This window comes from Martes martes (assembly GCF_963455335.1).
Source record: "Martes martes genome assembly, chromosome: 8".
NCBI lineage: Eukaryota > Metazoa > Chordata > Mammalia > Carnivora > Mustelidae > Martes > Martes martes.
In genome coordinates, this window is record NC_137895.1 from 88,240,658 (window position 1) to 88,363,653 (window position 122,996).

Here is a 122,996-nt window from a genome sequence, read left to right on the forward strand (position 1 = left end):
AAAGATTTTATTATTTGAGGGGTGCCTGGGTGGCTCAGTCGCTAAGCATCTGCCTTCAGCTGGGGTCATGGTCCTGGGGTCCTGGGATCTAGTCCCACACCAGGCTCCCCGTTCTGCGGGAGGCCTGCTTTTCCCTTTCCCACTTCCCCTGCTTGTGTTCTCTCTCTCACCATGTCTCTCTCTGTCAAATAAAAAAAATCTTAAAAAAAAAAAGGATTTTATTTATTTGAGAGAAAGACAGCACATGAACGGGGTGGGGGGTGAGAGGCCAAGAGGAAGAGGAAGAAGTCGCCTCCCCACGGAGGAGGGGACCCTGATTCTGGGGTTGGATCCCAGAATCCTGGGATCATAACCTCAGCCGGAGGCGGCCGCTAAATCAACTGAGCCACCCAGGAGCCCCAGAATCTACCTTTTTAAACAAAGTAGCCAAGGGTTTGGATAGAGACTATCTGACATTATATTTTGGCAAACTTTGATCTAGGGAGAGATGCTATTGTAATGTAATTTGTAATGTAATGTTTTATATACAGGTATACGAGAGGATAATGCCATTTGAGCTATCATAGAAGTTAGACTTAGTAGTTAGTTTTCAGGAGCTAAAAAGGAACAATACAAAACATTTAAAAATACATATGTAATTTTTTTTATTAAATTCATTTTTATGAATGGTTGTATCAGGCCTGCTTTATTCAAAAATCTATTGGAAGGCTTTTTGTGGGACTGCTCTGGGCTGGAATCTGGCACTATAACTTATTAGCTTTGTGACTTTGGGCCAGTTATTTACCAGCCTAAATTTTTATAAAATACATAACTTCTCTGGTACCAGTATTTTCTTTATGAGCATGACACAAGGAACGCAGAATGCTTAACTGACCTACGCACCTAACACAGTAGGCATTCCACGATCACTTACTTTCTTCAGGGCCTATGCAAAGCAGCAGAGGCCTGTTTTAGGGGGATCCAGACTTTAAAACATAACATGTCACGAAGTGCTGAATTGTAAATAACTTAGTGAGAACACGTAAAATAGAAGGGGCTACAGAGAATGACCTCCGTGTCATTGACAAGTCACCCAGGCTGCTTCCACCAAAAACAGGAAAAAGGAGAGGTGGAATGGGAGGCCAGCAATTCGAGTGCCTGGGGGAAAATGTCCTTTAACTTTGTAGTTACAAAAGCAGGAACTCCTTATCTCGCCATCCTGCTCTTATGCTTAGACGGTCTGTACAATGAAGGGGAGAAACAGGAAGTGGCTTATAGGACACTGACGCTGGGAGGCTCTTCAATGTATTTGAGCCTCAAAGACCAGCCCTTGAAAAGTTAACCCTGCAAAAATTAAGTAGTTAGCAGCTTTATCTGGGAGAAGTTAATAAAATGGCGTTTGCTGGTCTGACAAAGCCCTTGCGAATTGTCAGCTCGGTATTAACTGTGCGAGCGCAGCGCCAGATTTCGTCGAGCACGCACCCACAGGGCTTACACCCACATTCGGAGGCATCCGCCCGCCTCTCCGCCCACCCCGGGAAGGGTGAGACTTGAGAGGCACTTTTAAGAACGGTTAAGTGAAGGCTCGAACGAGCCCTGCTGGCGAGGCAGAACTGCGAACCGACTGTCTTGGCCCTGACACTTGCTGAGCAGCTAGGATCCACCGAAGCGTACCACCTATTCACTGTAAAGACGTCCCCTGAGGAGGGCCAAAATGGCGACGAACTCCTCTTGGCACAGCCCTGCTCCCTCCCCCAGGACGGGAGGCTCTAGTAACGCCCATTGGCCAAGTTGGAGGCGGTGCCTAGCTTCCTTCGCCGCCTCATTGGACTGAATGACTGAGGGAGACGCCAGTTCTCCTCTGCCCACTCCAAAATCCCGCCCCCAGAGCTCATTCGGCGTTTAATTGGCTTTTCATTCACGTCAATCTGCGTCCTAGCATGTCTTTTTTCAGTGTTAATCCAATCATAACTTTCTTGGCTACCCGCCTGATTTCTGATTGGTTTTGGTCAGCTTCATCCTCTCCCATTTCTGCCTACTTCTTACCACCTCCCAGAAAGGACTGTGCCTAGGCATGTCCAGGGTTCTGGTTGGTCGTTGTTCTGTCATTCCAATCAAAGTTCTTCCTATCCCTACCGTTCAGAGAGCCCGCCTGGCGGTTGACTGGCTTCCTTCCAAGCCTATCATCACTAGCTCCCGCCCACCCTCACTTCCTGCGTCTTTAATTGGCTTTTAAAACTGAGAGGGTGGCCTCCTTGGGCGGATACCGGGCACGCAACTTTGTCTTACACGCCTTAGAGAGCAAGTGAGTCTTGTCATTGGATAACCTACCCGTCTTTCTTCTGCAAGTCCCTCCTTTCTCCCTCCCTCATTGGGCGGGGCAGCAGCAAAGGGGCGGAGCCTAGGCTGGGCTTGTGGCGCGCTGCTCCCTCCTCCTTACCCCCCCCCCTCCCTGTCCGGTCCGGGTTCGCTTGCCTCGTCAGCGTCCGCGTTTTTCCCGGCCCCCCCCAACCCCCCCGGACAGGACCCCCTTGAGCTCGTCCCTCAGCTGCCACCATGAGCGGTAAGGATGAGTCCACTCCAAGCTTAGGGGTGGGAGGGGAATGAGGGGGCGCGCGCGAGGGCCGACCGGGCGGTCCCCGCCGTGAGGGGGGGCGGGCGGGAGGCGGCGGCGGCGGCCTTGGTCCCGCCCGGGGCGGAGGGAAGGGAGGGAGAAGGGGCAGTGGCGGGGCCTGCGAGAAAGAGGGGGATGGGCCGCCCGCCCCGGGGGAGGGGGCAGCGTGGCCTCGCCCGCCCCCTGCCCGCCCCGGCCACGGGGGACGGGCCTTACCCCCCACTATTCGGCCGCCCGCCTGAGGCTCCTCCCGCCGGGGGCTGGAGCCGCGGGGGCGGCCCGAACAGTGCAGGCCCCGCCCGGGCCAACCGCCTCCCTGGTCCGCCCTCTGGTCGCCGCCAGCCCCAAGGCCCTCCCCTCCCCCCGTAGATTTCCCCTCCCCCCCACCGTCCCGCCCTTTCCACGCCCCTCACCCCGAAACCGCCCTTTCCCTCTAGGGCCCGCCCTCTGTCCGCCCCGAAACCTCCAGATTCCTAATCCCTGGACCCCTTAAGTCCTTTGGCAGTATTCACAAATGTTTTCCCACTCACACTTTATTTTTTCCTTTTTCTTTGCCCCTCTTCTGCTGTGGGTGCTTTTTACACTTGAAGTTTTCTCTTTCTCCATATCCTTTGACCCTAATTTTAGCAAGCTTTCCATCCACCCACGTGTTGTTTTTTGCCTTACCTATCCTCCTTTTTCTCCCCAGGATACTTTTTTGTAGTTTGAAAGTCTTTGAACATGTCCGCCGCCCTTTACATTTCCTATGTGAAAAGTACATTTTTAATGTTTTCTGGGTTTAATTTTGTGCAAGGGAGAATTGAGGCCCAGTTTTAGTGCTACTAAGCCTAGTTTGTGTTCTGTATGTCCTACAACTGCCCTTTCTCTAATCCACTTTTTTTTTTTTCACGAGTACCTTTCATCTTACTGTATTTCTTTTTCTTTATAGTGTCCTTTACTCCTCCTCACCTCACCCTTTTCCTTCCTGTAACTTTAAGTTGTCTTTTAATTCTTTTTAGACCAAGATCACTCCATGGATGAAATGACAGCCGTGGTGAAGATTGAAAAAGGAGTTGGTGGCAATAATGGGGGCAATGGTAATGGTGGTGGTGCCTTTTCTCAGGCTCGAAGCAGCAGCACAGGCAGTAGCAGCAGTGGAGGAGGAGGAGGGCAGGTAAGTGATGATCAGGACAGAGTGGGGGAGATGTTAACAGAATGTGAATATTTTTAGATGATTGTCTTTTCGCAGAAACATTTTTAGGAAAGAGCTAAGCCATTTTGTAGCTAGGAAAGTTAACATAGTGAAACAAGTGACTGGGAGATCCCCAAAGATGAGGATTTCAGGAGTATAAATAGGTCAGCTTTTCCTTCCTTCCTTCCTTCCTTCCTTTTTTCCTCTTTTCCCCTTTTTGTGTGCACTGTTTTGCTGTTTATTTGTTTTACACTGCCCCCCTGGGCTGGCAGCTGGGTATCACTAAACTAACTCCTCTCCTCTCCCTTACTTTCTGGCCAGGAATCCCAGCCATCCCCTCTGGCTCTGCTGGCAGCAACTTGCAGCAGAATTGAGTCACCCAATGAAAACAGCAACAACTCCCAGGGCCCAAGCCAGTCAGGGGGTACAGGTGAGCTTGACCTCACAGCCACACAGCTCTCACAGGGTGCCAATGGCTGGCAGATCATCTCTTCCTCCTCTGGGGCTACCCCTACCTCAAAGGAACAGAGTGGCAGCAGTACCAATGGCAGCAATGGCAGTGAGTCTTCCAAGAATCGCACAGTCTCTGGTGGGCAGTATGTTGTGGCCACCACTTCCAACTTACAGAACCAGCAAGTCCTGACAGGATTACCTGGAGTGATGCCTAATATTCAGTATCAAGTCATCCCACAGTTCCAGACCGTTGATGGACAACAGCTGCAGTTCGCAGCCACTGGGGCCCAAGTACAGCAGGATGGTTCTGGTCAGATACAGATCATACCAGGTGCAAACCAACAGATCATCACAAATCGAGGAAGTGGAGGCAACATCATTGCTGCTATGCCAAACCTACTCCAGCAGGCTGTCCCCCTCCAAGGCCTGGCTAATAACGTACTCTCAGGACAGACTCAGTATGTGACCAACGTACCAGTGGCCCTGAATGGGAATATCACCTTGCTACCTGTCAACAGCGTTTCTGCAGCTACCTTGACTCCTAGCTCTCAGGCAGTCACTATCAGCAGCTCTGGGTCCCAGGAGAGTGGCTCACAGCCCGCCACCTCAGGGACTGCCATCAGTTCTGCCAGTTTGGTGTCATCACAAGCCAGTTCCAGCTCCTTTTTCACCAATGCCAATAGCTATTCAACAACTACAACCACCAGCAACATGGGAATTATGAACTTTACTACCAGCGGATCAGCAGGGACCAACTCTCAAGGGCAGACACCCCAGAGGGTCAGTGGGCTACAGGGGTCTGATGCTCTAAACATCCAGCAGAACCAGACATCTGGAGGCTCTCTGCAAGCAAGTCAGCAAAAAGAGGGAGAGCAAAACCAGCAGACGCAGCAACAGCAACAAATTCTTATCCAGCCTCAGCTAGTTCAAGGGGGACAGGCTCTCCAGGCCCTTCAAGCAGCACCATTGTCAGGGCAGACCTTTACAACCCAAGCTATCTCCCAGGAAACCCTCCAGAATCTCCAGCTTCAGGCTGTTCCAAACTCTGGCCCCATCATCATCCGGACACCAACAGTGGGGCCCAATGGACAGGTCAGTTGGCAGACTCTTCAACTGCAGAATCTCCAAGTTCAGAACCCACAGGCCCAGACAATCACCTTGGCCCCAATGCAGGGTGTTTCCTTGGGGCAGACCAGCAGCAGCAATACCACCCTTACACCCATTGCCTCAGCCGCCTCCATCCCTACCGGCACAGTCACTGTGAATGCTGCTCAGCTCTCCTCCATGCCTGGCCTCCAGACAATTAACCTCAGTGCATTGGGTGCTTCAGGGATCCAGGTGCACCAGCTTCCAAGCCTGCCCTTGGCTATAGCAAATGCCCCAGGTAAGGCTTCCAATCTTTTGCATTCATTTCCAGAGCTAACTAGCTTAACTGAAACTGTTGAGTTTAAGGAAGGAAATAGAGATTTTTGTGGGTAACAGTTTCTAGAAGGCAAGTTGATCAGAGAAATAGAATGGTTCTATTTAAGTCATTTGGAACCGACTTAACGGAAACCTTTTTTCAGTTAATCTTACGAGAAAGGAGCATTTCTGGGCAGTGTCCTTGGGGTCACTGTACTTCCAGGGCTTTTGGTGCTACAGAACAAGGGTCAGCAAACTTTGTTCTGTAAAGGTCCAGATAGTAAATATTTTAGGCCTCGTGGACCATGTAGTATTCTTTTTTGTTTTTCTTTTACAACCGTTTAAAAATGTAAAACCAGGGCGCCTGGGTGGCTCAGTGGGTTAAGCCTCTGCTTTTTGCTTAGGTCATGATCTCAGGGTCCTGGGATCGAGCCCAGCATCGGGCTCTGCTCAGCAGGGAGCCTGCTTTCCTCGATCTCTCTGCCTGCCTCTCTACTTGTGATCTCTCTGTCAAATAAATAAAATCTTAAAAAAAAAAATAAATAAAAGCATTCTTACCTTAAGGGCTTTATTTGGCCTCTTGGCCCACCAGCATTGTAGGATGAGACTTGCTTATAAACTTGACCTGTTTATAGGACAGTTATTAAGTAATCAGGTATTTCTTATGAACTGTAGCTCTTTCAGTAAGGGAAAAGTGATAAAGTGGGTTCCAGAAGGATTCATTCTTTCTTTCCTTCTTTCTTTCTTTTTTTAAAGATTTGTTTATTTAGGGGCACCTGGGTGGCTCAGTGAGTTAAGCCTCTGCCTTTAGCTTAGGTCATGATCTCAGGGTCCTGGGATAGAGCCCCTCATTGGGCTCTGCTCAGCAGGGAGCCTGCTTCCCCCTCCCTCTCTGCCTGCCTCTCTGCCTACTTGTGATATCTCTCTCTCTCTCTTTGTGTGTCGAATACATAAATAAACAAAATCTTTAAAAAAACAAAAAAAGATTTGTTTATTTGACACCTAGAGAGAACACACACAAGCCGCTCGGAGAGGCACAGGGAGAGGAAGAAGCAGGCTCCCCGCTCTTGATCCCGGAACCCTGGGATCATGACTTGAGCCAAAAGCAAATGCTTCTTTTTTTTTTTTTCTAGATTTTATTTATTTATTTGACAGGGAGATCATAGGTTGGCAGAGAGAGGGATGGGGAAGCAGGCTCTCCACTGAGCAGAGAGCCCTTTGTGGAGCTCCATCCCAGGACCCTGAGATCATGACCTGAGCTGAAGGGAGATGCTTAACCAGCTGAGCCACCCAGGCACCTCTCTAGAAGGATTTTCAACAAAAAAATTCATACTTAATTTTTCCTCTCTGATTAATTTTTAGTTAGCTAGAATATCCTACTCTCTGAACAAGCTGATTAATTAAGGTTTAATTTTTTAAACTTCTGGTTACCTTAAAAGTAGAATCCGTCTGCCTTCTCTTACACTAACGTGTATTTTCAGTAAGTTTCCTGGGTGATTCTGGTACTTCTAGCTAGGAGAACCACTTCCTAGACTGCTTTGAAAGTAGCATATGATTAAGAAGGGAGGGGAGAGAAAAGGAGAAGGCCTGAAATGGAGTGGGGAGGTGGAGCTGAGAGGAATTAGGAATAAGGAGAGCATTGAAGGGAAAGAGTCCTCAGGGAAGAGGTATGTATTGGAATGTATGTTGAATCAGTTGACCATGTACTCAGTTACTCATTTTGAATAGTGTTTCATTGTTGGTTAGAGATAAAAATTGAAAAAAGTAAAAGTCTATTTAGAATTTATTTTAAATTCTGTGGTGATGGAGCTAATCTTTAATAGTGCACAAGAAGAGGATACTATAGAATTTTTTTCAAGACATATTTATCTGAAGAGGGAGGGGCAGAGGGAGAGGGAAATCCAAGCCGACTCCACGCTCAGAGTCAACACTGTGCTCAGTCTCATAACCCTGAGATCAGACCTGAGCCAAAAATCAAGAATTGGACATTTTAAACCAGTGCACCACCCAAGATACTATAGATTTTTGTATTTAGGCATGATATAAAAAATTATGATGGGAAATAATTTAATATCACCACATTTAGTTTTATTGGAATGTATGTGGGTTTGTGAACTGGTTAATTTTACTATAGAGTTATCATTTCATTTATGACTGGCTCTTATATAAAAGAGGGTAACAGTGGGACGCCTGGGTGGCTCAGTTGGTTAAGCAGCTGCCTTCCGCTCAGGTCATGATCCCGGTGTCCTGGGATTGAGTCCCACATCGGGCTCCTTGCTCGGCGGGGATCCTGCTTCTCCCTCTGCCTCCGTCTGCCAGTGCTCACTCTCTCTCTCTCCCTCTCTGACAAATAAATAAATAAAATCTTTAAAAAAAAAAAAAAGAGGGTAACAAATAGATAAGCGTATTTCCTGTCTCCTGCAGTTTTGGAAAATGGTGGCTGGGAGGTCTGCTCAAGTTCCCTAACTTTATTACATTCTTCTTCTTTTTTTAATATCTTATTTATTAGAACTTGAGAGAGAGATCATGAGTGGGGGTAAGGGGAAGAGGGAGAAGAAGACTTCCCACCAAGCTGGGAGCCCGATGCGGGACTCGATCCCACGACCCTAGGATCATGACCTGAGCTGAAGCCAGATGCCTAACCTGAGCCGTCCAGGCACCCACTTTCTTAAATTCTTGAGGTGTGTTTAGGATGACTACATTTTGAGCCTTAACAAGACAACGGTTTTCTTAATGAATCGGAGACTTTGGACTGGAAAGTCAGAGCTGGAGGGGACCTAAGAGGTCATCTAGTAAAACTGCCTTATTTTCTAGATGAGGATGGGCATGGAGTTAGAAGCAATTAAGTAAGTGGTGAGACTACATACAGTCAGAGCTAGGGCTTGTACTTAGTTCTCCTAATGTAAGACTTACCTATTAGTTTTAACTTAGGATGTTAAAAAAATCCTTTAGAGTATTAAAAATGTTGTAGAAAAGATATCTTTGCTTCTTTGAAATTTAATGCTCTAGAGCTGGCAGATGTTTCATAGGCTAAAAATTATAGCTGTAGAAGTGGGAGAAGTTAATGAAAACTGAACAAAATGGGGCGCCTGGGTGGCTCACTGGGTTAAAGCCTCTGCCTTCGGCTCAGGTCCTGATTGAGCCCCACATGGGGCTCTCTGCTCAGCAGGGAGCCTGCTTTCTCCTCTGTCTCTGCCTGCCTCTCTGCCTACTTGTGATCTGTCAAATAAATAAAATCTTAAAAAAAAAAAAAACTGAACAACACCCTGAAAATTAGACACTTGCTACACCAGCATGTTTGTTTTGTCTTTACTCTTAGTTTGTTGTATCCGGTAGCTTTGCTTTTCCTCAAAGGAAGGCAAAGCTGGGCGATAGTTCCATTTAGTAATAATTTGGATCCTTGCAAATTTCTAAAAAGTTTTAGACCTTAGGCTTTAGAGAACAGTTATGAGGCATTCTCATTGCTAAATCATGCTCTGGGGAAGTCTGCCATTTAATATGTCATAGGATAGGGCTACCTGGCTATTATTGATGGTCTCAGAGCTCAAGAAAATGCTTGCCTTTCTGTGAAGTAGCTGCAGCTTGACATTTGCTAATGAGAGAATGAGTCTCTTGAAAGGCCATTTTGTGAGAGTTGAGATTGGTTGCCTCATTAATAGTGGTTTCCGAAGATAAAAGTTTCCTCCTTTCTGGTTAGTCATACGTGTGCAACATTTTTCCCCCCTTCAATTGGTCAACTTTATCCTCAGTGAAAGATAATAAAATAATTTCCTAGAAGCTTTAGTGCTGCTCTGCTGTTGCCTGGCTGCCAAAAAATGTTTCATTTTACTCCTTTTTCTGGTATGTAGTAGTTTACTGGAAAAACTCAATGTCTTGACAGTATAATGTAGTAGAAAGAGCCTTGGATGTGAAATCATCTATAGATAAGTGGATAGATACATAGCGCTCTACAAACTGAGACATTATTACATGGTTGTGGAAGACTGCAACTTCCATGGTGTTCACTTAGTTTGTTTACATTTATTATTTTTAAAAATCATCTTTTAGAAATTGTTTAAGCTCTCCTGTTAACTTGCAGTGTTTATTTCTGTTTGCTGAATACACAGGCAAAGGCACACACAAACTTAGCACCAAAGTAAGCCAGCCATCTTAGTATCCTGTGTTTTTTATGGCTCAGCCCCTGGTGGGTGGTAGTGAGGAAGGGACCACCCAGTAAACTGAGTTTAGTTTCCAGACAGTGAAATGATCTATGGGCTCTGAGGTTGGGTTTTTTTTTTTTTTCCCATCAGCTTTTTTGTAGTTTTTTGTTTTTAAATCGACACTGTTTCCCAGTTAAAGCCCCCTTTCCTCTCATTTTGTAGTTAACACTCTCACAGATCTTGTTTTTTTCCAGTTTAAAGTTTCAGGTTTTTTCTCAGACACTGCTGTGTCCTGAAAACTCTTCCACCAGGTTGAGGGGGGCCAGCTTTGAAAGACAGTTTGTATGACTTCGTGGGAGTTCTGCCTAATAAAGAGTTCAGGGCTCGTCTTTGGCAGGAGAATAAAACATATTTCCTTGATGGCTATAATTCAGTCAAGAAGCAAACTTCAGGCACTGAAAATAAAAATTTCACATCTGCTTGGTTTTATCCAGGTCAGGAAAATGTGTCCTCTTAGAATTTAAGTTGAATGTGATACCAGAGTTAGTTTGCCAACAGTATCGCTAAACTTGGGGTCAGATTGCTGAGAACTAATTTATTAAAAAGTTGTGTTTTAGACTAGGGTATTCGAACACTAGTTACAAGTAGGTTTAGATAATTTAAATGTGTTCAGAATTGTTCTTTTGCAAAAGATCATTTGAGAGAATTTTCTCTTAAAATAATATACTTTATCAAATACATAATGTCAAATGTTTCTACATCGTTTGCCTTTTTAATCTAATATTTGTTTCTGAAGGTGGTATTAGTGCTTTTAACTGATTTCAATTTAAGTAGAAAAGGTCTCCTTTAAAACCAAGGTCCCTTCGTTGATTTGAAACAACAGAAGATAGTCCTTGGACCTTTTGAGTTGCTCCTATTTATTCATTCTGGTGGCTTTCTGTAAATGACGTCATTGTTAAATCACATTGCATTGTGTAATGTGGCCATTTTAGTTCTTAATTAAATAACAAGAGCACAAGGGTGCCTAGTGTTTCAGGAAAGTTTAGTATCTGTTTTGTTCTTGTATCTTCCTTTTTTTTTAACTGTTCCACTTTGTAAAGTAGCATATAATTGTTGCCACTAATAATTTAGTTCTGCTCATTCCTTGCTTCTAATTGTTTTGTTTTGACATTCCTTGAAAATATTTTGGGATGTAAGATGAACTTCTGTAGAAAAGCTTTATTATGTAATGCTTTGTAAGTTACTTATTGGATGTCTGTAAACATTAATAGATAATATTGAAAAAATTTTTTAAGATTTTATTTATTTATGGTCAGATAGAGAGGGAGAGCGCACACAAGCAGGGGGAGCAGCAGGCAGAGGGAGAAGCAGACTCCCTGCTAAGCAGGGAGCCTGATGCAGGACTCGATCCCAGGACCCTGGGATCATGACCTGAGCTGAAGGCAGACGCTTAAACTGCTGAACCACCCAGGCGTCCCTAGTTGAAATTTTCTTCTTTGCTATTTCTTTTTCATATTTCTTACAGGTGTGTCACAATAGTGCTATTCCCTTTCTCTAACATATAGCATTATTATTCAGGCCCTGGTGTGCTGAAGTGTTATTTTAAGGTGTATATGCTCACATTATGACTATATTGTTAATACTATGCTAGGTTTTAAGAATTGTTTCTCTTAGAAGACCCTGAAGAAGTTTCTGTAGACAGATATTTTCTTCAGAATTGGTTGCAGATCTGGGCTGTTACTTGAATTTGCACTTTTCTCCAGTGTTTTTTAAACTCTAAATGGCTTATGGAAACTGGGCAGTATTACTTGTTTGACAAGTTTGGATGTGCCAGTCTAATTTACTATGAATCTTTCTAACTCCATACCTATGTGCAAAATAAATAACTTAATTTTGAAGGAGTTAAGATATATCTGTGCCAAAATAAAGACTTTACCGTAAGAGGTGAGAGAACTAAGTTAAAAATCTGCACATCTCCAGGGGCGCCTGGGTGGCTCAGTGGGTTAAGCTGCTCCCTTCGGCTCAGGTCATGATCTCAGGGTCCTGGGATCGAGCCCCACATCGGGCTCTTTGCTCAGCAGGGAGCCTGTTTCCCCCCTCTCCCTCTGCCTGCCTCTCTGCCTGCTTGTGATCTGTCAAATAAATAAATAAAAATCTTTTTTAAAAAAATCTATGCATCTCTGAAAGCTTACAAGAAATCTTTTTATAGGAAAGAAAATACTTGCTGCAAATAATCTGAAAAAGGTTAAATGCTATTGAGATGGATCTTTTCTTCATATTGAAGAACTCAGTATGTTCTTCATTGAATTGATCCTTTTTGATGGTTTAAAAGTTACAACTCTTTGCAAACATAATACAATTAAATGAGACTATCAATGGTAATAGCAACTAAACTGAAGGTTGCTGGAGCTGGAGACCCTCATCCTCTCCAATACCCCCATTTTGACAGAACCTAGGGACTAGAAAGATTCAGTGACTTGCAGAGGTCACTGACAAAATTCATAGAGTAACAGATCTTTTGGCTTTAGATCAATATCCTTTTCCACTATACTACACTATTTTCATTTTCCTTTTCTTTCTTCCTTCCTTCCTTCCTTTTTAATATTTAGGTAATCTCTACACCCAGTGTGGGGTTTGAACTCACAACCCTGAGGCCAAGAGTCGTATACTGTACCGACTGAGCCAGCCAGGCACCCTATTTTCCTTTTCTTCTTTTTTCCCACTATTTTCTCTTATAGGACTTCTTTCAAGTAGAAAAACGGCTTTGGGTTTTTTTTTTTTTTTTTTTACCCAGGTTCAGTGTTACTAACATTTGTAGCCTAGGACAGATAATAGGAAAAAAGAAGCATGGTTAATCAACAACTTCTTTATAAACTTTGTTACGAATCATAATTTGTTATAATCAGATTAATTTGAATTTATTTGATCTGTAATTAAATGAAATATAAATAAAGTGATGTGATCAAAACATAAGAAGGAAGGATCAAGATAGCAAAAAGAAAAATCAAATGTGAAAAAATCAAAAGAGAAAATGTGAAAATCAGCTGGGTCATATTGAGGTGTGTGTGTAGGATATTACTCTCCCCCCCTTTTTATAGTTAAGATGATGTGATGTGTTTTCCCTGACCGTACCTCTTTTATTGTTTTTTCCCTGATATGCTTGAGACATTTTCATAGCAAATGTTTATTGTTCCTCATCTGTTGTTTTCCATGCTATCAGGAAATTTCCTTTCAGTGCCTGCCTTCTCTACCCACCATGTTTCTTTCTTTCCTTTTTTTTTTTTTTTTTAAAGATTTTATTTATTTGACAGAGATCACAAGTAGGCAGAGAGAGAGAGGAAGGGAAGCAGGCTCCCCGCCGAGCAGAGAGCCCGATGTGGGGCTCGATCCCAGGACCCTGAGATCATGACCTGAGCCGAAGGCAGAGGCTTTAACCCACTGAGCCACCCAGGCGCCCCTCTTTCCTTTTTTTTTTTTTTTTTTATTTTATTTATTTATTTGAGATAGAATGGGAGAGAGAGAGAGCACAAGGGGGAGCAGAGGAGAGGGAGAAGCAGACTTCCTGCTACGTGGGGAGCACGACGCGGGGCTCGATCCCAGGACCCTGGGACTACAACCCGAACTGGAGGCAGACCATTAACCAACTGAACAACCCAAGCATCCCTATCCACCACATTTCTGATTTGGAAAAAACATATTATCCTGACATGCTTGTTGGGGATACAGTTTAACAACCCTTTGAGAGACTATATTAAGGGCCCAATTTTGTCTAGGCCTGATACAGACAATGCATAACATTCCTTTTTTTTATACATAATATTTCTTATGGTCCCTTGTGGTATCTGGAAGTACTGCGTTTAGAATTATTTGGCAGTTTCTTGCACTCATGAAAAACTGTATTTTAATTTTATACAGACTATTTGTCTTAAAGAAGGTAAAAAGCTCTTAATTATGAAAACTGTATTTGGGAATTTTCCATATTATCAAGAACTTCTTTGTTTGGTTTGGTGTTCTCTTAACAGAATATCTTGTTGGCATTATCATGTTTTGAATGGCCTCCTTGTTTAGCCTTAAATGCTATTAAGAAATCCAGTAATACTCATGATTCAGTTAGCTCACGTATACATTTACTGAACATGAGTATACTTAGTAATATAAGTATATAAATATTATAATATTATATAATAAATAAATAGTATATATCATATAATAAAATTATATATAATAAATAATATAAGTAAATTACTATATTAAGTATAGTAATATAAGTATATAAGTAAAAGTAACATAAGCAATAATATATTGCCCCAGCAGGCTTAAGAGTTAGATACAAAAGTGTAACAGTGGAGGGGAAAAGTATAATAATGAAAATGGGTTCCAATTTTTGATGCCTTCTTCATAGGCAAATTTAGCAAAATTTATTGAGCATTTATTAAGTGTCAGATGTGCTAGGGTCTCAGAATTCGCTGAAACAGATAATGGTCCTTCCCTTCATGGTATTCAAGTTGCTCTTGTGCTGTAGTTACATACACTTACTGCACTTCAGAGGGGACAAGTTTTCACACTAATTTTCACAGTCAGCTAATACTGAGTTGCAGAAAATAAAAGAAATAATAGGGCCACACTATTTTGGATTTTAGTTTTCTCCTACTGTGTTTTATATTATCAGGTTATTTATTTTTAATTAAAATCCTGTCATGTCCTTTAATATTTTATTAACTATTTGTACTTCTACTTATAATTTTAACTCAAGTTTTAAAAGCAGATATATGGAAAGGGGGAAGAGAATTGCATAAATATTTTCATGTATTTAATGGTAATGGTATTTTTGTTCATTATTAAATCCCTAGCATTTACATTTTTTTTTAAGATTTTATTTTATTTTATTTGACAGAGATCACAGGTAGGCAGAGAGGCAGGCAGAGAGAGAGGAGGAAGCAGGCTCCCTGCTGAGCAGAGAGCCCGATGCGGGGCTCGATCTCATGACCCCGGGATCATGACCTGAGCTGAAGGCAGAGGCTTTAACCCACTGAGTCACCCATGTGCCCCGCATTTACAGATTTTTAGGGAAAAATTATTTTAAACTAAAGAATATGCAAAATGGTATAGTTATTTTTTAAATAGTAATAATTATTTTTTAAAGATTTTATTTATTTGAGAGAGAACATGAGAGGGGGAGAGGCTCAGAGGGAGAAGCAGATTCTCTGCTGAGCAGGGAGTCCGATGTTGGACTCCATCCCAGGACTCCAGGATCATGACCTGAGCTGAAGGCAGTTGTTTAACCACTGAGCCACCCAGGCACCCTAAATAATTATTTTTAAATGTGATAAAATATATGTAACATAAAATTTATCATCTCAACCATTATTTATTTGAGAGAGTGAGAGAGGGGCCATGAGCAGGGCTGGAGTCAGGGGAGAGGCAAAGGGAGAGGAGAAGCAGATTCCCCGGTCTGTCCCAAGACCCTGATATCATGACCTGAGTCAAAGATGCTTAACCTACTGAGCCACCCAGATGCCCTCATCTTAACCATTTTTAAGTGAACAGTTCAATACTGTTAAGTATATTCACACTGTTATACAACAGTATTCCAGAAATTTTTCATCTTACAAAACTGAAGTTCTATACCCAATAAACTCATTTCCCCTCTTACCATTCCCTTGCAACCATTATTCATTCATTCTTTCTTTTTTTTAAAGGATTTTTAAAAATTTATTTATTTGACAGACAGAGGTCACAAGTAGGCAGAGAGGCAGGCAGAGAGAGAGGAGGAAGCAGGCACCCTGCCGAGCAGAGAGCCTGATGTGGGGCTTGATCCCAGGACCCTGAGATCATGACTTGAGCCAAAGGCAGAGGCTTTAACCCACTGAGCCACCCGGGCGCCCCTCTTTTTTTTTTTTTTTTTAAGATTATGTATTTATTTGACAGAGAGAGACAGCGAGAGCTGGAACACAAGCAGGGAGAGTGGGAAAGGGAAAGCAGGCTTCCCGCCGAGCAGGGAGCCTGATGTGGGGCTCGATCCCAGGATCCCAGGATCCCAGGATCCCAGGATCCCAGGATCCCAGGATCATGACCTGAGCTGAAGGCAGAGGCTTAACAACTGAGCTACCCAGGCGTCCCACCATTATTCTTTCTATTTCCATGAGTTTGACTATTAACTTGACTACTTTGTCATATAAGTAGGATTGTAGAGTACTTGTCTTTTTGTGGCTGGTTTATTTTACATAACATAATGTCATCAAATTTCATGCATATTGTAGCATATGACAGGATTTTCTTTGTAAGGCTGAATAATATTCCACCGTATGTATATATATACCACATTGTCTTTATCTCTTCATGTATGATGGACATTTGTGTTGCTTCTACCTTTTGGCTATTGAGAATAGTGTTGCTGTGAACTTGGGTGTATAGATGTCTCTTTGAGATTCTGCTTTCAATTCTTTTGGATAGATACCCAGAAGTAGAATTGCTGGATCATATGGTAATTCTATTTTTAATTTAAAAACATTTTTTATGGGGCACCTGGGTGGCTCAGTGGGTTAAAGCCTCTGCCTTCGGCTCAGGTCATGATCCCGGGATCCTGGGATCGAGTCCTGCATCGGGCTCTCTGCTCAGCAGGGAGCCTGCTTCCTCCTCTCTCTCTCTCTGCCTGCCTCTCTGCCTACTTGTGATCTCTGTCTGTCAAATAAATAAATAATAATTTAAAAAAACTCAAAAAAAATTTTTAAAAACATTTTTTATAACTTTCCTTTTAGCTTCTTTAAAGAAACTTTTTATTTTTTTTTATTTATTAATTTTTTAAGATTTTATTTTATTAGAGAGAGAGCTCAAGCATGATTTGGGGGCACAGGGAGAGGGAGAAGTAGACTCCCTGTTGAACAGGGAGCCCGATATGGGGCTTGATCCCAGGACCCTGAGATGATGACCTTAACTGAAGGCAGACACTTAACTGATTGAGCCACCCAGATGCCCCAGAAACTTTTTTTGTAAACCACATTTTTGCACTATTTTTATAGCCAGAACTACATTTTATTTTATTTATTTATTTGACAGAGAGAGACACAGCGAGAGAGGGAACACAAGCAGGGGGAGTGAGAGAGGGAGAAGCAGGGCTCCCGTGGAGCAGGGAGCCTGATTCGGGGCTGGATCCCAGGACCCTGGGATCATGACCCAAGCCGAAGGCAACTGCTTAACAGCTGAGCCACCCAGGCTCCCCTATAGTCAGAACTACATTTTAAACCTTTCTGACTGAGCACTTTTCTCATAAGGTTATGTCCAAATTTCCTAACCTAATGGAGCAAGATCATTAATACATTATAGTTGATATCCAATTGCTTTTACATTATTTAAATCTTGGGTATTTATAGAGTGAGTTGCTTAAAATGGAGCTCAAGGGTTGAGACTTGAGATAGGAATTATTGCTATTTAGAATTGCACAAGAAAAAATGTCATGGTATACAATGTGTTTGAGCATGCTTTTATTTTTTTATTTTTTTTAAAGATTTTATTTATTTATTTGACAAACAGAGATCACAAGTAGGCAGAGAGGCAGGCAGAGAGAGGGGGAAGCAGGCTCCCTGCTGAGCAGAGAGCCCGATGCGGGACTCGATTCGGGGCTCGATGCGGGGCTCGATCCCAGGACACTGGGATCATTACCTGAGCTGAAGGCAGAGGCTTTAACTCACTGAGCCACCCAGGCGCCCCTTGAGCATACTTTTAAAAATAAGTCATTCTTCTTAGGTAACTGCTAGTTGCTTACCGCCTTGTTTTAATTACTTACACACAAAAAAGGCCACAAAACGTAAAAATGGCTTGTTGCTGGCAAGCATTTCCCTTTATGGAATTAATTTAGTGACATCCCTCTCCCCTGCCCGGAGTTCCAGAAAATGACAATTGTCCTGCCATTCCAGACAATCTCTAGCTTTATATATGTGCTTAGGAAACTGTAGCATGGCCAGACATCTTGATGTAGTAGTAGTAATTAATCTTTTAGTGAAACGCCTGATCAGAACTGTCTTAATACAAATTCTACTTATCATCACATTGTGTTATTTTTACCTGCAATGTGAAGCAAACTCAGATGCATCTAGACTTAAATTACTGATGGTTCTTTATTTCAGAAAACATTCTGACAACTAATTTAAGTCCTAAGAATTTTGTTTCAGTAAGTAAAATGGAGGTATTACAAAACACTACTGTATTATCTAGATGTGCCTTACCATAAAGATTTAAGAAAGAAGCATTTCAACTTAAATAGGCACATGTAATGGGGGTTACATGAAATAGGCACCTTCATTTCCTACACTTCTTGGTATTGAACACTCCATGGACTATTTGATTTTAATCATTGCTTTGCTTGCAGAGAGAATTTGATGCTATTTAAAATGGTACCAGCCAAGAAATGTGTCCCTTCCCCAAAAGCCAAGCATCAGGCTTACAGCAAACTTTTCATTTTATTTAGCTCCCTTAAAGCATCACTACCATACATTGCATTGTCCCGAATGATTCCCTTAGTGAGAATGTTACTGAATGTTGCATCATCTGAAGACCCCTAATGAAAGTAAGGTATCCAGAACCCCGGTGGAAAATTGTTTGGAGATGCCACATGTGCTGGCATTGTGCTCAGCATGCTCTATAAGATTGTATCTAATGGAAACAAAAATATAATAGTTATGTTGGAAACCATAAGCTTTCTGTTCAGTTAGGAAGTCAGGTTGAAAACTGCCATCAGGTCTAGGCAGCTGCCTTCTGAAAGCTGAAATGGAGGCTCATAATGAATTATACATTGCACATGAGTGATTGTATCTATAAATGAATCATATTGTGTTATGTCTGCTGTTTTCCCATACCCTACCCTTTTTCTGTCACCACACTCCCCGAGACATTGATACTAGAACAGACTCAGGGGCTTGCTAAAGATAATTCTCTGCCCCGTCCCCCCCCCCCAATTTGTTATACTGCTGTTACGAGGGAGGATGAAATGATTCTTTGAAAAGTACAATATAAAAATCCACAAAATTGTTGGGAGATGATTTAAGATGAGTTTTCCTACTTAGTACTTTTTTGGATGGGAAGTGTTATGGATCACTGACTCTAAATGGGATCTTAAGCTCAAAATGCTATTTTTGCTTTTTCTGTTTAGGTACTATTTTTGCAAATGAACGTCTCACATCCTGTATAATACAGGTTGAATGGTTTACCTATGAATATATTCTTTTTTTATTTTTTTAAAAGATTTTATTTGTTTATTTGACGAAGAGAGACAGCAAGAGAGGGAACACAAGCAGGGGGAGTAGGAGAGGGAGAAGTAGGCTCCCACTGGAGCAGGGAGCCTGATGTGGGGCTTGATGTGGGGCTCGATCCCAGGACCCTTGGATCATGACCTGAGCCAAAGGCAACTGCTTAACGACTGAGCCACCCAAGCCCCCTGAACATACTCATTAATCTAATGGACAAAACAACTCCAGCTCTGAAACTAGCAGTAATTGATTGAAAATCCTTTGTGAAAGAGAAAGAAAGGTTGTCCTGAAATGAGATATTTAGCATGGACAAGAAAGTGACACATGGTATTTTTGGGCAGACCCAGAAGGGTCCAAGTCGTAACTTTGCTCTGTGACTCAGGGAAGTTCTTCATCTTCTCTGAGTTGAGGTTTCTTTATTTGTAAAAAAGGTTTAATTGATTATTAGGATTAAATGAGATCAATAACATGTTAAGAGCACATAGTGGGTGCTTAACACATTAGTGCCCATCTCTCATAAAACTTCTGTTCTATGTAGTCCTCCTATTCACCTGAAAATAGGGTTTTAATCACTTAATTCAAGGCTCCTCTTCCGGGTTGTTGAACATCCGGGTCTTTAGATTCTTTCTTCCATTGGTGTAGTCATTAAACTATCAGAGCTACCAAAGGAAGTAAATTCTAGTTAGTGTGCTTTGTTCTTTCATAAGCCAATCTAGTAGGGCCACCTGGGTGGCTCAGTGTTTAAGTATCTGCCTTCTGCTCAGGTCATGATCCCAAGGTCCTGGGATTGAGCCCTACATGGGGCTCCCTGCTCTGTGGAAAGTCTGCTGCTCCCTCTCCCTCTGCTGCTCCTCCTGCTCTCCTCTCTCTTTCTCGCACTGTCTCTGTCAAATAAATAAATAAGATCTTTAAAAATAAAGATCTGTGGAGTTGAAATTAGAAACCTTTGAGGATAGGGAAAAAAATAACTTGTTTAAATGATATTTGTAAAAACATTAAACAACACAAATATGGAAAATAAAGTAAAAATTAAAGTTTAGCTATCCAGAGATATCCACAGTTGAAATTCTGATGAAATTCCTGCCAGCTTTTTGTACATTTGTGTACAATTTACAAAGAAATCTGTATATAGTTTTATTAATATTTTAATAGGATCATACTATCCATAATGCTCCATGATATGTTTTCACTAAGTAATATAGTATGAACATCTTTTCCATAAATAATAATAAATTACATTTTGTATCTTTTTAAATGATTGTATGATAATTCCGTAGTTTATTTGTACTAGGATTTACTTAACCCTGTTGTTTATAGAATTTCACTGTTATGGCAGTGCTTGTGATGTTGTGATGAACATCTTGTGATGAATTAAAAAGTTCACACTTTTTAGGTTAAAATTCCGTAAGTGAGCAGTTCTACTCCTAGGTATATTTCTTTTGTTTCTTGCTTTTTTTTTTTTTTTAGATTTATCTATTTTATTTATTTTTTAATTTTTTAAAGATTTTATTTATTTATTTGACAGAGATAGAGAGTACAAGCAGGGGGAGCACCTGAGGGAGAGGGAGAAGCAGGTTCCCCCACTGAGCGGGGAGCCTGACATGGGACTGGATCCCAGGACCCAGGGATCACGACCTGAGCTGAAGGCAGACGCTTAACCGACAGAGCCACCCAGGCACCCCAAGATTTATCTATTTTAAAGAGAGAGCATGCACAAGCGGAGGGAGGAGCAAAGAGAGAGGGAGAGAATCTCAAGCGGACTCCCTGATGAGCACCACCCAAGCACCCCATACTCTGAGGTATATATATATATTTTTAAGATTTTTATTTATTTATTTGAGAGAGAGAGAGAGACCGAGAGAGAGAGCATGAGAGGGGAGAAGGTTAGAGGAAGAAGCAGACTCCCCATGGAGCTGGGAGTCCGATGTGGAACTTGATCCCGGGACTCTGGGATCATGACCCGAGCCGAAGGCAGTCGCTTAACCAATGGAGCCACCCAGGCACCCTGAAGTTTATTTCTAAGAGAAAAGGGAACTTAGGTCCACGTGGAAACTTGCACAGAAATGTTTATAACAAAAAGAAAAAATGAAAAGATGGGATGGGGAGGGAGACAAACCATAAAAGACTCAATCTCAAAAAACAGACTGAGGGTTGCTGGGGGGAGGGGGGACGGGAGAGGGTGGTGGGGAAATGGACATTGGGGAGGGTATGTGCTATGATGAGTGCTGTGAAATGTGTAAACCTGGCGATTCACAGACCGGTACCCCTGGGGATAAAAATATATTATATGTTTATTAAAATTTAAAAAAAAAGAAATGTTTATAGCAGTATAATGCATAATTGGCAAAATATGGAGATAACCTAGATGGCCATTTTGTAAATAAAATGTGATACATCCATACAATGAAGTATTAATCAACCATAAAAAAGGAATGAAGTATTGATACATGCTACAATGTGATTGAGGCTGGAAAACGTTCTGTTAAATGAAGGAAATAAACCAGAGAGAAAAGGTCGTGTATTTTGTGATTCTACTTATTATCTACAACTGGAAAATCCATAGAAACAGTGGTTGCCAGGGTATGGAGTGAGGGGAGAATGGGGAATGATTATTTAATGTGTATGGGTGTTTTTCTGGGGTGATAAAAGTTTTGAAAGTATAGAGAGGTAGTGGTTGCACAGAATTGTGAGTGCACTAAATGCCACAGAATTGTACACTTTAAAATAGTTAATTGAGGGGCGCCTGGGTGGCTCAGTGGGTTGAGCCTCTGCCTTCGGCTCCGGTCATGATCCCAGCATCCTGGGATCGAGCCCCGCATCGGGCTCTCTGCTCAGCGGGGAGCCTGCTTCCTCCTCTCTCTCTGCCTGCCTCTCTGCCTACTTGTGATCTGTCAAATAAGTAAATAAAAAATTAAAAAAAAAAATTTAAAATAGTTAATTGAATTGTTATGTGAATTTCATATCATTTAAAAGAATTTCAAAAGGAACTCCTGGCTGGGTCAGTCTGTAGTGCATGTGACTGTTGATCTCACTGTTTTGAGTTCAAACCCCGTGTTGGCTGTAGAGCTTACTTTAAAAATTCTAGGGGTGCCTGGGTGGCTAAGTCCATTAAGCATCCGACTCTCAATTTCTGCTCAGGTCATGATCTCAGGGTTGTGGTATTGAGTTCCAAGTCAGGTTCCATGTTTAGCAGGGAGTCTGCTTGAGATTCTTTCCCTTTCCCTCTCCTCTCTCTACCCCTCTCTTTTGCTCTCTGTCTCTCTGTCTCTCTAAAATAAATAAATCTTTGAAAAAAATTCTAAGCATCAGTGGGTCAAAGGTTTTATACATTTAGTGTTTCGATACTTAAAACTAAGTTGAGGGGTGCCTGGGTGGCTCAGTGGGTTAAGCCTCTGCCTTTGGCTCAGGTCATGATCTCAGGGTCCTGGGATGGAGCCCCACATTGGGCTCTCTGGTCGGCGGGGAGCCTGCTTCCCCCTTCTCTCTCTGCCTGCCTCTCTGCCTACTTGTGATCTCTGTCAAATAAATAAATAAAATCTTAAAAAAAAAAAAAACTAAGTTGAATTTCAGAAAGCTAGCAATTTATTCTACCATTAATACTAGTCTTTGCCAATATGAGGAGATTATTGCTTTAAGGAGCATTATTTGAATATTAGGGACATAAATATACTTTATTTATATTTACATTTTTTCTTATGTAAATTGCCTGTTTTTATTTTGAACTTACTTTTTTTATTTTTTAAAGTAGGCTCTACATTCAACTTGGAACCTAATGCAGGGCTTGACTCAGACCCTTAGCTCAAGAGCTGAGATGAAGAGTCAGATGCTTAACCAACTGAGCCAGGCAGGCAGCCCAGCCTGTATTTATTTTATTGTGTTTCTGGTTCTTTTAATAAATCTTCCTTTATAAAAGTTTTAATATTTTCCCTCGTTACTACTTAACATTTTTTCCCTAGGGTGCCTGTGTGGCTCGTGTCTGCCTTTGGCTCAGGTCGTCATCCCAGCCATTGAGCCCTGCATCGCATCAGGTTCTCTGCTCAGGGGGGAGCCTGCTTCTCCCTTTCCTTCTGGGTGCTGCCCCATCTGCTTGTGTTCTTTCTCCACCCTACCCCCTTTCAGATAAATAAAATCTTAAATTTTTTCCCCCCAATTTAGTTTCTTATTCTTCCAGGTAAATTTGACACATTTTGTCAGGTTCCCCCAATAAATCCTTCTGAGATTTTTATTTTGACTCATTATGCTTTCATTTTTTTCTTATTGGTCCTACACATTTCTTTCTGTTTAAGCTTAGTATTTCCTAGTTTTTGTTACTATTGTGAATAGGATCTTTTCTTCCATTTTATTTTGTTGTTATTTTAAGATGTTATTTTTTTCTTTCCTTTTTTTTTTTTTTTTTTTTTTTTAGAGAAAGTGTGTTTGCACGGGTGGGTGGTGTCAGGGGAGGTAAGGGGGAGAGGGAGAGAGAATCTCAGGCATGAAGCTCAACACAGGGCTCAGTCTCGGGACCCTGAGCTCATGCCCTGAGCCGAAATCAAGAGTTGGACACTCAGCCAACTGCGCCACCCAGGCCACCCACATTTTATTTTTATTTGTATATATGAAAGCTATTAACTTATGGGCATTGATTTTATAATGGCTATCTCACTGTAATCTTAATGCTTTCAATATTTTTGGTGGCTTTCTTTAAGTTTCCAGGTATATGGTCATATCATCTACAAATAATTTTTTTTTAAAGATTTTATTTATTTATTTGACAGAGATCACAAGTAGGCAGAGAGGCAGGCAGAGAGAGAGGGGGAAGCAGGCTCCCTGCGGAGCAGAGAGCCAGATGCCTGGCTCTATCCCAGAACCCTGGGATCATGACCGGAGCCAAAGGCAGAGGCTTTAACCCACTGAGCCACCCAGGTGCCCCAATCTACAAGTAATTTTACCTACTCCTTTCTAATATTCATACCTTATTTCATTCTTGACTTGCTAAGTAATAGTGGTAATAGTAGGGAACCTTATTTTAGTTCTCACTTTTTTTTTTTTTTTAAGATTTTTATTTATATTGACAGAGAGCAAAAGCAGGGGATGCAGCAGACAGAGTGAGAGGGAGAGGCAGCCCCTTGTTGAGCAGGGGGATCCCAGGACGCTGGGATCATGACCTGAGCCAAAGGCAGATGCGCAACCGACTGAGCCACCCAGGAGCCCATCACTTTTTTTTTTTTTTTTTTTTAAGATTTATTTATTTTAGAGAGAGAGCATGGGGAGGGTGGGGGGCTGAGGGAGAGGGAGGAGAGAAACGGAATCCCTGCTGAGCATGGAGCCCAGACCCAGAGGCTCCATCTCTCAACCCTAAGATCATAACCTGAGCCAAAATTGAGAGTTGGGCCATTAACTGAGCCAGCCTGGCACCCCTATATCTCACTTTTAAAGTGGCGATTTTAATTTTAATTACTATGTAATATTCTGTCAAGTTGTTTGCCATAATTTCTTATTTCTCTTTTGTCTGATATTTTGGTAGTTTCAGATATTCCTGTATTTTAAATATAGAATATAATAGACCATACAGTTTTCTCATTTTGGAATCATTTACTTAGAATACATCCTTAGAAATGAAACACAAGATGGGATCGGGAGGGAGACAAACCATAAGAGACTCTTAATCTCACAAAACAAACTGATGGTTGCTGGGAGAAGAGTATGGAGAGGGTAGTTGGGTTACGGACATTGGGGGAGGGTGTGAAATGGTGAGTGCTGTGAAGTGTGTAAGCCTGACAATTCATAGACCTGTACCCCTGGGGCTAATAATACATTATATGTTAATAGAAATAATAAATTTGTTATCTCAAAAAAAAATACATCCTTAGGAGTTGGTTTGCTGATTCCTTCATTACATAATTAATATTAAAAGAACAGAAAAATAACATTTAAAATTTATTAGATAAAATTTGTCTGAATTATACATTGCCATATTAAGTAGAAGGTGAAAGAAACTAGTATGGGAAAAGAAGTATGTAAATGCATAGATGAGCACCTGTATACTATCATTAAGTAGCATTTCTTTCTTTATTTTTTAAAGATTTATTTGTTTTTTAGAAAGAGAGCACGTGAGAGCGGGGGAAGGAGATGGGGGGGCCAGAGGGAGAGAATCTCAAGTGGACTCCCCACTGAGCACAGAGTCCTTTGCAGAGGGGCACAGTCCCATGACCCTGAAACCACGATCTGAGCCAAAACCTCGTTGGAGGCTCACCTGACTAAGCCACCCAGGTGTCCCCATAGAGTAGCATTTTTGTCTTACATCTTTTTGTGATATTGTTGGCAGTTTAAAGATACGTTTTTGCAACACTAGTATAAATGAGAGTATCTGCTTTTAGTACTTGTCTAGTAATCTAGATAAATTAAGACAAGGTGAGGTCTAGCTCTTACATTATAAAGTGACTTTAGAGTTTATGCTCAGGGAGGGGTTAAAATATTAGCCCATAGTATATCAGATTATATAGTTGTACTGTGGGCATTACCCATGCATAAACTTTGAGGAACCTATCATTAAGAGGGACCCAGCATGTAAGTGTTATTTACCTGGTCACTTCAGGGATCTCAGAATGGTGTGGATCTGAAGAGTTACTTCTTTAGTTCAGATTTTTATATGTAATGTAGCTATTATGATTATAAATAGGTAAAGTTTGTGCATATGAATATTGAGAAGATGAAAAAGTGATGATCTGTTGGGATGGTAGGATTTGGGATGTTTTCCTGTCTTTTTGGTTTCCATTACTTTTTAAAAAATATTTATTTAAGTAATCTCTTACACCTCGTGTAAGGCTCAAACTCACAGCCCCAAGATCAGGAGTCACATGCTCCTCCAACTCAGCCAGGCAGGCACCCCTTGTTTCCATTACTCTTACTAGTACTCTAAATATTTTAAAAAATCTTACTCACAAAATATGATAGATGGCTATTAGTATTCCTTTTTCATCAGGCCCTACTAAAGAAGTTAATCGGGTCTTGTTGGTGAGATCGTCTCTAGGATACCCGAGTTTAAAGTACTTATTTTGGGGGCACCTGGGTGGCTCAGATGTTAAGCATCTGTCTTCAGCTCAGGTCATGATCGCAGGGTTCTGGGATCAAGCCCCACATCGGGCTCCGTGCTGAGTGGGAAACCTGCTTCTCCCTCTCCCTCTCCCACTCCCCCTGCTTGCGTTCCCCTTTCTTGCTGTGTCTCTTTCTGTCAAATAAATAAAATCTTTTAAAAATTTAAATAAAAAAATAAAGTGCTTATTTTCCCTGTGATCATCTGTACTTTCCTTCAGCATTTTTTCATGGTTTTATCATCACACAGCATCTCATTACTGTATTTTATCCAGAAAATTCTCTGAAAACATGAAGCTTAATTGGTACTGTTTCTCCTTTCAGGACATTATTGTGTATTCAGAATGGTTATTTCTGTATTATTAATCAACTCTAAACTATTTAATGGGAATCAAATATCATTTGAATTCTTGATATGATTATCCTTTTTCAGTGGTAAATCCAGTGGTTAGAAGCAAAATATTAAATTACTGTGCATTTTATTTTTTTGTTTTAGTTTTTATTGGTGCTATTTTAGAGATATTGATGATTGAATTTGATACTACAGTTGTCCTAGATAAGTTCAGAATAACATACTGTGAGTAGTAAGAGTGCATATATAGATAGGAGGGAAAAACATTAAAAGTCAAATTCAGCTCTTTTATTTTACTAATATATAGTGATTTATTAAGTCCCTCCCATGTGTTCAGTGCAGTGCTAAAGGTATGCTTTATATTAATTTTATTAGTCCAGTATAATCATATCTTTTTGCCTAATGGGGAAAATAAGGCTCAGAGAGGTTACTCTGCTTGTAAGTGGTGAAACTAGGGTTCAGTCTAGGTTTGTCCAACTGCACCATTATAGTGCACTACAGTGTATTTAATGGTTCTGATTAATTTTAATGATCAGAAGATCCTAGTAATTTTTAAATGTCTGTTCATGGATATGAACAGACCTAAAGTCGGTCAAAAGGACCTAACTTGAAAACCAGCAAGGTTGGGGGCACCTGAATTAAGTGTCCGAGTTGATCTTAGTTCAGGTCTTTATTTTATTTATTATATTTGACAGAGAGAGAGAGCAGGAGCTGGGGGATCAGTGAGCAGAGGGAGATAGAGCAGACTCCCTACTTGGCAGGAGTCTGCTCGTGCATGGGGGTTGAACTCACAACCCTGAGACCAAGACCTGAGCTAAGATCTAAGATCTAGGATGCCTGGGTGACTCAGTCCGTTAAGCGTCGCCTTTGGCTCAGGTCATGATCCCAGAGTCCTGGGATTGAGCCCGCATCCGGCCCCGTGTTCGGTGGGGAGCCTGGTTCTCCCTCTGCCTGCTGCTCCCCCTGCTTGTTTTCTCTCTCTCTGATAGATAAATAAAACCTTTTCCCCAGGAAGTTAGCACTATGGTGAAAGATACGACAATTCTTACTCATTTCTTGGTCTTAAAAAATAGTTTTCACTATGGAATGATGTTGACAGAGTTGGGAAGTAGGTGAAGATCTTGGAATTTAGAAGAATTTCAGTAGGTTACTAATAATTAAATTTTGAGATCTTTTAGTTTTTTGGACACAAAAATAGGGAAATCTGTACCTTTGGATTCATGGCAGATAACGTAAGACTGGAGTTTTTAGTAAAGAAACGTTACCAAAGCTGGAAAAAAAATCTGGTTTTGGTAGACATTTGAATTACACTTCCTCAAATGTTCCCGTTTATAATTTGTGAATTGCCTTTCCCCCTTTTTTTCCGTCTAACCTCTTTGCTGGGAAGGTGGACTTTAAAAACTGCTATCTCTTAGTTACAGCGACACCTACTGGTAAGAATCCTTGACATCATTGTGCTGATTGCCTCATACTTGAAGAAAACAACCCATTTACTGAGATGTTAATGGGTTTTTTTTTGTTGTTGTTGTTGTTTTGGTTAAGATTTTATTTATTTATTTGACAGAGAGAGAGAGACCACAAGTAGGCAGAGAGCCCCATGCGGGGCTGGATCCCAGGACCCTGGGATCGTGACTGACCCCAGCCGAAGGCAGAGGCTTTAACCCACTGAGCCACCCACGCGCCCCTACTGAGATGTTAAATCTGTAAAACATTGTTAGTAATAAAAGGGTGAGATGCACAGGGTGATTTTTTTTTTTTTTTTTTGCTTTGTCTGTGTGTTGGTTGTTTTTTTTTTTTTTTTTTTTTTTTAAGATTTTACTTACTTGAGAGAGAGAGAAAGCTGGAGCAGGAGCAGGGGGAGGGGCAAAAGGGTGAAGGAGAAGCAGACTCCCCACTGAGCAGGAAGCCCAACGTGGGGCTCGGGGGCTCCATCCCAGGACCCTGAGATCATGACCCATGCTGAAGGGAGACACTTAACGTACTGAGGCACCCAGGAGCCCTTGTGTGTGTTTTTAATGATAAAAGTTAAATGATCATGGGGTGCCTGGGTGGCACAGTCCTTAAGCATCTTCGTTCAGCTCAGGTCATGATCCCAGGGTCCTGGGATTGAGCCCCACATTGGGCTCCCTGCTCAGCGGGAAGCCTGCTTCTCCCTCTCCCATTCCCCCTGCTTGTGTTCCCTCTCTCACTGTGTCTCTCTCTCTGTCCGATAAATAAAATCTTAAAAAAAAAAAGTTATAAAAGTTAAACGATCATATTATAGAAAATAAAAACAGAAAGGAGAAAAACAAAACTAATAACTACTCTTCATCACAGGCAGCAATTTTGGTGTGTTTTCTTCTACTTTATTTAAATTTTAATGTACTTATTTATTTATTGTAAGATTTTATTTATTAATTGTCAGAGAGAGAGAGAGGGCGCAGGCAGGAGCACAAGCAGGGGGAGCAGCAGGCAGAGGGAGAAGCAGGCCCCCTGCAGGGAGCCTGATGCTGGACTCAGTCCCAGGACCTTGGAATCATGACCTGAGCTGAAGGCAGATGCTTAACCAACTGAGCCACCCAGGTGCCCCTAATGTATTTATTTTTTAACCATAGCTTTATTCTTGGCATGCATGTAATTTGTTCCTTGGTTGGAACATGGCATAAGCATTTTTTCCAACTGTTACACTTCAGTTAACTATAAATTTTACTGACTGCCTGGTATTCCATCAGGTTACTTAACAGTTTCCTCATTGTACCCATTTTAATCAATTTCTTACATTGCTGTTTTAAGTAATTTGTTGGTTGTCTGTTCAAATGACTTTTTCCATATTTGGATTTTTTCAGTTAGGAATATTTTTATAGACTGACCTTTTCCTAAAGGTTAAGTTTTTGTGTTTTTGTCTACTAGTGAGGTTGAAGTTTTTCCTTCTGCTTGTTTATAAGTAGTATTAGTTGATTTGTCTCCTGGCACTATAATGATATTCTTAGGAAGTTGCCTGGGCTGTTTTTTTTAAATAAAGAACTTCATTGTTTTTTAAAATTTGAGAGGTGCCTGGGTCACTCAGTTGGTTAAGTAGCCAACTCTTTATTTTCTTTCTTTCTTTTTTTTTTTAAGATTTTACTCATTTGTCAGAGACAGACCAGCCAGAGTGGGAACACAAACGGGGGGATGGGAGAGGGAGAAGCAGGCTTGCCCCAGTGCAGGAGATCATAAGACCTGAGCCAAAGGCCAATGCTTAATGATTGAGCGACCCAGGCGCCCCAGGTGGCCAACTCTTGATTTCAGCTCAGGTCATGATCACAGGGCCATGGGATTGAGCCCTGTTTTGGGCTCTATGCTGGGTGTGGAGCCTGCGTAAGATTCTCTGTCCCTCTCCTACTCCTCACTCCCATCTCCCCCAAAATAAAAATAAATAAAAAAAAATTTGTTGAAAATAACTTCCTCAAGTTATTTGCTTCTTTGTAATATAGAAGTTTTTCATTTTTATGTGTCAAGTGAACTGATCTTTTGTGATTTCTTTAATGAATTTTAAAATAATACAGAAATGTCTTTTCAAAGTTTAATAATTTTCTTTTCTCCACATTTATTTTTCATTTATTTAGTTTTTAAGTAATCTTTCCTGACTGAGCCAGCTAGGCGCCCCTTCTTTTCTTTACATTTGAGTGTGTATGTTTGTGTTTTTAACTCCCCTCCCTTTATTTTTCATGCTTTATATTTCGGGGGAAAATATGAAGAAGACAACCTCTCATTTAAAGAAACCAATGTTAATGTGTTTGAATTTCTTGCCGGGCTTTCTTTCTAGACATTTTTGTAAACATTGAACTTTATCTGCCCAGAATTATTTTTGAACTGTCAGGGCAGAGGTATCTAAAGTTATTTTGAAATTAGAGCGGTCTCTGAGTCTCCTGACATCTGGAACAAAAAAGGCAACTAGAGATACTATTTTCTGTCCTGTGTGTTACCTCACTATGTTTTGGCTCACTACAGTTTAGCACATAACATTACTGTGTGGAACATAGCAGATGTGCAATAAAGATTTATTGAATTAGGGGCGCCTCGGTGGCTCAGTGGGTTAAGCCTCTGCCTTCGGCTCAGGTCATGATCCCAGGGTCCTGGGATTGAGCCTCTCATCGGGCTCTCTGCTCAGCGGGGAGTCTGCTTCCTCCTCTCTTTCTGGCTGCCTCTCTGCCTACTTGTGATCTCTCTCTCTCTCTCTCTCTCTCTCTCTCGTCAAATAAATAAATAAATCTTTTAAAAAAAGATTTATTGAATTAAAATTAATAAAGTATTTTTTCTTCTCCCTCCTTCTGTGTACCCCCCATCCCTTGTGCAGTTATAGGTTGTTTCTTTTTTCAGTTTTCTCTTTTCTCCTTTGAATATTTTCTCCTTTTTCCTTTTCTCTCCTTTTTTTTTTTTTAAGATTTTATTTATTTATTTGACAGAGATCACAAGTAGGGTAGAGAGGCAGGCAGAGAGAGAGGAGAAAGCAGGCTCTCCCCGGAGCAGAGAGCCCAGTGCGGGGCTCGATCCCAGGACCCTGGGATCATGACCCGAGCCGAAGGCAGAAGCTTTAACCCACTGAGCCACCCAGGCGCCCCTCTCTCCCATTTTTAAAAAGGAATGTTTTGAACTACAATTTGCTTTTTAAAACATCCTAATTGAGTTATAACACATATACCATACAATTCACCCATTTAAAATGTACAGTTGAGTAGATTTTAGTACATTCACACAGTTGTGCAACTACCACCACAATCTAATTTGAGAACATTTTCATTACTCCCAAAAGAAACACCATGGGGCCCATTAGCTGTCCTTGCCTAGTCTCACTTCTCATTCCCAGTCCAGGGCAACCACTGCTTGTAGTCTCTATAGATTGCCAATTCTGGACATTTCATAAAATGGAATAGTGCAAAATGTGGTCTTTGTGACTGGCTTCTTTCAGTTAGCATCATGTTGGCAAGCTTCATCTGTGTTGTAGCATGTATTAGTACTTCATTCTTTTTTATTGCCAAATACTATTTCATTTTGTAAATATACCACATTTTGTTTATCCATTCATCAAGTTAATACACACTTGGCTTGTTTTACTTTTTGGCATTATGAATAATGCTCTTTTGAACATTTATATACAAGTTTTTATATGGACATAGGTTTTTATTTTCTCTTTGTTATATACTTAACAAGTGGAGCTACTGGGTTAGATTCAATTTTAATGAGTTTCTTTGTATCTTTGAAAGATCTTAAAAATACAGTCGTCTCATCTGCTGGGGATCCATTCATCCTCCAGTGGATGTCTGAAACTGTGGATAGTACCGAATCCTAAATATACTGTTTCTTTCCTATACATGCATATCTATGATAAAGCTTAATTTATAAATTAGGGACTGTAAGAGGTTAACAACAATAATAAAGTGGGGTAGTTATAATATATCAAAGTTATGAATGTGGTCTCTGTCACAATATCTTATTGTAAAAAATACATCTTAATTGTACTTAGTACAATACTTACTGTATTGTACCCTTTCTGTGATGATGGAAGATGACAAAATGTCTACATGATAAGATGAAGTAAAGTGAATGATGTAAGCATTGTGACGTAGTGTTAGACTATAGTTGACCTTCTCACAATAATGTCAGGTGGATCATCTGCCTCTGACCGTGATTGACTGTGGGTAACTGAAACCACAGAAAGACAGTCTGCAGATAAGGGGAGATGACTGTATTTATTGCTTCTCTTCTGTTCATGTTCCTAGCAGTCTTGCTGTTTCATTTATGTCCCAGAAACTGAAGTTCCGTGTATTCAGCCATTAAATTCTGACTGTTTACTCTGAAATACGTTTTATTCATGCTTTTCTCTTCATTGGAAGAGAACTGTACTTGATTTTTGTTTTGTTTTGTTTTGTTGTTGTTAAGTACGCTCACACCCAGTGTGGAGCTTGAACTCGTGACCCTGAGATCAGGAGTCTCATGGTCTACCAGCTGAGCCAGCTAGGCACCCCTCACAGCCTTCTTTAGACCTTTTTTTTTTAATCTTTTACCATTATTGAATGGAGTAGCCCAGACTATTCTACTTTTCTTTTTTCTAATACTCCTCCTTGGGCACCTGGGTGGCTCAGTGGGTTAAGCCTCTGCCTTCGGCTCAGATCATGATCTCAGGGTCCTGGGATCGAGTCCCACATCGGGCTCTCTGCTTGACAGGGAGCCTGCTTCCTCCTCTCTCTGCCTGTCTCTCTGCCTACTTGAGATCTCTCTCTGTCAAATAAATAAAATCTTTAAAAAACAAAATAAAACCCCTAATACTCCTCCTTCCAACTCTTAAGCTCCTTTTTTTTTTTTTTAAAGATTTTAATTATTTATTTGAGAGGGAGAGTGTGAGAGAGAATGAGCATGAGAAGTGGAAGGGTCAGAGGGCCGAGCAGGGAGCCCGATATGGGACTCTATTCCGGGACTCCAGGATCATGACCCGAGCTGAAGGTAGTCGCCCAACCAACTGAGCCACCCAGGCGTCCCTCTAATGCTCCTTTTATCAGAGCATGTCATTAGCACTTTATTTTATAAACTATAAGGCAGATACTATAGTTGATTTAATTTTATATATTTTTTTAAGATTTTATTTATTTATTTGACAGAGAGATAGATCACAAGTAGGCAGAGAGGCAGGCAGAGAGAGGGGGAAGCAGGCTCCCTGCCAAGCAGAGAGCCCAATGTGGGACTGGATCCCAGGACCCTGATATCATGACCGGAGCTGAAGGCAGAGGCTTTAACCCACTGAGCCACCCAGGCGCCCCCTGGCACATGTTCTTATTCCTGGACGTATACTTACTGGGTTAAAAGAGTAGTCACTTTTTTTTTTTTTAAAGATTTATTGATTTATTGATTTATTTTAGAGAGAGCGCATGAGAGTGAGAGATTTTTTTTTAATTTTTAAATTTTTTTTATGAACATGTAATGTATTATTAGCCCCAGGGGTACAGGTCTGTGAATCGCCAGGTTTACACACTTCACAGCACTCACCATAGCACATACTCTCCCCAATGTCCGTAACCCCAGAGAGTGAGAGATTTTTTTTTTTTTTAGTTTTTAGTTTGTTTTTTATTAAAGATTTATTTATTTTTTAAGATTTTATTTATTTGACAGAGAGATCACAAGTAGGCAGAGAGGCAGGCAGAGAGATAGGGGGAAGCAGGCTCCCTGCTGAGCTGAAAGCCTGACCCGGGGCTCGATCCCAGGACCCTGAGATCATGACCTGAATGGAAGGCAGAGGCTCAACCCACTGAGCCACCCAGGTGCCCGAGAGTGAGAGATTTTTTAAAAAATTTTTTTTCCATTTAGAAAAAATTTAAGTTCAGGGCGCCTGGGTGGCTCAGTGGGTTAAAGCCTCTGCCTTCGGCTCAGGTCATGATCTCAGGGTCCTGGGATCGAGTCCCACATCGGGCTCTCTGCTCCGCAGGGAGCCTGCTTCCCCTCCTCTCTCTCTCTACCTGCCTCTCTGCCTACTTGTGATCTCTGTCTGTCAAATAAATAAATAAAATCTTTAAAAAGAAAAAATTTAAGTTCAGTTAATTAACATATAATGTGTTACTGGTTTCAGAGGTAGAGGTCAGTGATTTGTCAGTCTTATATAATACCCAGTGCTCATCACATCACGTGTCCTCCTTAGTGTCCAGGCAGAGGGATTCTTAAGCAGATTTGAGCACAGAACCCAGCTTGGGGCCCCATCTCATAACCCTGAGATCACAACCTGAGCTGAAACCAAGAGTCATTTCTACAGCATACTTTTAGGGAGAACACTATAGGGATAAGCCCTAAAGGAAGTATATATATAGTAAAGCCTGTAAATTATCTGTATGTGTGTATGTGTGTAACATGCAGTAATAACTCTATAATTAGGAAAGATTTAATGTGGAAAAAATGAGCTTAGAAGCAAGGCTCTATGGATTTGTATCGAGCACAAATTACTAATGAATTAGCAAGGGCTTGTGTTCTGGAACAGGAGGAAATAAGTTTCTGGTATCTGTTCTTTATTCTTGTGTGGTTTAATTTAATATAAAAGTATTAGAATTTTTTGTTAGATGCTTATCCACTTACAGTTCTGGGAGCTGGACAAAAAAAAATTAAAGGCTCTTATCAATTTGACACACAACAAATAGTGACACAAAATACTGGTAGGGTATACTGAGGTATGTATAGACTGTATAGTTTTAAAAAACGATAGGCTTAGCATGGTCATGAAGTACTTAAAAAAAAAAATAATTTCGGGATGCCTGGGTGCCTTATTAAGCATCTGACTCTTGATTTCGACTCCGGTCATGATCTCAGGGTGTCATCAGGCTCTGCTCTGGGTGTGGAGCCTGCCTCAGATCTCACTCCCCTCCCCCCACCTGAGCACATACACTCTTTCTCTGTCTCTCAAATAAGTAAGTCAGTCTTTAAAAAATAATAATAATCTTCCTTCCTTCCTTTCTTGTTAGGGAATGCATATTTAGCTGTATATACCAGAAAACCTATTACAGTGTCTTAACCAGGTGTGTGGGTGCTTATTGTTTTTATGTAACATGGAGTCTAAAAGTAGTGAGTCCAAAGTTCATGTGGCAGCTCAGGGTAACACTAGGAACCCTGGCTGTGTTTACTTTTGCCTTAGCGTGGGACAGTTGCCATGCTTGCAAGGCAGCTGCACCACCTTTGGGCATTGTGACCTCTTTCCAGACAGAATAAAGGAGGGAAAGGTGAAGCTTGATAAAGGAGGAAGCAAGCTGAGTTTTTCCCATTTAAAGAGCTTTCCTCAAAGTCTTACGTAACGGCAATTTTGTTTTACATCTGATTGGCTAAGACCTTGTCACGTGACTACTTCTTACCTGCAAGGGTATCTAGGAAGGAGAATATTTGTAACCAGGCACTATGTTAGCCTGAAAAAAATCAGGTGGCTTTAAGGCAGAAGAGGAAGAGAATGAAAACTGGGAACAAGTAGTAGTATCTACTTTGAGCACCGTAGCCTAATGCACATGCGTACATATACCACTGAAACAACCACAAAGAGAGAATGAGGATTTCACCTAAATTATTTTGTTTATTTATTTATTTATTTTTTTAAAGTAATCTCTATGCCCAGTGTGGGGCTCCCAACTCACTCATGACCCTGAGATCAAGAGTCGCATGCTCTTCCTGCTGAGCCACCTGGGCATCCCAAAGTAAAATACTTCAAATTCAAATTAGAGGGGACTTTTGACGGCTCAGTTTAATGTTCGACTCTTGAATTGGGTTCAGGTGGTGATGTTGGTCAGGGTCCTGGGATCGAGCCCTGCAAAGGGCATCTTGCTGGGTAGGGCGTCTTCTCAAGATTCTCTCTCCCTTCCGCTCCACCTCACATTCACTCTTTCTTTCTCAAATAAATAAATCTTAAAAAAAAAAAATAAATAAACTCAACGAGATTGGAGCATTTGGCTGACTCAGTTGGTAAGGCATGTGACCTTTGAGCTTGGGGTCATGATTCAAGCCCCATGTTGGGCATGGCACCTACTTACTTAATTATTTAGTTAATTAATTCAAATTAGAAGAATCTCAGAAGTTAGGTGATTAGAGAAAAGGAGAATTTGAAAAGAGAAGTGACAGACCTTAGGAAAAAATTAGAAATAAGAGAAAAACTTATTTCAGAAATAAAGGTGAAACTAAAAAGGAACACATAAATGAAGAAGTGCAACAAGTAATGACTCAATAAAATAAAAAGTAAAGCACAATTAAGTTTTAACAAAGGTAGAAAGAGAGAAGCTTTTAAAAATCAAAAAAGAGGGTGCCTGGGTGGCTCAGTGGGCTAAACCTCGGCCTTCAGCTCAGGTCATGGTCTCAGGGTCTGGGATCGAGCTGGCATTGGACTCTGCTCAGCGGGGGAGCCTGCTTCCCCCTCTCTCTCTGCCTGCCTCTCTGCCTACTTGTGATCTCTCTCTGTTAAGTAAATAAATAAAATCTTTTTTTTTTTTTTTTAAAGATTTTATTTTATTTATTTGACAGACAGAGATCACAAGTAGGCAGAGAGGCAGGCAGAGAGAGAGGAGAAAGCAGGCTCTCCACGGAGCAGGGAGCCTGATGCGGGGCTCGATCCCAGGACCCTGGGATCATGACCCGAGCTGAAGGCAGAGGCTTTAACCCACTGAGCCACCCAGGCGCCCCAATAAATAAAATCTTTTAAAAAATAAAAATTTAAAAAGAGGTAAAAGGAATTGAGAAAAAAATGCTATACTAATAGGCAAAGAGGGGCATGTGGGTGGCTCACTGTTGGTTAAGCATCTTCCTCAAATCATGATCCCAGTATCCTGGGATCAAGTCCAGCTTCTCCCTCTGCCTGTGGCTCCCCCTGCTTGTGCACTCATGTGCACGTGCGCGATCTCTCTCTCTCTGTCTTAAAAATAAATAAGTAAAATCTTAAAAAGAAAAAAGAAAAACTTAACATTCATATGAACAAAGTCCCCAAGGAAGAAAACAACCAAAGCCATGGGACGGAAAGAAAATTTTGTGAAAGTGTGTCTGGGTAAATTGATTCAGAATTGCCAATACAGAGACATAGTTTAGTAAAACTGATGGACTTTAAGGGCAAAAAAAAAAAAAAATCATTCAGGCATCCTAGTAAAAAAGACCTAATCACTTAAAAAGGAAGGAAAATGAATTGTCACTAGCCTTTTTTTTTTTTTTTAAAGATTTTATTTATTTATTTGACAGAGACAGCGAGAGAGGGAACACAAGCACGGGGAGTAGGAGAGGGAGAAGCAGGCTCCCCGATGAGCAGAGAGCCGGATGTGGGACCTTGATCCCAGGACACTGGGATCATGACCTGAGCTGAAGGCAGACGCTTTACAACTGAGCCACCCAGGCGCCCTTGGACTTATTTTTAAGATTTACTTACTTTTTAGAGAGAGAGATTGGGAGGGCAGAGGAAGAGGGAGAAGCAGACTCCCCACTGAGCACAGAGCCTGACATGGGGTTAGATCCGAGGACCCTGAGATCATGACCTGAGAGTCAACTGCTTAATTGACTGAACCATCCAGGTGCCCCTTGCACTAGATTTATTGACAGCATGTTTAGTGTCAGAATACAGTGGATTAACATTTAAGAAAATCAAGGAAATAAAACATGAACCAAGAATTTTATATTCAGGGCGCCTGGGTGGCTCAGTCATTGCGTGTCTGCCTTTAGCTCAGGTCATGATCCCAGCGTCCTGGGATGGAGCCCTGCGTTAGGCTCCCTGCTCAGAGGGGAGCCGCCTTCTCCCTCTCCAGCTCCCCTCTGCTTGTGTTTCCTCTCTTGCTGTATGTGTGTCTCTCTCTCTCAAATAAATAGGTAAAATCTTTAAAGAAAAAAGAATTTTGTATCCAGATAAAAACTCCTAAGTATAAGAATCACAGACAGTTCATTAAAGATTTATTTGAAAGAGAGAGAGAGAATGGATGGGGGGCGGGGCAGAGGGAGAGAGAATCTCAAGAAAACTCCCTGCTGAGCGCAGAACCTGATGCAGGTCTTGATCTCACAGTCCCGGGATCATGATTGGAGCCAAAATAAAGAGTTGGATGCTTAACCGACTGAGCCACCTGGGCACCTCAGACCACAGATAGTTTAACACTAACCTGTAAGAATTGAAGAAATAGTGTTCATATCATCTGTATGGAATCTACTAGAGCTTCAAATAACTAAAATACCTACAGAACCAAACTGTGGTATCTTATTTCTCTTCCATTAAGAGAAACTAGGAATATTAGGAATACTTGAAGAAATAGCTGATTTTATATCTAGAGTAGGAAATTAGTATTAAATGTGGGATATTTTGTCAAAGGACACAGGAGTCAACTTGGTAAGTTACTGTGACCAAGTGTAAGATAGTTTGAGTATCTATAAGAATGATAACCACAGGGGCACCTGGGTGCCTCAGTGGGTTAAAGCCTCTGCCTTCAGCTCAGGTCATGATCCCAGGGTCCTGGGATCGAGCCCCACATCAGGCTCTCTGTTCAGCAGGGGAGCCTGTTTCCTCCACTCCCTCTCTCTGCCTGCCTCTCTGCCTCCTTGTGATCTCTGTCTGTCAAATAAATAAATAAACATTTATTTTTTAAAAAAAATGATAACCACAATGGATTGGAACATCAAATAAGTTTAAATCCTGAGTTCGTATTGATGCAAAAAGGACTGACTGCAGAGGGGTATGAGGGAACTATTTGAGATGGTAGAAATATTTTATATCTTGATTGTATTAAACGGTCACACTACTTCTGTATACGTTTATCTGAACCATAGTTTCTCAACCTTAGCAACATCAGTATTTTGAACCAGGGAATTCTTCGTTTAGGAGGAGGAGCAGGTTGTCTTGTACATTGTAGAATGTTTAGCAGCAGTAGATGCTAGACATGACAATCAAAAATGTCTTCATATGTTGTCAGATGTCTCCTGGGAAGCACAGTGGCCCTGGTTGAAAACCCTGGTCTAAACTTACTAAAAGGGTGAATTTTTACTGTGTGTTAATTACGTCTTAGTAAACTTGATTTTAAAAAAAATTATTTTTTATTAACATATAATGTATTATTAGCCCCAGGGGTATAGGTCTGTGAATTGCCAGGTTTACACACTTCACAGCACTCACCATAGCACATACCTTCCCCAATGTCCATAACCCAACCACCCTCTCCCTACCCACCTGATTTTTTTTTTAAAGTTTATTTATTTAAGTAATCTCTGCACCCAGTAGGCTCAGACTCAGGACACTGAGATCAAGAGTTGCATGCTCTTCCAACTGAGCCAGGCAGGCTCCCCAACAAACTTGATTTTTAAAAGGAAGAGTCCTAAAAAATAAAAAAATAAAAAAATTTAAAAAAGGAAGAGTTCTTAGTCACTCATTAAGGATTCTAGGAAGCTATTTTAAAAACTAGTAATTGACAGACTCAGGCATTTATTTCGTCTCTTATGTTAAACTGTATCTCAAGCATAACTAAGTAGTCAAGATAGGGATGAATTTGGAGCCCATCTATAAGTATTTTTTGGTATTATATTTTATCACTTCCATTTGTCAGCTTCTCTGCCATTAAAAATACAGTTTTTCTTTTTCTCTGATTTGCTATGTATGATTCACTTGCATTGGGAAGCCAGATTAATAAAATTATGATTCTGAAAAATAAAGGATAATATATTAGAATTATTTATTTCTGTTTTATTTCTTGATTTAGGGGTGTATTCTGGTATCCCTCATGCATAAATGATTTGTTACCAGTATTCTGTTTGAATGTGGCTGAACACACGTACACTTTCTGCACTGAGATTAAATTCTTTGGATTAATTTTGCTGTGTAAAATGAAACATGTTCAGAAAACTCAGTGTGTGCTTAATATAGGTATAGTTTTGAATATCAGTCATACTGTGTTAATACTTACTGAAGTAAAGAACACAGTGTTCTCGAAATCATTCCAGAGACCAGATGAATAGCGAAGTATATGGGAACTGCCCTTTTGAAAATTATTGAGTTTCTTATTTCATTTTATTTTAGTATTGCCCAAGTTTATTCTCAGAGAAGAATAGGGTATTTGACTTATCATGGTGGTCTCTTTAAAAGTTCATGACTTCAGCACACTTCTTCACTTTGAAGAAACTGAAAAAGTGTGTTAACTACCATAGCTATTTCAATAACTGATGCTAAAGGCAACCACTGGGTTGGGCGAGACTGTCATTAAACTGTGCCTTTGGTTTACTTGTTATTTTCATCATGGAAAGGAAAATCTTTAATTTATTTCATTGCTTAACCAATCCCACATTTTAAGATAAAACTGTCCTTTTTCCAAAACTGTTATTAAAAGAGGCTGGAAAAAAAAAAGAGGCTGGAAAAAGATTCTGGTCTGATGTTGATGTTTTGTTGGCATTTCATCCCTCTTTTTGTTAAATGAAACTCATTTAACCCCATTTCCAGTTTTCATATTTAAAAAAGTCCTTTGAAATCATAGTAGAGATTGAGGAGGATTATTAGTTTTGACTGTCCATTTTATAAGAATTTGAAAGAGGCTTAGAGATACGATTTTATAGCATACTAATACCTCAGTATTTCTTTGTTTCCCTTTTTACTGACTCATGCCATGTTCTAAATGTTACACTTATGTTTCAATAAAATGGAGAACAGTGTTCTTCTTTCCAGTTGCAGCAAGGGAGAACTTTGGGGTTTAATGAATTGCTTCTCTGATTTTAATGGAGTAAGGTTAGTTTAAAAAGTAGATCAAAGATAATTTGCTTATATGGACCATGGCTTTGCTTACTGAAGACCTATTGTAGATAATAACAGGATCTATAGTTTCATAATTTCTCTTCTGAAGTTAATTTTTGATAGATAACTACTGGTGATACTGAATAGCGTTCTGTCACCCGCTGAGCTTTTTGGGCCTATTTCTTTTCTTTTAAGATTTTATTTATTTATTCGACAGGAAGATCACAAGTAGGCAGAGAGACAGGCAGAGAGAGGAGGAAGCCGGCTCCCTGCTGAGCAGAGCCCAAAGCGGGGCTTGATCCTAGGACCCTGAGATCACGACCTGAGACAAAGGCAGGGGCTTAACCCACTGAGCCACCCAGGTGCCCCTGAGCCTATTTCAAGAGGAGAAATTATCCATCCCCATTATGGGGAGTTTCCACTCAGTTTCACATGTAGCTTTTAAGGCAACTTGATTAAATAAAATAGCAGTGTATATCTTACTCCGTGATTTCTCATTATGGTTTGCCCACAAAATGATTTCCTAATAAAATTGACTACACTGTGTTAAATGTTGGGACAGATACCATGCTGAGCACCTTACAGTATTATTTTATTTGTTTTTCACAATAACTTTATGAAATTGATAATATTTTATCCTAGTTTTTGCCAGGGAAGAAACTGATAATTAGAGAAGTTTTACTGGCTCACTGTCAGAAAGCTAATCAAGTGGATGTGCAGGGACTCATATATCTGTCCTACTCCAAAATCTGTTCTTAACCCTGTACTCCAGTCCTTCCAGTTTAGCTCTGCCAATACCATGAAAATCTCAAAACATTCCCATTTATTGTAATTTCATAGGCTTGTCCTTAGAAGCGGTAGAGTGAGGGGCACCTGGGTGGTGCAGTTGGTTAAACATTGGACTCTTGGTTTCCTCTTGGATCATGATCTCAGGGTCCTAAGATTGAGCCCCACCTTGCGCTTCCATGCTCAGGAGGGAGTCTGCTTAAGACTTTTTCTCCCTCTTCCTCTCCCCACCCCTAGTAAAATCTTAGGGATGCCTCGGTGGCTCAGTCCGTTAAGCATACCGCTCTTGGCTTCTCCCTCTGCCTGTCACTCCCCCTGCTTGTGGGCTTGCGCGCGCGCTCTCTCTCTCTCTCTCTCTCTCTCTCTCTCTGATAAATAAAATCTTTAAAAATAAATAATGACATACATACATCCATAGAAGTGGTAAAGTGAGAAAGAAATGATGAGAGTTTATTATTAGGCATAATAACTCAAAATTATGTTGCTGCGCTGAAGAGTGGTGAATAGGTACAGAGGTAAAACCAAGAGCTGAGATTTGTAGATATTGTTTGTTTCTTTATACAACAGATAAAAACAAAGCAGGACAATTTAAAATCTCCATTTATAGGAATCTTAACTGTGGATAGTCATTAACTTTTTTACAAGTGTTTTCACAGATGAATACGTACTGTTAGTTGATGCTTTAAAAATTTGAGGTTATGTCACCTCTTCCTTTGAAACATTACTTTTGTCCATTGGCCTAGAGAAGTGTTTGAAAATGTTAAGTGTGACCCATTTGTGCTTCATAAAATAAGTATACTGCGTCGTGACCGTCTTCTGTAACAGCACATAACTTTATCTCATTCTTTTTCATGGGTGTATAGTGTTTAATTGTGTAAGTTTATCATAATTTACTTAATTACTCTGATGTATATCATTTGATTGTTTCTAGTTTTTTGTTATAAAGCTTTAAAAAATATTTTTGTCACATATTTTTGTATACTCAGTGAGTAGGACATTGCTTATTCAAAGTGGAATTACTTTGAAGATACACATTTAAAATTTCTTTAAATGTAACTTTATTTTTTTAAGTAAACTCTGTGCCCAACGTAGAACTTGAACTCACAACCTTGAGATCAAGAGTCACATGCTCCACCGAGCCAGCCAGTAGCCCCTAAATTTTTAATATCGCCAAATTGGACTTCAAAATGTTGTACTGATTTATCAGCACCTATATATAAAAGTGCCTATTTCCGGGGACACCTGGGTGGCTTAGTCTGTTAAGCATCTGTCTTTGGCTCAGGTCATGGTCCTGGGGTCCTAGGATTGAGTCCCGCGTTGGGCTCCTTGCTCAGCGAGGGGCCTGCTTCTCCCTCTGCCTGCCTCTCCCCGCCGCTTGTATGCTCTCTTGCTCTGATGAATGAATAAAATCTTTTTAAAAAAATGCCTATTTCCTCATGTCCTTGCTAATGCTGTGCATTGTTATTATTAGAGTTTATACTTTTCGTGTTTTTTTGTTTTAACTTTTGTGATCTATAGATGAAAAGCTACAAAAGTCCTCTTAAGAGTTGCATTTTATTTTTTATTTTTATTTTATTTTTTTTAAAGATTTTATTTATTTGTTTGATAGACAGAGATTACAAGCAGGCAGAGAGGCAGGCAGAGAGAGAGGAGGAAGCAGGCTCCCCACTGAGCAGAGAGCCTGATGCGGGGCTCGATCCCAGGACCCTGAGACCGTGACCCCAGCTGAAGGCAGAGGCCTCAACCCACTGAGCCACCCAGGCGCCCCTATTTTTATTTTTTAAAGATTTTATTTATTTGAGATTTAAGAATGGATGGCACTATCAGTAAATGTGGCTTCAAAGCTGTGACGAAATGGTGCTATAAATGTAAAATGTCACTGAAATGACCATAGCTTGACAGTCTCCTCTACTTTACCTTGATCCTTTATTCTCTTAATTTAAGGTGATCATGGAGCTCAGCTTGGCCTCCATGGGGCTGGTGGTGATGGAATACATGATGACACAGCAGGTGGAGAAGAAGGGGAAAACAGCCCAGATCCGCAGCCCCAAGCTGGTCGGAGGACCCGGCGGGAAGCATGCACCTGCCCCTACTGTAAAGACAGTGAAGGAAGGTAAGTTGACCCAGTCAGGCCAGTCTTTTAAGAGTATAAAGGAGAAAAATTAATGGATTTGGAGGTAAGCAAAAGAGGGTTAATTTTTTAACATTTAGGACTTGGCAGTGTTGCAGAGGAACCAGAGATAGTACAATACATTTGATTGGGTTATATTATAGGATTTTGGTTCCAGCTCTGATCCTTTCATCTGCTCTAAGACCTTGGGCCTTAATCGGTGCCTGCCTTCTCCAAAGATAAGGTTAAAATCACATGGAGCCAACTGGTCGGATGATTGTTACCATATGTCTGTTTTGAGATGGTTCAACAAGGTTGCTTATAAAATAGTCTTGCAAAGAAAAAGAAACATATTTACTATAATGATTTTTTATAGTGGTTGTGTGAGAATCATGAGGGTTTACAGAGTTTTATTTTCCCTCACAATAGACAGAAATGCTTACTCCAGGTAGAAAATTCTTCCATCATAGAATCTAATGTGTCCTACAGAACAAAGTTCCGGCAAATTTTTCTAATTAGTAAAATATTTAGTTTTATTCAGTATTATCTCTCGAAATTTCCACATTATATTCTTTCTCTTTAACTTACTGCTTTTGAAAGAAAATAGAAAGCCATACAGATTTTTTTAATGCCTTTGGAAAAAAATCTATTTAAGTTTTGGCCCAACAAAATAAGTACAAAGATACAAAAAGATAAAAAAATAAAAAGAGCACCAAAACTAAATATAATTTGAGTCCTTTTTAGGTTAACCCTAGATTACAGGAAAAATCTGAATCAGAAGTACTGAGGGGTACCAGACTGGCTCAGTCGGTGGAGCGTGTGACTCCTGATCTTTGGGTTGTAAGTTTGAGCCCCATGTTGGGTGTCAAGATTACTTAAAAATAATAAAATCTTAAAAAAAAAACAACAACCACTGAGTACAATAGAGTTTCCCTCTAACAAAACCTAAAGTGGATTTTTTTTTTTTTAAGGATTTTATTTATTTGGCAGAGAGAGGTCACAAGTAGGTGGAGAGGCAGGCAGAGAGAGAGGGGGAAGCAGGCTCCCCACCAAGCAGAGAGCCCGATGTGGGACTCGATCCCAGGACCCCGAGACCATGACCCGAGCTGAAGGCAGAGGCCTAACCCACTGAGCCACCCAGGCGCCCCCCTAAAGTGGATTTAAATTTTCAAAGGAAACTCTCTTGATTTCCACCTTAGTGTGATTTCATTTCCGTTATGTTGTTTTTCCCCTCTGCTGTTAAAACCCAAGAAAAGTCCCTCTTAGAAATCTCCCCAGTGCCCACTAATGGATCACACATGGAACAGACTGGTTTGGCAAAAACATTTCGGAGCTGATTCCAGAGAGGAGCTTAGGAACTGCTTCATATAGGGGATATATATATATATATATATATGTATATGTATATGTATATGTATATAATTTTTTTTTACATCTCCCTTTTTTTTTTTTAAACATTCCTTGAATTAGAGTTTTTATTCCTCTGATTTAACTTTTATCCAGCCCATCTTCCTCTACTCTGAAGTCCCTGATAGTGTTCCAGCTTTTCAGCTTCTAATCTTCACTATTTGGCTCTTGACCTTTATTTTAGGAAATAGGTTCATAGTTGTAAACTATCATGTTTCTTTAAAGTTCTCCACCAGGTGTTTAAACGGAGAGACCTTTTGGTCCTTAAGTACGTCCCCAGCCAAAAATGTACCATATTCACAGTTCCCATGGAAAATACTTATGTTGAGATTTAAACTTTGTGAAAAATACAAGAAAATGCCTCATAGACTTCACAAGTCTTGAGAGCAATTAATCTCTTCACATGTCAAACATCAGAAGGATTAAGGAATAGAAAAACAGGAAAGAGTAAATATCCAGTAGAGAGGAAACTTAAAACTTGAATTTGGGGTATTAAGAATCAGAATCAACTAAAGATTTATCTTTTTACTTCATTTTATTTACTTATTTAATAGAGAATATGAGTGGGGGTAAGGGTAGAGGGAGGGGGAGAATTTCAAGCAGACTCCACACTGAGTGCAGAGCCCAATGTGGGACTTCATTTCACAACCCCGAGATCATGACCAGAACCTAAATCAAAGTCAGAAGCTTAACTGACTGAGCCACCCAGGCACCCCTAAAGATTTATCTTTTGATACTAAAGAGAAGTCTTCTCTTCTTTCTTTTCTTTTTCTTTCTTCCTTTTTTTTTTTTTAAGTAAACTCTACCCCCAACACGAGCATTGAGTTTGTGACCCCAGGATCGAGAGTTGCATCCTCTACTGACTGAGCCAGCCAGGTGCCCCAAGAGAAGCCCTTTTTTTTTTTTTTTTTTTTTTAAATAAAAATTTGGGTTAGTTTTGAGTGGGCCAGGTAATAACTGCTGACCCTGGGGTTCTTTAATTTTCGTCTCTGGAATGCATGATGAATAGTTGTGCTCTTATTTTTAGGGGCTCTGGGGATCCTGGCAAAAAGAAACAGCACATTTGCCACATCCAAGGCTGTGGCAAAGTATATGGCAAGACCTCACACCTACGGGCACACTTGCGCTGGCATACAGGCGAGAGGCCGTTCATGTGTACCTGGTCATACTGTGGGAAACGCTTTACACGTTCGGATGAGCTACAGAGACACAAACGTACACACACAGGTGAGGAGGAGCCTGGGGAAGAGAGAAATGGTAATAGAATAGAAAACACAGAATGTATCTATGAAATAATTATTTTCTGAGCAACTTAAGTTTGAAAGTGAATGAGTAAAACATAAATGGAATTAGAGTTAATCTGGAAAATTTTTCAGATGGAAGGGGCTAGGTTTTCAGTGGGTTTTTTTTTTTTTTTTTTTAAGATTTTATTTATTTATTTGACAGAGATTACAGGTAGACAAGAGAGGCAGGCAGAGAGAGAGGGAGAACCAGGCTCCCTGCCAAGCAGAGAGCCGATTGCGGGGCTCGATCCCAGGACCCTGGGATCATGACCTGAGCCGAAGGCAGAGGCTTTAACCCACTGAGCCACCCAAGTGCCCCTCAGTGGGATTTTTAAAGGAAGATCATGGCCCCATTATTATTCTTAGTCTCAGTCCTACCTTACTTTTCTGCTATAGTCCTTCCTTTTTTTTTTTTTTTTTTTAAGATTTTATTTTTTATTTGACAGACAGAGATCACTCTCTGTCAGTAGGCAGAGAGACAGGCAGAGAGAGGGGGAAGCAGGCTCCCTGCTGAACAGAGAGCCTGATGCGGGGCTCGATCCCAGGACCCTGAGATCATGACCTGAGCTGAAGGTAGAGGCTTAACCCACTGAGCTACCCAGGCGTGCCTAGTCCTTCCTTTCTGAGTAATCTTTGAGCTTTACTTATTTTCTCCCCCCCACAAAGAAAAAGATACTCAATAGATATTTCTTGTTTTTATCACCTTCTAAGAGTGCCTGGTATTCTGTTTAATGTAGTTTGAAAACAGTGAATTGAACAAGTACCCTGCTTCCTAAGATGTCCGTTTCTTTTTTTTTTTTTCTTTAAAGATTTTATTTATTTATTTGTCAGAGAGAGTGAGCACAGGCAGGCAGAGTGGCAGGCAGAGGCAGAGGGAGAAGCAGGCTCCCTGCTGAGCAAGGAGCCTGATGTGGGACTCGATCCCAGCACCCTGGGATCATGACCTGAGCCGAAGGCAGCCGCTTAACCAACTGAGCCACCCAGGCGTCCCAAGATGTCCGTTTCTTAATCTTCTTTCTCTTCTTTTACTAAGGTGAGAAGAAATTTGCCTGCCCTGAGTGTCCCAAGCGCTTCATGAGGAGTGACCACCTGTCAAAGCATATCAAGACCCACCAGAATAAGAAGGGAGGCCCAGGTGTATCCCTGAGCGTGGGCACTTTGCCCCTGGACAGTGGGGCAGGTTCAGAAGGCAGCGGCACTGCCACCCCTTCAGCCCTTATTACCACCAATATGGTAGCCATGGAGGCCATCTGTCCAGAGGGTATTGCCCGTCTTGCCAACAGTGGCATCAACGTCATGCAGGTGGCGGATCTGCAGTCCATTAATATCAGTGGCAATGGCTTCTGAGATGAGGCACCCAGGGCCAGAGACATATGGGCCATACCCATCAACCCTGGGATGCAAGGTAGCATGGGTCCAAGAGACATGTGGGAGAGAGAGCCATGAGGCATTAAAATGCATGGTAGTGGGAAGAATTGGGGGAGGGATACAAGAGAAGAGATGGGGTCTTGGCACCCACTTATATCATCAGTACCTCCTTAAAGTGGGAAACATTAGTGAAAATTCTGTTGGTGCCACCCTTTGATGAGCATTTGTTTGACCCCAACCAGTTTCTTAGACTTCTTACCCCAGCCTCCCCTTCCTGCATTTCCCTTCTCAGCTCCCCCATGATGGATCCCCCCCTTTCCTAAAGCCATCATGCCTTGATAAATATATATGATCATTGAAATACTTTTTAACAAAAAAACAGATTCTATATTATATATATATTATATATATATATATAAAAGATATATAGAGATGCATTTGCAGGGGTTGGCTGGGAGGAGGAAGGAGACCATTCTGTGACCAAAATACCTTGGTCATTTTTTTATATTGCCTTATTTCCCTATGGCTGAGCCTTGTTGTGACACATCAAGCTTTTCTATAGATGTTGTCTTGGCTTTCCACCAGATTAAGCATTCATATGCTCTGCTTTTAGTTTATATATACATACATAATGTTTTTCCTTTCTTAATTTTGTCTTTTTATTTGGGATCAGCTTCTTGCACTCCTTTCTTGACTCAACCTTTCTGTCTCCCTTTCTCTCACCTGATCACTTTATGTTTTGGTTTTGGTAATGATCCCTGGATGAGGCACTTCTGTCAGTCTTTTAAGGTCCTTGGCCCCAGCAGCGGAATGGAGAGCCTTGAAGGCCAGGCTGATGCTTGAGGTAGCTGTGGAGAGTGTTCAAAATACTACTGACGCAGGCACCCTCTTGGCGCTGGAGAGTTCAAGGCATCTCTCCTTATTAGCTGCTCTAAGCATCGAGAGTCTTTCTGTGGAGTTGTACAAGAGACCCTTTAAAGGTTATAATCTGGGATCAGTTTGTATAAACTGTCACAAAGTGGTCAAGTAACAGGTAGGGGCTTTCAGTAGGAAAATGATATGCCCAGAAGTGGAAGTGACTCAGAGTGGTCCAGTTCAGGAGTTAGTGGAGTATTTGGACTTTTGTACAGCTGTCTTCCAAAGTAGCTCTAAGCTTTTTATGGGTTTTTGAGGTCACATTCTGAAAGGAAATGCACTTCCTCTTTTGAATATCCCCCGTAGTTTCTTTTTCATGTTATTAAGGAGCATCAGCCAATGAATCTGTTCCGGGTTTCCATTCTGCAAAACTCCAGAGCATGCACAAGTGGCAAGGCAGTGGTTCTTTGATCTTTTCCCTTAACTCTTCCTTGGGTGGTTCCTAAGGGAAAAGGAAGCACATGATCATGGGAATGATAGCCCAGAACAAAAAGAAATCTTGTCTTACCACTGTGGTTTATAGGAGAGATCGGGAGACACCATCCTGCTTTCTCCATGGCCTGATTCCTGAAGAGACTGATCCAAAAATTATAGCGGCAGGGAACTCTTAGTGCATTTGGCACTGAGATTTAAATGCAACCAGAGTTGTCCTCAAGGCCCAGCCATTAAAATGTTGCCTCTCCTGACCTTCTGGTATCTTGTCGGAGAGCTTTTCACTGTGAGGAAGTATGGAAATGGCTGTGTGTATGTGTGTAATCTGTTAGGTTGGGGATAGGTTTTCTGTTAGCCTATACTAAAAGAGACCTGCAATAAAAAATTGCCCTGATCTGATAGAAAATGAAGTGTTTGTGTATGACTGTGTGTGAATGTGTGTTTGTGCCTGTATATATCTACACACAGATGAGAAATTATATTTGAAATTGTTGGAAAATCAAATTCAGCTCAAAAATGCCTTTCAGGCCCATTACCTAGAAATCTGTCTTAAAACCTGGGTATGTTCCTGAGGTCATTTCTTTGCTTATGCTAAATTAGTAACAATTAATGATGGGGGATATTCAGCTGCACTTTTGAAGAAAAAATTATTTTTGTGTTTGAAAGTGAAACCAACATCCAGATCTATACCAGAGTCCTAGTTTCTTTCATATATCTTTTTACCTTGATTACAAATAGATGATGCTATGATTCTACTATATATTTTATATCAAATCTATCCAAATTAGGGTCTGGGTAATTTTGTGTTTAACCTGAAATATAATAACTGTTGATACTCTAAACAGTAGTTTGCTCCATTTGGTCCTTTATCTGCAGACTTAATACACTTAGGAACTATTGCAAGGAACTTTCCCCAGATCAAATTCTGTTAACACTGAAGTAAAAGTCATCTGTGCCCAGCCACTTATCACACACCCTTTATTCCCACTGAAAGGCAGAACTCAGAACCTGTTATTTTATGTCTGTAATCATGTACATAGGCATATTTTGGAGGAAAGGGGCAGGATAACTCACTGGAGTGTGCAGTATTTTGCTAGAGCATTTCAAGGAATGGAATCTTCCCCAGTATGAAATTAATTTGATACAAACTAGCTTAATGATGCTGAGGACTACAAGTGTTTAGAAGGTTATTTGATGATGATTTTTTTCTGGGATGGAATGCTGGTTTACTCTCAACCCCCTTCATGAGCATTGCTGTAAGTGAATTCATAGTCCGTTCTTTCCACTTACCTACCCTCTTTCCTTATCTCCAAGGAAGCTCCAGATCCAGTATCTTGTTTGGCACCCAAACTGAAGCAGCTTCTGCTCTTGTCTCCCCCCAGCAGTGAGCCGCTCAGTCTTTTCCACAGGGAGTTAGGAACCAACATTCCTTGAGTCATGAACTTATTGCTGAAAATCCCTTTCCCTGAACATTTTGGCCAGCAGAAATTAATGTAACTGACAGGCATATTGATTCTAAAGTTTTTTTCATGAGTTGCTTTTTTATTTAAAATTTTTAAATGACCAAACCTTTGGGGCAGGGGATGCCCAGAGGAATGGTAATATTAAAACCCTGATTCCCTTGTCCTTTCAGGTTGCCCATATACATTCATTTGTGTACCATTTGACTGTCTTCACTTTTAACCCAGAGCAGTAACAACCCACACCATCTTCCTTCAGGGACCTCCCAGCTAGCACCCTGTTTGTGGGTGCTGTGCAGAATGCAATTTAACGGATATTTCTCAGCCTGATTCAGAATAAACAGAACCCTTGATCTAGAAAGTATAGACTGAAGTGTGGGGTAAAGATTATGATTGGGGGAGGGTTAGAGACAAAAGCTGTAAATTACTATGGCTGATTGATTTATTTCTACTATATACATATATATATATATTTTTTGCTTTTGTATATCCTATATAGGAAACTAAGCATTGTATTTTTTTAACAAATCTGAGAAAGCACTATGAACTGCAGATGTTTGACTTTCAGAATATATTTTGTATTGTTAATATCTTCACATTGTGTGAATACTGGAAGCTGCAGATCTTTGCTAGGACGCAATAAATTTATATACTTTTTGAGGGGTTCTTTGGGGGGGTGTTAATCAGGCCCCTGTTATGCTTTGGGGGAGCCCTGGTGCTACTTAGAGTTTTCATTCAATTGTAAGTACCCTGATGCCTTTTGGACCTCGGGATCAGAGCAAACAACTTTTGAAGATTCCGGTACCAAGGAAATGCGGATAGTCTAGCTGCCTCAAGTAAGGGGCTCTTAGCATAGCTCTCCTTCCCCCTCTTCAAAGCTGGGTAGCCTCTCAGGGTGGGGAAGAGAAATGTGAAATCTCAGAGTTTCATCTCCCTTAAAAGAGAGCCAATAAGTTATATGCAAGGATGAAAGGTGGCAGCAGTAGTTTTGGGGAAAGGGAGGAGGATATGGCACTCTTCCAATCCCGGAAAACACTGCTTTTGGAACTTCTGATAAAACATGGGCAGGTTATTACTTTTGTTTGGGAGCCTGTGTTCTCTCTGGTGCCTCTCTTGGCTCTCCTCCTGGGGTACAGACCTCTTCTGGGAGGATGAGCAGACCAGCTTTGAGGTTGACCTGTTTCTTTTCTTTGTCTGCCTTCCCTAAACACCAGCCCACAGGAGGACATTAAGCAGCCTTAAGCTTAAATTCCTACTCCCTCTTCCCAATTTGGCTCACTTGCCTTAGAGTAAAGGCTAGGAGGGGATAAAAAAGGGGAGTCCCCGGCTTCATTCCTCTCCTAGGTCTTTTCCAGTTTGATTTCCCCAAACCTAGAAGGATTTCCTCTGCCACATTCATTTGAGAGAAATGAGTACATTGTCCTGTTTTCCTTTTTCCTTATCAAACAGCCCCAGCTTTCCTTGTCCCTTTTAGGTTGGAAGAGGTGTGGTGATCTGTTCAATTCCCTTCAGTATCCAAAAAAAAAAAAAGGGGCATAACAAATGGGGTTAAGCTGGGGCTGCAAGTAGTGAGGACTCTGTTGATACCTCTCCTGGGATGTGTGTTTTCCTCTATCTTACCTTCAGGAATTACACTGTGCCTTCTCCACAGGGGACATGGGCTTTGTCTACCCAGCCCTCCACTTTCCCAGCAACCGCTCTTAAATAGCGTGGACAAGGGCAGGCCTTCACCTTTTTCTCCCAGTGGCATCCCATAGCCCTCACCTGGAGTCTAGGGCACAAAGACTTTGGGGAAGATGGGAGAAATATGCTGAGATTGACCTGAGGAGACCCTTTGTATACACACCAATGGCAGCTGCCCCAGAGCCTGCTTCCTCTTAACCCAGTCTGTCATCCACTGGGAGGGAGGGGCAGCGCTCCAGTCTCTGGTGCCTAAAATAGGTTTATTTCTCTTTCTCAACACTGGCGATAACCAGTCTCCATACCACTGTGGCCTTTTTAAACCTCTTAATAGTCTCATGCTGTGTTTGTTGTTGACTCCAATCCAATTATCACCAGGGCTGTGTGGGGAAATACTTTTAAATGCTCTCTCATCGTTCTTGCTCTTTTTTCTGCCCACCCCCTGATCTTGTGTATGTATGATGCTAATCTCTTGTCTTTAAGTTTCTTCCTGCTCTTTTGTATCTTCCTTTCTTGTCTCTCCCCCTACCTTTTGTCTCTGGGTATTTTGGGGCTTTTTTTTTTTTTTTTTTTTTTTTGGCCTTTTTGTACAAAGATTAGTTTCAATGTAGTCTGTAGCTCCTTTGTAAACCAATTAAAAAAGTTTTTTTAATAAAAAGCCATGTCTCTGGTGTGTTGACAAGGTGGGAATGGGGAGAATATGGTTATAGCTTCATATACTGTACCCAACAAAGGTTTCCAGGTATATGGCTGTGCTACCATACATGTTAATCAGTGCAATTACCCTATACTTAACTCCCAGGCAAACAATTTCATGACCAGATCAGTGTGCATTGAGGACATAGAAATGTGGAGGACCAAGAGGAACAGGGCAGGCCCAACCTCTTAAAAAAAAAAAAAAAAATATATATATATATATATAAGCTTTTTATTTTGGAATGCTTTTAAATTTAAAGGAAAGCTACAAAGATGGTGCAGAGAGATTCCATATACTTCACTAAATTTTTTCCATTTTAACATACTATTGGGGTATGTTGTCAAATCTCCAACAAAACTGATGCTGGTATATTACATTAGCTAAACCCCAGGCTTTGCGTTTCACCAGTTTTCCACTGATGTCCTTCCATTCCAGGATCCATTCTGGGATGCAACATTGCATTTCATTGATATGCCTCCCCAGACTCCTCTGGTCTGTGACAATTTCTTAGCCTTTTCTTATTTTTCATGACCTTGACAGTCTGGGAGTATTGACCAAGTATCTTGTAGAATATCCCCCAATCTGAATTTGTCTGATGTTTCCCTCATTCTGAGACTGAGCTTCCAGGTTTTTGGAAAAAATACCACATAGGTGAAACGGTGTGAAATTCCTTTCTCATTACATCCTCTTAGATGCCACAAGAGCCACATGACATCACCAGTGCTAACCATCACCCCGGTTAAGGTAGAGTGTTTGCTGGCTTTCACCACTGTGTTTCCCTATTCTTGGGAAGCAAGTCAGTAAGTCTAGTACACCCTTAATGGAGTTGGTGGGAATTAAGTTTCCCTTCCTAAGGGAAGTAAGTAACTACATGGAGTATTTGTAGTTCTCTGAGGAAACTGTCTCTTCTCCCTCCATTAATTTATTTTAGTATATACTCATGTGTTTTATACTTAGATTGTAGTCCAGTACTACATTATTTTCATTGCTCAAATCACCCCAGCTTTGGGCACTGGGAGCCCTTTCAGGTTGGCTCCTGTGTCTCTGATACATCTATATCCTTTCCCTTTTTTGAGCGCTTTTCAAAGAATTTTCCAATACACAAGATGATTCGGACTTCCCTTGTATTTTCCCAGCCCCAGCCCTAGAATCAGCCATTTCTCCAAAGAGCCTTAGTTCTTTTTATTGGAGAATGATATTCAAAAACTAAGATCTGGTCCTGACATATTTTACATTTGGTTAATACCAGCCTGTGTCTAACATGATCGAATCTGGATTATGGCCCCCATCTGAAACTGATATTGAAGTTACTTTCACAGTCTTTCCAATTTCCCATCAGCCTATGGCTTCACTTCCCTCCCTACCTGTCCAAGAATCCTTAGTCACTCCTTTATACTGTGGCTACCAGCATCCCCAACTACTTTGCTCATTTGACTCCCTTTGCTTTTCAATCACTTAGCCGTGGGTAAACTCGGCCATTGGATTTCCTGTTTAGCCATTAGCAATATAACATTTTAACATTTGAATTTATTGGGGGAGTATTTTTTTGGTTTGAGGGTTGGGTTTTGGGGTTTTTTTGGGGGGGTTGTTGTAGCCCTAAATGGGCCTTTAATAGCAGTGTCATCTAGTCATTCAGTAAACATTTATTGGGCCCTTGTCCTAAGTACTGAGCTAGGTTGAGGATAAAAAGTAAGGCAGGTCCTGCCACCACATACTTCATGGTCTGGTGAGTGAGAGAGAGATCATTAATTGTAGGTTTCCCAGTCCTGACTCCACTTTGTAACAGATGCTTTACTTCCTATTTCATGGAGAGAACGTAAGCATGAATTTCCTCAAACTTCCCTCTCTTCTCCTCTAAGCAGCCATATACTTGCCAATACTAATTTACCTCCTTATCTTTTCTTGGGAGAGAAAGTTTGCCTTTGCAAGGCCAGCCCTACTACCTGTGCTCTTAACCTCATTTCCTCATTTTGATAGTATTTTCCCCTTCCATCTTCAGTTTCTCCTGGGTTCCCTTTTGTCATCCTATAAGCATGTTAAAATCTCTCCCCCTGTCCCTCTGCTTCCACTTCAAGCTTCAGCTCCAGTTCTTTTCATTTCCAAAGTTAGTCAAAGTAGTTGATTAATTTTTCTCTTCTTTTAATGAGCCCCTCAGGCCACTTTGTTCAGCACCTATCATGTACAAAATTGTTTCTTACGGACATCAGCAATATCAGCAATCTGGTTGCCAGCTCTGGTGGTCTTTCAGTCATTTGCCTTTTAGACCTCTTGCAACCATGTGCATCTTAGAGCTTTGTTCCCTTAGACTGCAAGACTGATTCTCCTGATTCTCCTTCATAGTCACGTATTCCTCTGTCCCTTAAATGTTCGTGTCCCTGTCTTGCATCCTTACCCTTACTCTACCTTTCAGCCCCTTAAACGAGTTGGATCCACTCTTTAGGTATCCCAAATCTTAAGCCCTGCCTTTTCTCTCAACCTGACAGACTGCTTACAGGACATTTTTATCTGGTGTCCCACAAGTAACTACAAATCAACATGTAAGAAGGGGAAATGATTCCTTGTGTTCCCCATCTCACTTAACAGTAGTAATACTGTTACTTGATCATTTATACTTGAAACCTCAGAACCATCTTTTAATTCTCACTTTGAAATACCCACATTTAAAAATAAAATCTTAGGGGCGCCTGGGTGGCTCAGTGGGTTAAAGCCTCTGCTTTCGGCTCAGGTCATGATCCCAGGGTCCTGGGATCGAGCCCCACATCGGGCTCTCTGCTCCACAGGGAGCCTGCTTCCTCCTCTCTCTGCCTGCTTGTGATCTTTGTCTGTCGAATAAATAAATAAAATCTTAAAAAAAATAAATAAATAAATAAAAAATAAATAAAATCTTAAAAAAAAATACCCACATTCGATTACCAATCCTGTCAATATTTCCAGTACAATGTACCTCAACTTTTTCCTTATTTCCACTGTCCTAGTACTCACAATAGCTATGGCTCAGATCTCATAATCTCCCTACCTCTAGTCTCCCCAAACCCTAGTCATCCATCTTCCACATTGCCACCAAACCCCTCCCTAAAATCTTTTGCTTTCAGGAAAAGTCTAGTCTCCTTGATAAAGACCTGAAAACCTTTCCAATCTGGTCCCAGTCTTTTCTTTCTCAGAAAAGACAGGCTGAGAGTTAATATTTTCTGAGTTGAATGAATAAACAACTCATGTTAGCCCTGTAGACAGGGGCGGTCAAAGGTAACTTTGGGCCACTGCAGACTTGAATCAGGATCCTGATGAAGAAAGATCTTTGTGTATGTGGAATCCAGGGAGACTTTTTCAATGCTGGGGTCCTTTCGCAGGACCTTCCTAATCCCTCAGCATTCAGATTATTACCCCTTCTATCACCACCTCATTCCATAAGCCTGTCTGGGATGTTTCTGTCTTTGAGAGGAGTAGTCATCCAAGGTTTTGGGTGAGGAGGCAGCCTTCCTGCCTCATCCTTATTTTGCTCCCCTCTGGAGGAGGTAGTCTCCTGAAACACTCCAGACACCAGAAGCTATTTGACCTTCAAGTCCCCACCTGCTCTCCAGCCCCTCAAACTTATCTGATCTGGGAGCAGGAAAATAGCTGTAACAAAGTCCAACATTCCATCTCACTGGCAGGGTTCTGCAGACTCCCAGAAGGTCCCAGGGAAGGATGGGCAGCTGTCCATCTGCCTCTGGCCCTGGTCATTCCTCTGGTTGCTCCTTCACAACTACCAGAGCTTTCACTCTCTCCTTTGTGCTTGCAGGCTCCCCAGGAGAATGACTCTGGAATTAGAGAGTTAATACTTATACCCTCAATCCTGGTCTAAGCCAGACTATCCCCAGAAAGGGTTTCTAGGCAACCACCAGGGGGACAGAAGGCTAGGAAAATGGAACCCGTACCCTCTGACTCAGATTCTCAAGGGAGCCAACTGCTCCCAGGTACGGAAATGATTACCTATTATTGTAATGACTTACCCTGGGGAAGAGTCTGGTGCAGTTAGACTCCTGTCTCCCATTACAGCACAAGCTATAAACTTCTTCCATCTCTGTGCGGACACTCATGCTGCACCCCCTGGGCTCTGCCTTCACATTATACAGTCCCCGCTGCTTAATAAATACAGGGAATGGACTATGGACATTAGTCATCAGAGGAGGCTGAAGCACCCTGAGTTTCTCCTATGTCTGCTGACCTCTGGTGGCAGTAGTTTGAACTGTTTCCTCCCTTTCTAGTTCATGGCCGGCTGGCAGGTAGTGATGTGTATTTTCTCAACAATCTAAATTCTAACATTCAATTATTGTATCAAATGGAAATTTTTTTTAAAGATTTTATTTATTTGTCATAGAGATAGAGAGAACACAAGCAGGGGAGCAGCAGGCAGAGGGAGAAGAAGGCTCCCGGCCAAGGAGGGAGCCCAATGCAGGACTCCATCCGAGGACCCGGATCATGACCTGAGCTGAAAGCAGACACTTAACCAACTGAGCCACCCAGGCATCACTGGAAATATTTTTTATTGCTGAGTTTTTTGTTTGTTTTCAGGCATCATAGACTAATGTGAAGAGTAGGGCCTGGGCTTTGGAATCAGACTTACCTAGGTTCAAATCCTAGCTCTGCTATTTCCTAGTAGATTGACCTTGGGCAAGTTACCTAAGCTCAGCTTTCTTACCTGTACAGTGAAACTAATGATAAATAGTTCAGTGGGAGAATAAAATGAGGTGATTGTAAAATGCATAGCCCTAGCTATGCCCTATCACATAGGTGCTCAATAGAAGTGTTGTGGTTTTGGGGTTTGGTTTTGTTTTGTTTTTACCTTCTCTGATTTTTTTTCAGTATTTGACTCAATATGATTTTTAAAATTTTGGTAACATAAAATTTTACCATTATACCCATTTCCAATGTGACTTTTTTAAACTCTGAGAAATTTTATATAACTCTTTTCTGATTCTGAAGTTTGGAAACTGAGGTCAACTTTCGTTTAGTCTGTGAAGCCTCTCTTTGCCCAGAGAGTTGCATATCTGAGCCCTGAAAAGAAGGGATCTTGGGCACAGTTGAATCCCTCAGTTGACCTCACTCTGGTTTCCAGCCTAGAAGGGCTGACAGGATCCAGCACTTTCTTCCAGGATCAGCAAAGGGCAGAGGCCTGAAGTTAGGCATCACAGGGTTCTCAGCTGGGCCTCTAAGACCCTCTCCTCCCACTTTGCAGAGAAAGGAGGCGGCTGCAGAGAAGAGGATATGAGCTCCGTTCTCTGCTCCTCCCTCTCCTTGCTTTTCCCCACACCCATCTTCTCCCCCACAGCAGCCGTCTCCCCCACAGAGACTGGGAAGAGGGAGGAGGGCAGGGTTGGGGACTGAGGGATCAGAAGCCCCACGGTGCCCTATATCTGAAGGAAGCTCTGGCCAGGGCAGCTGTGCTGGTTCATGCTCACCGCCTCATGCTGCTTGTCCCCTCCAGCATGATGCTGGGGACTCTGGGCCTTTGCATACTACTTCCCACAGCTGTGCGAGGTAAGTGTCTACAGGGAGGGGCGGGGCCTTTTCACTCACCCACTGAGGGAAAGGGGGACTTGAAGCAGCAGCCACCCCTCTGGAAGAGTGAGTGGGGTGGGTGAGTGAGGGCAAAAAGTAGAGCCATGTGTCCCCATGGTGAGGTCAGGTTCCAGACCTCTGCTGACCCTGTTTCCTCTTATGGCTTTACCATGCTGGCCCTGGGATATGAAACATGTTTTGTCTCCCTTTTGGCTGCTGCTTTTGCCCCTGCATTCACTCCCATCTTGAACCTTCCCCTCTCCCCACCCTGGGCCACAGCACCCCCAAGCAGGCGGACCTGTGTGTTCTTTGAGGCCCCTGGAGTTCGGGGAAGCACAAAGACACTGGGGAAGCTGCTAGATGCAGGACCAGGGCCCCCCAGGGTTATCCGCTGCCTCTACAGCCGCTGCTGTTTTGGGATCTGGAACCTGACCCAAGACCAGGCACAGGTGGAGATGCAAGGTGAATGGCAAAGTATACAGCAGGTGGAAGCTAGGGTGGGAGTCAGGTACATCCTGGGGTGGGGGTGACAGCAGCGGGAGAGGAGGAGAAATGGAATATGTGGAGGGAAAGAAAAGCCCGAATGAGATGGAGGGGATGCCTCTGATAGAGAAGGGGGTTATCCTCTGTTCCCAGACTCTATTATGCTCGCTCGCCCTCTCTCCCTCTCTCTCTCCCTTTCTCTCCTCTTCTAATCCCACCCCAATCAGGATGCCGAGACAGTGATGAGCCAGACTGTGAGTCCCCGCACTGTGACCTGAGCCCCCGAGCCCACCCCAGCCCCAGGTCCACTCTCTTCACCTGCTCGTGTGGCACTGACTTCTGCAATGCCAATTACAGTCATCTGCCTCCTCCAGGGAGCCCTGGGACTCCTGGCTCCCAGGGTCCCCCCACCGTCCCAGGTAGCCATGCAGGGTGCTGGGGCCTGTTAGGGGCTGGGGCCCAGGTTAGGGCGAGAGGTAGAACCAGGGCCAGTTCTCACCCTACTCCCATCCCAAGTTTTCTTCCTCCTGGCCTTGAGAAGTTGGTTGCCCTGGTGACTGGGAGATAAGGGGCTTGTGACCAAAGTGGGGGTGGGTCCAGAAGCAAGTTCTCTAAGGAGGGGGAAAGGAGTGGAGTGGATTTGGGGCAGGGCTCATCCAGGCTGCATTCTTGCTTTAATGTCTAGGCGAGTCCATCTGGATGGTGCTGGTGCTACTGGGACTATTCCTGCTCCTCCTGCTGGGCAGCAGCATCCTGGGTACTAATCTACTTCATCCATCCCTTGTCACCCCTGGTCACTGCCCCAAAGCTCTCGGCCCTTTCCAGCTTCCCCTGATCCCATGGTTCTAAGATCTCTACAGCCTGAGCACATTACCTCCCACAAAGCCCCTTTCTCAATCTCCATGCCTGTGTACTCTGACCCAAGGGCTCTTTTCCACCCCAGCTCTGCTACAGCGAAAGGCCTGCAGAGTGCAGGGTGGGTCAGCGCCAGAGCCAGAGCCAGAGCCAGAGCCAGAGCCAGAGCCAGAATCAGGCAGGGACTGGAGTGCTGAGCTGCCCGAGCTGCCTGAGCTGTGTTTCTCTCAGGTGCCCGGGAGTGGGGGGGCAGGTTGTCTGGTCCCTCCCGGAGGGTGTGCTGGGGAGGAAGCCTGGTCCTGATGCGAGCTGAGGCTCGCACCCAGCACCATGTTTCCACCAGGTCATCTGGGAAGGAGGTCATACAGTGGTGTGGGCTGGGCAGCTGCAAGGCAAACTGGTAGCCATCAAGGCCTTCTCCCGGAGGGCTGTGGCCCAGTTCCAAGCCGAGAGAGCGTTGTACGAGCTGCCAGGCCTACAGCACGACCACATTGTCCGCTTTATCACCGCCAGCAGAGGGGGCCCTGGGCCCCTGCCCCGTGGGCCCCTGCTGGTACTGGAACTGCACCCAAAGGTGAGGACGGAGGGGCGTCTGTGTGTCTGTGCCCATGTGTGTATGGGGGTACCGGGCTGGGGGGCAGCAGGGGCCTGCTCGCACTTATTCTTCTGCTTCAGATTTCCTCTTCTCTAGAACATGAAAAATGATTTTTTTTCTTGTTTTTTTTAATTAATCAAGAAATACTTGCTAATATTTTTTACTCATGAAACACAGAGAAGGAGAAATCAAAACCACTCATATTCCCAACCTTAAGGAAAACCAATGTTAAAGAAATATCTTAAATATCTTAAGGCACAGCCCTCCAAAGCCATTTACACACTCGTCCAACAAGTACTTATGAACCTTATGAACCCTACGCCGAACCTCCTGGGCTAAGACAAACAGCCTCGTCCCCACCTTCGTAGATTTTAGAGAGTAGTGGGGGAGACAGTAGCGAATCAGGTAAACACAAAAATAAGCGTCAAATGTCAAGTGTGCTAAGTGCTGAGAGGAGGTACTGTGAGAGAAGAACAGGGGGATGTGCCTTGAGGGGACGATCATGAACAGGAAGGATGAGGAGGACAAGGTAGGCAGGGACCAGGCCGCCCCTGTCCCTATGGACCATCTAAGGACTAGGGACTTTATTAGACCCTGCAGTCCTCTCCCTCTGAAATCCTGAATTCAGAGAAGTCCCTTCTTTGACCATGTGCCTTAATGCCTAGCTCAACAACGTCTGCTTTCCTGGGTTGGTGGGTTGATTGGTTGGTTGGTTGGTTGGTTGAACCTCCCTGGCACACTGAAGTCATGTTTGTGGAATGAGGGACACAAATGCTCCTTCCCTTCCCAGTTTCTACTTGCTCCCCTCCTTTCACTCTCCTTCCCAGAGGCTCTTGAGAGGGGTGGGGCACCTGACACCGCAGGCCAGGTGGTCCCCGGGGAGTACCACTCCTGAGCTCGCCCTGCCTCTTCTGCTTCTGTTGGTGTCTCAGATCCCTAGGCCGGATAAGGTGGTGACTTGTGAGTGACCCTAGAGTCAGACTCCTGGGGTTCCAGCTCTACTTGCTTCTCACCAAGTGACTTCCAGCAGGTTTACTTCATTTTCTTTCAAGCTCCTCATCTATCAGAGGAGTGACAGGCCCCTGTCTCCTAGGGTTGTGAGGATCGCAGGAGGCCTGGCACAGTAAGCGCTCAGACACTTAACTAGGGCTATTGTTTTCACGTTGGTCTGACAGAGGCACGTTCTCATTCCTCCCCTGCTCTTGTCTCAGCCTGGATGGATCAGCATGTCCATCTGCTGGGAGAGGCAGGGGGAGGTCTGTAGACTGATCTCTGCTGCCCAGGGCGGATTGGCTTATGTGTCCTTATGTGTCCTTCTTTTCTCTCTGCTGTTCCCCAGGGCTCCCTGTGCCACTACTTGACCCAGCACACCAGTGACTGGGGAAGTTCCGTGCGGATGGCACTGTCTCTGGCGCGGGGCCTGGCATTCCTCCATGAGGAGCGCTGGCAGGATGGTGGGTGAGCTGGAAGGAGGAAGCCATGGAATCAGGAGCCACACCGCTGTGCTTCTGATTCTCCCTTAGCTTGGAGGGGAAGAAGTGGGTCCAAAGAGAAACCATGCCCCTTCAACCTTGGCTTCTCTCACAGGCCGATATAAACCAGGGATCGCCCACCGAGATCTGAGCAGCCAGAATGTGCTCATTCGGGAGGATGGGTCGTGTGCCATCGGAGACCTGGGCCTCGCCTTGGTGCTCCCTGGCCTCGCCCAGCCTCCCACCTGGGCCCCTACTCAACCCCGAGGCCCCGCTGCCATCATGGAGGTGAGTACTCTGGATGATAGTGAGGCCCGGGATGTCGGCGGTGTTGCTGATGAAGGTGCTCTCTTTGCTGAGGCAACGGAACAGCAGTACTTCTGACGTTTAGGACGTTGCTGACTCTAGCTGGGGGGATACTGCATGGACCAGTGTTGCGGCAAGGCTTGCCAGGGAGATGACTCTTGGCCCTCCACGTCTTTCTCTCCAGGCTGGCACCCAGAGGTACATGGCGCCAGAGCTCTTGGACAAGACTCTGGACCTACAGGACTGGGGCACGGCCCTCCGACAAGCCGATGTGTACTCTCTGGCTCTGCTCCTCTGGGAGATCCTGAGCCGCTGCCCAGATCTGTGGCCAGGTAAGTATGGGTATGACCATGCCCCCTTTTCCCCCCATAACTAACCCACCCATTCTAGATACACCTACCTCCTGATGCAGGAAGTTTGGCCCTTCTCCCTCTTGGCCTTTCCATGAGGAGGCACCCCAGGACTAGCTGACATCTAGCCCTATGTGCCTTTCCCCAGACAGCAGACCACCACCTTTCCAGCTGGCCTATGAGGCAGAACTGGGTAGCACTCCCAGCACCTGTGAGCTGTGGACCTTGGCTGTAGAGGAGAGAAGGCGGCCCTGCATTCCACCCACCTGGCACGGCTTCCCCACAGTAAGAACCCACCTGCTAGTGGGCTGGGGACCTGGAGAGTGTGGACCAGTCCATCTGCTCCTCTCTCCTCTCATCTATCCCCACTCCTGTCTCCTGTTCAGCTGGAGCTGGGCAGATTTGCTCTGTACCTCGGCTCATCCCCTTCCGCCATAAGTCTCACAGCCCATTCCTGAAACAGACACCTTCCTCCTGCTCACACTTGCCTGGTCTGTCTCTCTTCCTCTCCACCATCGGTTAGCCCTGTTTCTCAGTCCCCTCCTCCAGGAAGGCCTCCTTAGCTTTGCTTCTGCCTGAGCTCTGCTCCCAAGATGGCTCCTCTCCTGGTACAATGGAGCCCAACGTTCGATCCAGTAATTCCTTGCCCTGTCCCACACATTCGTGTTTCCGCCATGACCCACTAAAAGCCAGTCCTGGGTGTGAAGGGTTAAAAAGGTGGCCAAACTGTGAAATTTCAGGGTCTGTATAATTAGTTTCCTAACAGGAAGCCCCTTTCCCTGTTACCTGATCTCTAATTTCCACCGCACAAGTATCTGTGGGGTTAACCATTGTTTGCCTAAGACCCTGGTCGCCTGAAAGGAAGAAGAGTAATTTCCCATCAACGTGTGAAGTCATTAACCTGAATTAGCTCCTCAGAGGAAAAGGTGGACCCTCTGAGGGCCACTGAGGATCCCAGGATTAAGCCTGCTTCCCCTTCTTCCCAGGACCCTGGCGGCCTGAGAGAGCTGCTGGAGGACTGTTGGGATGCGGACCCAGAAGCGAGGCTGACGGCGGCGTGTGTCCAGCAGCGCCTGGCTGCCCTGGCCCAACCTCAGGAAGCCCGCCCCTTCCCAGAGAGCTGTGCCCAAGGCGGCCCACCTCTCTGCCCAGAAGACTGCCTCTCAAGCCCTCCCCCCTTGTAGGCCTCAGCGGAACGTCTGCTACTTCAGCCTCCAGCAAGGCCTTTGTTCTGGGGGTCCTCCCACATTGTGTCTCACCTGTAAATGTGCATCTTATGTATAATCTCTGTACGTGCAAACATAAATCTGGTGCTCGGATGCCTGACTGCTGTGCCTCACCACGGCCTTTCCGATCTGCCGGTTGCCTAGATCCTTCCGTGGGTGTCCAATACACGGCAGTCCCGATCGGGGCCTGAGGGGTGGGTGTGCATAGGAAAGAGATAAAGTCAGGTTTATCTTCCTCTCCTTGGGCCTTCCCCATCTTCCCGGGATCCTGGGCTGCTCCTGTCTCTCTTCTTTTCCTTTACTATCATAAGCCTACTTTTGGTGGGATCACGTGGAGGTCATTGGGGAAAGATGACCTCGCCTGTCTGTAGCCGCCCAGAGACGCACAACTCCCCTTGCTGGGGGCCTGCCCGGGGTCCTGAGGCTTGAGCAGGAAGGCCTCACAGAGCACAGGAAACTTGGCTGTTCAGTGAACAGTTTTCCAGGAGAGGTGGGGTCAGTAGGTGGAGTGTTACCTGGTGAGGGACGAAACTGCAGGAACTTGGGGAGCAGAAGAGTAGGGTGTGTGGAGGAGAGAGAGCAGAGGTTCTGTGGAAAACTGTAGGCAAGGCCTTGTGAACCCTACTGAGAAGTTCTTCCTTCATTTCTTTTTGTGTCTTCTCTATTGGCTTTTCTTTCCCACCCCAGGCCCCTTTCATATGCCCCACAGAGACATTTCATGCTGGGTGCCTGATTTATAGCCCTCATTCAGTTTCTTTTCTTTTTTTTTTTTATTTCTTTTTCTAAAGCGTTTTTTGTTTGTTTGTTATTAATTTAAGTAATCTCTATACCCAAAATGGGACTTGAACTCCTGACCTCAAGATCGAGTCGCATGCTCCTCTGACTGAGCTAGCCAGCTGTGCCCCCGCCACCCCGCCTACCCCCACAGTTTAATTTCTAACAGTGCTCTTGGGGTAGGTTACATTCTCTTTCTAGGTGTCCGGTTTCTCATTTGCTAAATGAGGGGGTTGAGGCCTTCTGGTCTAACTCCAGTAGAGCAATGGGAAGGCCTTGACTCCCCACAATCCTGGTCAGTGACACAGGTCAGTGACCCTGTGTCTTTGAGTAAGTTACTTAACCCTAGGAATCTGTTTTATCATGTATAAAATATGGGTAAAAACACCTACCCTGCTTGCAGAGTTGATTCAGGGTAAACAAGAAATGGTGACAGTTCTTGTGCAGCCCCTGGCCTCAGTGGACACTTCTGTAAATGGTAGCAGTTGTGTCTGAACATTGAGATGATCTCTCACCCCTTTCCATGTTGGTTGTTCCAGCACTAACCTCTGCAGAGCCTGTCCACTCTCAAGCCGGGAGACTTCACTGTCCTTCAGCACTCTAATCCTCGATAGGACATCATCACAGGAACAGGCAGCCACCACCTGCGAAACTAAGCACATCGAAATCTAAGCTCCTGCCTCCCCCTCACCAACAGGGCTGCCTTCCCCTCTTCTCTGGCTCTCAAGTGCACCAAGTCTCTCTCTCTCTCTTTTCTGGCAATTTCTACGCCCAACATGGGGCTCAAAATCACGACCCTGAGATCAAGGGCTGTGTGCTCTTCTGACTGAACCAGCCAGACACCCTGCACTAAGTTTCTCTTGGTCCTAGAGGATCCCAACAAGGAAGGTGTTCTGTCTGCTCTGTGACCCCAACTTGTCCCACCCACCCATATCCGACAGTCGGTTCTCCAGTCCCACTGAGGTTGCATGGGTGGGGACTGTTCCTCTTCCTAGGCTGGCAGACCCCAACTATTATAATTGCCTCTTGGCTACCTATTTCCCCCCCAGTCTTGGTTAAACACCAAGCTCTGAATATTCTTTATTATTTTTAAAAGATTTTATTTATTTATTTATTTGAGAGAGAGAGAGAGCGTGAGAGAGAGAGAGATCATGAGAAGGGGGCAGAGGGAGAGGGAGAAGCAGACTCCCCACAGAGCAAGGAGCCAGCCCAATGTGGAGCTCAATCCCAGAACCCTGGGATCATGACCTGAGCCAAAGGCAGAGGCTTAATGACTGAGCCACCCAGGTGCCCTGAATGATTTTAAAAAATAAAGAGATTTATTTATTTATTTATTTATTTATTTATTTATTTATTTGACAGAGGGGGAGAGAGAGAGAGAGAGAGAGATCACAAGTAGGCAGAGAGCGGGGAAGCAGGCTCCCTGCTGAGCAGAAAGCCTGATGCGGGGCTCGATCCCAGGACCCTGAGATCCTGACCTGAGCCGAAGGTAGAGGCTTAACCCACTGAGCCACCCAGGTGCCCCCCGAATGATTTTTTTAAAACGAAAATTAGATCATGTCATTCCCATGCTCAATACTTTTCAGAGACTTCCATTCACACTTAGAATAAAATCTGAACTCTTTCCCATGACTTACAAGGATCTAGAAATACTTGTACCACACTCCTACACTTACCTTGATTCTTTTTTCTCCATAGCATATACACATCACTGTCTGACACTTTATTGTATATTTATATTTTGCCTCTCCCAATATTACCTCAGAAAGGCAAGGATCTTTTTCTATTGTTTTCACTTAATCCCCAGTGCTTAGAACAGTACCTAGCTGGCTTGAGAAATACTTGCTAAATGAACGAATGACAGAAGTATGGTAAATAATTACCGACTTAATGAGTGAGCTGAAATGAGCTTTAAAACATTGTTTAGTGCTTTAAAAATAACCTGAGTTTAGGGGCGCCTGAGTGGCTCAGTTGTTAAGCATCTGCCTTCGGCTCAGGTCATGATTTCCATGTCCTATGATGGAGCCCCACGGCAGGCTCCCTGCTCAGCGAAGAGTCTGCTTCTCAATCTCCCTCTGCCTTAAAAAAAGGGTGCCTGGGGGGCGCCTGGGTGGCTCAGCGGGTTAAAGCCTCTGCCTTTGGCTCAGGTCATGATCCCAGGGTCTTGGGATCGAGCCCCATGTCGGGCTCTCTGCTCAGCAGGGAGCCTGCTTCCTCCTCTCTCTCTCTCTCTGCCTGCTTCTCTGCCTACTTGTGATTTCTGACTGTCAAATAAATAAATAAAATCTTAAAAAAAAAACAAAAAACAAAAAACAACGGGTGCCTGGGTGGCTCAGTGGGTTAAAACCTCTGCCTTCGGCTCAGGTCATGCTCCCAGGATCCTGGAATCGAGCCCTGCATCAGGCTCTCTGCTCAGTGGGGAGACTGGTTCCCCCACCCCTCTCTCTGCCTCCCTCTCTGTCTACTTGTGATCTCTGTCTGTCAAATAAATAAATAAAATCTTTAAAAAAATCTTAAAAGGAATAATCTGAGTTTAAATCTGAGGAAGAATTTCCTAACTAGCAGATAGGTGAAGATATACATGGAGGTCATTGGTGCCCTGTGAGGGTCCTGCAGAGAGGTTAAAATCATGCTAGTCTGATAGTAATCATTCATCATACTAATGAGAATCATGATAGTCATACATACTAGCACCTAATATGTGCTTATTACGTGACAGATACATGCTTATCTCATTTCAACCACCCTGCAAGGTAGGTACCATTGCCACTATTTTACAGATGAGAGAACTGATTGATAGTCTAAGGGGTTTAACTAATTCAGGGTCGCACAATAAGTGGCAAAGCCAGAATTTGGCTCTCGAAGCCGTCTGATTGCAGAACCACCATGTTCTATTCCTCTTTGTTCATTCATTCGTTTATTCATTCATGTAGTTATTCACTTAATAGTTTTTTCATTAATACCCTCTTATGTACCAGGCACCATGTGAAGTGTTAATGAACACAGTCCCTGCTCTCAAGAAGTCTAATGTAGAAAGCTGATACTAATTAAGTAATTATTGATTGATTCATGTATGATTATAAACTGAGATGGATATGGTAAAGGAAAGGCGAGATTCTACCACATGCTACAACATACAAATCTCACCTAACTAGGGTGTCAAAAAGGTTTCCTGAAGAAGTAATTCTGACGGGGGTGGGGGATTGGGTGAGCCTGGTGGTGGGTATTAAGGAGGGCACGTATTACATGGAGCACTGGGTGTGGTGCATAAACAATGAATTCTGGAACACTGAAAAGAAATAAAATTTTTTAAAAAGGAAGGAGAAAGAACAGAAAATATTCAGTTAAGTGAGGAAAAATAACAAATAAAAGAACATTTCATTCATACAGTAGAATTAAAAAAAAAAAGAAGTAATTCTGGAGCTGAGAGTTGATGAATGATCAGGAGTTAATTAGGCTAAGTGGAGAGAGATGGGGAACATTCCAGGCTGAAGGGAGTAAGGGCAAAGGCCCTCCTGCAAAAGGAACCAAGATGTGGACGGATGAAAAAAGCTTAAGGGTTGGAGGGCAGAAATCCAGGAGTGAACAGTATGAGAAGAGACCAGAGAGGTAGTAGGGCAAGACCACTACAGGCTACAGTGACAAGCTTTTGAGTATTTCTTTACTGAATGCCTTTAGGGAAATAGACACTCATACACTGGTGCTGACAATGTAAATAAATATAACCTCTATATAGAGTAATTTATCAATAACTACAAAAAGTAAAAATGTTAAAGACATATATACAAGGTTATTTACTGCAACAGTGTTTTTAATAGCGCAAGATTGAAAACAATGCAAATATCCACTGACTGGTCAAATTGATTATGGTACATCATACAAAAGAATAAAATGAAGTTGTGAGAAAGACAGAACACACTCTGTGTACTAATATGAAAATATCTCCAAGATGTACTAAGTGGGGGGGAAAGCTTCAAATTAAACTCTACATAACTAGTTTTTATATTCTAAAGGGGGCTATACATTTACATCAGTATTTGCTTGATTGTAATGAAGAATCTGTGGAAACATAATAAGAAACTACAGGGGTTGCGTGGATTGTGGGAGGCTTTTGGTAGGTAGCTGAAGGTAGATGTAAGAACAAGAGTGGGAGGGAGACTTTTCACTTTATACCTCATTAGCCTTTCACATTTTGCAATCAAGTGAACATATTACCTTGTGAACAAAAATGAATACATATGTGTAAAAATAATTGTGATATTTGTCTTAAAGATAATGCAAAGCCATTGAAGATGCCATCTCACACCTCCTAGGATGGCTGTACTGATAAAGACAGACAGTAGTGACAAGTGTTGGGCCAGATGTGGAACCTTCATACATTGCTAGTGGGAATGTAAAATGATGTGGCTATTTTGGAAAAAAGTCTGGCAGTTCCTGAAAAAGTGAAACACAGAGTTACCATATGACCCAGGGATTCCTCTGGAATTCAGAGCACTGTGCAACCATCACCATTGGGTTGGTATAACCAATAGGACTGAAAACATATGCTCACACAAAAATTTGTACATGAAAAAACAATCTGTTGATAAAAAAATTTGTACATGAATTGTCATAGCAGCAATATTCATAATAGGCAAAAAGTAAAAACAGTTAAAATGTCCATCATCCGATGAATGGATACAACAAGATGTGGCATATCCATTCAGCGGAATGTTATTTAGTACTTCCTTCATAAAAAGGAATGAAGCAGGGTGCCTGGGTGGTTCAGTGGGTTAAAGCCTCTGCCTCCGGCTCAAAGCCTCTGCCTTTGGCTCAGGTCATGATCCCAAAGTCCTGGGATCGAGCCCTGCATCGGGCTCTCTGCTCAGCAGGGAGCCTGTTTCCACCTCTCTCTCTGCCTGCCTCTATGCCTACTTGTGATCTCTGCTTGTCAGATAAATAAATAAAATAAAATAAAGGAATGAAGCACTCTTTTTCGTAGGACATGGATGAACCTAGAAAATATTATGCTAAGGGAAAGAAGGCAGTCGCAAAAGACCACATATTGTACAATTTTCCATTTATATGAAATGTTAAGAATAGACAAATTTATAGACAGAATGTTGATTAATGCTTACTTACTTGGGGGGTGGGTAGAGGAGGAAAAGGGAGGGGAATGAGGATTGCCCACTTGACGGCTAACGGGCATGGCATTTTTTTAGGGGGCACAAAAATATTCTAAGATTAGATAATGGTAATGGTTGCACAGTGCTCTGAATATGTTGAAAACCATCGAAATGTACACTTTAAAGATTTTTTTTTTAATTTATTCATTTGACAGAGAGAAAGAGAGAGAGAGATCACAAGTAGGCAGAGAGGCAGGCAGAGAGAGAGAAAGAAGCAGACTCCCTGCTGAGCAGAGGGCCCGATGAGGGACTTGATCCCAGGACCCTGAGACCATGACCTGAGCCGAAGGCAGAGGCTTAACCCACTGAGTCACCCAGGCATCCCGAAATGTACACTTTAAATGGGTGGATTGTATGGTATATGAATAATATCTCATTAAGACTTGCTTTAGAAAAGAGCAATAGTTTGGGGCACCTGGGTGGCTCAGTGGGTTAAAGCCTCTGTCTTCAGGTCAGGTCATGATCTCAGGGTCCTGGGATTGAGCCCTACATCGGGCTCTCTGATTAGTGGGGAGCCTGCTTCCCTGTCTCTCTCTCTCTGCCTGGCTCTCTGCCTACTTGTGATCTCTGTCAAATAAATAAATCTTTATATTTAAAAAAAAGAGCAATAGTTTGAAATACTTAACTTCTAAAAGGCATTATGCCCATACAGACACATCAATAATTTATTTCAAACCCAATCTTCCCAAAAAGAAGTAGTGTATATATAAATTGCCCTAGAGCTTAAGAAAACATAGGAAATAATTCATCTCAAATATATAGCGCAAAGCTGAGAGGAAAGTACATCAAAATGTACTATGGTTATATAAGATATTACCATTGGGAGAAGCTCGGTAAAAGGTAAATACATGGGAATTCTTGTTTCTTTGCAAATTCTCCTGAGTCTAAAATTTTTTTCAAAATAAAAAATATTTTAAAAATCTGTCAAAGTCCTTAATTCAAGATGATAAACTCACTATAAAATTTATCTTCTTCATATTTTTTTGTATTCCACAATTTTGGGATATATTTTCATTATGGGTTAGTTCAAAGTATTTAATTTCCATCATTGTTTATTCTTTGACCCAGAGTTATCTGGAAGCCTTTTTGTTTTCTTAGGTGTCCAGACAGATATTTGTATTTATATTTTACATTGTGATCAGAGAATATGGTATGTATTGTACAATTCTTTGAAATTTGAATTATAGGGGTGACTGGGTGGCCCAGTGGGTTAAGCCTCTGCCTTCTGCTCAGGTCATGATCTCAGGGTCATGGGCTCAAGCCCCCCAGGCTCTCTGCTTAGGAGGGAGCCCGCTTCCTCCTCTCTCTCTACCTGTCCCTCTGCCTACTTGTGATCTCTCTGTGTCAAATAAATAAAATCTTTTTTTTTTTAAGATTCTATTTATTTATTTGACAGAGAGAGATCACAAGTAGGCAGAGAGGCAGGCAGAGAGAGAGAGGAGGAAGCCGGCTCCCTGCCATGCAGAGAGCCCGATGCGGGATTCGATTCCAGGACCCTGAGATCATGACCTGAGCCGAAGGCAGAGGATTTAACCCACTGAGCCACCCAGGCGCCCCCAAATAAATAAAATCTTAAAAAAAAAAAAAGAAATTTGAGGTTTATTGGTTGAGATAAATTTTTTTTTTTGAGATAAATTTTTTAAATAAATGTCCTAAGTATGCTTAGGAAGAATGGGTATTTTTAAGTTTTGGGTGCACGGTTTTCTATGTTTATCCAATCAAGCCTGTCATTGTGATTTTTGGAGTCGAGAGGTGATGACAAGTTGGGAGCAGAAAAGATAGAGAGAAGTGGAAGGAATTCAGATTTATTTGGGAGACAATACAAACTCTTTATGGTGTTGGAAGGGTACGCGGGAAAGGTGAAGGAGAGCGCCATCAAGGATGACCTCCTTGTTTTCCGCTTTATGCAATCCGACAGACGGCGGAGGTATGCAACTGAGATAGGGAATCCTACGAGGGATTAGGGAATATCTCTATTTCCCCCAAGAATGTGTCTTTACTTTCCACGGGGGATAGGAGGAAGGTGGTGAAATTGAGGTGTGGGGTTGCGACTCAGCAGCTCTCCGCCCTCTTTTAAACGCTCTGAATATATCCGTGTTGCAATACTGACCACGGTGAGTTTTTCACTTCACAAGCTGTCGCACCCACCAAGCGAGGAGCAGCTCAGAGAACAAGCTGAGCATCCTGGTCGCCTCCCAAAGGATTTTGCCCAGAAACTGGCTCCGCCCTCTCCTAGATCGCTCTTGGCCACGCCCACAGGGATTTCCGGCCCGCCCACTCCGCTGCACCCGCCTAGTCCCCTGCAGAGCCCCGCTCCGCCCCTATTGCAACCGTAGTTCTCCAGCCTAGCTGGGACTAGAGTGATTGACGAAGATATTGTCCAATCACTATGCCGAAAGACCAGGCGATGGCCAACTAGGCGGTAGCAGAGGCGGGTGTTGAAGCCTAGTGTGGGGAGGGGGGAGGTGACCAGGAAGTGAGAACAGAGAGTGAGTCAAGCCCAGGCTGTGGTGTAAAGGTGACGGGGCATCTGGTTCCCCCAATTTCCTCCTTTCCTCGACCCTAGGTCAGGGGTCCGTTCGCAACTAGGACGCGGGATCTCCATTTGGCGTTTTGAAGGTGGAAGGGGGTGTGTCTACATAAGGAAGCGGTTGAGAATCTGTCCTGAACGCCTTCTCCGTTTCGCCGAGAGGCGGGTCCTTCTAGCCTGCGGTGAGGGTCCTGTCTCCCTCCCCCATTCCCGGGGTGCGGGTTGTGAAATTGTTTAAGATCCTTCCGTAGCTTGCGGGTGGTGAAAGTCTTCTGGACTCAGTCACGGAAAGGGAGGTGAGGGATGAGGACAGTGAGATTCGAGAACTCTGCCCTTCTCCAGAGGAGTTAGAGACCTCCAGCTGCGGCCAGAGGAAGTATAAGGTGGAGGGGCCCTGGGAGCTAGATCCCGGTAGTTAGGAAGGTGGGGGGGCGGGGGGCGAAATAGGTACCGAGGGCAGAGGAATGGGTGGGGAAAACATTTATGTGGAGGTCGTGGTAGTTCTCCGAGTCTCTCCGAGAGGCGCTGGTTTGGGGCTCGGTCTTTAAATCCCCTGCCCACCTGTGCGCCATCAGCTTTTTGCCTTCCTTTCTTTCTCCACAGGCTGGAGGAAGCACCTGGACATGTGGAATCCCAATGCCGGTAGGTGTTTGGGGGATCTCTTTTCCCACCGCAACCCGTTTTCAGTTGAGCCCCACAATAGGAAGTTTCCGTCCGTTTTTCCTCCCCCTCTCTCACCCGCTGAATTAGTCAAACCACAGCTGACCAATGCTGTCGTCTTTCCTTAGATTTCACTGCCTCCCTCTCTCCCCAGCCCTGCCAAGCCCTTACCTTTCCTCTGCTCTGCAGGTTTGTCTCCCCTCTGCCTCATTTTCCTTCCCCACCTTTGCATTTCCCTTTAAGTATTGAGTGAGAAGCCGAATCCCCTTCTTTTTTTGTCCTTGTTTGCTGTCAGAGGCTCTGAGCTGTTCTAATATCAAGTTATTCTTTGTTTCTTCACCAGGGCAGCCAGGACCAAATCCATATCCCCCTAACGTCGGGTATCCTGAAGGTTCCAATCCTGCCCATCCACCACCACCTGTCAATCCTGCCTATCCTCCAAGCCCCTTTCCAACTCCCCCAGGAGTTCCCCAGGGGAATCCAGCTTTCCCTCCAGGTGGGCCCCTTAATCCTGTGCCTCAGCCAGGGTATCCAGGATGCCAACCCCTAGGTCCCTACCCACCTCCCTACCCGCCACCTGCTCCGGGCATGCCTCTTGTGAATCCCGTGGCACCCGGCATGGTGGGACCAGGAATGGTGATGGACAAGAAGATGCGGAAGAAAATGAAGAAAGCTCATAAAAAGATGCACAAACACCACAAGCATGGCAAGGTTAGTGCCCTCTGGAGCCTGGCTAGGAAGAGGTGCCCCCACAGAGGGACTAGGCTAGCAGGAGTGGGCAAGGGGGATTGGCAGTCTGAGGACATGGAGCAGCCATTGTGTTGCTCTGGTAGATGGTTCTTCTTCGTAAAGATTCTACTGGTAAGAATCTGATAACTGATAACCTTGAAATATTAGGTTAAATGGGCCTTCTATCAAGGAGGGGCTATACTGAGCCTTGGAATAGATACCAGAATCAAAAGCCTTTCCTGTCTGTCTTTCTCGCTCTCCCCAAACTTTTGCTCCACTCCCATCCCCAGATGCTTGTTTTAGCAAGTTAGACACACCCACCTTCAGTGTTCTCAAGGTTTTGTGTTAATTACAGGGACGTTTGTTTCCTACCACCCAGTGACACTCTTAGCGTCAACCCAAGGCAAGACGAGTCTCTTCATTCTAGAAGAGTGTTAATTAACAAGTAGCTCTCAGGACAACTCTGAAAGGTCAGAACCAGCCTGGATCTTGAGGAGGCCTTGATTTACATTTTACTGCCTAGTGTTTATTTGCCTTAGGGCTTTGGGCATTACTTCCTGGTTCTGGATCTTTGGTAGAAGTTTGAGGAGAAGGAAAGATGAGGTTGAATGGGGAGTGAAATTACCCTGGAGAGACTAAACAATGTTTCTGTTGACAGTTGATGGGAGTGTGCATGTAAAGAACCTTGGCTAGTAGTCGCCCCACTTTTTCTCCCACCTTCCTCACTTTCTCCCATTTGGGGCTTAGGAAGAAGTAGAGCTAGTGGGCACCCAGATGCTGGTTCTACTCACTTGTCTTAGACCCATAGCTACATGAACTTTCCATACAGCCAGTCAGTAAGCATTTGCAAGGTAGCAGCTGTCTCCTAGCACTATACTATACTAGTACTTGTAATTTATTTCTTGCCTAGGCACCAGCTCGGGTAAAGAAAGTTGGAAACATGCTCCCAATGCAGTATTAAGTTCTGTGCACCGATTTAGGAGGGTGTAATCCATTCCTGTATGTTCACTGCTAAAGGATATGTTTGCTTTTGCTGTGTAAGGGACAGTCTGTTTCAAGACACCTGACCTTAGGAAGCAGGAGTGCTTGGGTGGGGGGGGGTGGGTAGAGCACCAGAGAATGTCCCATGGAGTGATCAAAGGTCATTGGATCTGATGGCTGTCTCCTTTCCCCTTTCCCGTTACAGCATTCCTCCTCCTCCTCCTCCTCTTCCAGCAGTGACTCTGACTGAATACAGGGCCTGGACCCTTCCCTCAAGCCTCTCCAGTTCTGCTCTCCCATCAAGCTTCAGATGCCATCTTGTACTGGGGAAAATTAGCCCTTGTGCCCCTTCTTCCTCATCCCCCAATCTGAGCCTTACTCTGCTGTTCAGCCCTAACTAGCGAGGGAAAATGGGAAAAGAATTATTATGGGCCAGCAAAGACCATCTTCTCACTACTTGGATAGAATTTTTAGCTGACAAGTTTAGCAGGAGAACTGTTTTTTGAGGATGGTGAGACCTTGGAGCTAAACGCTGAAGATGAGTTTAAGATCTGCAGAATGTGATTTTTTTAAAAACTTTCTTTTGTAATACTTGCAGTTGGGAGGTGTTGTGGAAATTTAATTATGGAAAAAAAGAAACTGTGCCATTTTTGTAATGTGGCTGGCACACTTTGGTGATTTAATGGCACATAGATTTCCCAGCAGCCTTTATTGGTGTTATGAACTGTAAGGCTGCCAGTAGGTGGAGTCCATTTGGTAGATAAGCTCTGCTTGCCATTGGAATCTCACTCCTTAGCTTAGTAGGCTGGCTTAAGTCCTTCTCATTCTCCACCTCTCAATCCAAATAAAGCTTTTTTTTCCTTGGTCTCTGTTCACCCATGCCATTACCTTGGTTGGACCCAGCACACTGTACTACTTTTGCTGCCTTTCCATAGACCCTCCAAAGTGTATCCGTTTTATAGTAAACCAGAGCGTCAGTGAGGAAGACACCATATGTCCCTATGTTTCTTAAGTGGGAGGAACCTTCAGAATTGGTTCAGACTGCTGGAATGGATCTTTACTGTGATCCCGTCAATGAGGATACAGGTCTTTAGCATAAGTTTTCGTATCTACTACAGAGGTTCTTAACCCTGGCTGCCCATTAGCTATCAGAGTAGTAGTTTAGAGTATAATCAGAGTAATAATCTAGACTGTAATCAGAGTAATAATTCAGAGTAATTTTTTAAATTCAAATTAGTTAACATATTGTGTGTTATTAGTTTCAGGATAAGAATAATTTAAATTTTTTAAAAGATTTTATTTGTTTATTAGGGGCGCCTGGGTGGCTCAGTGGGTTAAGCCTCTGCCTTCGGCTCAGGTCATGGTCTCAGGGTCCTAGGATCGAGCCCCGCATCAGGCTCTCTGCTCAGCGGAGGGCCTGCTTCTCCCTCTCTCTCTGCCTGCCTCTCTGCCTGCTTGTGATCTCTCTCTCTCTGTCAAATAAATAAATAAAATCTTTTAAAAAAGAATAAATAAAGATTTTATTTGTTTATTAGGGGCACCTGGGTGGCTCAGTGGGTTAAGCCTCTGCCTTCGGCTCAGGTCATGGTCTCAGGGTCCTGGGATCGAGCCCCGCATTGGGCTCTCTGCTTGGCGGGGAGCCTGCTTCCTCCTCTCTCTCTTTCTGCCTGCCTCTCTGCCTGCTTGGTCTCTCTCTGTCAAATAAATAAATAAAATCTTAAAAAAAAAGATTTTATTTGTTTATTTGATAGAGAGATAGAGAGCACAAGTAGGCAGAGTGGCAGGCAGAAGGAGAGGGAGAAGCAGGCTCTCTGCTGAGCAGGGAGCCCTACTCGGGGCTCAATCCCAGGACCCTGGGATCATGACCTAAGCCAAAGGCAGATGCTTAACCAACTGAGCCACCCAGGTGCCCCTCAGGGTGAGAATAATTTAGAGTTTTGCCTTAAATCTAGTGAATGAGGGGGTGCCTGGTTGGCTCAGTCAGTTAAGCATCCAAGTCTTGATTTGGTTCAGATCCTGATCTCATGGCTCATGAGACTGAGTCCCTCAGCCAGCGATAGTTTGCCTGGATATTCTCTCCCTCTGCTCTTTCTCTCGCTCACTCTCTGTCTCTCAAATAGATAAATAAATCTTTTAAAAATTTTTTTCAAAAATCTATTGAATGAGACTCTTAAGGATGGGGCTCTACAAATCAGTTTTTGTTTTTGTTTTTTTTGAAGTAGGCTCTATGCTCAGTGTGGAGCCCAATGTGGAACTTGAACTCGCCACCCTGAGATCAAGACCTGAGCTGAGATCAAGAGTTGGATGCTTAACTATCTGAGCCACTTAGGCGCCCCCATGAATTAGTATTTTTAAGAAAACTGGTGGGTCAGGACACCTGGGTGGCTCAGTGGGTTAAGCCTCTGCCTTTGGCTCAGGTCATGGTCTCAGGGTTCTGGGATTGAGCCCCACATTGGGCTCTCTGCTCAGCAGGGAGCCTGCTTCCTCCTCCCCCTCTGCCTGCCTCTCTGCCTACTTGTGATCTCTCTCTCTCTGTGTCAAATAAATAAATAAAATCTTAAAAAAAAACCAAACAGGCGGGTGACTTATGATAACACAGCTAGAATTGATGGCCCTGATTCACTCTAGGCCATGCATGGTGTTGCACATCAGGTTCTCAGCGATCTGGTGAGGAGAGGAAAAAGATATTCAAGAGAACTAGTTAATAAGGATAGAGGCTGTAAAATGCCAGAGGGATAGAAACCTAGAACTAAATGGGCAGGGTAGGAGGGGTCAAAGATGCCTTCACAGGAAAAGTGACATTTCAACTACCTCTTGGGCCTGGAGCATGAAAAGTATAAGGAGGAAAAAAAAAAAAAAAGAAAGAAAGAATGGATTTACCAAGTAGAAGGGAGAGAGGAGCCAGGAGAGGCATGTATGCTTGGTTACAGGGTCATAAAGTTCCATTGCGTGTTTGGGAATCACAGGCCTCCCAGTGGGGCTGGATTGGTTTTCTAGGAAATTGTTTATTGAGGAAATCCTGTGTTCTGGGTGCTGAGCCTACAAAGATGAGTAAGACCATCCCCACTGTTCGTGACCCGCAAGATCTAGTGGAGCAGACAGACACATAAACAGGTTATTATGAATCTGTAAAAAGGACCACAATAAAGACATGGGTCCAGCAGTGGGGGAGCCAAGGAAGGGATGATGGTGCCACTGGGAAAATGAGCTAGGTCTGGGCTGTGCCTCAGGATACGCAGGAGTTGCCCAGTTGGTAAATAATTTCAGCCAACATTGAGCATTTATTTTGTGCTGGGCTCAGGGTGCTTTACATTTACAGCTTCTATTATCTTCAGAGCAACCCTATAAGGTAGGTACTATTATTCCAATTGTAGAGGTAAGGGAAACTGAAGCAGGAAGTGGTTCAGTAAGGATTCAGACTCAGGCTCTTTGACTCCTGAGTCTGTGCTCTTAACCCAATGGACTGCAGGCAGAAACTGGTTTTGCTGAGGCAAATAGTTGGGAAAAGGGGTAGGATGAAACTTCAGGAGTTTTTGAACCCGAGTTACCATGCAGGAGCCCGAAAGCAGAAAATGAGGCTGAAGTCAGGGAGATGGGCTAGAGGAAGGAGTGGGTTTGAGAGATGTTTCTGAGGTGAAACCCACAGGGGTTTGGGGCGTGAAGAACAAGGAAGGAGCGTTTTTAGTTGGCTATATTTGTCTATGACCTTCCCCTGAGGTGAGTTATACCAAATAAATGCTTGAGGTCTTCCTAGATTTTATTAGTTCATTTATTTATTTATCTAAGATTTTATTTAGTTACCTGACAGAGAGAGACACAGCGAGACAAGGAACACAAGCAGGGCGAGTGGGAGAGGGAGGAGGAGGCTCCCCACGGAGCAGGGAGTCTGATGCGGGGTTCAATCCCGGGATCATGACCTGAGCCGAAGGCAGATGCTTAACGACTGAGACACCTGCATGTCCCTGTTTATTTTTTAAAAAAGATTATTGATTGATTTTTTTAATGGGGGAGGGACTCCCCTGTTTTCCCTGTGCTCTGAATATGTTTCTATTTTTATATTTTTTTAAGATTTTATTTATTTATTTGACAGAGAGAGAGAGATCATAAGTAGGCAGGCAGAGAAAGAGAGGGAAGCAGGCTCCCCACTGAGCAGAGAGTCCAATGCGGGGCTTGATCCCAGGACCCTGAGACCAGGACCTGAGCTGAAGGCAGAGGCTTAGCCCGCTGAGCCACCCAGGTGCCCCTCTTTATTGGTTTATTTGACAGAGTGAGCAAGAGAGAGCACCAGCAGGGGAGAGGAGCAGAGGGAGAGGGAGAAGCAGGCTCCCCCCCGCTGAGCAGGGAGCTTGACAATGGGCTGGATTCCAGGACCCTGGGATCATGATCCCAGCCAAAGGCAGAGGCTTAACGCACTGATCCACCCAGGCGCCCAACTTTTTAAGAGCTAAAAGTAATATATTACTTCGGGAGAAGATTGTAACTTTTTTTTTTTTAAAGATTTTATTTATTTATTCGACAGAGAGAGCTCACAAGTAGGCAGAGAGGCAGGCAGAGAAAGAGGGGGAAGCAGGCTCCCCACCGAGCAGAGATCCCGATATGGGGCTCGATCCCAGGACCCTGGGATCATGACCTGAGCCGAAGGCAGAGGCTTTAACCCACTGAGCCACCCAGGTGCCCCAGAAGATTGTAACTTTTAAAAGTTTTATTTAAGTAATGTCTACACACAATGTAGGGCTTGAATTTACAACCCTAAGATGAAGAGTCCTGTGCTCTTCTGACTGAGCCAGCCAGGCATCCTGTAATATTTTAAAAAAATTGTTTAAAGGGGTATCTGAGGGGCACCTGGGTGCCTCAGTCGGTTAAGCATCTGCCTTCGGCTCGGGTCATGGTCCTGGGGTCCTGGTATCGAGTCCTGCATTGGGCTCCCTGCTCAGCAGAGTCTGCTTCTCCCTCTTCCTCTGCCTGCTGCTCCCCCTGCTCATTCTCTTTCTTTCTCTCCATCAAATAAATAAATGGAATCTTAGGGGAAAAAAAAGATAAAATCTATTTTAAAAATTAAAAAAAAAAAAGGGGGGGTGCCTGGAGGCACCTCAGTGGCTCAGTTGTTAAGTGTCTGCCTTCGGCTCAGGTCATGATCTCCGGGTCCTGGAATCAAGCCCTGCCTCCGGCTCCCTGCTCAGCTGGAAGCCTGTTTCTCCCTCTCCCACTCCCCTGCTTGTGTTCCCTCTCTCCCTGTGTCTCTCTCTGTCAAATAAATAAATAAAATCTTAAAAAAAATAAAAATTTTTAAAAAGGGGTGCCTGGCTGCCGCAGTTGGTAGAATGTGCAACTCTTGATCTCAGGGTTGTGAGTTCAAGCCCCACACTGGGTGTAGAGATTACTTAATAAATTAATTACAAATCTTCTAAAAAATTTAATTTTTTAAAGTGAGCTTAATGCCCAGTGTGGGCTGAACTCACAACCCAGAGATCAAGAGTTGCATGCTCCACCAACAGAGCTGGCCAGGTGCCCCAGATTGCAACACTTTTTTATTTTTTATTTTTTAAAGATTTTATTTATTTATTTGACAGACAGAGATCACAACTAGGCAGAGAGGCAGGCAGAGTGGGAGAGAGGAGGAAGCAGGCTCGCCGCTGAGCAGAGAGCCTGATGCGGGACTCGATCCCAGAACCCTGAGATCATGACCTGAGCTGAAGGCAGAGGCTTTAACCCACTGAGCCACCCAGGCACCCCCAACACTTTTTAAATAAAGATTTATTTGTTTATTGTAGAGAGAGGGGAGGGGCAGAGGGAGAGACTCTTTAAAGCAGACTCCCCACTGAGCATGGAGGCTGACACAGGACCATTACCACCTGAACTGAAATCACAAGTAGGACACTTAACCAACTAAGCCACTCAGGCGCTCCAGATTGTAACATTTTTAATAGGATATTCAGTGCAAAGATTCTCCTCTCTTCTCAGATTCCCAACTTCCTTCCCAAAGCGAAAAACAATGACCAGACATTTTTGTAAACTTTCAGAGCTATTCTTTGTGTAGTCAAGCCCCCAGCTCTTATTTCTATCTTACATTGTTCCTTTTGTCCCCTTTCCCCGCTTTATAGGGGAGCATAGTGTAGGCCCTCTTTTGGACCTAACATTACTTCATTTAACCATCTATTTTGAAGTTGATTCCATTTGTGTGTGTGTTTATATAACATTGTTTTAACATCATTCAACTTATTCAATCTTTTATTGTTGGAATTTTAGATTGTTTCCAGTCTTACTATATACTTAACTACTGCAGTGAGCATTTTGGACATATATATATTAAAAAAAAAGATTTTATTTATTTGTCAGAGAGAGACAGTGAGAGAGGGAACACAAGCAGAGGGAGTGGGAGAGGGAGAAGTAGGCTTTCTGTGGAGCAGGGATCCCGGTGTGGGGCTGAATCCCAGGACCCTGGGATCGTGACCTGAGCCAAAGGCAGATGCTTAACACTGAGCCACCCATGCGCCCCCTTTTTGGACATTTATCTTAACTAGAGGTTGAAAATCGGATCCCCATAGCTCTGAGCCACCCAGGCGCCCCTTTTTTGGACATTTATCTTAACTGGAGGTTGAAAATCGGATCCCCATAGCTATATCTGGCTGAGTACTTTTTTTCCCTTTGGAGGGCCCACTCACTGTGTTAAATAGCATTTTCTTTTTCTCTTTTAAAGATTTATTTATTTTTAGAGAGAAGGAGAGAGAGAGCACAAGTGGGGTGGGGTGGGGGACGAAGAAGGAGAGCGGACTCTGCACTCAGCATGGATCCTGATACAGTGCTCAATCTGAGGACCCTGAGATCATGACCTGAGCTGAAACCAAAGAGTCGGATGCTTAACCAACTGCACCACCCAGGTGCTCTAATATCAGACATTTTCTTTTTGTTTTATTTATTTATTTTTTATTTTTTTTAAATTTATTTATTTGTTAGAGAGAGAGAGAGCGAGCGAGCACAGGCAGACGGAGTGGTAGGCAGAGGCAGAGGGAGAAGCAGGCTCCCCGCCGAGCAAGGAGCCTGATGTGGGACTCGATCCCAGGACGCTGGGATCATGACCTGAGCCGAAGGCAGCCGCTTAACCAACTGAGCCACCCAGGCGTCCCAATATCAGACATTTTCAATAAAGATTTAGATTTTAAGCTGGAAACTCTATCAAACAGTGGGTTCACAATTCTGAAGGCAGAAATTCTGGCCCTGAGTAGTGGTCATTCCTTATTGATGGGTCTGGTACTCTCTAGTTTTATCATCTTTTCAGCTTCCTTTTGCTTTCTTTCTCCCCATTACATGACTCGCCTGTCTCCTGAGAACATTGGGTTTGCACCCTATTTTGTGCAACAATATAAAGCACTAAAGATGGTCATTCTCAAATATGCTTATCTTGTGCCTTCACCACCTTGTGCTCATGAGGGGAATCTGGGATTCTGCTATTTTCTTCTTACTGGAAACCAAGTATAGCAAGGTTTCCACACATTTGAGAATGGAAAAGGATAGGAAACCCATGAGATCTAAAATACAAATTGAGGGGTGCCTGAGTGGCTCAGTAGGTTAAAGCCTCTGCCTTTGACTCAGATCATGATCTCAGGGTCCTGGGATCAAGCTCCACATCAGGCTCTCTGCTCAGCGGGGAACCTGCTTCCCTCTCTCTCTCTTCCTGCCTCTCTGCCTACTTGTGATCTCTCTCTCCCTGTCAAATAAATAAATAAAATCCTTAAAAAAATAAAATAAAAATTGACACTCTAACTTTGGGGATTGTCAATCATGGGATGAGTCTTTAGTTTGCTGCCTTTTTGGAATCATCTCCCCATGTCAGGTTGCTTTATGGCTCTAGGCAAACTTGTTCTCTTTTTTCCCCTTCTGAGAGGAATTTACTGATTCATAAAATTATCAGGTATTGCTATTAAGTGCATCTCATCTTTCTCTTTCAAAGCTGATTACAGCTTTGCCCAGCCCTCGGAGAAGCCATGCTATTGTTAGTAAAGGATGACGTTATTTTATCAAAAAATTTTTAACGATTTTATTTACTTGACAGAGGGAGAGAGAGAACACAAGCAGGGGGAGTGGCAGAGGGAGAGGAAGAGAAGCCTGCTCCCTGCTGAGCAGGGAGCCTGATATGTGATTGGATCCCAGGACCCTGGGATCATGACCTGAGCCCAAGGCAGATGCTTAACCGACTGAGCCACCCAGGTGCCCCTGTTTTATCAACTTTTATTTGATATTTGTTTTGCCTTCCACATTAGAGGTGACTTCTTGGATAGCTACTCACTTCCACCTGAGCTCTCAGGGTCTTTGGAGTCTAAACGACCCAAGTGCAAAATCTTTTTTTTTTTTAAGACTTTATTTATTTTTAAGATTTTATTTATTTATTTGAGAGAGGAAGGGAGAGAGCGAGAGAGCACGATTGGGGGAACAGATGGACCCAGAGGGAGAGGGGCAACAGACTCCCCGGCAGAGCAGGGAGCCCGACTCTGGGCTCAATCCCAGGACCTCAGGATCATGACCTGAGCCGAAGGCAAACATTTAACTGACTGGGCCACCCAGGCACCCGCCACGTGCAAAATCTTGAGGTTAATTTGACCTTCTGCACAGGCCTCATAGTAAGCCTGCTCCTTAGTTTGATTTGAAATGGTGGTGTCCTGGCTGGCTCGGTCAGAAGAGCATGCAACTCTTGATCTCAGGGTTGTGCGTTTGAGCTGCATATTGGGTGTAGAGATTACTCAAATGAATAAAACTTAAAAAAAATTTTTTTGGAGGTGCTGGGTGGCCCCGCATTGGGCTCTCTGCTCCATGGGAAGCCTGCTTCTCCCTCTCCCACTCCCACTGCTTGTATTCCCTCTCTTGTTTTCTCTCTCTGTCCAATAAATAAATGAAATCTTAAAAAATATTTTTTTCTTTTTGAGGATTCCTGGGTGGCTCAGTTGGTTAAGGATCTGCCTTGGGTCCAGGTCATGATCCCTGGTATGGAGCCCCACAATGGGCTCTCTGCTCAGCGGGGAGCATGCTTCTCCCTCTCCCTCTGCCTGCTACTCCCCCTGTTTGTGCTCTCTCTTTGTCACATAAATAAATAAAATCTTTATTTATTTATTTTAAAAAATATTTTATTTATTTATTTGTCAGAGAGAGAGAGAGAACAAACAGGCATAGTGGCAGGCAGAGGCAGAGATAAGAAGCAGGCTCCCCGCCAAGCAAGGAGCCCCATGTGGGACTTGATCCCAGCACCCTGGGATCATGACCTGAGCCAAAGGCAGCGGCTTAACCAACTGAGCCACTGAGGCACCCATAAATAAAATCTTAAAAGAAATTTTTTTTTTTAAATGTTGGTGGTGTAACATTTTCTTTCTTCCTCCCCACCCCCCTACTATTTTCTTATTTCCTTTCCTCTCTTTCAGCATTTGGTCTGCCCCTTGCATTTAACAGTGACAGACTTCTTGTTATTTCTATCTCACATTGTTTCTAATACACCCCTCACTCCCACCCAGGGGAACTGGAATCCCCAAGCTGTATTTTTCACTTTGGGAAGCTGTTCCTCTTCAGATGACTCCAGTGAACTGGAGTTACCCAATAAAACTTAACTGATATTAAGGCCAGAACTGACACCTAAAGGGCTTGAACAAGGTTCAATAATAACCCTGTATTTGCTTTCTCTTAATTTCCTTCTCCTTATTTTGTCTTATTCCCTGCCAGAGCTCTTCTGGGTTTTTTGTTGTTAGTGGTGGTGGTGGTTGGAAATTGGTAATTTTGGAAATTTACAGACATAACACAGGATAAAATAGTTTAATGAACTCCTGTATTCCCATCACCTAATCTCAGTAATTATCAACATTTTGTGCTCGCTTTGGCAGCACATATACTCAGTAATTATCAACATTTTGCCAGTCTTGTTCCATTCCATATATTGTTTCCAATTTTTATTATAAAAATAATTTTTTAGGGCGCCTGGGTGGCTCAGTCGGTTAAGCGTCTGCCTTCAGCTCAGGTCATGATCCAGGGTCCTGGGATCGAGCCCCACATCAGGCTCCCTGCTCAGCGGGGAGCCTGCTTCTCCCTCTCCCTCTGCCTGTTGCTCCCCCTGCTTGTGTTCCCTCTCTCTCTCTGTCAAAGAAATAAACAAAATCTTAAAAAAAAAAATAAGATAAGTATTTCCCTTTCTCATCTACCTTTCTTTAAAAAAAATTTTTTTTAAGTTTAAAGAACAATACGATGATTACCCATAAACCTACTACCCACACTAAACAATTGTTAATGTTTTCTCCTACTTGCTTCAATATACCTATGTGACCCATTTGAGAGTCTGTTGCATACATCATGACCTGTCATCCATAAATATTTCATGAGGCACCTCCTAAACAGCATTTTTCCTACATAACCACAATCCCATTATCACACTTAAGAAAATGTTTTTTTTAAGGTGTTTGTTTAACAGACAGAGATCACAAGTAGGCAGAGAGGCAGGTAGAGAGAGGGGGGGAAGCAGGCTCCCCGCTGAGCAGAGAGCCTGATGCGGGGCTGGATCCCAGGATCCTGGGATCATGACCTGAGCCGAAGGTGGAGGCTTAACCCACTGGGCCACCCAGGCACCCCAAGAAAACATTTTTAAAAAAATTTTTATTTAAGTAATCTCTACATATAACATAGGGCTCAAACTCCCAACCCCAAGATCGAGAATCGCACACTCTTCTGACTGAGTCAGCCAGGTGCCCCTCACACTTAAGAAAATTAACAATACTTTCTAATATTAGCTAGTATTCAGTTCACTGGATTTCCTCAATTGTCCCCAAAATATATAGCTACTTTTAAATTTTATTTTATTATTTTTAAAGACTCCCTGCTGAGCAGAGAGCCCAAGGCAGAGCTGGATCCCAGGACCCTGAGATCCAAAGGCTGATCTTAACTGACTGAGCCACCCAGGTGCCCCCTGGGATAGTTGTTTTGCAGACTATTCCACATTCTAAGTTCGTTGATTATCTCCTTATAATGTGATGTATTTAACTTATTCCTTTAGCCCTCACATATTTCCTGCACATTGCGAATTAGGTCGAAAGGTTGATAAGATTAAGATTAAACACTTTTGACAAAAATACTTAATAGACAATGCTATGTATTTATTTTATCTCATCAAGGACCACATAATGTCCGTCGTCCTGCTATTAGTGTTGCAAAGTTTGATCACTTGGGTAAGGTGGTGATTATCAGATCTCTCCATTTTAGATGACATTTTTTCCCCTGCACAATTTTCCAGTAATGTGTGTGGTGATATTTGTCCCCATGATAATATCTCGTTCCCCTATCAGCCTGTCACTTAAAGTTTTGATGACTGATGCCACCAGCCTGAATGAATTATTTCATTTTGGGTTGCAGAGTGGATGGTGATTTTCTAACTCTTTCATTCTTATTACATTTATTACATGGAAATCTTTTAAAAAAGTTTTCCCTTATCAACAACGGATGAACTACAGTTCTTCCTAAGAGGGAGTAAATGCTTAATTCTTTTCTTTCAATTACTAATTTTCAGAGTAAAGAGTTGGTATAAAAGTTGCCTTCAGTGTGGCAAATTAGGTTTTTTTAATCTTTCTTCTTTTCTTTTTTCTTCTTTTTTTTCTTTTGAGTATTACTATAGACTTCTGTGGTTTTTGCCGTCTCTTCTCTTCTCACCCATCCCTTCTCCCTCGTTTCCTTTATCCATGGCGACTGCCAACTCTCTCCTCACTCACGCCTGGGCTTTCCAATCAGCCCGCTAGGGGCCACTATCTTCCTCCCTGTCCCTACGCTGCCGCTCTATCATAGATTTGGCTATCTGCTACCACGTGTTGTCTCACTGGTGCCGACGCTGTCCACGGAGCCGCTCTAGGCTGTTGGGAGGCCGTCCGCACTGCGTGGGGAAGGTTTGGACGACGCAGTCGCCTCGCCGGCCCCCGGGGCGGTTAGCGCTTCCGGGGTCGGAGGGTGCGCGGGGTTGAAAGCGGGCCGCTCCGCCCCGTCCCCCTCCCAGACCAGCAGAGGCAGCAGCCGGAGCAGCCGCAGCCTGCGCCCTCTCCCGCCCGCCCGCCCTCCGCCCGCCCGCCCGCCCTCCGCCGCCCTCCACCCGCCCCGGGGTCTCTTTCCCCCTTCCTCCTCCTCCTCCTCCACCCCCCCCTTCCTCCTCCGCCCGCCCGCGGGGCCCCCCTCGCCTTCCCGCCCGCCCCTATTGTTCCGCCCCCGGCCTCCCGCCCTTCCCCTTCCCGCCCGCTCCCCTTTTCCCCTCAGTCGCCTCGCGCCTGCAGGTAAGCTTCAAAATTCTCCCTCCGCCCCCAGCTATAGCTCTGTTTCCACTCTTGCCATCTTTCTCAGCGGGCTCCGGTTCTCGTCACGAGCCCCGGCCTCGCGTAGTACCGCGTGAGCGCCTACCCCCTCACTCTGGCTGGCCGGCCATTCACGCGAGGCCCTGGCTCAGGCGCGGCCTAGTAGGCCTCGCGCAAGGCCTACCCCCCTCCCCCCGCCTTTCCCCGGTGGCGGCTGCGCAGGAGTCAAGGAGGGCGCGCGCGCGGTAGGGGGGGCGGCGGTGGATTTGTTGGTTGAAGGGGGTGGGGGGAGGCGATGGCCGGCTTGCTGGCCGGGCGGGTGAGCGCGGCTCCCCGCGGGGGTCAGGCGCTGGCGCAGCCACACGAGGAGGCGCTACTAGTCCGGCCCCTCCCCCTGGATCGCAGCGCCCCCCCCCGACCGAACCGTTTATTTTTTTTTCCCTTCTCTCTCTTCTAGTGGAGGGATGGGGGGGGCATTTTTAATTGGAAAATGCTTGGATGACCGAGGGGAGGGGGGCGGCGGAGTTAAAGGGTAAACGGGCTCCCAGTTACCGAGTTATTCAGGACGTTCTTTCGGGGTAACGAATTTTGAAATTACAAAATGCCTGCCGATATAGACCCAGGCCGAGCTATTTATAGGAGAAGGGGTAATGGACTGCAGGATTAACAGCTGGATTGCTGGGATTGGGTACACTTACATTGACCCAGTCAGGAGAAAATGACAGGGATTTCTTGGATGTTTGGGGTTAGAAGTGCAGCTTTGTGCCTTAATCACGAAATGGCCTTCTAAACGATTTTCAGTGCTCTTGCCCTTTCTAAGCTGCGTTATTGTGGTGTTTGTAAAGTGATCCTGTTACATTTGAGTGGAGATAAGTTAAACTGCCAGTATTGTACCATATCTCATTAAAAAGAAAAAGTCATTCTTACAGACATAACTCTTGTCTCCCCTTTTCCACTCTGCCCCTTCCCCCCAGCACTGTTGTTTTTCCATGAGTGAAAAGTGTTGAATTCTGGGATTTTGCCAGCAGTTAATTCTATTTTGAAGATGGGGGAATGAGGTGCCTTGGGGATGCAAAGCCCATCTTTTAAATCATGCTCTGAAGGTAACCGTGGGGCAGCTTGCCATAAACAGAATGATCTGGCAGCAACTTAAAAACACTTTTTAAATGTTTAGGGATGGGCTTTGCGTTAGAGCAAAGTTAAAACGGTGGCTGGTTTGTGAAGGAGGAAAACTAGCTGTCGGAGAGTTCATTGATGTTCACTTTTGAAGGGATGGTTTCTAAAATGTCACTGGAGAAATTTATCAACTTTGGAGAACCTTTTTAAAGCTAATGCTGTTAGGTCCTAAGGAGGTATGGTAGGAAAAGGTATATCCAAAACCAGATTCTCTTTCAGCATGTAATTTGTTACTTGAAAACTGAAATACTGGGAACATTGTTTCCAGAGGATAGATGGGGAAAGAGCTTTCTTTGTAGGAAAGGTTCATTACTGCTGTTGCTTAAAACAACTGTACAATAAATTTTTAGCAATAGCAGTTTTATTTTCATTGTTTTCTTTGGGAGAAAATTTAAGATTTAATAGATTTGAATAGATGGAGTAGTAACAAAGGTTAATACACAGAAGCAAGGAAAATTTTCAAATCTGAGTGGTTATCAAGTTGGGTTGGGAAAGGGGATAGAAGAAAGGACTCGGGCTGTACTTAATGTACTGAATGTTTTCCCAAAGGGAAATATGGAATCCCAGCCTTCATAGAAGGCTTTCAGTGAGATGGTTGATTTAAAACTTAATAAATTATTTGGTGTCATCTGTCAAGATGTGAAATTTTAATGTGAGAAACATCTCAATTTTTTAGCTAGAAATTGCTGCGAGTAGGAAAACTTAGTGTATTTTCTAGCTTTCAACTTGAGCTCCCACCTAACAAAGAAGCAGAAGGTCATCTGCCTCTCTATAGTTGGTTAGTTTGAGGTTTGGCTTCATGATTTCCAGGTGTTTCTGTATCATGTCAAAGCTTATTCTGCTGAAGGACAAGTGCATGTTCAGCAGTTCCCTTACAACCATTGCCGATTGAAGGAATCCTCCTCAACCTGAGAGTCAGCAGAAACCCTGCCATTAAGGAGAGCAGACTGAAAAGTCTCCTTCCATACTCTACAGAATCTGAGCTGTAAATGGTTGTCATTAGTGCAGTTGTGCTGGGTATACACACGCTTGCCAACTGATAGGTTGTCGTTTAAGGAGAGGAGTCCAGAAACAGTGATAATGGTGAAAATGATTTTAGGAACTATTTCTCCTATTGTTTCCCTTTCTGATTTTGGTCATGTTTGCATTTCAGTTTTTGGCTTTCACCCCCACCAGTGACCAAAGACTTGACCACTCAAAGTCCAGCTCCCCAGAACACTGCTCGACATGGACACCGGTGTGATTGAAGGTGGATTAAATGTCACTCTCACCATCCGGCTACTTATGCATGGAAAGGTATGCACCAGCTTGGGAAATTGGGTCATAGTAACTGCTCAGGGAGAGGCCAGGAAGAGAGGGCATGCATCTTGGAGCTCATCAGATTAGCACTGTGGGGCATCTGGCATTAGCACTCTGCTCTATCAGAGTTGATGAGAGTGTAGTGGGAAAATGGACAGACTTTAGTAGGAAGCTCCACTGAGCAGGAAAGGCTTAACTAGAGGATGGAGCCAAAGACTGTCTCATATCTGGTTAATAAGGTTTTGCCTGTAGAGGTTGCTATAGCTTGTGATAAGTAGATTTCCTTGGCCCAGACAATTTTGGGAAACTTAAGATGGGGGGTGGGAGGTGATGTATTTGGTACTTTAAAAAATAACATCTTAAGCACAATAGCATTTAATCATTCCTGCATCATTATTCCTTCAAAATTTTTGGATGTCTCATTTATGTTTTGAGCAAAGAAAAGAAAAATCTCACCCAGTCCCCTTTCCTATAAATCTTAGTTTTCACATTGCTTCGGACAGTTAAAAATTCCTTTTCATAATAATGAACACTTGGAGTTTCCTCTTATTTGATGCTAGTTTTTTCCCTTGCAGGAAGTTGGCAGTATCATCGGAAAGGTAAGACGGTTTCACTTCAACTCTAATTACTGTTTAGTCAGTCTGGGTTGAAATAGCATTTGGAGCTCACTCTTGACTTTTCCTCTTACAGAAAGGAGAATCAGTTAAGAAGATGCGTGAGGAGGTAAGTTATGTGGGGGGAGTTTAGGAAGTGTTAAGTCCTAAAGGCAAAAATTTTCTTATTAATGAGTGATTGCAAGGGGAAAGGTCTCAAAAGGAAAATGTATTTTTCTGGTTTGGTTATTTGTAATGGCATATAGTGTGCTGGGAAATGTAGTTCCTGTGTCTTAGTTCACTCAGGCATTAAGGCAGCTTTTGTAGTCTGAAGACAAACATGAGCAAGTGTTTGAAATAATGCTGAAATTACCTTGTATCAAAATAACGTAGGCAGCTCCTTGTTTATCTTATGGGGGGGGGGCTGTTCTATATATACTCAGATCTTTTTGTCTTATTTAACCTCTCGGCCTTGTTTTTTATCCAGAGTGGTGCACGTATCAACATCTCAGAAGGGAATTGTCCTGAAAGAATTATCACTTTGGCTGGACCCACTAACGCGATCTTCAAAGCCTTTGCTATGATCATTGACAAACTGGAAGAGGTGCGTTGTTCTTTCTCATTCTGCACTTAGTCTTTGTTTTATTTTACTTTCGGGTATTTTTTAAGTTTCATTTTTTATTTAGAGTGCATTTGTGTGTGCGCGTGCGCATGCCCACCCTCAGGAGGGGAGTGGCAGAGCAAGAGGCAGAGAGACTCCTCCAGCCCACTCCTGATGAACGCAGAGATCAGTCCCAGGACCCTGAGATCATGACCTGAACCAAAATCAAGAGTTGGCCGCTCAGCCAACTGAGCCACTCAGGCACCTCCCCACCCCCCCCACGTAGTCTTCCTTTTAAAGTGCTAGACAGCTTAGTGATTTTCTGAGAACTTTCAAATTCAAGGAAAAAATGGGTCATAAATATCTATGAGTCCTTCCCCCACTTCAGTGTCCCCAAAATCTGGCCATTAAGTCATTTGAATCATTAAAACAAATTGACCATTGCCAGGGACTCAACATAAAAAAAAGTGAGAAACTAGCATCTTTTATTTTCATTTTTTTGACTGACCGTTTTGAAGGTATGACAGTACTGTATTACTCAACATTACATTCCCTGATTTATGGTTGAGTAAATCTAAATGTGCTTTCTTTAGGTGCCTTGGTGAACACTATAGTATGAATAAATAGATATTTTTCAACCTTGGGTGTAGTTAAGTTTTTAAGAAAATAAGTCTGATAATGTTGTGTCAGACCGGTATTTGCCTCCTCCCCTTCTTCAGTAATGCTGCTAATGCTAATGCTGCATTTGACACCACAGGCAGAGGAGAGCTGTTGGCTGCTACTTGAGTTGGTGGTTGGATACTTAATGGTGCCTGAAATTTTATCATGGCCGAGATCAGAAATGCTATCTTTTGACCTGCAGAGCCCTGCTAATCCAGATCCTGAAGCTTAAAAAACATTCAGAAGATGTATTCATACTTTAACTTGCCCTTGACTTTAAGGGCTTATGTTTAAGCACTTTCCAGGTCTAGCTATTACATAGAGATTAGGCTGAGAAGTGATGTTTACACCGCTTAATCCTCAGGAGACTAAATTTAACTAGGTTAAAACATGACTTTTTGGGTGTAGCATATTGTTATGGGAAAGATGGTGGGCTTTGGAGCCAAATACAGTCATTTAATTTAAAAATCTACAGCTTTTTAGATGTGATTGAGTACTTGGCCTCAATTTCATTATCTGTATATTGGTAATATTACCAAGAAATTAAAATAATGATACATAGAAATACACAACTTAATCTTCCCAGTTTTCTGATAGAGCAGAATTGGTTCTTTGAATATTAGATTGCATTGTTTCATCTTTCTCTTAATGTTTTATTTAATTTTGACTTTGATAATTGTTTTACTTTGCAATCAGCTCTAATTTCCAGAACTAATAATCACTCTTCTTCCTACCACACTCCATCTTACCCCCTCCATGAAGGAAACTATATTTAGGGCTAATCCTGAAGAAGTTTGTAGGTGTTTTTATCTTTTCAGAAATAGTTGTTTTGGGAGGTGGGGAGGCAATATTTGAACTTCTGCTGATGGTAGATCATGACATATTTCCCTTATAAGGTTAAAACAGTTCTGTTATAGCAGTTAATGGGTCCCAGGGATCTGCTGAAACTTATTCTTTTGTTCTGATGAATTTCTTTTTGAAGGACATCAGCAGCTCTATGACCAATAGCACAGCTGCCAGTAGACCCCCAGTTACCCTGAGGCTGGTGGTCCCTGCTAGTCAGTGTGGCTCTCTCATTGGGAAAGGTGGTTGCAAGATCAAGGAAATACGAGAGGTTCGTAACTTTCATTGTTTTCAAAATGTTTATTATAAATACGGCTTTCTCTATTAATAGCTCTTAGTATGGCTAGGAAAAGTTTGCATTTGAGATGAGTATTGTTTAAGTAACACTCCTGGATGGATTGGGAAGACAATATTGATACATACATAAAATGTAGGGTTTTTTTGTTTGTTTTTTAACAATTCATATGTCCTAACAAGTCAGTAGATTAATCAGAATTTCTAACTGTTGAACATGACCTGGTTTCTTTTGTTTTTGTTCTTGTTTGTTTTTTGTTTGTTTTAGAGTACTGTGCTGGGGGGTGGGGGGGGACAGAGGGAGAGGAAGAGAAAATCCCAGGCAGGCTCCATGACCAGCACAGAACCCAGTATGGGGCTTGATCCTACTACCCTGTAAGATAATGACCTGAACTGGAATCAAGAGTCGGACGCCTGACTGAGCCACCCAGGCGCACTGTTTCCATTTTTTAATTTGGCAACTTTTCCATGAGACTACATAATTTTTTTCATGTCTAAGAAGATTAAAGTTTGATATATAATACCTTCTTGGCCTTGGCCAAACTCCTACTGAACAGCAAGGGGGAAATAGGGAGAGATATATTAGGATGCAGTTGTAATTGTGTTCCCTTTTAAATTGTGGCACTTACGTTGAATTATGGAAGCTTTTAATAGTGTCTGGGAGTTACTGAATTGGATGTTGGAATGAAATTTGAGTGGCTTCTAGAGGAGTTTTCAGGAGCTTGACCATATATGCCAGGAGAGCAGGGATTTTGGTTTTATGTATTCCAAACAACCTTGAATGGTTTCTGATACATAGAATGGGCTTAATATAAATATTTTTTTAATAAGAATGAAAAGTTGGTGATACTTGTGGAGATTTTGTTTGATGGCCCATGAAGCTACCATTAGCTGAAGAGAAACTGTCTAGAAGGGCCTTCTTCTTGAGAGCAGCTTTAATTTAGGCTGTTGTTCAGGTTTATTCTTGACTTTCAGAGGCTAATTTATTTATAACTGTGATTAAATAGTCCTATCTGGAATTAGGGAAGAGTGGGAAGGGAGAATAAAAAGGGTAAAATAGGAGATGGGATAAGTATCTCTACCGAGTGTTCAACTCTAAAATTGCTGCTTAGGGAATTGGAAGAGTATGAGCTGTTTTTATCTGATTTTTAAAATTTCTTTTTACCCCAAAGAGTACAGGGGCTCAGGTCCAGGTGGCAGGGGATATGCTCCCCAACTCAACTGAGCGGGCCATCACTATTGCTGGCATTCCGCAATCCATCATTGAGTGTGTGAAACAGATCTGCGTGGTCATGTTGGAGGTAAGCCCTCAGGCTCATGCTGAGAATGGGGGGAGGGTTATTCTAGGGAGACAGACTGCTCTATATTTAGTAAGACTAGAATTAGGTGAAGCTGTTAGAAGCTTCCAGTGGGGGTGGGGAAGAGGTTCCCTGAGTTCATATTTTCCTTCCCCCAGCTTTGATTTTTCTTATAGTCTGAGCAAAAATAGAAACTGTTAAGCAGTAGTGAACTTTTGGTTTACAGCAATTCTAGTAGGGTTGGTAGGGGAAGATTGACTACTCGGACTGAGTGAACAAAAGATGTAACTGGGTTTCTGAGGAACGGAGTTAAGTTGCCTTTGGATTACAATATTTTGGCTGTGAACAATTTTGATGCATTCTTCAAATTAATTTTTGTGATTTAAGGCAGGATTATATTCAAGATACTTATATAGGAAAAAATTGACCCATAGCGGTGTTTTTGAATGATTTATGAGGTCCTGGTAGTATATGTTAAAATAAGAATAGTAGAACTAAGGGAAAATCTTTTTAGAATTGTTATGGAATTCATCCCATGTTGCATGAAAAAAGAAAGTAAAATTTTCAGAATGTTGGCTGAACCTTTGAACTATTTCTTGACAGTGTCTGTATTATCCTAGGGATAATACTGGGGTGTTTCATTTCCTATTTTGGCTTCATTTCTTATGTAGGCCAAAATGTAAGATCCTTAATTACTAATTACATATGAACGCATAGAGGTTTGTCGTGTTCATTAGGTTTACTTGAAAACGTGGAAATAATGCGTAAATTATTACAGGGGAATCTGCCTTGATGAGAATTAGTGTGAGCTGTGTAGTCCACGGACCCATCTTACTGCTTTAAAGGCAAATAACTACAGATGATTTGAGATTAGATCTAGCCAGAGACAACGTTGGTAGGTGAAGGGATGGAAATTAATACAGTTTTTAATTTAACTGATCTGTGTGAGCTTAAGCCACACAGCTGAAGCAGCTTTGAAACCTTATCTCTTTTTGTTTTTTTCCCCTCTGACTCTCTCCCAGTCCCCCCCGAAGGGCGTGACCATCCCGTACCGGCCCAAGCCGTCCAGTTCTCCAGTCATCTTTGCAGGTGGTCAGGTAAGAAAGTTCTTATTGGTGGGCTAGAATGAACGAGGATTATATTTGAAATGTCAACTTTGCCAGCAGCATACCAGGCCACTCTGCATGCTTGCTGAAACCTGTATTCTGGCCATAGTTTGACGTGCTTTTGGTTTTATTTTTTTGTACTGGAGAAAGCTATGAATGCCAAGTCCTTACTTAATTTTTAGCAGACAATGGGAGTTTTGTAGGCACTCGGAAGGGGGAATTTACTTGGTGATTTAAGGTGGGTTGGATTAGAAGAAAGGGTTAAATTGCCCTGGTGTCACCACTACTCTCCCTGCCCCCCCATCCATGCTTTTTTATGTGTGGGGTGTTCTTTAGAGGTCTGAATAAAATAGCAAAGAACTGGACCTCTGAAGGAGATTCTGGATGGTGGTCTCAAAATTGGGGGGTCCTAAACTTGAGTGTCCTACAAACTTCCCCTTCCCCCCCACCTCACCTCCCCTACTCCTACCCCTTCACTCCCAAACTCCAGTGAATTGTTTCCCCAGGCTCTTAACCTTATAAACACTGGTTTGAATCCACATGGCATACCTGGAACCAGCCGGGGTGAGGGTTCAGTGTGCGAGAATAGAAGGGGGAGAGCATGTTGGGCTGTGGTGCTATGACCTTTGGTGTTAGAGTAAGAACACCAAAGCACCCCCTTGGCCTCTTTCTACTTCACCCACCTAAACTCTTGATCCTTGGCACATGGTTTATTCTGAAGTTAGATTTTTATGACAGGAACATGGATCAGAACCATGGTAGTTTTATGCGTTGCTGGTTAGCATTTAAGGAGTAGGTAGGTCAGTTTTGTAAATGTTGGGGTTCAGGATGAAATAGTGATCTTCATTTTGGTGGCTGCCTAAGCAGGTGCATTGCTCAAAATGCCTTTTCCCAGTGAGGAGCTGGCCTGTTAAAAGCACACTTAATTCAGTTAGTTCCATCTTTTGTTTGAATTGGGGGAAGCATAAACTTGAAGTCCATCTCATTCATATTCTGTTTTGAGTTGGCATAAAACAACAAGATTTTGGGGACTTAGTTTGTCATGTGCTTCTGGGAGCTTTCACAAGAAATCATGTTGCAGTGTTAACCTTGAGACAGTTTAGTACCTTGCTTTGTACAAACTGGATTGGTTAAAGGGTTCTGTTAGTCTGGATAGTCAAGCAGGATAAACAAAGGCCCAGAGTCAGTATAGCAAGGACGCTTAGCCTTAGGAGTTTTCCCTTCTCCCCAGGAACTCTAGGTTCCTGCTCTCTGGATTCTTCCACTCCCATTTGGGATTATAAAGAGTCCCGTGCTGTGTAGCAGCAGTCCTCTCGATAATTCTTCGTTTCCCTTTCCTTTCCTCCTTTTTCCACTTCCCACTTCTTACCTCTTTCCTTTCCCATCTCCCTCCCTCCCTCGCTCCCCCCTTTATTCAGTTGACCACCCTCTAAAGTCTTAAAGTTTCTTTCATGAGTGGCCCTGATTATTCCCATGGGCCTTTTTAAATGGACTGGTTCATGCAACGTCCACAGATGGACCTGTATCTTTTGTTCCTTTGTGACAAAAGTGGGCTCTGTAGGGGTTCAACTTAATCCCACACTGACCAGTAGCTGGCATCAGCTCTGTTGCCCCGTCCCTCCATTCTTACTGAAAATAGTCCAATTGTGCAGTGTGATACCTGCCACAAGGTAACTTTTTTTTTTTAAATTCACTGATTGCAGCTCGTTTCAAATTGTGTCGTGAGCTCCTTTTTAAAGGAAAAGAGAAAATTAAACAACTTTTTTTGTGTGAATTTCATGCTGGTGACAAGGTGCCGGATTGACAGCCCTGGAGACTGAAATCCTCTATTTATCCACAGGACAGGTACAGCACAGGCAGCGACAGTGCGAGCTTTCCCCACACCACCCCGTCCATGTGCCTCAACCCTGACCTGGAGGGACCACCTCTAGAGGTGAGAGGGGATGTTCAGTCTCCAAGGCTCACTCAATCCTTCCGCCTCAGCCGAGACTGCCAACACGCGGGGGGCCAGTGGCGCTGGTGATTTTTGTGCTGTGGACACCACCTGTCCACGGGGACCTGGACTGACCCCCCCAACCTCATTTCACACAGGCCGCGTAGCCCACCAGATGGTAACACCAACTCTCTTTTTTTTCCCTTTTTTCCTTTTTTCTTTTTTCTTTTTTCTTTTTTTTTTTTTTTTTTTTTTGTTGTTGTTGTTCAGCCCCTCTTCCCCATCTCCCACTCTTCCTATCCCATTTTCACCTTCCTACCCCCACCTGGGTGCACTTTTGGGGGTACTGGCCACTGTGATGTGAAAAGCTTCACATCCCGTTAACCAGCCACTCCTTCCCCTCCCTTCCTATTCCTTCTCCTTGTCCCTCACCCCGTTGCCCTGAAGACCCAGCTCCCTTTTTGGAGGTTATGGTGTGGGGGGAGGAGGGTGTAGTGGGAGCTGCAAGTGCCTTTTATGGAGGGGGAGGTGGGAGAAGGTGCAGGGTTTAGCACACAGTAATTTGTTTTATTTATTTATTTATTTATTTTGCATTCTTGTGGTCAGCTCCCTAGTGTTAGGTACTCAGCTAGCTTCCAGTGCATTTAAGGTCTTTAGGCAGATGTAGAGAAAAATAAGATAGGGAAAGGGAAGTGTTTCAAAACATGCCACGCAGGTTTGTGCAAAACAAATCATTCATGTCACCATGACTGGTATATAAGGGTTGGGGTGGTTGAGGGAAGAGACCATTTTCCTCCTAGGCTGTCTTGAATATAGGGAAAAGAAGGGGGTTTGGTCAGTCGAGGCATTGCTTAATCCCACTTCCCACCTTTCTATTAAGAAACAAACGTGTATTTTGCCTTTGATTGCAGGGAACATGGCTTCCTTCATAGGTTTCCTGGAATAAGGCAATCATATTTAGGTTTCAGAGGCGGCCAACTCAGGCATGACTGTGATTGTGAGATATCACCTACTGCCTCAGTCTCTGACCTCCCCCATCTCTAGTTCAACTCTGGCTTCCTGGCTAGTTGAAATCTGTCTCCCCTTCTCCCACTGGGTGGCTGTCCGTGATTGGTTTTTTAATAGGAACTGTTTTCCTCCTTTTGTAGGCCTATACCATTCAAGGACAGTATGCCATTCCACAGCCAGATGTAAGTTTTGTTTTCACTTCTTGTTTTGAAAAGCTCCCTCTCCCATCCAAAATTGTTTTCACTCTTCTTCTATATAGGCAGAAGTGAGTTGGGTCTTAAACATTTACAGTATTGTTTTCCTCACAAGGTGAAATGAACCCCTTATTTTGGTCCTTAAATAAACTTTAATCAGGGCCACAGTAGCACCTTGTTTGCCTTTTGACATAACTCACTGGAAATTGGAATTCAGCAGATGATTAGATTCTGCTTTACCCCATGTTCCATATTACTCCATCTGAAAGAGAAGTGTTCCATGCTATATTGTCATTTGTTGTTCCAGGGCACAGTTTAAATTGACAATGGACTGACTGTGCATCTCTTCAGAGAGTCCTTTCCATGAGTGGGGGGAGTGGGAGGTTGGGTTTGTCTTTTGGGTACTTCTCAATTTGAGGTGACAATTTAAAAAGCATCTGGATGGGTGGGAAAGGGGCTTACTTTGCACAGGGAGGGATAAGAAGCTGAATGTTGGGGGATTCAACTCAGTAAAACCTTTCTTGCCACTAAACACTCCTTTTTAAAAGCGCTAACATTCAGACTTCGTCTCTGCACTTTCTCTGTCATTACTAACCCTTTCAGGTGCTGAGCATTAGACTTGGGAAGTTGGGTTTGGTTCTTGGTCAGTGCTTGGCGCAGGAGGGGAGGTAGCCTTGAGGAGGGATTGTTTTACAACAGCCAGGATAGTTTGTATAGGTGAAGAAAATTAGCTGTAGAAATCCACTGGGTGGGGGGTGGGGCTGAGCCCAGTTTGGTTTCATCTTAATCTCTCTCCTCCTTGCAGTTTCCCTGCCCCCTCATCTCCTTCCCTTGTCCCAGTACTGACAACCCTGCATGGTGTGTTTTCCCTAGCACCACTGCACAGTTTGTTTACCTAGCCTGTCTGTGCTTGTCCCTGGGGCAACTGTTGCAATGGCTGCAAACACCTTCATTATTAGCCCACAAGGGGATGGTTGTCGGGCAGGTGCTGCTGCTTTTCTTTTCACACACCCAAAATGCATTCATTCTCTTGTATTGATGCCCTTTCTACTTCTCACTCTTACCTGCGTATTCTGCCCATCTCCAGGATTGTGGTATAAGCCCCATCTTTACTCTGTTTTGTAGTTTTGAGTAGTAGAGTCAATTTTGGGGATCAGGAGCTCTGCATTTTCAAGTCTGAATGTGCTTGAGCCCTGACTCTGTTACTCTTCTAATGCCAGCCTCTCCTGTTTCCTCCCTGCAGTTGACCAAGCTGCACCAGTTGGCAATGCAACAGTCTCATTTTCCCATGACGCATGGCAACACCGGATTCAGTGGTATGGATACCTCAGTGTTTATTTCTGTAAGGTGTAGTGCAAGACAGAGGCCAGCCCCAAGGTCTCAGTTTGGCATCTGTTTAAAACATACTTCATTACCCAGCATCCTGCTGGTTTAAACTTGCCTGTCTTCTATCGCTAAACCGAAGGAGGTAATGTGTTTGTTAACTTGGTTTTCATTTGGGATGAGTTATTCTTTTTTTTAAAAAAAAAAAAAGAAAAAAAAAAGGCCCTGGAAGGTTTGGGGTGAGGTTTGGGGATGCTTGTCAGGCAAAGGGTAGGCTGATATTTCTTCCCATCCTCACTGCTGCCCCTTTGATCTGATTGGCACCCCCTTTCTCTCCGCCAGCTATTCAGAGATCTGGGTAGAAAATCCATTTGTGCCAAATTGTGTAGTGGTTTTTGGTTTTGTTTGGTTTTGTTTTTGGGGCTTTTTTTTCTGTATAAGGAATAACTTGTCCGATAGGGTTAGGATGAGACCACCAAACTCATTTTCACTTGTATCTTAACAGGCATTGAATCCAGCTCTCCAGAGGTGAAAGGCTATTGGGGTAATGATTAAAAAAAAAAATCTGTAGTATTCTACTGTTATATTAATAAACTGGTGGGAGTCTTGTTTCACTGCCCATGACATACCAGCAAGATGCACATGGCAGAAAGGAGCTGAGAGAGCAAAGGGGTGGGCCTGGTGCCCCTGAGGGTCCCTTGATGGATCTGGCCAACCCCCTTCTAAAAATGTTGAGTTTAGCAGCCACAGCTGAGTGTAGGACTAGCTTTGAGAATTAGCCAGCCAGCCTGGTTCTGTCCAGGTGTTAGTATTATTGATGGGTATGGGTGTTTGCTGATGGGATTTTTTTTCTTTTTCTTTGGAAAACAAAATAAAAACCAGAACAAATTACTGAGTGATTGAGGAAAAGACAGGGAAAAAAATCTGGCGAAATGAACTTTCCTCACCTGGCTGCCATTTCATTCTCTTTGACCTTCAAGTGTAGGTTAGGATTGGGGGAGGTGTTAATCTGATACAGGTATATTTAAAGCAACTCTGCATGTCTGCCAAAAGTCCATGGTACCCAGTAACAGGCATGATATTGGCACTGGTGCTAGTGAGCATCAGGTGAGATAAAATTGGAACACAACAGCAGCAGGAAATCTTAAGCAGAAAAGGGGAGCAGTGCAGAAGGATTTGGTTAGATTTTGGTCCTACCACATTCCCTTGCCCCTTGCTTCCATCCCCTTAACACCCTAATAGGCTGGGCTTTGCAGGAAATGGCATGAAATCAGCTCTTCTGAGTGTACAGAGGAACCTTTCCAGCATTATTTCTGTACCCCTTTCCCCCTCTTTCCTCCTTGGAGGCTTCCAAGTTAGTGATGAATCCCAACAGCCAATGCTGGGTTTCCAGTTTGTTTCCTTCTGTTAGGTTAATGTGCAAATCAGTGGGGTTTGTTTGCTATGCATTGAACTTCCTTGCTCTCTTCTGTCTTTTAGCAGGTTTGGATGCATCTGCTCAGACTACTTCTCATGAACTCACCATTCCAAATGATGTGAGTATATAATTAATAGGGTTGCATGGGATAAAAATAAGAGAGTCGATACAGTGTTATGCCATTCTTGAGGCCTAGCGGGGAAGGACATGGTTTTTTTTTTGTTTTTGTTTTTTTTTTTTTTCAGATCCCGAATTAAAAAATTTTAAAGTACGTAGAATCATAAATAAAAACTGATGGAGAAAATGGGTAAAACTGTTGTGTTGAGGTATCATGAGGTAGAAAGAACCATTTTTGTCTCAGATACAAATTCCCATTGGCTTTAGTTTCTTGGATGATCTGAAGCCTTATCCTTAAAGCAGTGGCCATTGAATGTTCCATCCAACATGAGAGTCGCTAACTGCATGTGGTTGTTTGAATTGTGAGAATAATAATCTCAATTTCTCAATCTCACTAGCCACACTAAAGGTTTTCAATAATTATGTATTAATTGGTGTCTACAGTATTGGACAGTGTGAATGTAGACCCATTTTTTTTTCTTTCCAAGGCAAAAACGTTATAAATTAGGCAGAATTCTTAGTAGTATGTGAAAATGGTAATCATAGCATAAGTTTAGGCATCTTTGTTGCCAGAAACCAGAGACCTTTATTATCCCTAGCCATGAGAAACTGATTTGTTAGCATATTGGCTCTGCTTTATTTTGTTTTTGCATTGGTACTCTAGGAAATGAGCTAATGCTCCTCAGAGTCTGTGAGCTAAGAGTTGGCTCTGACCTGTGGTGGTAAGACAAAATAGGGCAAGATTGGAGATGCAATCTAGAATCAAGTTATTTAATCAGGAGTATGTGAGTAGGGTATGTAGGATGCAGATAGTAGTTTCCATTACCATTATTGTGGATCCAAGCTGTAGAAGACTGGAGGGGTGGGATGGACTTCTTGGACCTAGCCATGCAACTCCTAATTTTGGTATGCCTTGTTTCTTTTCTTAAGTTGATTGGCTGCATAATCGGGCGTCAAGGCGCCAAAATCAATGAGATCCGTCAGATGTCTGGGGCGCAGATCAAAATTGCGAACCCAGTGGAAGGATCTACTGATAGGCAGGTTACCATCACTGGATCTGCTGCCAGCATTAGCCTGGCTCAATACCTAATCAATGTCAGGTAAGTGTTCCCTCCCTACCTTTTGTCTTATTGTTGGTAACACATTAATGTGTGTGTTGGGGAAAACTACAGTGTATTATTAAATGTGGGAGTATTTGGGGGATGGGAGTGGGGATGGGTGGAGACAGCAATAACATCTTGCCCTACTTTGAATCATTCTTAGTGTAGCAAGCAGAAAAAGTAACAAGATTGGAATAAATTTGTACGGGGGAGGGGAATAGAATGCTTGCATTTGACTTGATGGTTTTAGGCACGGAAACAGTGGAGCACATTTTCACTAGTAGGGTAGTGCTCTGGCTGGAGCATCCATACTAAGAAGCAGATGTGGGTCTCTTGCCGTACATATCCTAGACTAATATTTTACAGATGGAGTTTAGTCTCCAAAGTGCCCTAATTGGAGTAAGGATAATGAAGTAGTAATGTGACGGCAAGGCAGTTTCTTGGAAACAGCGATTACCATTTATTCTGAAAACATCCATTTTCCTAAAATTGCAAATGTGTTCCATTGTTCAGAGCTTGTGGGAAAGGGGAGGCACAGGTTTTGGACTACTATTTCAGAAATGCCTAGGTTGTTTTTTGTTTTGTTTTGGTTTGGGGTTGTGGTTTTTTTTTTTTTTTTTTTTTTTTGGCCACCATCTCATATCATAATGGCTTCCTGAGGTTTTATTCTTCTCACCCAAACCTAGCTGATGTTACTGTACAGGACAGCCACAGTGGGGCTGTTTGGAGTCTGGGGGGGCATCCTACAAGGCATTTATATTTCTTGCTTTCTCAGCACATTTGCTTCAGTCACGATCTTAATTGCTTACTAACATGCTAAGCCAGGGTTAGCAGTCCATTTCCCCAGGGGCTTAGCCATCCTTCTCTTGTAGATTTTTGTCTAGTTCTCACTTAATCTCTGTCACAGCTGTTCAGTTTCTGTTGTGCATAAAAGGTGTTCTGAGTTCCTGAATCTAGGGCAAAGGAAAGGAATTCATAAGTGTGAAGTTTGTTTTGTTATTCTGCTTACACTGACTTTGTAATTATTCCATTGCATTGCCTTTTATCTCCTGGTTAAGAATTTATCAGTTCCCCCATGGTTTTGACTTTTGCCCTAAGCCTTTTATAATGCTTTGAGGTATCGACTAGTATTTATGTAGAAAAGATTTCCTGTGTCTGGATCTGCTTCATCTACCAGGCACATCAGATTCTTCATGTTCAGTAGCAAATGGTAGTAAGCTTTGTGCAGAGGCCGTTTGCAAAGGTTTTTCTTGTTTCTAATTGGGCTATGGGGAGGGCAGGTCTGAGGGCAGTCTTAGGTGGTGAGATTCATGTTGTTGGAAGGTGGGGATTGTTGTCTTCTGCTTGGGTAGGCTTACCCTAAGTAATGTCAGGTAGTGCTTAAATGGAAGCAGCTTGTTTGACCCTAGGCCAGGGTCGACATTCTAAGGAAGCAGAACATCTTCACCTGAGTTTCCTGATTCAGTCGCTCTTTCAGGATCCTCCTTGTAGGATGGCTGGCCATTTAGGGTTGTCCCGTTTCATGAAACTGTCCAGACTATGAGTTTGAATCACAACTTTGTGAGGCTTCATTTAACACCGAAGCAGAGATTGTACATGCACAAAACTTACTCTTCACTCTCCCATCTTGGCCAAGTTTGAATGCAAAAGCGAGCTGGTTTTATTACTACCAGGCAAGAAAGATTTCTCTGCTTTCAGGAATGGATTTTGAGCATTTCTGCTCTTAACTCTGTCAGTGTGGGTCCTTTCTTTATCCCTGCTTTATGGATTGTAATGTCTCTGGACTTCAGTAAACAAAACGGAATCTTAAGAGGAGGGGCCTGGCCCTTGAAGAGTTAATCTTGTGGGGTAGGTTGTCCAGACAGTCTTTGACAAATACTGCAGTTCTGGCTTAGATGGGTGTGTGTTCGGAAGGCACTGGTCATTAGGCTATTTGGACTTCACTTCAGGAGTCTGAGGCATATTTTTACATTTTTAAATGAGTTTTTCAGGAGTGCTTGAGTATCTTTCAGTTCTGTGAGGTCTATATTAGAAGTATGTTCAGTGAAAAACAAAGGGCTTTTTTCCCTCACCCCCACCTCTTACCAGAAATGAAGCTTTCCTAGTTGTTATCTACACTTTTCTTCTCAGCATTTTTCTTTAAAAATGCTACATTCTTTTCAAGTTTTTAAATTAGTGACCTACTTCGGTTTCTTGTCCTTTCCCATCCTGATAATTGGTTCATTTGTTGTAGAAGATGGAAGCACATTTCAACATTAGGGGGGAAAGTATCTAATTCTATAAAATAATATTCTACACCTTCTCAAGGGATTGGTGAGTGTAACACTTCTGTTCCTTGTTTGGAGATTGCTGTGAATATTCTTTCATTTTCTACTTTGAAATCATTTCTCTCTGACTTCTGGGTTGGATCCACGTGTCAGATACATGGAAGTGTGTTTTGTGTGATTTCTTTTCTCAGTCTATCCGCTTTTTCTTCACCATAGCAGTTTTATATAGCCTTGTGGAATGGGATTTGGTAAAGTGTACATTTTTTTAGAGGGTGGGACACAGACTGAAAGAGGGGCATTTTATCACAAGTTGGTATTAGGTCTTCCTAATTTGCAGCCAGAGGCACTTAACTGATAACAAGCGGTTTTTGTCCTGTACTTTTTCCCTTTTGTGGTCTTCCCTTCCACCCACCCTTTTTTTTTTGTTCCTTTTTTCCTCTGTTACAGTTTAGAAAACGCTAAACCCTCCTCCCAGGCAGCCTCCGTCACGATCCCTGATCACCTCAGCATCAACCTCTCTCAACCCTCCACCCCTTCTTCTTCTTCTTCCTCCTCCACCACCACCCCCTCGCTCGCCACAGCGGGGACCTCCGACGCACCCTCCAGCCTCCCCAACCCTCTTCCGACCGCCCCTTGTGTCTCCAGTCTGCTTGGCATGAAACCCATCCCTCTCCTGGCTCTAAATGTTGTGTCTGCTGCTAAGGGGACCGGGGCTTCTGCTACCACCACCACCACCTCTGCCGTGCCATGTGTAACTAACAAACTGAAAGGCGAGAAACAGAGATTCTCCCCCTACTGATTGAGTATCTTGAGGTACCCCCTCAAGTACTTCTTGGTTCATTTTGGTTTTCTTTGTTAACATTGGTGAGAACCAAACAATTGTGAGCTTGTGATCGTTTCCTTTTTACTATTTGGGGCATAACAGGGTGGGGGTGGGGGTAATGGTAACCTGGGGTTAGGGTTAGGCCATTTCATCTGAGTGCCTGTTTCAGAGTCTGACTTGTTGAATTCTTTATCTAGAGCCACAGTTCTTGCTCTTCTTTTTCATTCTGTTACTTTTTTGTAGCTTTATTCTGCATTGCAATATAACAATGTGTTAGGCTCTGTGTTAATGAATAAAAGCTTCTCCGTTAACCCCCCCCCTTTTTTTTTAATTATTTAATGGTTAAGTTATCAGCAGGCCGTCGTGGCCAGATTTGTGTTTCTAGCTGTAATAAAGTTGCCACAGTAAGAACTTTAGTTGACTGTGTGCTGTGAAGGGTGACGGGGTGGGCGCTTGTGACCTGTGGCTACTCAACTAGGGAGTCTGGAACGTGGACTTGGGCCTGTTTGTGTCCCTGGTTGATTCAGTAGCAGTCCTTTGTCATTCCCCACAAAAGGAGATGGGCCTGTAGCAGGTTACAGCCTGAGGGTCTTCCTTAATTGGCATTAAGATGCTTTAGTGAAAGACCAGTTTCTCTGACTTCTCAGATCCCTTACCTTGCCAACAGCAGCAGGTAACAAGGGTGTCCATCCCAGGATTGTTGCCTCTGGTGAGTGGTTACTGTTATAGAGCAAACATATAAAGATGTTACTTCTTGACCTAGAATGGGGAGGCAAATTGGAAAAAGTCTAATAAAGTTGACTGGCTTTTGTCTGCATTTCTCTGAATGAGAAGTACCCCTCTTCCTATGACACTGGGTAAATCTTGAACAACCAACCTGTAACATCATCCGAAATTTGACAGGATTCTCTAGTCATCCCAAACCCACCCTGATTACTAAGTCCCTTTACCCTTCCTTCCGTTCCCTGCCCTTGCTTCTGTCTCCCACCAGCCTTCTCACAAGTAGAGAATTATAAACTTAGATTTAGAAGGAACCTTTAAGATCAACTGTAACTCACCAATCCCCTCATCAGATTTAAAAAAAAAAAAAAAAAAAAGCCTTGGAGAATTTAAATTCACAGATCACATGAGTGACTAATCTGCACTAACAACTTGTGCTTCACTTTTAACTCAAGTGTACTTTATCTCCCTGAAGTTATTTTCCTTGTCCCAAGACCACAGCTCACTCTCCATAAAAGACTAGAAGAAATGCTGTAGGTGGGATGGCAGAAGACCTCTCATGCATGGTCTCCTATTCAACCTAAATGCATATGGCTCTTCTTAGGGCATTAAGATAATTAGTATAGAGATTTTTTTCTGTTACCTTTTCTTGCATCTCATTTGGTTTACAGTATTAAAAAAAAAACTAATTGCTGATTAAGTATTGCAGTGTGTTATCTCATGGCGTTGTGGTCTCTCAGTCCCACATTTGGCCTATGAAATTAGTGTTCCGTGTCCCGAGTTTGCCCAGAGGAGCAGCCTTCACTTCATTGTCCACATAGTTTCCTCTTGTTAGTTGTTGGTGCTCCTTTGTCATATGGTCCAGCTCTCCCTTAATAAACTCTCTATCTAGTTAGGACTTAATTCTGCCTGTACCATCTCCCCCCAGAGACCAGATTTTTATTTTATCTAGTTCTTGAATAGAAGGCCTCTTTACCTAATGAGTGCTCTCTAACAGAGGAGTGCAAGGAAGGAGGCAGATGCCAGTTGCCACCACGACCTCCAGGGGTATTGGTGTTAAATTTTTAAAAACTTTTTGGGTTCCCTATGTGGTCCTTCTTATTACAGAGTCCTTAGCATGGTGTTCCGGTGGGTTTTCCCTTCTTGCCACCTTTCCACCCCCTACCTTAGTCACTGCTTAGGCTGTATATAAATTCTGGATAGTATTTTTTTGTTTTTGTTTGTTGAAGATTGTATTTATTTGGCAGACACAGTGAGAAGAGGGAACACAAGCAGAGGGAAGTAGGAGAGGGAGAAGCAGGCTTCCAGCTGAGCAGGGACTCCCCTTGTGGGGCTCCATCCCAGGACACTGGGATCATGACCTGACCCAAAGGCAGACACTTAATGACTGAGCCACTCAGGTGCCCCTAAATCCTGGACACTTCTTTTTTAGCTCTTTCTATTGCCTGAGTGCCATGACCTTCTTGCATGAACTTAATTTTCTTTTAGGTCTTAGATCGGAATTGTTTCCAGCAGCTCCATCCTGAACCTTCACTCCCCACTAAACTCTTAGGTTCAGGACTTACTGGTTATTATGTAGCCCTAGGTCATCCTATTTTGAGATTGGCGAGAATCTGCCCCCTATAAAAGAACTAACTATTGCCTCTTTATGCTGAGGTAGAAATACCATTTTAGACTTACATACAGTTTGTAGTTGAAGGACCTGTTTCCTGGTTATCGGGTGCTGTGTTGTCCTTCCCCACCCCCCACCACCTTGGCTTTGCATTGTTGTGGAAGGCAGAGAGATGGCAGAGTACCATTCATTTTGTTCTTGACTAGATACCACAAATAGGTTATGCCAGTTAGTTGAAAAGCTTCATGAAATAAATTTATGAATTGAAACGGAGTCTTACACATTTAGTTCTATTCAGAGCGGGAGCTAAGACTTGCTGGGTATGTAATAATCAGTGAAGCAGGCTATAAATACCTAAACAGTCTTCCTTCAGAGTTCAGAATTGGGTTCCAGGACCTCAAGTGATAAGATATATTTGTGACAGAAAGGCACTGTAGCTGGCTGGGTGTGTCTGAATGGAGAGTTTAGCTTGAGAAGCCCAAAGCTTTGGGAGCTTCTAGAGTGAACCAGGGAATTGTTGAAACATGTTGGCTTCTGCTTTTTAAGTCTGAAGGCGATAGGTTGGGTGTAATTCTTAACTATACTTAGTATACTTGCTGTTCCCTTTTTAACATCCGCTAGCGTTTAAAACTATTCTCTCTTAGTGGAATAGTCTTCACAATGCTAGAGAAACCCAGGACGGAAGCCTTTGTTGCTCTGTTGCTCTCTCAACATTAGCCTCATGAGGCTACTTTCAGATAAAGGTTTCCTAAACTGCTTTCTGTCAGTAGCTTGGGAGGAGCTAAAATAAGCTCAGTAAAGAAAAGGTGTTTCTGTGTAGTAGGACCCTGTAAGAGGAGGTTTTAGTGTGTGGCATATGTTTGGAAAGCATCTAACATCTCCCAGATACTCCAAAGCGCTTCATTAAAGGAGCCCCCACAGTTGGTAACAAGAGTCTGTTTCCTTCAGTTCTGGGGTAATTTTCCTCAGAAAGCTTGGATTACAGGGGTTACAGAGTCATGGTACAAGTTAATCCAAGAAATCTTAAAATGTCTCCTTTGACATTGAAAGTTTCAGAGAGGTGCAGCTGGGCATTCAAAGAACTAACTTTGAGTTTTTTATTTTTTTGTGTTACAGGCTTTCCTCGGAGACGGGTGGCATGGGGAGCAGCTAGAACAATGCAGATTCATCCATAATCCCTTTCTGCTGTTCACCACCACCCATGATCCATCTGTGTAGTTTCTGAACAGTCAGCGATTCCAGGTTTTAAATAGTTTGTAAATTTTCAGTTTCTACACACTTTATCATCCACTCGTGATTTTTTAATTAAAGCGTTTTAATTCCTTTCTCTGTTCAGCTGTTAATGCTGAGATCCATATTTAGTTTTATAAGCTTCTCCCCCCCCCTTTTTTTTGGCTCATGAATTTTTTTTCTGTTTGTCATGGAAATGTAAGAGTGGAATATTAATACATTTCAGTTTAGTTCTGTAATGTCAGGAATTTTTCAAAAAAATTAAAAGATGGACTGGAGCTTTTTCTTTGTGAATAGAAACTGGATGCCACAGTGATTCATGTGGGTTTTATTCCTGTTGTCTTGCTGTTCTTTTTGCACCTTTTATGCCTCAAAGGACAAGGACCCTGCTTGGGTTTTGAATATAAGCCTTTATTCCAGTTAAGATGTTTTCTTCTGTTTTACCACTCCATCTTTTTTTTGTAGCCCTTGAACCAATTTTCCCTTGAGCCTACCTTGCAGAGTAACCAAATAACATGCAAGCTAGCTGTGTGCCCTTTGTCCAAAAGTTTGGAGGAGGGTTACATTTACCTAGGACTTGTCTGCAAAAAATAGGCAAGCACTTCCACTGGGTGGGCAGGGGAAGGATTCATGTGCATACTGTGGGAGCAGTTGAATGCGTGTGTGTCGGACTGGGATTCAGGTTGCTGGGCATGTCTGTCCCATACTTGGCCAAGCTAAAAACCAGTCTTGTTTTGAATAACTGTTCATTTACAGTTATCTCTGTAAGAATATGTTTTAACATTTTGTCTTCTCCTAAAGTCCTTCCAGAAAGATGTACCTGCTCTCGTTTATGCAGATAATTTTAGAAGGTTGAAACTTTAAGTGATGTTCATTTAGTGGGGGGAAGAAAGCATAAAAGGAGGGAAGAACTTGTCCAGAGTCCTCAGATAATGTCTGGAGCCCAAGGCTCCTACTTCATGTGTGCTGCCCCACACATTCACCAAGAAAACCCTCAACAGCTGGGCCTGCGTGGAGTGGCTATATTTTAAGATTTTTCACAGGGGTTACAATATGACAGTCCCCACCCCAGTCAGGCACCAGGATAAAAGCAGGGACTTAAAATATCATCCCCTTCTTCAGCCTGAGCCATCACATGCTTTCACAATCTCCTAACCTCCCCCTAGGCCCTAAGCCAGGGCTTGGGCAGAGAAACGGAGGGACAAAGAAATTAGTTACATTGCCACCTGAGAAACCTCAGAGGGGAGGACCCAGCCTTCGCCTCCCTCCTCCCAAGTGCAAAATGTGTAAACAGAGTAAACGGAAAACAAAAAAGTGCAGTCTAAGTGGCTCCCTTTCCTCCTCCCCAGGGTTGGGGGAAAAGAGTATAGAGGAACGTAAGAGGCAAGTCTGGCTTTTCTATTGCCTTACCGCTCGCTGAACATAATGGGGTGAAGCAGGAAGGGGCCAGTCTGCCCGTACCCACAGCTCTAGGGTAGTACTTGTCCTTCATTTCCACAGCTGCCAGTAGCCCTAGAGTTTCATCAGGTGAATTGGTCAGGGGTCAGACTCCCTTGAGTCTGACTTAAGGCTGGGACAGCCCCATCTTTCTCTGTTGATTATGTGGCGCTTATATATTACTTATATAAATAATTTTTCTATGTACAGGAATCAGGGTGGCTTTCATGGAGGGAGGGAGGCTGGAGGCTGCAAGGCTTCACCACTGTTGGAGTTGTCCAGTTCAGTGCTGTCACAGTCTGAGTCCTCATTAGTGGGAGGGCCCTGTGAAGAAGAGAAATACAGTGAGGGGAGGCTCAGCAGCTCTCGGTGTTACAGATTCCTTCAGGATCCTTCACTGAGGTCTTTGTAATAGCCAGCAGCTCCCTGATTTTTCACGGTCTTCAGATTTCAGTGGCTGAGGCCATGAGATACCAAGGCACCAGGTTCCCGGTTTCAGGATTCGTCCTGGCTGCGACTTACAGCTACTGTGCAAGCAGCATCATTCACCTACTAACTGTGCTACATACTCTATACCCTGGGCCTCTCAGATCCACCCTGTGGATATAGGCCCCTTGGTATGGGAGGAACTGGGCTTGCATATTGAGTGACTTGGAGGCTAAATACTGAGCTTTCTGGTGTCTTCATCTGTCTACCTCTAAAGTCCTAAATAAGCGTCTGCTCTTAATGTACCTAGTTGTTTCTGAGACTCACCTGCTCCCCTCTGGGTAGGTCCTGGTGTGGGATGGGTCGGGAGCTGGGTTCGGGGCCAGGAACCACCTCTGATGCAGGTGGGTCCAGTGGGATTTCTGAGCCCTGGGAACACATGTCATCAGACCGCTCATCTGGCCGCTCGTCGGTGTTGGTACTGCCAACTTCAGGTGTGCCGCTGGGGGAGGGCTCACTGGCTGTGCCCTCCTCCCCATCAGATGGATTCTCTGAGCTGAAGGTGGACAGTGACTGGCGCATGTTCAGGCCTTGAGGCCACCTGTATGTTGGAGAGACCAGGGTTACAGTTGGCACACCACAGCTCCCTAAGCAAACACTGTCACTACTTCCTGTACGTGTCACTCACCTCTGGCTTGATGGCAGCTCTACTTCACTGTCCACCTCTCCTTCCTCTTCCTCCGATGAGATGCCACGTTTCTGCAGGAGAGAAGAGCGGACTGCGGTCAGAAGTGGGAAGAGGTCAGCAAGGACCCAAGAGAAGGGAACATAGTCATTAGGGTTAAGTAGGGAATGGCTTATAAGATGAAGACCTAATATGGAAGGTGAGTTGTGGACTTGGGCCCAGGGGAGAATGAGGAAAGGGTAGGAGCTTAGGAACCACCCCACACTTTACCTGGCTCCGGGTGACAGCAGCCCTGTACAGCAGTGCAGCTGGGGTCAAGTGCTGGGACCCAGCCCGGCTTCCTCCCCGTCCCGCCGTCCCTTCCCTTCCAGTTCCCAGCAGCCCCACAATGTCACCAGGCCCTACTGGTGGAGGTGGCTCCCCTTTGGCTCCCCCAGGTGAATCTGGGCTGGTGGAGCCTGGTGCGGAGCCCTCACTTGGCGGGGTATCTCCCCGAGCTGGAGGTGGTGAGCCGGGATCCCCAGCTCCCCCTGTGGCCCCTCGGCCCCTGGCTCCCAGTGCTGCTGACAGCAGATCCGGGGAAGACGATGACATCTTTCGGAGCAGGAGGTCATGGTGGAGCCCACGCAGGGCTGGAGGGCAGGCCTCCCAGGCTGAGGGTCCCCCTCCTAGCCCCCCTGGGCTTCCTGGTCCCCCAGGTTCATGGGGTGGCAAAGCTGCACGAAGCCCAGGCAGGTCTCCACAGCTGCCCTTGGCGCTGGCCTTGCGGTGACGAGTCTTGCCACGACGACTCCGTCCTGGTGAGGGGGGCCCCTTAGGACACCCGGGAAGCCCCACCCCACTCAGGGCAGCATCAAGTTTAGGTAGCAAAGATTCAGTCTTGAGGATATCTGGCCTGGTAGGGGTGGGAAAGTACAAGTCTGAGATGAACAGATTGGTAACTTGAAAGCCCTCCCCAACCTTGGGTAGTACAAAGTCTCTCCCCCCCACCCCCCACAGATCATATTCTGGGCATCCTTGGTCTCCACCCCTGCTTCTAGCACTCCCCTTGCTGATCTGCAGCCTCACCACTTGAGAACTCTGGTCCCACCTTTTACTGTGGGGTGACAGTTTCTGTGGGACGTTCCTCTTCTTGATGAGCTTCTCCATAGTGTTCCCATGCAGGAGGCCTCGGGAGGGGTGTGACTTAAGCAGACCTGGGCATCTCCGCTCTAAAGCTTGTTCCCTCCTAAAGATAAGACACCTCAGTCAGGCATGTGATCAGAAAGGGGGACCCAGGCTCTGTAGGTTCTCTGCATCACAGCTCCATAAGGATGAGATCTGATGCGTGTGGCGCGTACGGTTACCTGAGCAGCTCCCGCTCCTTGAGCTCCAGCTGCAGCATGAGGGCATTAAGCTCCATATACAGGTTGTTGGCTCTCTCCAGCTTCCGTTCGTAGTGCTCCCGGATGTCCAAGGCGTGTCTGAAACAGGCAGAAGGGTCTCTGAGGTGAGCCAGCGTCACCTGGTGCTGTAATTAGTCCCAGTCTCTGGGAACTGGTCCAGGGTCCCTGCTGGTGACGAAATACCCTTCCCAGACACATGCACACACCTGAGCTCCTCCCTCCTCCGCATCACCAGCTCCTCTTCTAGGCGGTGCAGACAGGTCCCTTCTGACTTAATTTTTTCAAAGTGCAGCTTTACCTCTTCGCGCCACTCTGCCTAGGGGGTGAACAGACAATGAGGGGTGAGGGACCTCCCTTGAGCACAGAGGGAGTAGGCACGGGACTGGCCAGGATGGGGTCTCAGCCCTCCTAAGAGCGAACCTACCATCCCTTCCACCCATCCACCCATCCCCACATCCCCTCAGAAGGCACACTCCTCTCTGCAGAGAGAGGGAGTTAAGATGTCCCTTTTCCCACCCACAGCACACCTGGGACTTAAAGTACGTCTCCTGGGGTGTGGACAGGACGTCGGCTGAGGCGATGTCCAGGTGCAGCAGGATCTGGCGGAACGATGGACGATTTCTTGGTTTGCTGTTCCTGGAGGGCATGGAGTTGGGGGGGGGGTGGTGGAGACAAATTTTAGGGACGACCAGAAAGGAACTAGATAGAGCGTCCTTTCCCCAGATGTGCCCGGGAGAAGAGAACGCTAGAGCGTGCTCCGTGACTGGACTCCTTGGTCCACTGGCTCTGCTCTCCCATTAGCACATCAAAGTCCTGCAGTAGGGAAACCTATTTAATCCTATTTTCTGAACACCTTTTTCTGAGTGAGTCCATTCAGAGAGACACGCTTGGGGAAATGGTAAACCAAAGGTGGGAAATTGTCAACCTCCCTTCAGAGTCTAGGTTCCAAACAAGGCCCCAGGGGCCTCTCCTTCCTGGGTTCTAACGCAGCCCTCTTGCTCCAGCCACTGTGCTCCGGGGCTGTGCTGGCCCTTTGCAGGTGCACCCCAGCCGCTCTGGCCAGCCAGGATTGGGGTCCATCTTATACACACCAGGAAGTGGGTTCAGGGGGTGATAACACTTGCCCAAGGCGGCATAGTTTGTCTCAGTCACGAGGGAGTTTGTCCCTCTTTCCCTGTCCAGGATTTTGGGCCTAGAGGCCCGGCTTCTAGGTGCTGTCCAACTGCCAGCAACCACCCTTCGCTTTCCAGCTTTGCCAGGCCGTCCTTACCAACACTGGCGAAGCAGGATTTTGAAGCCGTCTGGGCAGCTGGAGGGCACAGGCAGATGGAGACTGTTGCTTCCCACGCCCCAGATGATGGCTGAGGAGTCTACGTCTTTGTAGGGGATCTCACCAGTCAGCAGTTCCCACAGCACCACGCCAAAGGACCTGGGGATAAGAGGGGACATCCCTTGGGAGGGGCTCCCTCCAGAGGCCCTGGAAGCCCCCTCCCTCCCTAGGGCTGGCCAGCTGCCCGCCTCAATCCTCAGCCCAGCCCTCACCAGATGTCGACCTTCTCGGACACAGGCTCGTTGCGGATCACTTCAGGGGCCATCCAGGCTACTGTCCCTGCAAAGGACATCTTGGTGCTCTTGTCACTCAGCTCCTTGGAAGTGCCAAAATCGGAGATCTTCACCACATCGTCGTACGTGATTAGCATGCTGGTAAAGATCGTAGTCAGCTGGGGGCCAGGCCCCTCTCCACACCTCTTCCAGCTGCAGCAACTCTAACTTTCTATTTTAAGTCATTTGGGACACCCAGAGGCCGGGGGCTTGCCACAGCCCTCCCAAAATAGGACTGTCACTTGGGAGGGGTTTTTGAGATGGGCCACATGGACTCAGGATGGGGGTCTGGAAGTGGGGAGCCGGCTACACTGGCTGGGGGGTCACCTGCAGGAGACCATGCACGTCAGCTTCTCTGTACTTGCTGGCTTACTCACTTGGGGGACTTGAGGTCTCTATGGATAATCTTGTGCAGGTGCAGGTAGTTCATGCCACCGGCGATGCCCATGGACCAGTCAACCAGCAATGAGGGGGTGACAGGGCGGCCAGCCCGCAGTACCTCGTACAGCTGGCCCTGGGCGCAGAACTCCATGAGGATGCAGTAGCAGGGAGCCTGGGTGCATACGCCCCTAGGGGCCAAGAGGGGGCGTTAGGGCCTGGGCCAACCTCGCAGGCCCCTGATTCCCACTTGGAAACCGACCCTCCCTACCCCCGTCCCTGCCCAGCCCCCTTTGACCCCTGCCCACAGCCCAGTGGCCCTGGCTTCAACCCCTGCCTGGGACCTTACTTGAAGGTGATGATGTTGGGGTGCTTTAGCTTCCGCAGGTGCTTGATGTCCGTCTCCTTCAGGTCCCGTACCTTCTTCACAGCCACCTCCTCCCCGTGGAAGCGTCCCAGGAACACCGCACCCTGGGCCCCCGAGCCCACCCACTGCAGGTCCAGGATCTCCTCAAAGGGGACCTCCCACAGGTCTGCGAACAGGAGGCGCAGTGCTACCAGGCTCGGAGGGAGCCACACACAGGGGCTCGGGATGGGCAGGCACAGGGGCAAGCCTGGGGCTGGCTGAAGGGACTCAGGGGCCCAGGCCGAACACGACCCACAAGAGGCCAAGGAGGCAAGGGCTGGGGGAACAGGGAAGGGAGCCAACGGGGGCCTCGAACAAAGCCAGGGTGTGTGTGGGGGGGTGTTGCTGAGGGGCCACGGCTGGGCCCCGGGGGAGAGATGGGGCTGCCTGCCAGGTCTCAGGGAGACAGGGACAGGGCCCCCATGAGTATGCGGCCTACCTTCCTGCTGCTGTTTGTGCTCTGTGGAGTAGGCTTTGCCGATCATGGTCCAGACAGGTCGCAGGCAGCCGAAGAGCCCTTCCAGAAAGCCGCTGCCGCTCTGGCACTGCAGCCGCACCTCATCGGCTCGGACCCTGGACGCCCGACTCTCAGGCGACCCCGTGGCTCCCCCGGGGCCCCCTGCATCCTGCTCGTGGAGCTGCAGGACACTATTGGCGAAAGGCTCAGGGGGCGGCTCTCCCCCCGGGGAGGGGCTCGGCCCGCCCCCGCCCTGCCCGCCCAGCGGCACCACATCTCGGAGTACACACTGGGTGGGCGTCAGGTCCTTCTCCGGGGTGCAGTCGGAAGTGTCCGGGTCGAGCTTGCGCATCGACGCCTCGCTCAGGGTGGACACGAAACCCCCGAAGGAGGGAGAGGGTGTGCGGGTCTCATGGAGGCAGGCCATGGCCTCTGGGCCCCGGGCGCGGCGGGGGGCCGTGGGCCCTAGGAGAATAGAGGGAGGGAGGGAGGGAGGGAGGGAGGGAGGGTCAGCCTGGGCCTCGCCTCACAGGCAGGAGCCTGGTGGGGGATCCGGGCCCCCCACAGCCCCGCCCGAAGTACCACTGGAGCTGCGCTCGCTCTCGGGGACCCATCTCAGTAACCCGACGTATGGGCTTCCTCTGGAGCCTCCATTAGTAACATCCCTGAGCATCATTCTCAGGTGGACTCAGGCAACAGCCCCACACTCAGGCACAGACCCGGAGCTTGTGCCAGAAACTCAAGTATTATGGTAACAGACTTGTCCCCTTCTCCTCGGAAGACTACTGTAATTCACCTCTGGTGCTCCCATTTCTGTTACTTCAAGCTCCCATGCACACGCAGAGGTCACATAAGGGTCTCTCAGACGTAAACCTTCTACTCCGAGACTCAGCCTCAGGTCTGTGATAGTAACACCTGAAGTCTCCCTTGTGCCGAGGCGCACACAGGTGACACGCAGACACTCTGAGAGGACATTCCCGGGCCTCCCATGTGCTGGGGAGGCACCTGGGGCTCCCACTGGTGTACTTACACGTGAGATGGCTGAGGCTTCACAGGAATACTAGCCTCAGGTGAGAGTCATCCCAAGGCACCCTCGGGCTCTCATCTGGGACTCCCTCTCCAGTGCTCACACACACCTGGGCCTTGCCAAGGTAAGGGAAGCCTGCAGTCCCTCAGCCGATCTGGGGGTGGGTGGGGACGGAGCGGGGCGGAAGATAAGGCAAAGCCATCCAGTGGGGAGGCAGATGCAGAAGCTGGGTCAGGAGTGGGAGCCTACTGCTTCACCCCCCGCCCTTAGGCCTGACATTGGTTCTGCTGCTCCCTCAGGGGGTCAGTTACAGAGGCCCTGTCTCCTTGCTTCTTCTCCATCACCCCATCCCCAGCTTCCAAACCAAGTACTAGCTTTCCGGAAGATGGAGATTTGTCCCAATTCTCGTAACTAGGTGCTATTTAAAAAGTAACCATTAAAAAAACCTGAATTCTAAGGGCACCTAGGTGGCTCAGTTGCTTAAGGATCTGACTTCAGCTCCGGTCATGATCCCAGGGTTCTGGGAGAAAGCCCAGCATCCGGGCTCCTCCTCACTCAGCGGGGAGCCTGCTTCTCCCTCTCCCTCTGCCCCTCCCCCAGCTCCTGCTCACTCACTCCCTCTCTCAAAGAATTAAAATCCTTTTTTAAAAAATGTTATTTATTTGATAGTGGGAAAGAGAGCACGAGAAAGCACAAGCAGAGGAGCAACAGAGGGAGAAGCAGACTCCCCACTGAGCAGGGAGCCTGATGTGGGGCTCAATTCCAAGACTCTGAGATCATGACCTGAGCTGACTGAGCCACCCAGAGGCCCCAAATAAATAAAATCTTAAAAGTCTGGGTGCACCTGGGTGGCTCAGTCGGTCAAGCATCCAACTCTTGATTTCAGCTTAAGGTTGTAAGATCAAGCCCTGTGTTGGGCTCCATGTTTAGCAGAGTTTGCTTCTCTCCTTCTCCCTGTGCACTGTCTCCCTCTCGAATAAATAAATGTTTAAAAACAGAATCTGAATTCTAGCCTTGCCTCTCCCACACACTGGCTGTGTGACCTCAGGCAAACTGGACTGGGCCTCAATTTATCCAGCTGTACAAAGGGGATAAACTAGCTATCATCACTCAGGCACGGCAAACTCTTCAACCTATACCAAACCTGTCCAGAGCTTGGCATCTGGAGTCATTCTAGTCTTCCGTCTTCCTCCACATCTAGTCCGCTAACGGATCCTGAGATGTGAGGATTCTTGAGGACAGTGATGCTCTAACTGTTCCTCATATTAGGGTCCTTCCTGAACCCCTGATTCAGAGCCTCTGAATCACAACGGGAGAGGAAGGACAGGAATCTACACATAAAAAGGGGCCACTGGATGATGACACAGACGGACATGGAAGTTTGGCACTCCTGATGGTATCAGCTCTCGTAACAATTTCCAGGCTTTTCAAGGATTTTTCAGTGTTTGTGGGTTGGCCTGAAACATGCATATTTAACAAGCACCTCAGGTGATTCCTACTTGACTTTGGCCCATTTGAAAAGCTCTGACCCAATGCCAGTCTGTTCTCTCTAGTTCCACCTCACTGTCTTAATTTCGGACTCTCTGGCTGTGTCAGCTAACCCGAGACTGCCTCGTAGTCTCCCAATACTTACACAGCGCCCCCCACCCCACCCCACTCCATTTTCCACCATTCTTTAGAAGGATCTTCCTAAAACACAGATTGGCCAGCACCCCCTCTTCTGCTTCAAGCCCTTTAAGAACTCCCTACTGCCCGTGGCCCAGCAGCCTTATCTCCATGCTCTGGTCCCTCGCCAGCCTCGTCTCCTACTGCTGTTGGCACCTGGGCCATATAGAACTGACACCAGGCTACATGGGGCTTCTGTGCCAGGGCCCCTAATGAGAATGGCTAACTCTTAGGCAAGGCTTACGATGTAGCCTCTGCCGACAGGCGCATTAGCTCAATTAATCCTCAAAACGACACTCGCCCCAAGTGACAGAGGTACTGGTTAATCTGCCCGGGGTGCCCTCTCTGAGGAAAAACCGCAAGCTCCGCCCCCGGGCGTTCTCTGTCTGTAAGTCGCTTCCCCTGCCATCTCTCCAATCTCACTCCGTCCTGGATGTTCCTCCCTGTCTTACCCCCACCAACCCCCCGCCCCACTTTGAGCTGATGTCCGTCGGGGCCGGCACAGCCTCCTGTACCTCCTTCATCGTGGCTCCCATTAGCCCGGAGGCACTGTGGGCTCAGGCGTCCAGCTCCTCCGACACCCCGCCCTCCATGAGACCCCCGACGCTCTCGCCCGGGATCCCAGGCTTCGCCCAGCACCGGCGCGCGGGCAGGACGGTCGTCTTAAAGGCCGCCCCTACGCTATGGACGCAGGAGCTCCCTGGCTCTTCACCGCCACCCAGGGAAAGAGCTGTTCCCGTCGGTCCCTCTATATTCTTGAGGAAACAGACTCAGAAAGCTTTAGTCACAGTCAGATCCAGCCTCTGAATCCTCAACATATCCTACGAGCTATCGGCGCCGTGGAAGGGAGCAGATGTACACCGTAATGCCAACGACAAACCCAGGCCAAGAATTTACTCCGCAGGATCCCGGGGCTTTCGCCCGCGCCCCCGAGGCGGGGCGGCTGGCCCGCAAGAAGGGTGGGCTGGATCAGGCCGTTCGCGGGTCCCGCGGGAAGCCCCAGGAAGGCCCTCCGAAGCGGGGAGGAAGGGGTTACGGCCCCAGCGCCCCCTCCCCCTTCCCGACCTCCTTCCCGGCCGTCACGTGGCGCGGGGCGCGTGGCTGGAACCGGGCGGGGGCCCGGCGGCGGAAGGAGGGGGTCCGGGTGGGGAAGGGGAGGGGACTCAGCGGGTTGAGGGAAGCGCGGGGCGCTGCGGCGTAACCATGACGATTGGGCCCGAGGCGGCGTGTGAAGTCACCAGGACAAGATTAGCCCAGAGTCACGTGAGCGACGGGGGCGGGACTGCGCCTGGGCCCCGCCCCTGACCCGGGCCGGCCCATGTGCTGGTGGTCAGGAGCGCTGCGGGAATCACGGGCTCGGACCCCGGGCCCCCTCAGCCGGCCGCCTGTGCGCTGCTCTCCTTCGCATACCTCCCTCGACCCCTCATGCAGACACATCTTCGGCCCGGGCACGGAGCGGAGAGAGAGCCATTGGTGCTGGGGAGCGGGGACTTGGCTTGGAATGTGGGGAGCAGTGCCACAGAGAAAGCAGGAGATGGGAAGATAGGGACACAGAAAGGGCAACAGGCACACCCAGAGAACGGGGCGGGGGGCGGGGTGGCGAGCGGAGAGATTCAGAGACCGAAACGGTGAAGCGCAGGGAGAATCAAATCGGAAAAGGATGGAGTGAACGCCTGAATGTGAAAAGCCAGAGAGGGCACTGAGAAAAAAGTAGCTGAGAAAGAACTGGAAAACGCGGAGACCATTTGTGCCCTTCCCAGGTCTTTCCTATTTAGAAGCTGAGCCTTGACTAGGCACCACACCTGGATTTTTAAAGTTCTCAGTCCTCATGTCGTGTTTGGCAACTAGGAGTTTCAGGCATAAAGAGGGTGACATGCTCAGGCACTTGCCACCAAGCCTCCCTCCAGTTCACCAGGCTTCCCCAGAGGCTCCTCTGGTATCCAGGGCTCGCAACTAGGGAGACGGGGAGAGAAACCATTTCACCTGTTTGTCTTTAGGGCAGTGGGAGTTACCTGAAGAAGTAGGAGATGGGGGCACCTGGGTGGCTCAGTGGGTTAAAGCCTCTGCCTTCAGCTCAGGTCATCATCCCAGGCTCCTGGGATCCAGCCCGGCTCTCTGCTCGGCAGGGAGCCTGCTGCCCCCTCTCTTTCTCTGCCTGCCTCTCTGCCTACTTGGGATCTCTGTCTGTCAAATACATAAATAAAATCTTAAAAAAAAAAAAAAAAGTAATGTGATCCAGGAAAAGGGAGGGACTCTAGCCGGGCTCCTCAGGCCACCACCAACCTGTCCTTAGGCTAACACAGCTCCTCCAGACTGACCTGAGGGAGTCAGGGGAAGCCAGGCCCCAGGGAGCTACAGTCAACTGGAGATTCCTCTCCCAACACACAGCCCCTCTCAGTTTCCTTTATCTCTGACATACCAGCTGTGTCCCACTGCCCCCCAAGCTGGGCCTTGGCGCCAGGACTTTGGGGGCATGCCAGAAGCCCCTGGCCTAGACGTTCGGTCACCTTGGGGGAGGGGAACGGCCTCCCTGGCCATCAATTATGCAGAGCATGGAGGAAGGGCAGAGACGTGACAGGAGGGGGTGGATATCTCCATCATCCTGTCAACCGTATTTACCAAGTGCTTACTGTGCAGAATTCCAGATTGGGTGAGGGGACAGAGTGGTCCCTAAACCCTATATCTGCCAGGGCAAGAGGCCCTCTGGAAGTCCTGGGAGGTCCTAATTCGGTTTCAGCTACCTGATTCTCTGCTGGTGACTCCCAGAGTGCCCATTCAGGAGCCTGTGGTGGAGTGGGTGCCAGAAGGTCCCTCTGCTTCTTCCTCCTCCTGGTTCTCCTGCCTGAAGTGCTGGAAGCTTGTGGCAAGGGAACCCTTTGAATTCTCTCTCCTGTCCTGTTCTGTTCTAACAGCACAATCTCAAGGCCAAGTTGCATGTCTGGCAGTCTTGGGGGCTCAGCTGAGAGGCCAGGCCATCTGTCTAAATTGCAGGCTCTCACACTGAGCACTCACCACTGGCCTGGACCTCAGTTTGTCCTCAGGAAAAAGAGGAAGGTTCTCTCTTGAGTGAGGGTGAGAAGGAAGGTCTTCACAGGGAAAGGAAACCCAAGATTCTGGGAGGGATGTTAGTTCCATCTCTACAGGCTTTGAGATCCTGATAGGATAAAGGACTGTGACCCCTCTTGACCTTGCCTCCTGGCCACTGGCCGCAGCTGTTTTTCTTTTTGATACAGGGTTCTTTTCAGATGGAAGGCACTACAGCTTTGTCAGTGCCTTCCTCGGGGGAAATGACTTCCCCAACGAACTTGGGGTAAATTGGAGATCACCCCTAAATCCAGGCACCCCCCCAACCTCATACAGGTCAAGTCCTGAGATGCCCCCCCTGGTGCCACCACCTCTTCTTCCAGTCAGCTGGGCAGTGACGGGGCAGGGGGAGGGGGCAGGGCTACTTAGGAAAAAAGAGCTAACTTTGGATTTGGAGAGATCAGAGCCAGAACCTCAGTTTTGCCACGAGTTGAAGAATGTTACCCCTTCAAGGCTCCCCACTCTACCTTCTGGGGTGGGGATGGTTTAAGATGATGTGGGGAATGCCGTGAGCACGCTGCCTGGGTCCTGACTCTGTCCTCCTGGTTAGTTGGACACCAGGTCTGTCTTTGTGGCTTTTGAAGAGGCCAGCTCTTCGTCTGACCAGAAAAAGGGAGACTGGGTCTCAGACCTTCCAATTCCACAGGACTTTTCTCAATATCAGGTCCCAGGGAAACCAGGTCCCAGTGGCAGTGGGGCGCTGGAGTCCCCAGTCATTGGTCTCTTTGCTACCAGACCCTCAGTCCTTCCTCTACAAATCCTATCATTCCACCTCCTCTGGACTAAGGGAGAAGGCCTGTACCACATACTCACCCCTGGCCAACGTGGCCTGGGATCACCCCGCAGCCCTACCCTTTAAGGTCAGGAGGGAAGGGAAAGGAGGGGTAGAAGCAGGGTATGAAGCGCCACAGTGTCCCTCCTACTGAGGCCCTCAGGTGGACCCAGAAGAAGTATAGCACATTTAAGCAAATAGTTCCTGGGGTGGATGGGCATTTAAGATGATCTGGAAGATCAAAAATCATAAAGAAATAAAAATATAAAAAGATCTGGAAGGACAGATATCAAAGTGTAACCATTTCTAGGTAGGTGGAATTGTAGATGTTTTTATTTCCTTCTTGTGGCTTATCTGTATTTTCTAATATTTCAGCAATAAGTTTCAATTGCTTTTAAAATAATAAAAAATCAGATTTTGAATTGAAAATGAGGAAATAAAAATCAGGAGTGCCCATCTGTTCTTGTCACCCGGCTTGGGACAGTGGGTGAGTGGGTAGCCTGGGAATTAGACAGGTTTGGTTGATGTCCTGTCTCTGCTCCTGACCAGGCAGGCAACCTGGAGGAAGACACTTCTGAACAAACCTGTTTCTTCTCTCTGAACAGGAACTGAGGTACCCCTGTCACAGCGGTCATACAGTCTAGAACACAGTGGTTCTGGGACAGACAGCCCTGGGTCTAAGACCTAAGCTCTTCCCCCAAAGTTTAAAGAGATTACTTCTTTAAGTTTCAGTTTCCTCATCCCTAACACAGGGATGACGAGAACACTCAACTCTTAGTCTTTTAACACTAGTGAGAGAATCTCAGCAAGGTTCCTGGCCCAGGACCCGGCACACACGAAGCACGAAGCTCCCTAGAAACACGAGCCACGCCGAAAAGTGCCTAACAAGCAGGAGCAGGGTTTCTTTTATAAATACGATTCCCTTCCCTTCTTCCCCTTTTCCTCATCTGCAGTAGAGAGGGTACGGGTGGAAAGGGAGGTGGGCAAATGCAAGGGGCAAAAAGAAGAGCACTGCGAGAAGGAACCCAAGACCAAGGGCTCTTTGTCCTGAATGACCCTTAGGCCCCTCAGCCCTAGTGTTCCTACCTCAGCACCCTCCCCCAAAGCAAAGATGACCCTGGTCCTCCTGGAAGCAAACAACACAGACCAGTCGCTGTGGTCAACCCGTCATGAAGCCCACGTGTCACCTGCTAGCCTGTCTCCACAGTATCCTCCTTCTGCCTCAGGAGGGACTTCTAGTCCCTTCTTCCTCCCCAGGCCAGGCAGGGGAGAGGGAGGACCGCATGTGAGATGCCACTGGGTGAGTTTGGGGTAGTGGGCACTAGGATTTAG

General features: G+C 44.6%; 5 protein-coding genes across 24 annotated transcripts; 4 read left to right on the forward strand and 1 right to left on the reverse strand.

The window, feature by feature from the left end:
* The first annotated feature begins 2,495 nt into the window (after positions 1 to 2,495).
* SP1 (Sp1 transcription factor) lies at positions 2,496 to 47,951 on the forward strand. The gene is made up of 6 exons (XM_080810046.1): positions 2,496 to 2,542; positions 3,592 to 3,746; positions 4,086 to 5,601; positions 43,359 to 43,527; positions 45,959 to 46,158; positions 47,248 to 47,951. Exons 1-6 carry the CDS (start codon positions 2,536 to 2,538, stop codon positions 47,559 to 47,561), a joined length of 2,361 nt encoding a protein of 786 aa, XP_080666172.1. The 5' UTR covers positions 2,496 to 2,535; the 3' UTR covers positions 47,562 to 47,951.
* Positions 47,952 to 58,219: 10,268 nt separating this feature from the next.
* On the forward strand, positions 58,220 to 63,549 carry AMHR2 (anti-Mullerian hormone receptor type 2; the record flags this gene model as incomplete). Of its 3 annotated transcripts, XM_080811897.1 has the most annotated exons (11): positions 58,220 to 58,283; positions 58,584 to 58,766; positions 59,015 to 59,206; positions 59,473 to 59,544; positions 59,731 to 59,873; positions 59,986 to 60,216; positions 61,577 to 61,691; positions 61,825 to 61,997; positions 62,200 to 62,347; positions 62,514 to 62,650; positions 63,352 to 63,549. In XM_080811897.1, the coding sequence occupies 11 exons, from the start codon at positions 58,232 to 58,234 to the stop codon at positions 63,547 to 63,549; spliced, it is 1,644 nt and encodes a 547-aa protein (XP_080668023.1). The 3 variants fall into 3 exon arrangements, with proteins under 3 accessions (XP_080668023.1, XP_080668021.1, XP_080668022.1); XM_080811895.1 differs by lacking the exon at positions 63,352 to 63,549 and having other exon boundaries at positions 58,235 to 58,283; positions 62,518 to 62,600; XM_080811896.1 differs by lacking the exons at positions 62,200 to 62,347; positions 62,514 to 62,650 and having other exon boundaries at positions 58,235 to 58,283.
* Positions 63,550 to 71,997: 8,448 nt separating this feature from the next.
* Positions 71,998 to 75,296, forward strand: PRR13 (proline rich 13). The gene is made up of 4 exons (XM_080810802.1): positions 71,998 to 72,242; positions 72,664 to 72,702; positions 73,064 to 73,431; positions 74,636 to 75,296. The coding sequence occupies exons 2-4, from the start codon at positions 72,684 to 72,686 to the stop codon at positions 74,678 to 74,680; spliced, it is 432 nt and encodes a 143-aa protein (XP_080666928.1). The 5' UTR covers positions 71,998 to 72,242; positions 72,664 to 72,683; the 3' UTR covers positions 74,681 to 75,296.
* An 11,075-nt stretch (positions 75,297 to 86,371) lies between these two features.
* Positions 86,372 to 108,671, forward strand: PCBP2 (poly(rC) binding protein 2; the record flags this gene model as incomplete). Of its 17 annotated transcripts, none has more annotated exons than XM_080810815.1 (15): positions 86,372 to 86,708; positions 89,056 to 89,198; positions 89,777 to 89,800; positions 89,892 to 89,924; positions 90,282 to 90,398; positions 92,038 to 92,169; positions 93,365 to 93,493; positions 94,513 to 94,587; positions 96,437 to 96,529; positions 97,678 to 97,719; positions 98,975 to 99,047; positions 99,560 to 99,598; positions 100,534 to 100,589; positions 101,519 to 101,688; positions 108,227 to 108,671. In XM_080810815.1, the coding sequence occupies exons 2-15, from the start codon at positions 89,130 to 89,132 to the stop codon at positions 108,261 to 108,263; spliced, it is 1,089 nt and encodes a 362-aa protein (XP_080666941.1). In that variant the 5' UTR covers positions 86,372 to 86,708; positions 89,056 to 89,129. The 17 variants fall into 17 exon arrangements, with proteins under 17 accessions (XP_080666941.1, XP_080666942.1, XP_080666931.1 ...); XM_080810816.1 differs by having other exon boundaries at positions 100,537 to 100,589; XM_080810805.1 differs by having other exon boundaries at positions 93,365 to 93,492; positions 94,500 to 94,587.
* Positions 108,672 to 108,732: 61 nt separating this feature from the next.
* On the reverse strand, positions 108,733 to 115,660 carry MAP3K12 (mitogen-activated protein kinase kinase kinase 12). Of its 2 annotated transcripts, XM_080810804.1 has the most exons (14): positions 115,407 to 115,660; positions 115,099 to 115,307; positions 114,603 to 114,786; positions 114,253 to 114,444; positions 113,816 to 113,974; positions 113,544 to 113,702; positions 112,801 to 112,909; positions 112,480 to 112,589; positions 112,235 to 112,351; positions 111,979 to 112,116; positions 111,159 to 111,783; positions 110,892 to 110,962; positions 110,531 to 110,804; positions 108,733 to 110,101 (listed from the first exon to the last, which is right to left on the reverse strand). In XM_080810804.1, exons 1-14 carry the CDS (start codon positions 115,541 to 115,543, stop codon positions 110,003 to 110,005), a joined length of 2,583 nt encoding a protein of 860 aa, XP_080666930.1. In that variant the 5' UTR covers positions 115,544 to 115,660; the 3' UTR covers positions 108,733 to 110,002. The 2 variants fall into 2 exon arrangements, with proteins under 2 accessions (XP_080666930.1, XP_080666929.1); XM_080810803.1 differs by having other exon boundaries at positions 115,099 to 115,660.
* Between the last annotated feature and the right edge of the window lie 7,336 nt (positions 115,661 to 122,996).

Excerpts from the sequence above, each read along its gene's own strand:
- SP1 (XM_080810046.1), top strand. Across the intron at positions 5,602-43,358 it reads GGCTATAGCAAATGCCCCAG|GTGATCATGGAGCTCAGCTT; the intron begins GTAAGGCTTCCA and ends TCTTAATTTAAG. Across the intron at positions 46,159-47,247 it reads ACACAAACGTACACACACAG|GTGAGAAGAAATTTGCCTGC; the intron begins GTGAGGAGGAGC and ends TCTTTTACTAAG.
- PRR13 (XM_080810802.1), top strand. Across the intron at positions 73,432-74,635 it reads AACACCACAAGCATGGCAAG|CATTCCTCCTCCTCCTCCTC; the intron begins GTTAGTGCCCTC and ends TTCCCGTTACAG.
- MAP3K12 (XM_080810803.1), bottom strand. The coding sequence starts at position 115,543 with ATGGCCTGCCTCCATGAGACCCGCACACCCTCTCCCTCCTTCGGGGGT. Across the intron at positions 114,787-115,098 it reads GCACAAACAGCAGCAGGAAG|ACCTGTGGGAGGTCCCCTTT; the intron begins GTAGGCCGCATA and ends TCCTGTTCGCAG. Across the intron at positions 112,352-112,479 it reads CGGAGGAGGGAGGAGCTCAG|ACACGCCTTGGACATCCGGG; the intron begins GTGTGTGCATGT and ends TGCCTGTTTCAG.